Consider the following 117,792-nt stretch of genomic DNA (forward strand, 5'->3'; position numbering starts at 1 on the left):
CTCTCAAATTTAATCTAGTAAGAATAAAAAATTCTCGGAAAAAATCTAATGGGAATGTTCGTTTGGCTCAGATTTTGACAGTTCATTTGGCTCAAAACATTCTCTCCGCTCATCTCTCCTTCTAGTATTTCTAGTCACGTCTTCCTTCGGAAGGGAAGTAAAGCCGTTGGTCCCGGCCCATGTGTGTTGAATGGGTGCGATATCCTACGCAGGTGTAGAAGCTGCCTTCCTACACACTCGATTGCCGTCAATAGATTGCACTAGATTGCGAAACAGAGACCGACGTTAAATAAAGGAATGAAGAAGAAGAAGGAGATTATTTTCGAATAAAAAACTAAGTTTTTTTTTACAGTTCCTGTGGATCTACATCCGTTTTTCGTTCCACTTTTAACTGGGCATAGTAGTCAGGAGCAAAACTGATTTTTTTTTTGAGTTCACTGGCGGCGTATCTTTAAATGATTCAGTGAGGGTGTGAACTCTAATAAGCCCTCATTTAAATTCAGAAATCATCCAGGTATTCGAAAAGCCTTCGGGGGAAAGTGGTCGTAACATATTTTTTTCATTGCAAGCGCTTGACCTCCACGTGAGAAGAAAATCTACTGTAGTTCGGGCAATTTAGCATCCTTAGGAAATTTGTGAAAAGATTTTCGCTTGGTAACACTTTGTTTATTTGCGCACCAATGAAACTCGCACTTGCGGCCCATGTTTTGATCGGTTTTAAACAAACAATGTTTTGCTCACAACAATTTTTACATTTATGTTAAGCCGGTCATCGACGTCGATGGGCAGCGAAACTAGTGCCACCACGATATTGCTAGTTTCAAATGTCTATTCAGAATAGCAGTTAAATCTGTTACACACTTGAGGAATTTGACTTGAATGTCTGTTCTCTGTGGTTTCTCGGTGCGTTTGCTGTTGCTTTTGATAGCCAATACAACCTGTTACAATTCTGCATTGAACAAATTCTAGTAAATTGTTTCGCTTAGCAGCAGCAATGCAAAGAGAAAATCGATGAAGGGAATCGATCATCGCGTATACGCCCTTATGCATGCTCACTGTCGATATAATCCAACTGGAAACTTGTGACGGAAACGACATCTATTAGAAATTTGACAATCCTAATGAACTCAAATCTGGTGATGTGAGCTAAACAAAAGGAAGTGAAACACGATTAGTTATGTGTTTTGTTTATGTGAAAGAGTTTCAGCCTTCATTCATGTTTCAGTAAAAATTAGTATGTTTAAAAGTTGTTTAAATTTTTTTTGTAGGAAATACTGTAAACTATGACCATATTGTGAGAGGATATAAGAACTTGCAGTGAATAAATTTCACTTGTGATTGGACACCGAGCTATTAAGACTTATCTATGCTATGGCTGAGATAGTGTGAAAGCCAAGCACTTGTTAGGACACAACGGCCAAGGATCTTGAGTAAACATTTTGAAATCATAAATCATACAACATAGCTGAACTGGACAGCGTAAAATGCATATTTAAACAGAGGTTGCTCAAATGTCAATCAACATGAAACAAGCATCCAATCCATGAAAGATGTTCAGTAGAAGCTGCCAGTGCAAATTTTAAAAACGTTATGTACGCTAACGGTTACAAATATTGGCTGGCCTACAAGAAAGGCACTTCAGGGTAAAGTCGCTAACCAATATAATTATCTACATTCTGCTATAAGTATCCGACTAACTAAAGCTCTTTTACTTTCAGTTACTATCGTTGCTGTCGTTACAAGGTCAACTGCCCCGGTCGGTGCGTGGTCGACGAGGACGGCGTCGTACGGAATACTACAGCACACAACCACCAACCGGAGGCGGACCGCGTTATAGTGGACCGTTTCCGGAAAGTGTTGACCCAGCGAGCGGCCGCCGAAGGTACAGATCTGCACGTTATTTATCTGGAAGAGGCAACCAACCGACATGCGGATGCTTCTCTACTGTATACATTCTCCCAGGCGGAGTCATGTATGAGAAAAGCACGCCGAAAGATGCATCCGCAGGAGCCTGGTAGTATGGCTGAGTTGAAAGAAATTTTGGAGAGTTCGGATTGGTTCCGGATACACTGTGGTAGCCATAGGGACCAGTTCTATCAAACTACCGTCAGTTCGGAGGATGCTACGAGTTTGGTGCTGTGGCACAGACGAACTTTGGATGCGATGGGGAGAATTGATGACTTGTATCTAGATTGTAGTTTGCAGAATTCTGCTGGAGGATCTTCTAAGTACCATGTTTTAGTAGGTTTGACTACTCATCGAAACAGTTGCGTTCCGGCCATCTATTGTATCATGACGGAACGAAGCTACGCAGGATTTGCAGCCATATTTGCATACGTCAGGGAACAGTTGGGTGTACAGATCATTCCAGCTACGATATCAACCGAACCTGACCATATAATTCAAAGTGCTTTGGAAATAAGCTTTCCGGAAGCTACCGTCAAGGTTTACTGGCATCACTACACGGCAGCGGTGTTGGAACAGATGCGACAGCTTGGTCTGGGTCGTGAAACTACCAAAGGACATGCATGCAGTGCGTTGAGGATGCTGCTGGTACTACCGCTTCTTCCTGACAACTATATGAATCATGGACTGGAGGCGTTGAGGAAATGGATGAAGGAGAAAGAGGTAAGCTTTTGATTCATTCTGGCAAAAATACAAAATTCGTCGTACAAAGTTCTGATTTTATTCTTTCATTAGAAGATTGTTAAAATTGTAAATTAATATTTCAATACCTGCCCACACAAATTTAGATAGTAAAGTTACAAAATTTCTTGATCTCTACATATTTTCAGGTGCTGACCGAAAACTTCGCCATTCTTTGCGACTTCGTTCAATACTCGTGGTTGAATTCCGTTGGAGCTAAGCGATTATCAATATTCGGCCAAATACAGTGTACCTCAAACCTGGTAAAAACATTCCTCCGGGAACTTCGCAACCAAAGTGGTCTACAGAGATGCTCAATTTGGCAAATGTTGGAAACATTGGCGCAACTGGCGACTAAACAGTTTGTTAAACTATCCAAGAAAACCAAGCGACCGGCGAGAGATCAGCCCGAGAAAACAAAAAGCAAAATTCAGCTGCTACAGGAAACGGTAATCAGTCAAGCAACGCAGCAGTGGATTAGAACACCCGTTCATCTCAGGAATCCCCTACAATTTCTTCAGTTGTGCAGTCATTGCATCAATGACGCTATGATTATGGAATCGTTTCCCAATATAAAGAACGATGAGCAGTACTCCTATAGTAATAATATATCCTTAAACGTGCCGGCGGTACCTCAAACATGTTTTCAAGAGTCACCTATATTGACTGGCACAACTCAACAAACTGGCAACGTCTTACCACCGCCAGTGGATCCACCACCGTTGGCATTTTTCCCCAAAATCAGGCAAGCTGAAACAAATCGGATTGCTGCTCAATTCTGTTACGGCCAGACGGAACCTCCGCCACTGGTGCCCTTCACTACCAGCAGCAAAGAGCTACAGATGCAAAGCGGTAAAAGAGTATATGAACCTCCGTGATATCTCAACTGAAAATATAGTCATCAAAATAAATTCCAAGACCTACCTACCGATAGTAACTGGCTAATTGTTTTTTACTATCACACTTCGACCATTATGACAATCGGGGAAAATTAACCAACCAGATTTTTTTTTAATTTTTTTGACGTAGGATTACGTCTTTCGGCAACATATTGGGGGTTCAATCTCAAAAAACCTTTTCTTTTTCCTTTGGTTTGTTTTTTTTCCGTCGATCTTGTTTTCCGTGCTGAGCACCAATGCTACCGACGTGCCAGGAAGGCAGCTCCCACACCTAGACCCTACCTATCGACCCATCAACTCATGAACCGGGGACCAACGGCTTTACTTCCCATCCGAAGGAAGGCGTGATCAGAGATGTCATGCCTCAGAACATCCCGGCGGCGCCGACTGGGATTGAACCCAGGCCTGCTGGGGTGAGAGGTTATCACGCTTACCACTACACCACCGGCCTTGTTGTCAAAAAACCTAAATCAACCGCGTTACGAAAAATTGGCAGGTTTTGACCACTTATAACTCTGTCAATAGCGGATGAATTTTAATTTTAAACAAACCAATCGATTGGAAATTTTTCTATCAATCTGCTAAAATGAACACTTTATTAATTTTCAATAGGTCACTATTGAAAATTAAACAAATATCCAACTGTTACGATTAAAATTATCACTGATTGCCTGCAAAAAGCGCTTTCCCCAACACAGATTTCAAAATCCAATTCCATCCAGTCTTGCCGAACGTAGCTTATTCAATCACCGTGTGTGGTGGTGTCCGGTCAGTCGTCATTAGCAGCAGCAGCAGCAGTGCTTTCGGTGCGTACACAACGAAAGGCCACCCGTAAGCATTCACCAAAGGAGGAGGAAGCCGCACCACTACTAATCGGATTCATTAGCTCTTCGTGAGTCTTTGTGGGCCATCTATGCCAAGTGCGTCACCCTCGTTCCAAACAACATACAGCTCGCCAGTCTCATCTCTGTTGAACACCCTAATAGCTCACCGTTACTCAACTATCACGATAAAACGGTCATTTTCAGGACCATCATAAATTTGTTAATTTGAGTATTTTCTGGACATTTGTCAAGGTCATCAATCGGATGTCAGTTCCTATAAGTTTAAATCTTACATACCATGTATTTTTAAGTCAACATTGGGGGTGCAACTTAAAAACCAAAGACATGAAACCGCGGCATGAAAGTGATTTGCTTTTGATCCAGAGATGATGGATTTAAATTCTTAATAAGCTAATCGATAGGAAACTTTTTTACGAATTTTTTAAAATTGAGGCCATCAATTTTAAGGGAAAATGTATGGGAGACGGAATGAATCGATAATTTGCTTATACAAAATTCAAGCATTGGTCAATGTATCTCATACACTTACATTAAACAAACTATGCAGAGCAACTTTGCTGAAGACTTTGTCTCAGATGTCATTTCGATTGGAAGTGATGTATTCGTGCCATGATTTATTGAAAAATATCAAGTACACCATTTTGAATAGTTTTGCAAGATTCAAAATGGCAGACCTTTAGCTCAAATGTAAATGGTTGCCGGTAGCAAAAAGTTCTGCACAGTTTCAGGAAAAATCGGAAAAGGTTGCGTGTGATCGATTCATCATTTGGCGTGGGGAACTTTTGACATGCTCTATCTTTGATCCCCTTCGTAGCTATTCTGGTAGGATCTGCATATCTCCTCTGGAAGATCTCCCTTGGGCAATTTATTTTCTTTGAAAACGTTTTATTATGTTGTGGCAAAAAAGAAGCATTCTTGGAAAGTGATATTGACGTCGGAAATATATGAAAACAAATAGGCATGTAATACTGACCACATTTCGCATCTTCCGGATTATCGCTTATTTCATATTAATTTCCGCCAATGTTTGCAGATGGTTCTCCTGGGCTCGTTTTATTCTGTACGTTCTCTTCACCGGAGGTCTTCGTTTTCGCGTCGTAAGTTTCCTGATGTGTTCCTCTAGAGCTGGTTTAATCTCAACCTGGAAAAAGAAATGAACCAATATTGAATTTCTTTTGTTAATTGTATGTATGGTATAAATTCTTTCTGAAATTTCGAAAAAAATGTTCTCGTTCAAATATAACGTATTCTTGATCCAGATCCGGAAACATAATCAGTCAGGGAAGATTTTTGTGATTTAAGGGCCTAGGGCGCCTTGTGGCGGCCTAATGGCGACCGTATTTGATTACTAGCAGAACATAACTGAATTGATAGGGTCCCATCAAGCTTTAAAAGATCACATCATTTCCCAAAGTGAATCCAGATCTTATTTACCTTCCCAAGAGTTTGCAGAGGTGTATTCGGTCTCTAGTAATAACGGATGTCAAACTGATAACTGTACACCGGATAATTATAGAATATACTGTCTGCGGCTATGGAATAGTTCTAGTGACGTTTATAACTACCTAAAGCCCCACGTTGCCAAAAGCATTTCCAGGCGATGGTGTGTTAGTCCCCTCATCCATTAATGTATGAGTAAGGAGAGGAGTGTGAGTTTGATTAGTACTGCCGCATTAATGACCCTTAGCTCAATTTCAACTTCTATTCAATTTGCACACTGCCGTACTCTAGCGGAACTATCAAGCTATCATAAAACACTTACCTTGTCATACATCTCACATGAATCTGGGTTTTTGCATTATTATAATAAAAAAAAGGGCCCGTTCCAATTAAGGCGCACTGTCATTTTGTTTTGTGTCCCCAACGCACATTTTCTCAAAACACTACACAAACACACTCAAAAAATGCAATGTTAAGTTTCATTCCCCCTTATTCTGCGAGTCACGTACTCTCTGTCACCTCGTGTGAGGTGACTCTCCAGGCAAATCAAATGGAGAGTCACCTCACACGAGGTGACTATTGTCACCTCACCGGTGAGAGAGAGTCACGTGACTCGCAGAATAGCGGGGATTGTCTATTTTATTATGTTTCCCAGCACTTTCCAGCCTTATACCATAGAAGTAACTCTAAGACCAGAAGGTCCCGAATAAACGTGCAAAAATTTTTGGCTCAGCTCTGGTACTATCTTCGGTCCCAAGCTAATCAATGCACCCCTTGAAATATAGGAAAATCCACGAGCTGTGCTATCAACCGGTGGAAACAAACGATTTTAAATTGGCTCACAACTTGACTAGCCTATTGGTCCCAAGCAAATCGATTAACGCATCCATTCCAGTCGAAGTTCTAGTACAACACTATGTTTGTTTTGATTCGCTATGAAAGTTTGCCAGATAAAATGAGGGGCTCGTGGATTTTCCTCTGTTACCGAGGGGTGCATCGATTAGCTTGGGGCCGAAGAAAGTACCAGAGCTGAGCCAAAAAGTTGAGCACGTTTCTTCGGGACCTTCAGGTCTTAGAGTTACCTCTATGGTGCTATGGTGTTTATGTATCTTTACTAGTATTAATATGCTTATTTATATTATTTAGGGGCCGTCCAGTAATTTGGTAAAACTATTTCAAGATTTTTAAACCCACTTGATTTTTTTTTCTAACAAATCTGAGCAATATGAAAATAAATCCGAAAAATAAGAAAAATAATCTTACACAACCCTCCCTCCATTAAGCCTTACATAATAAGTAAACGACCTCTTACATGTATCAGTTTGTTTTGAATCTGAACAAAACACATGCCATTACATTTCCATATAATCTTATAGCACAGACAAACAGACATAACACTCGCAAGTTGTTTATCGAACAAGCATTTAACGGTCAATTTAAAAGTATCGTAGTTGGTAGTACCAACAATCAATACGAAACTAACGATTTCAAATTGGCTCACAACTTGACTAGCCTATTGGTCCCAAGCAAATCGACTAACGTTCCCCATTCTAGTATAAATTCCAGTACTACACTATGTTTGTTTTGATTCGCTATGAAAGTTTGACAGATAAAATGAGGGGCTAGTGGATTTTCCTAAGTTTCGAGAGGTGAATCGATTAGCTTGGGACTGAAGATAGTACCAGAGCTGAGCCAAAAAGTTGAGCTCGTTTCTTCGGGACCTTCTGGTCTTAGAGTTACCTCTATGGTAGTACCAACAATCAATACGAAACTAACGATTTTAAATTGGCTCACCACTTTAGTAGCCTATTGGTCCCAAGCAAACGATTAACGTACCCTATTCTAGTTGAAATTCTATTACTATACTATGTTTGTTTTGATTCGCTATGAAAGTTTGACAGATAACATCAGGGGTGTGTGGATTCATGCAGAACATGCAGGGGTGAGTTTAATAGCTTGGGACTGCTTGGGACCGTTGTTCTGGTACTGAGTGAGCCAAAAATAATAATGATTTTCTTCGGGACCCAGTGGTCTTAGAGTTACCTCTATGGTAGTACCATAGAGGTAACTCTAAGACTAGTAGGTCCCGAAGAAACGTGCTCAACTGTTTGGCTCAGCTCTGGTACTATCTTCGGTCCCAAGCTAATCGAATCACCCCTCGAAACATGGAAAAATCTACGAACCCCTTATTTTATCTGTCAAACTTTCATAGAGAATCAAAACAAACATAGAGCAGTACTAGAATTCCGACTAGAATGGGATACGTTAATCGTTTGGTTGGGACCAATAGGCTAGTCAAGTAGTGAGCCAATTTAAAATCGTTAGTTTCCAACTGGTGGTAGTACCATAGAGGTAACTCTAAGACTAGAAGGTCCCGAAATAACGTGCTCAACTTTTTGGCTCAGCTCTGGTACTCTCTTCGGTCCCAAGCTAATCGATTCACCCCTCGAAACATAGGAAAAACCAATAACCCCTCATTTTATCTGTCAAACTTTCATAGCGAATCAAAACAAACATTGCGTAGTACTAGAATTTCGACTAGAATAGGGTACGTTAATCGTTTGCTTGGGACCAATAGGCTACTAAAGTGGTGAGCCAATTTAAAATCGTTAGTTTCGTATTGATTGTTGGTAGTACCATAGAGGTAACTCTAAGACCACTGGGTTCCGAAGAAAATCATTATTATTTTTGGCTCACTCAGTACCAGAACAACGGTCCCAAGCAGTCCCAAGCTATTTCACTCACCCCTGCATGTTCTGCATGAATCCACACACCCCTGATGTTATCTGTCAAACTTTCATAGCGAATCAAAACAAACATAGTGTAATAATAGAATTTCAACTAGAATAGGGTACGTTAATCGTTTGCTTGGGACCAATAGGCTACTAAAGTGGTGAGCCAATTTAAAATCGTTAGTTTCGTATTGATTGTTGGTAGTACCGCCACTTGTGGCGCGCATAGTCAATTGACCTGCGTTTGACGTTTACACACTACCGCCATCTGTTCAGCGTACTACCAACCACAGTGTATTCAACAGATGGCGGTAATGTTTTAGCGACGATGTTTTACAATGAGAAATATTCAATGTGTTATGTCTGTTTGTCTGTGCTTATAGTTAAATTTAAATCTGTGAGATTGCAATACTTCCCACCTTTTAGAAGATAAACACGAATTTAGTATATGCAGGGCTGGAAAACACCTCAGAGCGTTAGCGAAGCAACTTTGTGCATGCATCTCACAACACTCGACAAAGAGTGTGTGGTTCTCCCATTAACTTCGCACACTCTTTTCCAACTAAAGGGCGAACACGAAATTATTGCGACACCGAAAATGTCATGCCAATTTTCTTATAATGTTTATAATCAAACCAAAATTTATATTTACATATATTTACTTCAAAAATCAAAAGAAAAGTTAATCGATGGAGCCTTGAGTGTAAAATTGAACGCATTTTTGCTTGATGCCCTCCATCAAAGTCTTTACAGTGTCATCCGGTACCAGTTTCTCAGTTTTTTTTTCCATTTTCTTAACATGTCCTTCTCGTCTTTGACTGTCTTCTTGCTCTTCCGAAGTTCCCGCTTCATTAATGCCCAGTACTGCTCCACCGGGCGCAGCTCCGGACAGTTTGGCGGATTCATGTCCTTTGGAACAAAATGGACAGAATTGGCCTCATACCACTCCAGGACACTTTTAGAATAGTGGCATGATGCCAAATCTGGCCAAAATAGCGGAGCTTCGTCGTGCTGCTGCAAGAACGGCAAAAGGCGCTTCTCGAGGCACTCAGATTTGTAGATCTCGCCATTTACTGTGCCCTTTGTCACGAAATGCTCACTCCTCAGTCCGCAAGAGCAGATGGCCTGCCAAATGAGATATTTGGAGGCGAACTTCTACATTTTCTTCTTCTTAAATTTGTCGTCCACATCGAACTTGCTCTTGCCGGTGAAAAACTCCAACCCCGGAATTTGCTTAAAATCGGCTTTTATATACGTTTCGTCGTCCATCACACAGCAGCCATATTTTGTCAGCATCTTCTCGTAGAGCTTCCGTGCCCGAGTTTTAGCCGTCGATTGTTGCCGCTCATTGCGGTTTGGGAAGTTCTGTACCTTGTATGTATGTAGTCCAGCTCTCTTCTTTGCATGCCGATCTTTTTAGCCAAATCACGGCTTGAGACGTTGGGATTTGCTTTAATCATCCGCTTCACCTTTCCCTCCGTCTTTTTGTTCTCCGGTCCCGGTTTTCTTCCAGCTCCTTTGCCGTGGTCCAACGTCAACTGCTCCTGGAACCGCTTCAACACTCTGGAGACGGTTTAATGGTGAATGTTCAACATTTTTCCCAACTGCCGGTGCGACAGGTCAGGTGTTTGGAAAGAATTTGTTCTCTCAACTCGCGTTGGTTCACCTCCATTTTCGTTGAATCGAAAAACACGACTTCGAGTTTGACAGCATGTACACAATACACATCAATGAGAAAGTGTGCAAAATTTAGTTGATTTTTACCCAATGGTAAAAAAGTTATGTTTTTTTTTTTTTTTTTTTTATTAAAGTCATTTTAACGCTCTTGGGTCATTCGTGACTTGTCCGGGGGTGAGATTTAAACTCGTGACTTTGACGTGAGAAATATGGATGCTAACCACTACGCCGGGGTCGCCCCCACAAAAAAAAAGTTATGCCCTGTTGAATATGTCGCAATAATTTCGTGTTCGCCCTTTAATATGTGATAAAGCGATCCACACAATGAGCGGTACACTCCGTGCGGCGCAAGGAGCGAATATAATACAACAAGCGCTAATGTCTTCATGAATTCTTTGCAGACTTTGCTTACCACGACTGCATGCATAGGAGATGAAGAAGAGCATAACGAAGAAGAATTTTGTCTTTTTGTTGGGTTTCCCATTTGCAACCCGTTGTTAATCTTTGTTGTCATCTGATTGTCGTAATCGTCATTGTCCATGATAACGAATGCGGTCGTTTTCTAATTTCACATAATAAACTGCTTTATACCTTTCAGCTCCTTTACCATCCATTTTTTTTTCTTTTCATTACTGCGACTTTGTTCCTGTCCGTCCTTTATTATGTTCGATGTGATAGTCCTGACCGTATCCTGTGATGACGTAGGAAATGTCTTTGTTATCACTGTCTCCACGTCAATGATGATCTGATCCACGTCTGGCTTGGCTACAACCGGGTATTCTAGCCACTTGTTGAGGTGTTTCAATTTGTTCTTCCGTGAATGCGGTCGTCGATCGCTTGACAACCAAACCATCAATGGAATGAACTTTCGGCGTCGTGGGTTGGGATCTGCTCACCCGTTCGGTGTGTCGTCCTTGTCCGTTGAGACTCGTGTCGTAGTCTGTTTAGCTTCCCATCGTGCAGTTTCTGTTTCCTATACGATTCGTACTCCTCTGCTACCTTGGCCCCAGACAGAAACTCTTGGAATTTAATTGATACTAGATACTCCTTGGCCAATTTGAGATGCAGAGAATAACAATCCAAAATCTTCATTTCCAGTTTGCTATATAGTCGTCTTATGCTATCATCAGTCTTCAAGGTGCAGCATCGCGCTTGTGAGCAAATAGGTTTTCGTACTCACAAGAACATTCATTCTGTGCTCACGCATGCACCCAGCCAAATGAACATGAGCCCGATCGTATGTTTAAAGTTCATGCGCGCACTTCGTTTTCTTCAGCGCTCGAACATCAATGTTTACACCCAAGCGCAGACGCTGGTTTCTTTTTCAACATTTTGTTTTCGAGTAAACGTGTGGTGTGTGTGACGAACGCGAAATATTTTAGTGGTGATTCAGTAGCGTTACCTATTCAGATATCTTTTAAATTTGTCGAACCTCTTAACGGAATCCCTTTATGAAGAGCTTTGAGTGGGTTGGTTTTTTTCCTTTAAATTCCGTTATACGCGTATTTCGTCTACTACTTGCAGACTTCCTCAGTGCCAAGTACTCAACAACTGATGAAGTCCCCAAGTAGTAGACGAAATACGCGTATCTGTCAATAGATAAGCATTTATAACGGAATTTAAAGGAAATAAACCAAACAATCTTTTATCACAAGAAGTAATCGTTGGTAAGTAAGACTGTTAAGTTAAAAAAATATAGGTTTCAGCAGAAGCATATTTAGTGTAATGATCCGTGCACTACGTCGTTTGGCAGCCATTTCCATCCAAAAATTCTCAAAGTAAATTGCAACTAAAAAAAAAGTTTTGTGTTGTATTGTTCGCACAATTTCTTGATGGGGGTGATTTCTGTAAGAATGCTTATTTATATAAGAAAGCTCTTTATAGGTCGTATTTGTATTTTGGTCAGACTTATTTGAAATTCACTATATATTTCTTGTGTGAATGGATATACTTATTTTAATGACATATACAACCATCGAGGTACGTAGGAACATCGATTTACGGAGGCAAACATATAACATTCTTATGCTATACCAGTTGAGACACAGTGACTGCAGGGGCCTCAGATAGCCTGGTATTATTCTAAATGTTTTCAGCACCTGCTTATTTGTTTCCATAGTTATAATTAATTTTGCACTATATACGTTATGTTTATTTTATGGAAAGAACAGCATGTTATTTTAAGTTGCGAAAATTCTCGAAATGTTAGTGGGACTGGCATCTAAACCTCAAAATTAATAACTATAAAAATGCATTTAGAACACAAGGTTGCTTGGAATGCGAAAAAGAAGAAGATTTGTATGCTCTATCAATGATTGTATTGTCCGCATCAGCTACGCAAGTTTCAGTTGAGCGGTGCTTCTCGACAATCAAGCTGGAGCAACATTGGCTGCGAATGTCCTCACAAATGCTGTTGACTATTCGGTTCAGTCGTTATTTGTTATTTTGATTTTCAATTGATAGATTCGATTTGTTGTTTTATTTTTTATGTGGTTAAATAAATGATGATGATGATGGTCCCACCTCTTACCCCTACAAAGGTTTGAGCTGGACGATTTATCTTTAAGATAATTAAATATGACATTTTAACCAGGTTGGCAAACAAAATCGAACTGGTTTCAGTTACAGATATAAATTCCCTCTAGAGTTTACAGTTGCTTCACAGCGATATAAATGTTGAAAAGCTCAAGCGTCCACCAATAGAAACTATAAAATGAGCATATTACTTAGCAATAATAGAAGAAGAAAAAACCCATCAACCATTTTACAAATTTGTGTGCAGCTTTTGTCCGACATTCCTTTATTTCGGAATACTGCGTCCACTTCCTTTATCAATCAATTTATTTCTAAATTAAAATTGAACTGCATTATAAACATTGCGCAATGCTTGACTGACTTTAAGTCTTTTAAAAGCAATCTTTAATTAATGGAATTACTGGCAACTGCGTGCAGTCAGAAAGATATTGGTGTTGAAGATTGTCGCAAAACCGGATAAAATTTCTATTTAAATTACACACGTTAAACCCCAATTAACATCTAGTCACTCGCCAACACCAACCAACCATTCACGTAAAACCTCCGAGTGCAACCTCGATGTTCGAGCACAGGCGCAAGCACGAAACATCAAGCCTGAGTTCATTTACGCTGCGCTCATCCCCAGGTGTTGTTCATTTCTCTCAAGTTCGATGTGCGTGTGTAAAACATGAGCCTGAGAGAGAACACGCGCTCTGAATGAACTTGTACTTCTGAAATTTGAACTCACGCTCAGCGCCGTGCATGTTTACGTGAAGACTGGCTATCATTGATGAACTCTGTTTCCATCCTCTTTACTACGCCTTGTCCGTACCTTAATCATATGCCTTATAAGTATAACCTTATATTTTTGGCATTTCTTCAGAGCTATTGGTCCCAAGCAAACCGATTTACGTACCCCATTCTAGTCGAAATTCTAGTACTACACAATGTTTGTTTTGATTTGCTATGAAAGTTTGACAGATAAAATGAGGGGTTCGTGGATTTTCGTATGTTTCGAGGCGTGCATCGATTAGCTTGGGACCGAAGACAGTACCAGAGCTGAGCCAAAAAGTTGAGCACGTTTCTTCGGTACCTTCTAGTCTTAGGTTACCTCTTTGCTAAAACCACAATCACAATTCCTCATATTCGAGAAGTTTTCCTCGGAAAAGCGTCGGAAAATTTACTCATTCTATGAGTGACCTATGTTTTCGCGAATTTGAGTAATCTGGTTTGGTTTTCGCTTTAACAGTACGTGTGGCTCAAAATAGGTCAGTTTCATATTCGAGAAGTTTTCCTCGGAAAAGCGTCGGAAAATTTACTCATTCTATGAGTGACCTATGTTTTCGCGAATTTGAGTAATCTGGTTTGGTTTTCGCTTTAACAGTACGTGTGGCTCAAAATAGGTCAGTTTACTCATCCCTTACCCTAGACTCTTACTTAAATCTGGACTGTCTAATGCTTCTAGTTACTTAGGCACACATCTTAATAGTAGATTAGGTTTATTACAAGTTGAAATTACTTGTTCTTCTTCTTCTTTAATTTATTTATCGTCACTCTCTGTTCCGCAAAACCACTCAACCACCGCGGTGATTTCGTACCTTCCTTATGAAACGATGATGTGAAAATGTACCTAGGTCAGAGCTGGTAAATATCACGACCGTCATGTGACAATGAGAAAACAGACCCTCACACTACACAGCAAAAAAAAATGTAATATCGATCAACGTAATTCAAGCTGATGTACGAAATAATGATGTAATAGCAAAAAGCAGATACAATATAACATCAATGGATGTAATTTTGTTCGCAAAATCGATGTACATCGTACAATGTGATATTACACAACCGATGGATTGACCTGGTTGCAGCAGTTTCGATGTAATATTCAACAACTTTTTTTGCTGTGTATCACGAGACGAAACTACCTATCATGAGATTTCTTGTCATTTTCCAATGATCTAGCATTCATGAGAATAATTGTCATACGGCTTTGAGATCAAGATTTCTAACTGATGTAGATAAATTAAGGCAAGCAACTGTATGTAATCGGTAGAGTGAATATATTTTTAAGATTTCCGCTGTACAAGTAACAATAATATCAATAAATGAGCTAGTAATAGCGATGATAACAACACTGTCACGTTCTGTCATGACAACAAAATCGATGAGATTTTGAAGTAAATCTCTATCATCGTTTTCTCATCCGATGATAGTGACAGAAGTATCTCTGTAAATATCGCGTGAGATCTTTCATTCAAAATGACATTTGCCAGCCCTGCTAGGTTAATATATACTCGGCAAGTTGCGATGTTTTCTTCAGTCGAGTATTAGTACAAGACACTGCAGAAGTCTGCACATTGTAGACGAAATACGCGTATCTGTCAAGGATAAGCAAATAAGGTAGTGGAATTAAATGGAAATTACTAGTCCTTCTCTCTCTCTTTATACAGGTATTCCACTTAAGCGGCGCCGGTGGTGTAGTGGTAAGCGTGATTGTCTCTCACCGCAAAGGGCCTGGGTTCAATCCCAGTCGACGCCGCCTGGATTTTCTGAGGCATAAAATCTCTGATCTGAGGGAAGTAAAGCCGTTTGTCCCCGAGACATGAGTTTGATGGGTCGATAGGGGTAGGGTTCCAGGTGTGGGAGCTGCCTCCCTGGCGTCGGTAGCATTGGTACTAACAAGATCGACGGAAAACAAAAACAGGTGTTCCACTTAGACGCCCACATTCATCAGAACCCTGTACTGTAAATTTATGTTGGATTTCTTTAAACATTTGCGATAAACCAATTTGCAAATGAATGTGGAAGGCATTTTCTTTCGTATAATAAAACTTCAGTTCGGTGAAACAAAATCTGGACATTGTTACTGTTTGTTTATCTGTTTGCTATTGAACTTAACGATGTGCAGTGTATTTCAAACATCATAAAATTATTTACGCTCAGCGATGAGAACATCTCTGTTTTCTATTGTGTTAATGTATATTTGCTGAAGATTTGACAAAACATTTATGAATCGACCAACTTTAGCAATATTATTGGTGAGATTGTTTCCTGTGATGCTACAATTTTCGACAGCGTGTGATGTTTCTTTGTTGTCGACTTAACTTTCATTTAATGCTTTACTTTCATGTACTTAGTACCAGTTTTGATAAGCCTCCTAATATGACAGTCATTGTTTACAGACAAATACAGTGCCTTGCTTTGGAAAACTCTTTGAGAGCTAATGACTTGAGTATAATATATGTATATATATATATATATATAGTACGGTTGACTTTTGTGTCTTTTGCAGGCCACTATAAAGAATAACTATTCTAGAATCTCCTGAAAATGATGATCGAAAAATAAGTGATCTACATACTTTCAACAGCAGTGGGTACTGGGTAGAATGCTTTACATTTTCAAAAGCTATTGTCGATAAACCACACATAATGCCAACCGCAAGCTCTAACGATGAGTGGCACGTTGCTACCTGCTAGCAGGAGACTTCGACGATGTGTATTTGCACACAAATCCGCGCACCTCGTGCGGTGGTAAATCCAGTTTGATCAAATATTCACCTCTCAATTCAATTGTGCGAAATACGGGATAGGGCACGAGATTCTCGCATCAAAACCTCCTGCGAACGCTTCTCGGAGGCCAGCAGCGGTACCTGAGCCGAGTCTGAGATCAAATCGAAAACTAAATTTGATGTTGTGATGTTACTCAGGCTGCTCTCGTTTTGGCAAAAAAAATCCACCGAAAATATCTAATGAAGTACTGGTTCTGCTCTCATTGAAAGCAAACTGAATACTCGTTTACACATGAGTGAGAGCAAAAATCGTTAAATTTTCCTATCTTACTCAGCAAAACGAAAACAATATTTTGTAACTAATCGTAAACTGATATCAAATTTTGATTTCAATTTGCTTTAATTTTGATACTCGACTTTGGTCGGGTGGAGTCTCGTCGAGTGGGATGATGTCGGCTATAAAATATGATACACAACTGTCACAGAAGCGGTTCGTCGTACCGTGCAAAGCGCGCTTGCAAATTGCCACTACTATCGCCTATTAACGCGGATTGATTTATTAAATTATGTTTTTGTTTTTTGTTTTTACTTCTGGGCAATACACGGTTGTGGCGCACTGCACTTTTGTCGCTCGGGTGGTTTATTCAATGTGTTATTTTGGCGGACCTAACGAGTTGAATTCAATTTCGCGCGGTTGGTAAACGTAATTAGCTTCAACTGGTAAAAAAAATAGTAGGGGAGCGAATACTTTAACTGCAAATATTTCCCCGTGAGGGGCATGTGCCTGGTTTTGTGCATCGATGAAGCTGATTTTTTGTTTTTCCTGTAAATAAAAAGTACAATATGTTTTGTGAAAAATCAAAAGAATCTAATGTCTACGTATATAATAATGATGCTGGGTTGAATGATGGTGACGGTGACATTGGTAAAACCTATTCAAGTGAATAATTTATGCGTGATACTTGTAAATCTACATTCTTCATGACAAAAGACATTTATCACATTCTATGTAAGTAGTTGAGTGAAACAATGTGGCAAATCTAGAATCCACAATTTCTCTGCCTGCTTATTCATGTCTATAATTACTTATTTCCTGCAGACTCAAATCAGTAGTATAAAATAATCTCATCGAGAACAATCTTTCATCATTTCCACAAATTAGAGCATCTAATCTACTTTAATTTTAATTGATGTCACGTTTGCTTCGACGGCAATTTTCATGGCATGACTTATTTTTTGCGTTTTCTATACCAATGCACTTTTCCCCTCTACCGCTCTTGCTGTTGTTCTTCTCCAACTAGCACAGGTTGCCATTAAAGTGCCAATCTTTTGATTGGCTCGCTTCAAAATAAAGATGTGTTGTTACTAAGTGGATATGATTCATCAGCAAAAATTTACACGCAAGCATCGATCAGTACCTCTTAAAGCTCACTTTCATGCCGTTCGTCAGATATCAAGGGGGGGAGGTGGCTGTCAAATACGAACAATCGTCGCCTACCTCGCATAACTGGTTCCAAACGTAAACAAGCCATAAGAAACCTACAGCGTTTGTTTACGTTTGGAACCAGTTTCATACAAGATGATCAGTAGGCTGATTTGACAGTACGTCCCCCCCCAGTCAGATATAGGTACCGGATGTTAGATCATCAGTAACAGATGCAATGCGTTCACGATTAGCGTAGCAACAACAGAAATCACGTGAACACGCGGTGCACCGCGGTGGTTGTGTGTTATTACGGAACAGAGAGTGACGATAAATAAATTAAAGAAGAAGAAGAAGAAGTAATTTCAACTTGTAACAAACCTAATCTACTATTAAGATGTGTACTTCAGCAACTAGAAGCATTAGACAGTCCAGATTTAAGTTAGAGTCTAGGGTAAGGGATGAGTAAACTAACCTATTTTGAGCCACACGTACTGTTAAAGCGAAAACCAAACCAGGTTACTCAAATTCGCGAAAACATAGGTCACTCATAGAATGAGTAAATTTTCCGACGCTTTTCCGAGGAAAACTTCTCGAATATGAGGAAAACTGATTGTGGTTTTAGCAAAGAGGTAACCTAAGACTAGAAGGTACCGAAGAAACGTGCTCAACTTTTTGGCTCAGATCTGGTACTGTCTTCGGTCCCAAGCTAATCGATGCACGCCTCGAAACATACGAAAATCCACGAACCCCTCATATCTGTCAAACTTTCATAGCAAATCAAAACAAACATTGTGTAGTACTAGAATTTCGACTAGAATGGGGTACGTAAATCGATTTGCTTGGGACCAATAGCACAAACGAAGTGACAGACGGCTCGAAAACTTTGGTGACAAACCTGCTATTGCAATTTTTCAGTGTACCACATGGCAACAATACTACCAACAATCAATACGAAATTATCGATTTGAAATAGGCTCACTACTTGACTAGCCTATTGGTCCCAAGCAAATCGATTAACGTACCCCATTCTAGACGAAATTCTAGTACTACACTGTGTTTGTTTTGATTAGCTTTGAAAGTTTGACAGATAAAATGAGGGGTTCGTGGATTTCCTTATATTTCGAGGGGTGCATCGATTAGCTTGGGACCGAAGATAGTACTACACGGATAGAAATCTCCTTATACCTTTTGGCAAATTTCCATTGCTGATTATTCATAAAATGTATAAGTCAACTAATAAGCAGACGCCTTGCAAAAAGTTAATAAAGATCATGTGTCAAATGAAATGTATAAGCGGTCACACATACCTTTTATGCATTCTAATAGGACCTATGTGGTTTTTCTTATGGAATGTATAAGGCTGATGCTTTGGCAAAAATGTATAAGTGAAACACATGAATTAAATAATTAATTTTCGTTTCGTGTAGAGCTGAGCCAAAAAGTTGAGCACGTTTCTTCGGAACCTTCTGGTCTTAGAGTTACCTCTATGATACTGCTGGATTGAATCACATGGCAACACTAAATGTACTAGTATGTTTTGGTTCTATCTCTTTAACTCTACTCAAAACTGAAATGCAAAATGACAAAATGATACACTCTTTGCACACTGTCAAAGATCATTGCACACAAAATCAACATTGTTTAAATCAAAACAAAAATGCTAGCCCATCTGGTGCATGATGGCACAAGCTTTTAAGAAAATTCTATTACAGCGAACCACATTATTTTAATTGATTTTTTCGCCAGTTAGTCGTCTGTCACTTCGTTTGTGCCAATAGGCTAGTCAAGTAGTGAGTCAATTTAAAATCGTTAGTTTTCACCGGTTGGTTTTAGTCGGTCTACTAGTACACTTCTAACCTGTGTAGCATTTACTTAAAATTATCCCCATATTCCCCGGGAGAGTTTCGGAAAATTTACTCATTATGATTGACCTAAGTTTGAGCGATTTTGAGTAATCTGAACTCAAATGTGGGTAGCATTTTTTATCCATGTGCGATTGGTTTTGAAAATATTTTTTTTTTAAATAAACTCACGCCGCCGCCGAACATATGTTGATCGGCGCACCGATCTAACTCAGTCGGTAAAGGCGCAGCTACAAAAAAGTCTAAATATACCGGAGGTGACTGGGTTCGATTCCAGTCCGATCTAGGATTTTTTTTCGGGTTGGAAGATTTCAACTTCCCTGCACGGCCAATGAGATCGGCCCAAAAATCGCAAAAAGTGCAGGAACACAGCGATGAGTAAATTTTCTTTATGTTTTTCTAGGAAAAAAATCCCGAATATGAGAAAAGTAAAGATTGGATTCTCTCAGCCTATTAGTACTACTCCTAGACTGAGTAAAATGTTCATCAATTTTCTTCATTTTCCTGCAGATTTTTGAGGTTTTTCACATGAAAACATGAGTCAAATTTACTCATCGATGAGTTTCTGCACTTTTTGCAATTATGAGTAAATTGAACTTAAATTTGGGTTGATCTCATTGGCCCTGTGGACATAGTGTATGATTGTTTTTTATACTTTATAGCGAGATTTTTAGCTCGTTGGCTAGTTCATCTCGTAAGTATGATTGTACTTGTCAGTTGGATTGTGCACCATTTCCCCGAATGTCGTTTCCCCGAATGTCACTTCCCCGAACGCCATTTCCCCGAATACCCATTTCCCCGAATGCTGTTTCCCCGAATGTGTCATTTCCCCGAATGCCATATCCCCGAAATAAAAGTTAGTAAATTTCCAACCGTTATTGCTGGCAATTTTCTTACTATATTTTGAGCATAGTGAGCAGATTGCAAACCAGATTAAATTTCACGCCATGCAAATGGAAGGTTTATGAGATTAACCCAACTACCAATTAATTTGCTTCGAGTAGCTAGAAACGCATTGCCAAAGCACATGATGCTCACTATGCCCCTCTTTCCCCTATATTAATGTATTGAGCCGTTAAAAGCATTTTCATTTTTATATATATAGAATAATAATCCAAAACCAAAAAGACAGACCAAAACAAAAAAATATCGTCGGTTTGACAAATTGGTTATAAATTTTAAGGAGATTTTGCCTTCTTTTATTTACGAGCAATTCTTTCGAGAACTTTGGAAAAACATGAGAGATCGATGGTTTGAAAAAAGGGTAAAATATTTTTATTCCTGCTTTTTTACATAAGCAGTTCTTTCGGAAAATTTAGCAAAACTTGTTTCGGAAATTATTGCAACCAAATTTCAACAGGTGACAGTAATAAACAGAAGTTATGGCGATTTGTTTTGTACGCAGAAAACCGGCCCTTTAAAAAAATGGTACAGAAGGTGGCTTATATTATGTCGCAACACCCCTACCAAATATTTTTTCTCGTTTCGCCTCCACAAACGAAAATTTAATGAAAATGTTGAAATCTGCATACATTATTTTTCGGTTTAACTTTTCGTCCACTATATTTCGTCTAACTATGCTGTCAGTAGTTGTGAGTGTAAAACTCACAGCATTCCTCGATTCATTTGTCAAATCATATATCTCACAAGTTTTGCCAAATTCCTCGATTTGAATTTATAAAAGAAAAAATCTCGTAAAACTATGTTATCAATTTTTAAATCCATCGACCTCACATATTGTCTTAGTTCTTGGAAGACTGCTCGTTTATAAAAGAGGGAAAAATTTCCTCAAAATACATTACCAATTTTTCAAACCGTCGAAAAAACATTTATAAAAGAAGGATAAAATACGTCTACGGCTGAAAATTTCCTAAATAAATTTAAAAAGAAGGGAAAATCTCCTAAAAATTTATTACCAATCTGTCAAATCATCGATATTAGTTTTGCCAAAGTTCTCGAAAGAACTGCTCATGTATAAAATAAGGGAAAATGTCCTAAAAATATATATTACCAATTTTTACACTTCCACTTCTGGTACTGCTGCCGCCTCACTAAAACTCTCGCCCCATTGATTTACTTTGAACAGAGATCTTCCCTTCTTTTAATTATGAGCTGTTCTTTTAATGTTAATTGTTGCAATATTCAAAGATGTCTTCTTAATGCTCGCGAAACCAACGTTAGAAATGTACACACTTAATTCAGATCACCGAAGTCGGTAGGAATTTACCGGGTTTTTGAACAGCAGAATAACTCGGTAAAATTTTCAAATGACCGTTACACGTGAGAAATCAAGAAAATTTATAAATTTTATTTTTCATCAATCAATGGGGTAAACTGAACAAATTCTGTACAAGTTCGGCATAAATTTTTTAATAATTGGATTTTTCACTGAATTTTAAACTTTTACCGAACAGTTCTGTAGTTCAAAATTTACCGAACGACGGAGGCCTGGATTTTTGGAATTTTTGGATTTCATTCGAGGAAATTACATTCGGGAAATGGAATTCGAGGAAATGACATTCGGGGAAATGGGGTATATGTTTGTCTGGGATTCGGGAAAATGGCGTTCGGGGAAGTGACATTCGGGGAAACGACATTCGGGAAAATGTAGCACAATCCGTCAGTTGTCACACAATGATACTAATGCAAAAATGGTACAGGCATCGAAAGTTCTCAATCAAAACTGTGTAAAATGCTTCTATAATACATCTAGATGATTTTGGTACATTTCCCATCTGGAATAAAATCCAGAACTATTATCCTACGCTCATAAGTGAAATCATTGGCATGCTTACCGTTAGTAAAAAAAAAACTTAAGAACAATTTGCTATCCGAGTAGCAAACCAACTACGAAAAAAAAATTACTCTATTTTTGAAGCAGGTAAAATTTGGAGAGCATGTTGTACAACAGGTCTGGCGACAATGAAATGTTTACCATCTCTGTCGTTCTTTCAACACGTGACATGACAGTTACTGACATTTGCGATCAGTTCATATTGTCGAACCTGTTTTTCTTGCTCAACTAGACTAATGCAAAATTTTAAATTTTCACTCCACAGTGCTCAAACAGTTTCAAATTGGGTCCTGATTAGCCTTCGAAATTTGAACTCATTTGGTAAGAAACTCAATCTATCCTCTTCAGAATTTTCGCCAATCAATAAATTATCGCACTAAAGCTTCATGTTGATATTAGTATAGAATTTCCTCGCAACTCTGAACATTTTCAAGTTTATTTTTAGTGGATGAAGGTTTGTGTTTTGATGAGACTTGATATAAAATAACAGTTTGTTTTACACTTCGACACCACCTATGAATCACCATCAGACAACCCTTGCACGCTTGTATGAAATAAAACTAAAATATCATTGAAAACTACATACCGGAATTAGTTGATCTGATCCTAATTGGCCAGCGTCATCGGTTCCGCCGGGTAGTAACCGTCGGCACAGCTTTCACTTTCCGTAAAACTATTGTAGCTATGATCTAACGAATACTTTGCCACCTCATCCATGTTCGGTACGCAAATCTTAGCGTATCGTTTGATCAGGTCTGCCCATAGCGAGGGTTCCTCCAGTTGTGGATCGGAACCGGCGACGAAGTATGATCCCCAGAATTTCGACTGAAGGTAACATGCATCGGGATGGGAGTGGGGCTGATCCTTCATGCCTTCCGCGGCCATTTCTTCCGCTATCGCAACGGTGTCAGCTTTGGTAAATTTAGACGGCGTATAAACGTCTTGGATAAGATTATCGCCCACGTATAGATAACGTGGATGCTCCTTGTGCGATAGGCGCTGCAACAGGATACTCAGGTCACGCCAGTTGCCCTGCGAATACATATGGTTCCGTTCCAGCTGCGAAGGAGTCAGTGGATCTGTTTCAACCGTACCTTCCAATTGGACAAACGGTTTGGCACCAGTGAAGAAACCAGGTTTCTTTGCAAACCCAACCACTACGTCAAACAATTCCGGCCAATCTGGGCCCAGTGCGTACGACGCGGTATAATTAGCAAAATCAATATGCGAACCAGTTAAAAGGAACGTAGTTTTGGATTTCTTCATCTCACGAAGCCATGCAATTAGTTTTGGAGATGCACGTTGCAGATACTTTTCGGGATTTTGTTTCAAGGCTTCAAAGTAGCCTCCAACATTTCGGCCAAAGTGTTCCCGAGAGTACATGTTGACTAGTGCATCCAGTATATCCGGCCATATGTTGTAACTGCCTATTCTTTCATGAGCCTCCTCGTCAAGGGTATCGATAATTCTACCGAACAGAAGCGTAGAGCAGATATCGAAGTAATCTAGCACCGTTCGGATCTTCTCCGAAAGAGGTCCGTTCCAGGCGACCAACATATTTTCACAGTATTCATTGGTAACTTCCCACTTTTTCTCATCTCCGTAATAGGCCATAATTTCCGCCTCGGCCATCTTCTTGGTTCCGTGTGTGGCTTGATGAATCGTTCCATCCGGGCCAAGTTTCAGGATGTTTCCTCGTTGGAAATCTATGATCAAACCTTTCTGCAGGAAATCCAAATCCGGAGGCTGCAGTAGATATTTGCCCGAGTATCCTCGTTCTTCCACTAGAAATTTGGACATGATTCCATACTCGAGCTCTATTACATTGCCGACCTGATAACGCAACAGCGTATTATCCAAATCGAACCCAATACAATCATAGTCCGCAAAGCGAAACGTATCCGTGCCGGTCATGATTTTATTGGCCGAGTATCTCGAGTAGTACCGAATGCACTGATGCTGCCGAATCCGCCGGAAGTGATCTACTTTACCCCGTAAGCTGCTAGTACCTCCGAAGCCACCACAAAGGTAGAGCAGTGCACGAGAGGTGCTGTTGTTCAAATTCCCGAAGGGTTCCGCGGGTAGCGCACTGAGCCCAAGTCGCAAAACAACTGATGTGGTTTTTGCCGTCATTGTCGCCGCGTGCTTCAGGTTTTACTTTTTGCACACCAATACCATTCAAACGAGACGACGGGGGTTTTTTTTATTTACACGCTCGTTTGTATGGTCATGTACCAAAATTGGAGCATTCGCGACGTCGCGACGGACTGGCGAGTGTTGTGTTCTCTTGCCGTCGTTCCTCTTCTCGATGCACAGTGGCTGGAAGAAATATTTGCACAGGTTAAAGCATTTTTTTTTTCATTTACTGGCTAACAAAGGTGAATGAAAACATCGCTTATCTCTATTGCAATGAATGAACATCTTCTTCTGCTTCTTTTTTCGTATAAACCGTCCCCACTAGTACTTAACGCCGGCTCTCAACTTAGTGTTCTTTGAGCACTTTCACAGTTGTTAATTGACAGCATTCTAAACCTGTACCATTCTTGCATTACATAGTATAATTGTGTGGCAGGTACAATCGTTTACTCTATGCCCAGGGAAGTCAAGAAATGTTTCAACCTGAAAAATGCCTAAACCTTAAATTTATAGCTGCGCCTTTACCGACTGAGCTAAGGGGGACCCCTTAGGGAAATTAATGTTTATAAGAATAGTAACTAAAGTAGGGATGGTGATACAGTAGTGTACATTTTTGGCACGTTCCGATTTTAGCACGTTCCGTTTTTGATATGTTCCGTTTTTGGCAAAACGAAACAAAAAGTTTGGAAAATTTTAGGAGTCCAGTAATATTGTATTATTTATACCTAGGACACATTTAGGAACCTTACATGGATAGACATTGAATTACGATACCTTTACGAAACAAGCCACTTTTACGTTTGCGACATCAATCCTTATGAACGCTCACTGTCGACTTGCCTTTCTCGTACATGGTAAGTCTATATTCGCTATATCTATAGTCTGGCGGATAGAATTTCGGTCTATCGAAAAGCAGAACCTAACCAATATATTGTAGACCAACAATTGAAAATGTACTATCCACTTTTATAGACAAAACTTTAATAGTTCTTTCCTCGCCAACCGAACGCAAATTAACAGCATCATCGGTGTTTGTTTGCGTAGGCGAGCCTTGAGTCACGAGAAAGGGGTTTCCGAAGTTTTGTTCACAAAAACTGATGTGCTCTTTTCTGTTGTTGGTCGTGATATGCTCGATTGGTTTCTCTATTGGACAGCTCAATTGCACAGTGAGGAGATGGCAAAATCACGAACTTAATTTAATTGTGTATAAACTATTGACTTAATCAAAAAATTGTCTTAAGAGTAATTGTTCACATAAGTATCTCCCACAATCTTATAATTTAAAAAAATATCATGGCCTACTATAAAAAAAAATATAAACCAAACTTTTCCCCCTAAAGAGATAGAAGGAGGGTACTTTCTTGCACAAAGTTGTCGAACTAATCAACTAATCAATGTTGAAAATACAAATCTTCTATGCCTAATAATTTTCAAGATGTGTGGTAAGTGTGCCTTTAAATTTAGGATTTTATTATTAACTTGTTATATAACAATTTTTCAAGCTAATAATGTTCTAAACAAATGTTAACAAAGTGTAACTACATGTTTTTGCTGAAGACAGTATGCAGCTAGGTGCATTCCTTGCTAAGTTATAGAACTTTTCAACTATACTTTTCCCTATTTTGACTGCATATAGGGAAGAAGATGGCAAACCGAAACACAATATCAACTACTCCAATTTAAGCTTGGACTTTGTACAAAAAAAAAGTGAAGGTTTGATTAGCGCCAATTCATAAATGAGTGAATAGGCTACTAACTGCTAATGTTTTAAATGTGGCTTGTGAAATTTTGTAGCAGTTTGACCAGCTTGGCTCGTTTTTGTATAGAAAATGGCAAAACGGCAAACATTCAACGTGACCCTATTTACTAATTGGCGCTAACCAAACCTTCACTACTTTATAGTACAAAGTCTAAGCTTTAAAAAGAGTGGTTGATATTGTGTCACCTTCTCCCCTATATGCTGTCAAAAATAGGGTAAAATTAAATTAAAAATTGCTATAACTTTGCAAGGCATGTATTGGACTGCAGACTCACTTTCAGAATCCACCTCCAATCCAATGACCTCATCTCCAGAGCTAATCGACAATTCTCGATGAACATTTCAAATGGTCCTATCTGCTTTGATCGATTCTCTTCATCGACTTTCTCTTTCGTTAATAACTCAGCTGCAAAACCTTTCCCTGTTGTATTTGACGTTTTGAACGCTAGATAAGAACCTCCTTTATCAAACTATGTGGTAGAATTAGCGCGAAATCTGTTTGCATAGCAGTGGTTATGAAAAGAGAAAGTCGATGAAGAGAATCGATCAAAGCAGATAGGACCATTTGAAATGTTCATCGAGAATTGGGCTTTATTTTCAAAATTGCCGACTAGTTCCATGCCTCAGGTCACTCTACTCCTCGCTTGTGCGATCCTTATTGGAGTCAAGTTTAGTTGTTTGCTGCCCTTTCCATGCTAGCTGGATCACTAGAATTGAATCCGTTCAACGCAAGTTTGTGAGATATGCTCTTCGTTTCCTCAACTGGCGTGACCCAACGAACTTGCCACCGTACGAGGAGCGTTGCCGTCTCCTGGGAATCGAACCATTAGAGTTGAGACGGACGGTCGCTCAAACTATGTTCGCTGGAAAGCTGCTTACGGGTGACATTGACTGTCTAACACTGCTGTCTTAGCTAAATATGTATGCCCCTGAGAGATCTCTTCGTCTACGCGACTTTCTGTTTTTGGAACCACGGCGCCGAAATTATACACAACACGAGCCAATTCGAGCAATTAGCCGGCAATTCAACAACTTCTTTTATATGTTCGACTTCAATGTATCAGCTGACGTGTTTCGTCATCGGTTACTTGGCCATTTCCGTACTGTTGACCGTAACTATTTAGATTAAGTTTTATTCATTTAGACAATAATTGTCAGTTGAATTTTTCAATATACAAATAAACTAATAGCGAAATTAAATGACTTGAGCAACACAATTACATGGAGCCATTAAAGCGAACAAGCATCTACGTCATGAACTGCTTTGATATCAATAATGTAACACAGAATGCATGATATCACACTTTTTGCTACCAGGTGAATCTTTGTCATTGACGAAAAATGAATGAGATTTTGAAGAAGGTTTATTTTGAGGAGCAAGTCTGTCAATTTTGTCCACATCGCGCGAAAGTCTGTCGATGAAAATGACAAATCTCAGCCACTGCTAGCGGGTTCAAAAAATGGATTTTTTTGGTCTTAAATGATAGGTTAGAGTCTAAAGAATACGGGACAATTGGTTTTATACCCGGGAACACTTTCTTTCTTTATGACTACCTTCCTCAACCTCTGAGTCAGAGCCCTGATCATCATCTGGCAAAATGGAGTATGTGTTTTTGCTTTTTGGGGTGGTTTGGGAAGATGAAGCGGTGTTTTTTAAGAGTTCTGCAAGTGACCTCTTGGAGCGAGCTTGCAAAGACCGCTTAAGTGTTTCTCCCTGCTGTTTGAAAGTGGTATTGTTTTGCGTGGGCGTACTTTGGTTAGCGTGTAAAGGGCCTTAGAAAGTTTGTTTACAAATGCTTTTGTGCCGTTATCAAATGTTACGCCTGAAATGAAGTGCAAAGCAAATCTTTGCAAAAATATATCGAGGAATAGTTTGCATTATCTTTCCTTCTTCCGTTGTCCGCGAAATAAATCGGAATGTGGAGTGTGGAAAGCGTTTTGTGCTCATAATATTACAATACTTCTTCCTCAAACAACACCATGATAACGTCATGCTCGTTTGGCTACACTAACTGACAGTTCGTTTGGCTACATTATACTTTTCCTCCGCTTATCTATGGAATCTATAGTATCTATAGTCGGCAGTACTCAGGTCAAAACTGAAACTACCCAAAAATGGGTAAACTACGTTGGGAGTGACAAGTTGACAAATGAACAAAGTCGATCGGATTCATATCGATGTTGTCCATTTGTCAATTTGTCACTCCCAACATAGTTTACCCATTTTTGGGTAGATTCAGTTTTGACTGATCTGGGTGGATTCTACTCAAATTTTGGTAATTTTGAAATAACGTGTACCTCCGCCTGCAAATTGTTACCGCCCGCAAACCGCTCCACGCCGGGGATGCCATCACTTAGACGACTGCAGCGCTACCTCGCTGCATATTTCAAAAACCAAAATTTAGGAAAATTTTATTTAAAATATTTTCAATAAAATGCTGAAAACCACATTCTTTTAAAGTGTCTCTGTTCGCCAAAAATAAATTGCGAAATCGACTCTTTTTTCGGCCTAACCCTTTAAACGATTTTGATGATAGGGGCTGTATATAAACTACGTAGACAGTTTTTTTGGGATTCTTGAACCCCCCTCCCCCTGCGTAGACAATTGTCCATACAAAAACATTTAAATTTGTATGGGCCGTGGATAATTGTCAACCCCCCCCCCCCTCCTAAACTGTCTACGTAGTTTATGAACAGCCCCATACTAAAAAATCGGTGTACTGCCGCTCTTTGCTAGTCTCATTTGCGTTTCTATCAAAACTGATGTTTGCTATGAAAGTGGTGGCCCATATTTTTGTAATATTAGCATAAATAAACAGCTTTGTTCTAGAAAAAATTGGAAAAACAACGCGATTTTTTTCTTCGTTCGTTTTTTTTTGGTCGTGTGATCGTAAATAAACCATTAAGACTAGGATATTTTTAACACAGATGGCGCTGTGTGATTTTTTTTAAGTGAAGATAATACGTTTTTGATGCATATTCAGGATCTTATACCTAAATGCATGTATAGAGGTACCCGACATGTTGAACACTGCACTGCCCTCTGTGAGCAATTAACGGAAAACAGATTATGTGTAGTTTCCGATGGATGTCACCTTACACATCGTAAACAAATAGTCCGTTTTCAAAATAAACTTTCAGAACCAATTTCAGTCACCTCTGGGGTACCCCAGGGTTCTCATTTAGGTCCACTTCTTTTTATTTTGTGCATAAAGGACATTTCCTACCACTTACATACTTTAAAAAAAAATAAAACTGCTTGTATATGCAGACGCCATAAAGCTCTTCATGGAAATAAGTAATTCTAGCGATGCAGAAGAATTCCATAATGGAATCAATATATTCAACACATGGTGTAGTAAAAGTCAACTGAACGTAAAAAAATGTACCGCAATTGCATTTAGCAGAAAAATTGAAACACTACAGTTTAAAATATCATTAGGCAACCAAATAGTAGAAAAATGCAAAATTTTAAGAGATCTAGGTGATATCCTAGACTCCAAACTAACTTTTGTAGAACATTATAATACTATCATTAGTAAAGCAAACAGAATACTGTCACCTTGTATGGAATTCATACTTTTCCATACACGAAGAATTCATAGAATCTGTCCAAAAACTTTTATATGCTTTACGTAACTTGAATTGGACTGCATTTCCATTACCATCTTATGAAGCGCGCTGCATGCTCATCAATATACAAACACTTAAGGAGCGCCGCCAATTTGCAATGCTTTTCTTCATCAAATTCTCGCACAATAAAACTTGTACACACCTTTTCGATATGTTAGAACACGGAATTTATTTTCTGAATAATCTTGCAGAACAAACTATGCAAAAATAGCCTAATCAATCGAATGATGTGCCTGTATAATTTGGATTGTGGAACTATTGACATAACTATGTCCAAGCAGCAAATAAAAACTAAGCTAAAACAGAATAAAAATAATGCATAGCATGTAAGTAAACATTGTAAAAATCATTGTATGTAGTCTACATTGGCTTGACGAAATGAATAAATAAACAACATCAGTGACATTTGATGGAAAATTAATGCAGAAGCTTGACAAAATGGTTAATTGCAACACTATTTATCGCAAAAAAAACATCAAAGGTTGTATTGAAATTTATGTACTCATCCTAAATGACGACAAAATCAAAACAAAAATGATACTCGCGAAAGAAAAATAGAATTTAATGTAATGTAATGTTTTCATTCACCTTTGAACTATGTTAAAAACTCGAAAGATCATTAACAAATTACTAGAAAAAGTGAACATTATTAAAAACATCCACCTAGCAAAGCGGTATTTTCGTGAATGATCTAACGATTCAAACAATGTAATGTTAATATGTGTGCCAATACTCACGTTGTTCACTGTTCCTATCTGCTCTTTTGAGAACTTTGCGTTTACGTAACACTTTACTCTTCAATGTGTTGGGATGGAAATACCTGCTACAAAATTTTCATCCAGCTAACAAATTAAACTTTTTGTTTCCACTAATCTCTTGTGCGATGCTCTGGCATCTGTAAAGGGTCACTTGCAGACACCCCAAGGCTGGGTCTAAAAAAATCACTATATTCAATGACACAGGATACTTAGTTTCGCGACACTTGTTTCATTCAATTAAGAACCATTCTAATTCACTACACGTTCCAGGCTCCTATACTGAATCTTATCACTGTCACTTCTTTCAGCTCTGATCAAGTCTCACATTTAACGTGAACCTGCATTCACGTCTATGTTGCAATCACAGGAAAACAACAACTGAAGATGTTTACTAATTTAAATGTTATATGATATGGCACTGGCGCGACATTACCTACTTTTCTTCTTCGCTGTTGTTTGAAAAACTTCCCAAGGATGTTTCTAAACAACAGCAAACACACGCACGTATGTATTTTTATCGCGACCGAATAGCGACCCGAAAGCAGGCTGTGAAAAATTGGCAGCTGAGTACAAGTTTGCAGGAACTAGGTTTAACGTGATTCGAACTCCTGATGTAGTGTATGGTGGATGTTTTTTTAGTATAATATCTGCCTCGTCGTTAGTATTTGTAAACGCAGACGCAATGAATAACTTTCAAAGCAGAGCTTAATCAGCTGTTGACAAGCAATTTCACTGTCATGCTTACCCGTTATGTTTGTAACACTAGACCAAACAACAATTTTTTGGTATAATTAAACGTCTACGGTTTCCGGATCAATCTAGGTACTTAGCCTCCATTAGAGGAAATTAATACAAACGGATTTTAGCAAATTCTGTTCTGAGCAAGAAACCAAACTATAGTATGTACTCACCGATTCTGGAATGTGTATGTAACGAATGTACCGCGGATAGATCATAAACTCCTCCATCGGGAAATGCTTCCCAAGCTGATCAATTAACACCACATTTTCCATCGAAATGTTCATAAAGCTGAAGAATTTTAGAAGAGTATAATACATACATAATGATTTATCAATTTTTATCTGACGGATAACAAATCGCACACCCACCCGTCGACGTTGGTGATTTTGCCGGCCACCGAAGACTCGTTCCGTAAGTCGATTAGAATGTTTCTATCCAGTAAGCACTGAGCAAGACCGGTAAGTTCGTTCAGGGAATTGAACCGTTCTTTCCGGTCGGTTAAGCGACTCATTGTTCCACTATTTTTAAATAGTCCACTTAAATGTTTACGAGTAGTAAAGAAATAACGAAGAATGGATGCCTTTGTTTACCAACAGTTATCTTCAAAGCGAATGAACTTCATGATCATCGCAGAACCTCGCGCGACATCGATGTTTTTAACGAGGGGTGGCACAGTGAATACATACTTCGTTTCAAGCTTTTTTTTTCCGATAGATGTCGTGTAAAATAAGGGTGGTATGTGCACACCTACCAAAGATTACAAAGTTTTTTTTCTCAAATACGTGCTAGTATTGTCGGTACAGTTGTAAATGGTTGTAAACCGGAAAATTTCACTAGTCACAATAGATTTTACGCTCGTTCTGCACGTTATACAATGTAACCGTTTAGTTACAATGTCCTAGGTTTTAATTTGTGCATGTTATTTTAGGAAACTGTAGTGTTTGTTTAGTGTCAGTGTTGTGTTAGTAGGATTAGTAGGATTGTAGGTAAAATTGCTGTTATTGAAAAATGTATAAATTTGTGTTATTAGGTAGTTTGAAATTGATATTTGTTTATAAACTTAATTGGGTGTGACAGGATCGAAAACGTGTTATGATCAACTGTGGTAGAAAAACTCAATAGGCGAAGGAGATGATATGGATGGATGGTGATAAGCTACAAGGAAGGAACATGGAGGAAATAAGGAACGAATTGAAAACTGGATGGGAAAAAGAGTGCTTTTGATAGCTGGGATGGTCAACCATTGCCCAGAAGTAAACCGGCTGTTGTGCCTAGAAGATGTGAGTGGAGTACAAAAGTGAACCAAAGTACAGTGAATGACCGTTTTATGTTCAGGTGACTTAATTTTACCAAATCTGATTTTGGCTTGGTTTTAAACAACCATTTGTCCTTTAGGACCTTTTCGATTTATTCCACGGATATCCTCACGATCGGCACTTTTCGACCAAGTCAGTCTCGACTGTCTTGGTCTAAATGTCAAGGACTTTCAACTCTCCGGCTTAATAATTGCCAGAAAGGAGAGCATCCTCGGACTCGGAAGTCCTAATTGTTAAGGAGGAAGACCATTCTCGGCTCGACCAAGGTGGCCTTATCACGGTCAGCTGATATTCGCCAACTAAGGGAGACGCCGTTGGCACCGAAAAGGCTACTTCGGCAGCAGCACAGGGATTGCTACATTCCCTGGTTGCGAACCGCCATCGCAACGCGCAAACCCAAGCCATTGTAGTGACCACAGCTCCAGTCACCAGGCGCCATCTTACAGACCAGTTGAAGACACCGATCCGCCATTGTCGACGGAGTGATCCAGCCACGGACTGCCATCGCCGTCAAACAACAGCTGCCCAATACAATCACCACCATCGAGCGCTCGCTATCGTCCAGCAAACACCAACGGTATGTACCAAGGAAGCAGAAACCCATAGAACACACCCCATAATAGCCCAATAAAACCATCCGCACCATAATTCCATTTGAATAAACTTCTAGACTTTTTCCACCCACACTTTAGCTTCCAATTAATTTCACCATCACTTAAGAAATCCCACAGTTTCTGCACAGTTTGTTCCGCGTACCCCTCCGAATTACCCAGTAGCATGCCGGCCCTGTGACACAGTTTAGGGGTCTCATGCTACTGAGCTAGAGTCTTGGTTGAGCCACTAGGGTGAGTCTCATCTAGTCTCAACATACAGCGCATTACTTCCGAAACTATGTGTAACGTATAATGCCCATAAAAGCATAACAGTCCCATATGGATTTTTTTTTACAGAAATGAGTTCTCCATTAAGGCCTGTATAGAGATCGAAGCGAAGCGAAAATCTCATACAAAATACTACATTTTTCACCTGCGTGACAAACGCAATTGGCAAATATTTCGCTTCGCTTTGAACTGTAAACAGCGAAATCTAATTTTGTGGATCGTATCTTTTTCGCTTACGTTTATTTTTTTTTTTTTTCGCGCATGCAGCTAAGCGAAAAGTTGACGTTTCGAGAAAGAGCGTATCTGTCAGATTTTCACTTCACCGGAGGTGTAAACTGATCAATTTCGTTTCACATGAACTGTACACTGCGAAAAAAGGAAACTGGAAAATGTTCCACAAACATTTTTTCACAACCTTTTTCGCTAGCGAAATTTCATGATTTTTCTCGTGCTTCAATTTTCGTTTCGCTTCGATCTGTATACTAGGCTTTAGAATCGATTATAAACTATACCTGAATTTTACACTGTGCACTAAAAGCTCGACTAAAAGTTACATGTTTTGTTCAGAAAATATGGTTTACGTAATACCAAAACTTGGATGTCCCATCCATAAGAGTCTACTGATGGGTTCTTGCTTGGTTGGGGTTCGAGTTTAAAATCCCGAAACTCGACTATCTCTCTGCCACCTTCTGGAACATTCACGACTCAGGTCTCAAGTTCTTCTGCGAACGATAGATCTTCTAGTTGCCATGTGTTGAATCACCACCTGAGTCTCTCCTCCCACCACTGAATCCACGCAATGCGAAAGTTGATCTCACCGATTAGAAAGTGATGGCCAGAAGCAATTTCCGTACTGCTTTTTCGGCGGTGCATAGCCATTAGGCCTAATGGGTCATTAGGCAGAAATTCACTAGGCCAATTTTTGTAAAGTGAAAGACTAAACATAGAGTATTCTTTTTCATATAGTCGAACAGTTTTGGGGTGACCTTCTACCAGAGATTTAAGGGGAAAAGAGGCAGCTGTTTGCTGAATTTTTAAGGATAGCTTACATACGACCTCATTTTGGCAAGGTTCTAGAAGATAAAATTATAAATATTGTTCTACGGCAGAGTGGCACGAGTGGTAAGAAACGTCATTTTAAACTGCTCGAATCCATTCTCAACACTCTGAGCTTTCGAACATATTCCAAGATCTCTGCCTGAGAAGGGACATACATACATGAATTCAATTAACCACTTGCTCGAATGAAGTGGTTAATTGAATTCATGTATGTATGTCCCTTCTCAGGCAATGACGTTTTCTACCACTCAAACTTTGAAATAAAACATTATTTTGAGATTTTTTCTTCTAGAACCGCGAGAAAAGTAGCCAACATTTGTGTGTTTCATAAAAAAATAGAAATTAGTTGGTCCAGTATTGTGAAATCGCTGGTAGAAAGTCACGCCAAAACTGCTTGACAAAGTGGTCAATTTTAATTACTCAATAAATGCCTTTTTACATACTTAGAAATTACTACCGACTGAACGTACCGCTGTTTAAAGTATGATAAAAATTATCGAAGTCGGTAATCATTTCTATGCGTGCAGATCTAAAAGTCGAATAAAAATTAAATAAAATTCTTTGGAAAAGTATCAAAATCACACATTCAAATAATTAAATCTTTTCGAAGAATTTTCATAGTTATGTGTCTTTGAATAATGTTAACAGTCTCATTCTAAGGCAACCACAGTTTTTCCTCATGAATATTGCCAATCCAATAAACAATAAATTTAGTTTAGGAGAAAATTAATTCGCTTCGATATAGAATGTTGGTATACTGTTGAAAGTTGCACTAAACAATCAAATATGTAAGTATACTGAAGACTTGATCCTTCTATCTCCATTCGTTGGAGTTAAAGCTATAATAAAAGGTCCTCTGACGAGGCAACACAGCGTTAGTCGATCCATGACGTCATCAGATGTTGTTGGTGATAGACTTTACCTGATGAAGGCCTTTTCCGATTTGCGTTTCACTCTCATCCGTCCCACCTGATCGGACCTTGCAGATTATGTGCACTGCAAGCAAGGCTGTATAAGCAACACTGTGGGGTCTCACTAGACAAGTTAGCCGATTACCTGATGACGACCTCCTGTCGTTCGATTGTGGGTATGGAGGTACTTGAAATGACCCGAACGGAGTACTCTTCCAACTCCAGAGATGATGGCCTCAAGATGTATGCAAAGAAACTGCATTGTGCATGTTACCTTTCAAATGTGTTTGCAACCTGTAATGCGTCCTACCTTGCCGGACAGTTACTCCCATTGATGTGTCCGTCTATGGCCGAGCCGACCCTAATAAAAAATAACCATAAACAAACGATAACCCAAATCATTGAACTATTCCATAAATGGTTTGGATGATACCCAGAACACGTCGTTAAGCAAATTAACCATACAATTTTTATTAGGGGAGCCCTTTTATTGGTGTTGTATTTCGGCGGGCTACTACATCCCCTTTTTGGCAATTATTAAATTTTGTGCCACTATGCCACTACTTGGTGAAGCCAACCACTATATTGTTCTTCGATGCAGATGTGCGAGAGGGAGATCGATCTATTCTTTCGTATCGATTCTTTTGAGAGGTCTGGACGTATAGCAGATGCTGTATTGTAGAATTGGTAGCGATTTACGTTTACGTTATTTATACACAGGAAGAAATTTTTTGGCGCATTTTGTCGTCATTATCTCGAAAAGTATAACACACCATTACGGAGCATTAGATTTGATCAAACTTTTCGCAGTTCTATTTGTTCAAAGCTCCCAGCTGGGTGAGTGATAGAGGTACCAAGGAATCAAAAATGTTTTTAAATGACAAAATGACAAGCGATCAACGAACCGAACGATAACGCTATGTCAGAAGTGGAAAGCAATAATGATACAATCTTCGTCCTTTTATTACATGACAAGCAGCCCGTGTGACACAACTCACTCAGGGAGGTAGAAGGAAAAATTGTTGGAAAGCCGAATATTGCAACATAGCAGGCAAGCAATATATTATTATCCTTCTTCTACTCCGATCGAGCTATGTTACAGAACGAGTTTGTCATGGTGGTCGTAGCAACCGTTTTGTCTGTATCGGGGGTTGCTTTATGTGTTTAGATTCGCTGAGAGTGACACAAATACACACATGAGCTCCTATTTTACATTGAAAATATTTCATTAACTATATTTAATATCAAAATTAATTTCACGAATCTTTTAGCCTTCAAGTAACAAGATACTTTTGAAATTAATCTAAAATTTGAACCCGTAGGGTTTTTGATCTAATTTCCATCCCAGTTACTAAGCACAACCCACATTTTACCAAAAGGGTTTGGAACTCGGGTCTAATTTAGAAACATTATTTTCAAAAGTTTTGTTCATCAGGGCAGAGAATCGCTTTTTAATTTGTTTTTGCAAATTTCGCCAGATAACTTTCCTGGCAGGATCACGTGTTCTTTGATATGGTCTCCTTTCGGACATTTTTAAGACGGATCAAGAGCTGAAGATCGTCGTCTATTATACTTGATACGAATTTAACCTCGCATTTTGGTACTGAGGCAGCTCGAAATTGCTCCCAATCAGCTCTATGGTAATTGAAAGTAGAGCTGTTGGGATTATTATTATTATTATTTATCTTTATTAGGGAGGCTTTCAGCCTTGGGCTGCGCTGTTGGGATTAGAAATTATTTCTTGGGATATTTCAAAAGTTACTGGAAGGTAATCAGAACCGAAGTCATCATGGGTAACCAATTGGCTACAAAGTTGACATGAATCAGTTAAAACCAAATCAATAGTTGAGGGATTTCTTGCAGAAAAAAAGCATGTTGGGTTGTTTGGATATTGAATAGTGTAATAACCTGCAGAACAATCATCAAACAGAATATCACCATTGGAATTGCTTTGAGCATTATTCCATAAGCGGTGTTTTGCATTAAAATCACCAATAATGAAGAATTTAGACCTATGACGGGTAAGCTTCTGTAGGTCACCCTTGAGAAAATTATTTTGCTGGCCTACGCATTGGAATGGCAAATAGGCAGCTATAAACGTAAGTTATCCAATTTTTTTTTTTCAACAGAACCATGTTTCAAAAGCTTTGGTTTCAAATGAAGAAAGAATTTTATATTTGATTTCTCTATGAACAATGATGACAACGCCACCACAAGCTCCATCAAGACGATCATTTCTATAAATGAAATAATTTGCGTCCCTCTTAACCTTATGGTCAGGTTTAAGGAACGTTTCAGTTATAACGGCAATATGCACGTTATATGAACTCTCAAAAAGTTAAATAGCTCGCCTTCATTATCTTTAAGAGATCGAGCATTCCAATTTAAAATATTGAATGATTTAAAATCCATTACTGAATTTTAAAGTCATGATGATATTGTTTGCAAATTTTACTCCAGTTTGAATAGCATCAAACATGGAGTTAGATTTAAGCATATCAGTAATCATGTCAATTTATGATTTCTGTAAAAATTCCATTTTAGGAGCAGTAATGCTTCCTAAGTCAAAATTTCCAGATTTCCGTTAGAGTTACGTTGGCTAGTAATTTGATTTCTACCAGCTACAATAGCAGCATGGTAGCTCCATTTAATCGCTGAACATTGTTAGCAGCGAGATGACCAGGTATAGATGAAAAATTTGAAGCAGGGGTGATATTTGTACCTACGGGTACGAATGTAGAATTTGTTTCTCGCTGATCGTTGTTAACAGGAGATGAATTTGTACCTGTCCGGAAACGTGGAGCGTTTCCTATCTATCGCTTAGAAAGAGATTGTAGGATCGCTTTGCGAGTCTTACATTCCCAAAAATTAGATTTATGGTTTTCACCTCAATTTGAACATTTAAATTTCTTAGGATCTTCCTTCACAAGACAGTCGTCCTTTGCATGAGAGGAATCACCACAATTCATGCATTTAGCTGGCATGTAGCAATTTCTAGTTCCGTGACCCCATCCCTGGCACTTACGGCACTGGGTGAGAAATTTCCTCCAGTCTTCCTGAAGTGTTCCCACTTCACTCGGACATGGAGCATAAGGCTAGCTTTTCCTAAGGCCTGAGGGTTGTTTAGTTCACTAGACTTGAAGTGAACTAAATAAAAATCATTAGAAATCCCGTTGCGCGAATCGCCAGGACGAGATTTCATTTTCATTTTGATTACTTGGACTGGCACAACTTTTGCCAGTTTTTGCCAGTTCATCTTTGATCTGAACCAGGGATTCACCACTGGGCAGTCCTTTCATGTCAACCTTGAACACACGTTCAGTTTTGGTGTCGTAAGTAAAAAAATATGCTGCTTCTGAGTAAGATACTTGAGAAGACATTTGAATCTGTCCAGGTTTCAGCCAATAAACGGCATTCACCCCGACGGCCAATTTGCAGTGAAAACTTAAATTTCACGAGGTTCAAAAGTTCCGTGCGAAGAGCATCCCAATTGGAAGTGGTTATCACAATAGGGGGAATCTTTTCCTTCTTGGAATTAAGCCGGGAAAGTTTACTAGAATTTTTCCTGGATGATGGATCATGCTCATCATCCGTGGGCAAATAAAATGGATTGCTCAAATTAATTTAATCAGAAGGGGGATCAAGAGATTGTCCCTTTCTTTTGCGCTTAGGTGCCATGGCGGCAGTAAAACTTTTATCCAAATCGACCTCGAAGCAGATTACTATAAGAATCTGAAGGATCGAAGAGGAATTTTCCAAATCGATAACCAAGAAGGATTACCTCGGGTAGGGTCCATATAAGGATCGAAGAGGAATAAGAGTCAAACAAGGTAGAAAATTTACAGGTATATTGGTAAACGGTAAACGGAATGTTATTATTACTGATGGCTTCCAAATTTATTTACCTTGCCGTATGTACCGTAAGATTTGATAAACAAAAACCAATCCTTGAGATATTGTAAAAAGTCTAACACTGCTTCTTGACGCCAAACTCGGCCTAACGCATTGAAACGCTAATAAATTCACTTCGGCCTATCGGATGAAGATAAAATTTGATTCGGTCGGAGCGCTTCTTTTGTTTTTGGGAATAATGGGTGAAAACCTATATATCACGCGTTCTCATTGACTTCGTTCCGTATCTTATTAAAACTCTGAACACGCTTCGGTAAAATGTGCAACTTGCAATGTTTGAAAAATCATAGCTCAACTATTTGCTGACGAATTTCATTCGAAACAAAATACTTTTAAGATTCATTTGGTATCAATAGATATAAAATCTATCGATAAATTGCTGTGAAATGATTTTTCAAACATTGCCAATTTACACACATGTCGTTACACATTTTACCGGAGGCTACTTTAGTTAACACTCCGAAGACGTGTTAACTAAAATATCGTACCAAATAATTGACTTGTTAACTCTGAAATCATGGATTTATTTGAAGTTTTCTGCTCGATAGGCTCAAAATGGGCGATTAGGCCGAAGTAGTTCTGTACCCTAGTAACACTTCCTTCAGTAAAAAGCAAATACACGGTAACCAGCGTAGACACATAAATGAGTAAAAAAAAGTACACATGTTTTATATTTATATGCAGCTGTCAAAAAATGTGTAAATTTGGAGATCTTAAAATGTGTGAAAAAAATACACATTTTAAGAATGTAGTACCAGCCAAAAAATTTGTATTTTCATACTCACTAATGGGTAAAAAAAACTTCAAGCTTTGCTACATCCTGCTTTGTTGACGCACGCCATTTGTATATATATATAGCTAAGCGTAAAATTTTCAGTGAAGCACAGCAGGAAAATGGAGGAACTACCCCGGGAACTACGGTCCAAACTGGACTGTGGCACGATGGTCATGCTAGAGGGTAGGTGATTTATACTATTTTCATAGCTAAGTTTTAGAACAAAAAATCATAATCAATGACCGGTGCCTCGCTTGCTTGCTTCATACTGATTTTTGTTTTTTCCCTTGATGTTTTCCGTAATTTTGAGATATTTGCAAAGTTTTCAAATGATAAAATCGCATTGTTGGCAACACTGTAGTGAAATTATGATCACAAAATTTGATTGTAAGTTTAAAATACTTAAAAAAGGGTACCCAATGTTGTTTGTATCTTTATTGGTTTCAGAGATATGTAAAATGAAAATTGGTGTTTGGGGCACAAAACTTTGGATTTTTTTTAGCTTTGGTCTAAAATAAGTAGACTCAGGTAGAGGGTCGATACATTTCCGTGGTCACTTCAGATGGAATGACCCATATGTTAAAGGAAAACTATAAAATTCATTAGCTAAAATTCTTTTGAAAATAGGTAGTTGTAAACAGTCTTAGAGTAATTGATCATACTTTCAAATTGCCCCGCCCTGAAACCACACATCGTGTTTCTTTTGCCATATGCAGCCTACTACATATATGTTACATCACCAATAGATGAAAAAAGGGGTTAAATTTGCAGACAATTTGCAAGGAATCCAATCATTTGGCTGTTTACGTTCAATTGTAGGACGATTTGCCAGTAGTTGATGTGTAAACAGGTGAATAATGATCATAAAACAAATCGTAAAACAATAATGCATGCATGCAGGTAAACTAACGTGTTAAATTTCCCACTAAACTGTACCAAGTTTGCTCAAGTACCTATCTAAAAGGCCAACCGTAGGGCGTGGATTACAAAAAATATGATGTTACCTTTTACCTTCTGTTCTGACCGAAATCCGTTGAAGCTATCTTTGCAGTCATTAATGAATTCTAGGAGAAACGCACCAATTACCATCAAGAAAATATTGAAAAAATTCCGAGGAAATGACTTACCTACCCATAAGAAAAGCACGTGGTCTGCACTCATTCTCTCAACTTTCAACAAAAGCCGGTCTCACGTGCTAACGCACTCGAAATTTCGCACCTCTCCGGCTCTCGCCGTTGCAGAAAAGGCACTCACTCAAATTCTCTCTCCATCGCTGGTCACTCGCTTGCAGCGGGGTTGTTGAATTTGGATATGATGGCGATGGGGATTGCAGGCAGCTGAGCGAAATGAAAATTTGCTGGCCGCCGTCGCGCTCACTGTCTGTAGATCCGCGGTCGTGTACGGAGCGTTTTTCAGAGCCAACATTTCGAGTGTCCTGTGCTGTGCTGTGTCAGTGCCCGTGTTTGTGCATAATAGTGAAAATTCCCAAATTTGTTTGCCAGAAAATCGCAAAAAGAACCGGTTCAGTCAGCAAATCCGCCTGCAACCGGGTCCTTTACCAGTAGAGGAGGGCGGAAAATCCGGATTTTTTTCCATCACTTCGGTGTCAATTAACATTGTGTCTGCTGTCATTTTACGCATTTGATTTTTCATTTTCCGGAGTTTCCTGGACCAAAGATAGCTTTTGAAGTGTGAAAATCGTTCATATCGAAGTCGTGGGTTACCGCTTGTGGTCCCAAAGGTGGTCAATCAAGTGACAGCAGAGGAAAAAGTGTTTACGTAATTTCGCTGAATTTTCGTTGTGTAATGTGAAGAATCGTTCTCGTGTGTGCAAGAAGAGAACAGCAGTCAGGTTTTAGCAAAAATTGTTCACCCCCGGAGTCCGCGTGTGGGGAAGAAGAAAGACGGTCTTCGGTTTCGTGCGAGTGTATTGGTGCTGGCCCTTTGCTGAACAGCAGTTCCATCCGTTTCCCCCCTTGTTGACCATCGTCGTTGTCGTCGTCATCCAAAGCTCTATCTGTTCACCGCTCTCCACGAGTTTCTTTCGAAACCGAACGTCAAACGCAGTGAGACAGGACCTCTTTTCTGACGGTCGGCGGTACATATTCGGTAGTTGTGTAATGGCGTTTCTGCGTTCGGTCGCTCGGTGCAATAGTCTGGTCTCGCGAAAAGTGTCCTCCACGTCATCTGTGGTCAGCGGTAGTATCCCGGTTTCAAGCTCGCAACGTGGTATCCCATTTAGTGATGCACTAAGCGTCAATCAGTATCAGGCTTCACTGACCTATCTTAGCCAGGTCTTGGCCGGAGGGCAACTTCACCAGCGACGGTTCCGATCGGTGACGGCAACTGCCAGTCCAAGTAGTGTCCATGTCGCCAAACAGCAACAACAGCAGCAGGACAATCCCAGCTCGCCGCAGCGCGATCCGCTGGACGTCAGCTTCAATGATCCGAATGCGGCGTTCAAGAGCAAAACCACCCTCGAGCTGATCCGGGCCTATTTTGTGTACGTGCTGTGCTCGTCCGAGTTCCTCGTCGAAAACAACATGAAGGTAAATGTTTTTAGTTTTTCCAATTTGTCTACCCTCCTCAAGCTCTTATCACCTAGATCAGATTAGATATTTTCCTAAAAAATATACTTGATTCTTACCAGGCCTTCATAGAGTCACAGATTTGTCATCCCATTTACCTAGCTTGTTTTCAAATCAAATCACTACTCATCTACTTAAATATTCATCACATCCCCCAAGAGACAGCAATCGACATTGTAGGTATTGTAGTCAGAAGGAAGATGCACCAGACCAGCTGGGGTCGGATCTTTGCCAAGAGATAATAATAAATGAACTGTAGGGAAGAGTGGACATTGCATGTGGGAGTGGGGGGGGGGGGGGGGGGTAGGGTGCTAAGGGTGGTAATAGTATAGCAGAGGTATGTCGCGTCGTGTATTGATCGCCAGACACAGGCGGGTTGTGTAATCATCTAGAGCGGAAAATCTGTGCAGCGCAAGATGCGTTTGTGCATTTAATTAATACATTATTGCGTAGACAATCGTTGTTGCTTTGTTCCGGAATAATTATTTACTTCATTGAATAAGCTTCGTTAAACTTCTATAAAATTATGAATCATAAAAATAAACTGCCGATATGTCAAACTTACTCACTCAACACGGGATAAAAAAGTAATCAAAGGTCGCTTCGATTTTACTCATTTTTTAGTAGTTCGACTTCTTTACTATTCTTACATTGTGAAAACAGCTGAGGAAAGCCATCGAACACTTACTTTTAAAATTTGCAATAACTCCTCAATAACCTCAGAAAAACGATTAAATCACAATCTTCGTGCGTTCTGTGGGCATTATGTAAGTGTACCCTGATGAATATGATTTGAATCATCAATCTAACACCTCTTAAGATCTCTTTATTAATTTAATTCTGTTAAAATATTCTAATACCGATGATACATTGAAAAACAATGTGAATATATATTTCTTAAATCTTGATCTTAGATGTCTTTTCGATTGGAAATTAATTTTTAGAGTTATGATTTATTGCAAATTTTTAATTTTATTTCAAGATTCTCCATTTTGAATTTTATTGCAAATTTTATTCACGCAAATCTGAAAACTTTGCGGTGGATTGATTCGTCATTTGAAGTGGAACTGCTCATATCAAATCAGTATTCAACGAAAGAACCGGGAAAACCCAATAATCATTAATATATGGTCACTTAAATTATAGGGTTAATGTCCCTAGTGTTGGCCGCTTATCAGACTGGATTCTCACCTTCAGCGTTCAGATTATTGCGCCCGTGTTTTTTGCTCACGTCCATCAACGCTTGGGAAATCGGATAGGCTAAAGGCGTACAAGAACCACCTAATGTAGTACGATAATCATACACACTTAGTTTTTTCTGCCGAGCTCGGCTGTGCAAATCTCAGCCAAAAAAAGGTTTAACGGAGATCTCAGCAAACATTTCATTTGTTTGCTGAGATTCAGCTAAGCATTATCCGAAACTCAGCAATCAAATGTCACTTATGCTGAGATCTCAGTGAAACTTGCCGAGATTTGCACAGCCGAGCTCGGTAGGAAAAAAAACTAAGTGTGTAAGTCATTTCTTATGGAATTCTCAAGTTTATGTGCCTCAGTTTTCGGTGATGAGAAAAAACGAAACGATAAAGAAGACGAAAACAATACCTACGCATTCCAAGTTCAACTCGGCAGACGCGACTGTTAGCGAATTCGTTTATTATCGGGGTTGCAACCCAGTGCGAAACCGAACTTTTTGTCAGTGCAAACCTCAATCTGAGCTGGGTTTTAAAAACAAACGAGCAAGCTGACGTTTGTCAGAAGACAAGCAGACCCAATCTTGATACCCGATCCAGGTTGGAACTGAATAATAAACGAATTCGCTATATGTGCGAGTTACAAACAAAGCTGACAAAATTAGACAGAAGCCGTTGGACTCATGAACCAACACACTTGAATAAGTAAGCCAAGCAGCAACTGCTGTAAAACGAGCGCAGCTGAATGTCGAAAGTGACATTCATCAGTTGCTTTTTTTTAACTCTTTATTTGTTCCAAATTCAAAATAAATTACATTTCATTTTAACCTAGGTGCTCCAGTTACTACAGTAACTCACTAGCCTTAATTGTTATGATATATATCTAAGTGTTTTTACATTGTTTCCGCCTTGGCAATTCAGTATTTTAAACAGGTTTTTTTAAACCTGCCTGTCAGTATAACAATTGTAATCTTTAAATTAAAAACTAAATCTTATCTAAGTACAAAGAGAATTAATCATTGCAATTGAGGATTGCAACGATTTTTGCCTGAAATTATTCATTACTTTGTTGGACATTTGTTCTAAAGTCTCAACATTCGAAATTCTATGTACCTCGGTAGTACTGTACCAGGGAGGCCACTTCAAAATCATCCTTTGAAGTGCTTTTTTCCTGGTAGTACAACAACTAGACCATATTGGCACAGCGTAAAGCATGGCCGGTCTAAAAACTTGTTTAAATATTAGAAGTTTATTCGTCAGGCAAAGTTTGGATTTCCTGTTTATAAGAGGATACAAACATTTTATATATTTGTTACATTTGGCTTGAATGCCCTCAATGTTGTCTTTAAAAGTTAATTTTTGGTCAAGTACTAATCCAAGATATTTCACTTGGTTTGACCAGAAAATTGGAACTCCGTTCATAGTGACTATGTGATTACTACTAGGTTTCAAAAAGGAAGCTCTAGGCTTATGTGGAAATATTATAAGTTGAGTTTTGGAAGCGTTGGGAGAAATCTTCCATTTTTGTAAATAAGAAGATAAAATATCTTAACTTTTCTGCAGTCTGTTGCAAATAACACGAAGACTTCTTCCTTTAGCGGAAATGCCTGTGTCATCAGCGAACAAAGATTTGTGGCAACCCTGAGGCAAATCAGGGAGGTCCGAAGTGAAAATGTTATTCAATATAGGCCCAAGAATGCTACCCTGAGGAACTCCGGCTCTAACAGGTAGTCGATCAGATTTGGAATTTTGATAATTTACCTGCAGAGTTCTGTCAGTTAATAAATTTTGAACTAATTTCAGTGGAAAATTAAACTTTTTCAATTTAGCAATCAAACCTTCATGCCAAACACTGTCGAATGCTTTTTCTATGTCTAGAAGAGCAACTCCAGTTGAGTAGCCTTCAGATTTATTTGAACGAATTAAATTTGTAACTCTTAAGAGTTGATGAGTAGTTGAATCCATGGCGAAATCCAAACTGCTCATCTGCAAAAATTGAGTTCGTATTGATGTGAAGCATCATTCTATTTAAAATAATCTTTTCAAAATTGGAACAACTTTTGCATTTTTCCATTTATCAGGAAAGTATGCCAAATGGAAACATCTGTTAAATAATTTTTACTAAGAAAGACAAGGTACTCTCTAGGAGTTTTTTGATGAGGATATAGAAAATTCCATCATCACCCGGAGCTTTCATATTATGAAACTTTTTAGTTATAGACCTTACTTCGCCCCAAATCAGTCCCCCAGGAATCATCAAAAATATTTTCCCGAGAGAAAATATTCAGATAATCCCGAGCAACCTGATTCTCAAGAGGACTAGTAAGACTCAAACTGAAATTATGGGAACTCTCGAATAGCTTAGCAAGTTTCTGAGCTTTTTCCAAATTTGTGATCACAATTTTACCACCATCTTTAAGCGCTGGAATAGGCTTTTGAGGTTTTTTCAAAAATTTTGTGAGTTTCCAAAAGGGTTTGGAACTCGGGTCTAACTTAGAACATTATTTTCAAAAGTTTTGTTCCTCATGGCAGAGAATCGCTTTTTAATATGTTTTTGCAAATCCAGCCAGATAACTTTCATGGCAGGATCGCGTGTTCTTTGATATTGTCTCCTATGGACATTTTAAAGGCGGATCAAGACCTGAAGATCGTCGTCTATTATAATTGAATCGAATTTAACCTCGCATTTTGGTACTGAGGCAGCTCTTGCTTCAACTATAGAAGTAGTCAGAGATTCAAGAGCATAATTAATTTCATCTTTGGTTTGCAAAGGAATGTTTGGATCGAAGTTATATTCCATAAATGTTCGATATTGCTCCCAATCAGCTCTATGGTAATTGAAAATAGAACTGTTGGGATTACAAATTATTTCTTGGGATATTTCAAAAGTTACTGGATCAGAACCGAAGTCAGCATGGGTAACCAATTGGCTACATAGTTGACATGAATCAGTTAAGACCAAATCAATAGTTGAGGGATTTCTTGCAGAAGAAAAGAATGTTGGACTGTTTGGATATTGAATAGTGTAATAACCTGCAGAACAATCATCAAACAGAATATTATCATTGGAATTGCTTTGAGAATTATTCCATGAGCCGTGTTTTGCATTAAATCACCAATAATGAAGAATTTAGACCTATGACGGGTTTAGTTTCTGAAATTCACATGGCAAATAGGCAGCTATAAACGTAAGTTGTACAAATTTTGTTTCAACAGAAACTCCCAAAGTTTCAAAAATTTTGGTTTCAAATGAAGAAAGAATTTTATGTTTGATTCGTCAATGAACAATGATGGCAACGCCACCACAGGCTCCATCAAGACGATCATTTCTATAAATGAAATAATTTGCGTCCCTCTTAACCTTATGGTCAGGTTTAAGGAACGTTTCAGTTATAACGGCAATATGCACGTTATGAACTCTCAAAAAGTTAAATAGCTCGTCTTCATTATCTTTAAGAGATCGAGCATTCCAATTTAAAATATTGAATGATTTAAAATCCATTACTGAATTTTAAAGTCATGATGATATTGTTTGCAAATTTTACTCCAGTTTGAATAGCATCAAACAAGGAGTTAGATTTAAGCATATCCAGAACAACATGTGAAAAGGGCATACAAGCTTTTTGTAAACAAACCTTCTTATGCCCTTTTCTCGCCACCCATATGACACCAACGCAAACCTTTAACATCACCGGGTAGCGGACACTTTCCCCTTCTCGATGATATTGCTGGTTTGCGTGGGCGACCCTCGGTTGGTGAGAAAAGGGCCTTCAAAGGTTTGTTTACAAAAAGCTTGTATGCCCTTTTCACATGTTGTTCTGGATATCAGTAATCATGTCAATTTATGATTTTTGTAAAAATTCCATTTTAGGAGCAGTAATGCTTCCTAAGTCAAAATTTTCAAAATTTCCGTTAGAACTCGCTGAACATTGTTAGCAGCGAAGGGAGTAGGTATAGATGAAAATTTGAAGCAGGGGTGATATTTGTACCGACGGGTACGAATGTAGAATTTGTTCATCGCTGACCGTTGTTAACAGCAGAGGAATTTGCACCTGGTCGGGAACGTGGAAACGCTTAGAACGAGACTGTAGGATCGCTTTGCGAGTTTCACCACAATTTGAACATTTAAATTTCTTAGGATCTCCTGTGAAGGAGGACAGTCGTTCTTTGCATGAGAGGAATCACCACAATTCATGCATTTAGCTGGCATGTAGCAATTTTTAGTTGCGTGACCCCATCCCCATTGCCAGTTCATCTTTGATATGATCCAGGGATTCACCACTGGGCAGTCCTTTCATAACAACCTTGTGGTAGCGTTCCACACGGGCTTTCTATGTGCACTCACACTATCATAGCATGCTGCCTATTTTAACTGCAGGCAGAAGATGCCTTCTACCGCAAAGTGCGCTAGTTTTCGCAAATGATTAGTGGAGCCTCTTTCTGATCCGAAGTTCCACTCCTGTGACACACGTTCAGTTTTGGTGTCGTAAGTAAAAAAAATATGCTGTTTCTCAGTAAGATACTTGAGAAGACATTTGAATCCGTCCAAGGTTTCAGCCAATACACGGCATTCACCCCGACGGCCAATTTACAGTGAAAACTTGAATTTCACGATGTTCAAAAGTTCCGTGCTCTTCGCATAGAAATTGGAAGTGGTTATAACAATAGGGGGAATATTTTCCTTCTTGGCATTAAGCCGGGAAAGTTTACTAGAATTTTTCCTGGATGATGGATCATTCTCATCACCCGTGAGCAAATCAAATTGATTGCTCAAATTAATGTCATCAGAAGGAGGATCAAGAGTTTGCCCTTTTCTTTTGCGCTTTGGCGCCATGGCGGTAGTAATTTTTGTTTGTCCAAATCGACTTCCAAGCAGATTACTATAAGAATCTGAAGGATCGAAGGAATTTTCCAAAAAGATATCCAAGAAGGATTACCTCGAGTAGGGTCCAAACAAGGATCGAAGAGGAATAAGAGTTGAAAAGGTAGAAATTTTACAGGTTGTGGTTGAGCACTGAAAAGTGCTGTTTAAATTTGTTGTAGCTTTAGGTAGTAGTAACACTTCCTTCAGCAAAAAGCAAATAGATCCGCGGCAAGAGAGCACGATTCGGACTGATCAGTTGCTTTTTACTTCTTTTGTTAACTTGATGGATGCTCATGGTAAAATATTGAGACAATTAAAAACCCAGGAAAGTAAAGTTGGTTTGTGATTTTGTCGAATATATTAGATTGGAGATTTTGCAAAAACATGCCTTTATCACATATGTTTGAACACCTTAGGTAAAGAGAAACCTTCCACCTAAATACGTTGATCCGTTTGAAGGTTACAGTTTACCACGTCAGTGCAAAAATGTAAGCCTAGCAACAAAATACTGCCTCTTAGGCAGCTAAATGTCTTCACAAAACTATAAATCACCACACCTTTGCGACTTTCGCTCTCGGCTGACGAGCGAAAAGAATTCTAATTATAAACAAAAATGCCCGGTAAACAATAACACACCGACAGCAACCTACTTTACAAGATTAGTATGAACTTTGAATGTGGTGCACCGTTTTTCTCGCGTGTTGCGTCTCGTGGTTAGTGGCGACATTTTTTTTCTTCTGCATGTAGCATGGGAGAAAGCTGCCCTCTTTTCTTTGAATGCGGATCGAAAATAGTCGCACGAGACACGTACGACGTTAAGAACGATAATTAATTTGCCGGTCCGCGTGGTCACACAAGCATACTGCAATTAGGAAACAACGGCGACCACTTGATCGCGATCAATGTCATGGAGAATAGGTCCGGCAATGCAGATTTGTCATCTTTTTCATTTTCCCGCTGGTCTTATGTAACGATGGATGTGACATCAAACTCGCCACTCAAACTGATTTGCATTGTCAGACCTGTTCTCTATCATATTGGATCGTGATGCGTGTGTATTTGTAGGTAAATTTAATTTCGGAGAACAACATGCGAAAATTCACTTGACGTTGATAATTTGTGTTCTGCTCTGATAGCTATCTAAATACGCGGCTCCCTTCGCAGCTGCCCAGTTCACCGAAAGGTGGTGAAATTGCATGGATTATACAATTTACTGCATATTCCCTGTTCTTTGCCGCCGACCGAACGCCACCTGCGGTATAGTTGGCATTGAAACGAATAAATTGAGCATGAACTTATGTACTTCTGACTGATGTGATGGAATGGAAGTGTGGCCGTTTTTTGATTATGAATTATGGATCATGCTTTTTGATAATTATGTTTAGCTCAATGAATATTGAAAACGTTTTGTTTGAAATGGGGATCTTCTCTTTAAGAAATCTTAAAAATAAGCTTATAAATTATCGACTCATATTTCTCATAAAATTCCATATGTTCAGCTAAGCTATAGATGGGCACTTTCCTTCGTAATAAAATTACATTGATTCCACAAAGAAATCTGATATCAAGCGCTCATCGCATGAAAATTAACATAGCTGCGTTAATCAGAAACGTGCGGAATTGGTTGCCACAGGTGCCAACATATGATTTGTCAGTGAAACACAAAAAGTGATAACCAATAAAACTGGATAAACTGGTTTTGAACGATAACTCTGTTTAAATAAGATAAATTTTCAAAATTTGAAACTTCATGTTAGCCGAAAAACAAATGATTTTCATTAAGGTTTTGAAGTCATTTGAATAAATGCAAGATATTCCTCACGCATATGACGGTCGTGGAGAAACTTCCAAAAATAGGTACTCTGTTTAATAGTTTTTTGTAATGAGATTTTTAACTCGAGATCCTTAGCGTGAGAAGCATGGAGGTTGACCACTACGCCGGGCCCGTCCTCATTGAATAACTTCATGTTGCCGGATTTTAATGATCGTCGTTCGTATTGACTAGTTGTGATGTAAGGAGCTCGGTGGCCTAGTATCGACCGTTTTTGCGTAATGAGCAAAGAATATTTGGTTAAATCCCAGGCTCCTTCCAATTACACTCAGGTCTTTTTTACACGGGGGATATGTACCGTGTTAAAAAAACGTGTACAAAAAACCTACCGAGATTTTGATTTTTCACATGCTTAACTGTCTTTTAAAAATCTGATTTTCATGCCATTTGTAATTACAGCATTGACGAGTGCACGGATGAATTTGAGTTCACTCACTCGACAAAAAGTGACACAACAGCGGGGCCCTGTTTACTAAAAATGAACATATATGTGTTCATTTTTAGTAAACAGGGCCCCGCTGTTGTGTCACTTTTTGTCGAGTGAGTGAACTCAAATCCATCCGTGCACTCGTCAATGCTATGGTCCATAAAGACATATTTTAAAATTTTGTGTACTTACACCAAAAATTGTGATATTTTTTTAAAGTATGCCATTCGATTATCTATAGCTTGAAACGGATAATGTGATTGGAATCAAGTCGAAGGTTGTATCGTTGTCGAGAAATCGTTAAAAAAGTAAATCGCGAAAAACCTTGTAAAAAACCGTGTGAAAAAATTGCGTAAAAAACCGTGTAAAAAAGACTTCAGTGTATTTATTTTTTTGCTAGCAGAGAACGTGGAATATCACTACTGATAGTACTCGATCGCGTCATTTTATTAGAATAGCGTTATGTTGTCGGGTTTAAGGAATCGTTGGTTTTCAGTGATGTGCAGAGCTCATTGGCCTTTTGGCACAATCGCGGTAGCATTACGGAGCCGACCATTTTTTTATTAACATTTCAAAATTGTCATGAATACGTCTAGTAGGGATGTAACCGATTACTCACGTTGTAGACAAGGTTAGAGGATTTACATTTGTTCAGGATAATAGCAGGGTAGGAACACAGTTGTAGTTCTCAGAATCATTTCTTATCATCCTGATATAATTAGAAAATAAAGCTGAAGGACTGAATAATTGTCGATCAACTTGATAAGATGAAGATGTATCTAATTATATAGCTAATACAACTTATGCCCCGAACGAATGATATGATCAGATCCCACAAAGCTCTACAGATTCGTATACTAAATCAGGACATCATACAATACTTCTCTGTTGAAAGAAATTTGAAAAAAAATACTCTTACTTCTGAAAAAGCGCTTCATGATGTGATAATATATTTAAACTTTTTCTATTTAATTGATTGTTATTTGAAATCCAAGGCGATTTTTTTTTTTTTTTGTATAGTAATTTATTTGATAAGGCTCAACCGAATTAACTTAACAGAGCCGAGGATTCATGGTCACTATACAATACATCTTAAAGCTATAGTCAAAAGGTACAACACAATAAACACTTTATCTTCCGCTATCCAAAAAGCCTCCTCCATCAGAACTGGAGCCGCTTCCAGTAGTTTCATTGTATGGCAAATTGTTGTACGCCAACGAGGGTCAGAGCGCGTCCATTGCAGCAATGGACGCAAAACGTGGTCAGCACTCACACACTCATCACGAAACGGTTGCTTTCCAAAGTCGACGACGCATCGACCGATGCGTGAAGAACAATGAGGAAGAACTGATGAAGAACAATGAGGAGGACCACACAATGGTTGCTGCCGAGTAAACAGACGATCGCGTAGCACACATCGAGAGTGGCCTGCTTTTGTCGACAGCCGAGTGAACACTGATCCAAGGCGATTTAACTAGCATCAAATTTAAAACAAATAGGTTCTTAGAGTTAATAACGGTATTAACAATCACACCCTCTCACCCACCGCCTCTTCTGCGTTGGCTTTATTATGTCGCCCCTGGCATTTTATGCCGGTCATCAACTTTGTGTTCTTGCAGCACTTCCACAGTTGATAATTGAGAGTTTATACCCCGTTCACATTACAGCCTATATCACGTAATATAGGCTGTCTTGCAATCAGCACTCATACATAGGATTTCCATTGAAAACTAGATGTATGAGTACTCATTGCAAGACAGCGTATATCACGTGATATGCGCTGTAAAGGGGTATAAACCGACCAGAATATCTGATGCTCCGTCTGGGTGGTAAATGAAATTCTAGAGAGTTTATTTTTTTTTTTTTTTTCCTTTGGTTTTTTGTTTTTTTTTTCCGTGCTGAGCACCAATGCTACCGACGTGCCAGGAAGGCAGCTCCCACACCTGGACCCTACCTATCGACCCATCAACTCATGAACCGGGGACCAACGGCTTTACTTCCCATCCGAAGGAAGGCGTGATCAGAGATGTTATGCCTCAGAACATCCCGGCGGCGCCGACTGGGATTGAACCCAGGCCTGCTGGGGTGAGAGGTAATCACGTTTACCACTACACCACCGGCGCCGTTAGAGTTCAATTTTGACCAAGCGATGTTCTGAAACATCATGTATCCCCATATAAAAATAAGCGCTTCTGGACTTTATTTCCTCCCCGATGCTAATAGGTAAAGGTATTGCTGAAGCTGGTATTTACCTTATTTCAGTTTAATTTTGGTTATCCAAACATGATTTCCATTTCAGATGCAAAAAAAAAAACTCATGGCCAAACTGTCTGAATTCTTGCGACTCACCCGATTGCGGCCCATAAATTGGGAAACGCTGGCCTATACTTAATTTGAGGTATATACATAGCTATATAAGGGAAATGGCTCTAATGTTGGCCTATGGATCTAAGATTGGGCCCATCGCTAAAAATCTGCTATTTATCAATTTTATATTGATGAACGCGTCATTGGGACGGTACTATTGGATATTCTTGGTCGCTATTGAAAATTTAGTCCATTGCTGAATTTATTTATAGGCCCAAATTAGGTGCATTTAGGCCGACATTACATCCATTTCCTCTATATACATGTATATATATAGCTATAAATATTTTCATTATAATTGTTCAATGAGATTATGTAATCCACGCTTCATTAATATCAAAATTTTCAGTTGGAGTTTGAGCTTTAAGCCGAAATCACACGCTTTTCCAGCGATCATAAAATATGCATTTTTGGGGCGACGGCAACGATGGCAACGCTGCCGGAATAGGTTTTCTCACATGAATACGTAATAAATCCCGAACCGTATGAGTAAGTGGGTACGTTCAGTACACGTCTAAATTAAAGTCACTATATTCATAGTCTGGTGGAGACAATGATGGAAGCCAATTTGACCTGTCACTCACGGGATCCAATCGAGCATCTTTTTGGCTCAATATGGTGGAAGTATTGAGATTGCGACGATAATTGAATAATTTTTCGTAGTAATTTATCAGTGACTTCGTCAATGCTCTATTTTCGCGTTTTTTTTTCGATGAATGAAAGGATAGAATGGAAACTGTATGTTGATCGATATTATTTTGAAATATTTCCTTCAGCATTTTCACAGGGTGTCAGATTTTTAACGCAAAAATCTAAGTTGCCAGTTTGCGGGATTTTATATCTGCCAGACTATGAATATAATGACTATAGTCTACATCATCCACCGAAAACGTGCGGCATGTAGCCATATCCATATGTTCATTTTGCTCGTCGCACATAGCGAATCAACTGACTGGATGTATCGCTGTTTTTGTTGTTGCTACTGCAGCTGCCTCTGGAGAGCAGCCCCGCAATACTTTGCTCAATGGGGAATACAGCACCCGTTCAATTTTGGAAACACACAATTGTTCACTTCTTAGCTTTCCACAAATTTGAATAAATCCAAATCTTATTATCTGATGACTTCCAAAGCTTCTCAATTATATTGGCAATCTAAGAAAAAAAACTAAACAGAGATTAATATTTTAAACTGCCGAGCACAAGCAAGTAAAAGACGTTGAGGTCGTATTGCCAAAATCGAACGGATACTGTACCAATTAATACATATTTCCATCGCACAACCAGCAATCATGCGCACTGCCACCGGCCATGTGATTCTGTATCGAACGTTAGCGCCGAACACGTCGTCATCGTCGGCTTGGTGGTATATACGGAGAATGAAAATTTGCGCTCGATTCGCTCACTCACTCACTACTGGACAGTTTTGTCTCTCTCGTCATGTCGGGAGCGTGAGTACTCCTTTCCGTCACTCTAGTCTCGCGATTTTGTTTTCGTTGTGTTGTTGACTTTCTCTTCCAGATCTACCGTTCATTGAAATTTGAAATGCAAGAGCAAGGAGTTCCGCCTGAAGGGGTCTACTTTTTTCCAATTTTGTTTTCCGTTTTCTTGAGGTCTGTCTGCTATGGTCACGAGGAATTGCTGAACGAAGCAGAATAAAAGCGATATCAAAGGCTGGTTGTGAAACGCCCGGACCTGGAGTGGAGTGCGCCGCATTCTTTGAACGCTACGAGGGGGACGAAAGGGTTGTTCAACTTTATCTTTGATTTGGAATTTGGATTGTCTTGTTCTAGAAGAATAAGGAATAAATCTGGGTTATGGATAGTTTATAATTCTTGCCTACTCTTCAATAGTTTTGAAAAGGGTTTGTGCTTAAGATTTTAAGATGTTTGGTTAAACATGTTTTTTTTCGGAACAAAATTTTCCAAAACTCAGCAAATATTTATGTTATTAATAAGCTTCCATGTGCATTTTGATATAAAAAATGTTTTTATGGCATTTTAGCTTTGAATAAAATCTCCAAAAACAGCTGTTTGCTTGCTTAAAAATATCATAACTTAGCTTTGTTTCATACTTTTTTATTATTAGTTCACGTCGGTTTACGAAATAAATAAATAATCTGCAATTTGAAATTTATTCAACTCTACTTCAACTTCAACTTTATATTCAAAACTGCTTCACATTTTTTTACAACGCTCCAAACTTCTCAGGTAAGTGTGACTTTTTTCGGTAGCCTCGTTTTCTTCGGCAACTTTTCTATTTGAACTGCGTGTTAACCTGATGTTCTATTATCAGCAACTCGAAATTAGTCACATTCTTCGTGCGTATCTTTCACTTAAAGAAAAATCTGATATAACAGAAATGCATGGTTGTAACAATGCAATCAGAAAGACTAAAAAATCGTTCGAGTATATGCAGATATATTCAGCGAAGTATTTTGATGGGAAAATGCTATGAAATTACCGTTCAAATTTTAGTTGCCGAAAACCGTCAATGGGGAAGCCGAAGCATTTACCCTAATAGATTCTACAGCTTTCTCGTTGAATGTAACAAATTTGGTTCTCTTGTTTGAGAGATTAATGCAGGGTTGTGGAGTCGGATGAAAATCGATCGGCCGGCGCCGGTGGTGTAGTGGTAAGCGTGACTGCTTTCTCACCCCAATGGGTCTGGTTTCAAAAAAAAATATTAACTGCAGATTCGCATGAGGAAGGATTTTTATAAATGGCATAGCCTTCTCCAGAAGGAACAACCCATGGGAATGAAGGACCTCTATATTTATGAAACGACATTTAATCATTATATATAATAGATATGGGTCATTCCAGCTTAAGTGGGTACAGAATTTAAAAAAAACATGTGGTCGATGTCACCGATTTGAGCCAAACTTGGCCAAAACGCTTATTTTGGAATTCTGAACAAACGCTTTTTTTATTTGACTCTAAAGTGCCTAGATCCTTCTAGGCTACAACACTGAATTTTCTAGATTTTTGAGCTTATCTGATGGAAAATCAATGCTATTAATTTATTTTTTATTTTTTTATTTTATTTTTTATGTTATTTTTCACATGTTTTGGGCAGGATTCTCATAATATGAAATCATAACTAGCTCATTTATTTACTTCTGTCCATAATTTAATTATGGTCCTATAAGTGAAAAATCCGTTCCAATGAGATACAGCCAAAACATTGTGCTTTAGAAGTACGATGAAATCAGATAGGTACATATATAAAATTTAAGTTGTGGATGACAGAAAGAGTAATCTTCAAGCAAGAGAAATGACTATTGGGGTTTTCAGTTGAAATAATCAATTTAATTTACGAGTGAAAAAAATATGAAGGAAGATCCAACTCCTCGTTCTTCTTGTTCTTCTTTTTCTTCTTCGCATTTCAAACTTATTGCTTATCCCATATAAGCGTGCTCTCAACTTAGTGTTCCACTTCCACAGTTATTAATTCAGAGCGTTCGATGCCTGCATCATTTTTGCATTAGTATAATTGTGTGGCAAGTGTACAGTCATACCCTAAGCCCTGAAGAGATGATCTAGCCTACGGCTAAACATCTCTAAAATCAAGATTAAAACAACTCTATCCAGGGAAGTCGAGAAATTTTCAAACCCGAAAAATTCCTAGACCGGGACGGGAATCGAACCCATTTACCTCCAGCATGGTCTTGCTTTATAGCTGCGCCTTAACCGACGGAGCTAAGGAAAGCCCCCATAAAGATCGATCCTGCAAAGATCGATTCTTTGGTACTGTTTTAATCAATGGATCGATTCTAGTGATGTAAATAAAATCGATCCGTCAAGATCGATCTATCTCTGAAGATCGCCCAATCCTACTTTCAAGAACACTTGTGGCCGTAAGCTTCAACTCGGATTAACTTTTAATACCGTCCCTGTTTGGATGATCTGCAAAATATTTGCTTAAAGTCGCGTTGATTCACTCTGATGACGACATCAAAGCAGCCGAACTGGTAGAATTCTCAATTGCTCTTCTTTCATGCAATAACTCGGCTCCGGGAATGGATCGAATCAAGTTCAACCTGCTCAAGAACCTCCCAGACGTCACAAAGAGGCGATTGTTGAACTTGTTCAATCGATTCCTGGAGCTCAACGTTGTTCCGGATGACTGGAGATAAGTGATCGCGTCGGATCATAATTCGTACCGTCCCATTGCGATGCTGTCGTGTATTCGGAAGTTGTTAGAAAAAATGATTCTTCTTCGTCTGGACAAGTGGGTCGAGGCGAATGGCTTACTCTCAGATACGCAATTTGGATTCCGTAGAAACAAAGGGACGAACGACTACCTTGCGTTGCTTTCAACTGAAATCCAATTAGCCTATACTGAAAAACAGCAGATGGGTTCAGTTTTCTTGGACATTAAAGGGGCGTTTGATTCTGTTTGCATCGACATCCTTTCGGACAAACTCCATGCGAGGGGGCTTTCTCCGATTATCAACAATTTCCTGTTTAATTTGTTGTCCGAGAAACGAATGAGCTTCTCTCATGGCAACTCGGAAATTGCACTAATCAGCTACATGGGTCTTCCACAAGGCTCATGTTTAAGTCCCCTCCTGTACAACTTCTATGTCAAGGACATTGATGATTGTCTGGCCGAAAATTGCACGCTAAGGCAGCTTGCAGATGACGGCGTGGTTTCCATGGTTGGACCAACAGCACCGGACCTGCAAGGACCATTGCAAGATACCTTGGATAATTTTTCTACTTGGGCAATTAATTTGGGTATCGAATTCTCTCCGGAGAAAACAGAGATGGTTGTTTTTTTCTAGGAAGCTTTATCCAGCACAGTTTCAGCTTCAACTTATGGGTAGAACAATCACTCACAGCATGTCGTTTAAGTATTTAGGTGTCTGGTTCGATTCCAAGTGCACTTGGGGAAAACACATAGCGTATCTGAGGCAGAGATGCCAACAGCGAATTAATTTCCTTCGTTCCATTACCGGCACTTCATGGGGAGCCAATCCGGAAGATCTGATAAGACTCTAAAAGACCACCATTCTCTCGATTTTGGAGTACGGTAGCTTTTGCTTTCAATCGGCGGCGGGGTCGCACATATTGAAGCTCCAAAGGATTCAATATCGCTGCATTCGAATCGCGCTAGGTTGTATGCAATCGACGCATACCATGAGTCTTGAAGTTCTTGCGGGCGTCCTCCCGTTAACAAATCGTTTTGCAGATTTATCGTTCCGGTTCCTCATCCGCTGTGAAGTCATGAACCTGCTGGTGATCAAAAACTTTGAGAAGCTGCTAGAGCGGAATCCTCAAACACGATTCATGAGCTTGTACTACGAGTACATGACTCTGGACATCGGCCCCTCCTCGTTCAACCCCAATCGCGCTGTCTCCCATCATTTCAGTTGTTCTTTCGTGAGATTTGATCTCACAATGAGGCAGGAGATTCAAGGAATTCCAGAGCCTCACCGTTCCCTGATTGTCCCAACTATTTTTACGAACAAATACCGCCACGTCCCCACCGAGAAGAGATTATTCACAGATGGATCGGTGATAAATGCGTCCACTGGTTTTTGAGTATTCCACGATCTTCATAGCGCCTCATACAAGCTTCAAAAGCCGTGTTCGGTATACGTAACTAGCAGCTATATCGTACACGTTAGAGCGTATTGCCTCACTTCCACCTGACCATTATTTTATTTTTACGGATAGCCTAAGCTCCCTGGAGGCTATGCGTTTAATGAGGCCGATGAAGCACTCGGCGTATTTCCTCCAGGAAATACGATCGTCATTGAGTGCTTTATTAAACAGCTCGCATATCATCACCTTGGCGGACTCGCTGGCCAAGGTGGGCACTATGGAAGGCGATATTTACGAGCGACAAATCGCCTACCACGAATTTTTCACGATTTCTCGTCAACAAGTCCTCGCCAACTGGCAACAAAAGTGGAATGATGGTGATCTGGGAAGATGGCTACATTCTATTGTCCCATAGGTGTCGATGTTCAAAGGGTTGGATATGAGTCGTGATTTTATTCGTGTAATGTCCAGGTTCATGTCCAATCACTGTTCATTAAACGCCCACCTCTTCCGTGTTACGCTTGCCGACAGCAACTTGTGTACCTGTGGAAACGGTTATCACGACATAGAGCATGTTGTTTGGTCCTGCTCCTTGCATCATAAGGCGAGATCCGTTCTGTGTGATTCCCTTAGGGTCCGAGGAAAACAACCCTTTAAGCCAATTAGAGACGTCTTGGCTTGCCGTGATATCGTCTTATTTACGACTTTCTTAAAGCTGTTGATGTATGTGTTTAATGTTTTGTGTTTTAGTCATCCTTTACGTTTAAGTTTTAAATTAGTTCAAAATGCTTTCCCTTATCCTCCCTCCAAATGATCAATAAATGTAATCCCTAATCTCGAGTAAGCCGCGAGTAATCGGCCCCCGTTCTACTAACATTAGTTGTAAGAAATGATATTAATGTAAAAAATATTCGGCTCCGCAAAGCTAACGCATTTGAGCCTTGACTACTTTTGAGGATTTTCAGTTCGATAGCTTTTATTAGACAAAGCACTGCTCAATTTTCAAAGAAGGAGGCAACTCACAGAAAAAATATAATATTGAGTATTCCAGTTATTGTTTAATCGGTTTTATCTGTTAAAGAACATCTTATGATATAAAGAAAGAGCCAGACTTTCGAAGAGAAAAACCAACAAGGAAACAACTGTGGTTTATTTTTGAATCAGTGATATCGCAGCTCGGAATATCAAGCTAACAAAACTCACCAGTTGAAAAATCTTACCAAACTGTGATGAGATTGAGTTTCATGAATTTTGCTTTACACCCCAACGCAACCGAAACTTCCATAACTGCTGGCAGCAGTTACTTCGTTTCTGCCATCAGTGAAGAGAAAAAAAGAGATAGTATTATTATACCTTCTCTTTCTAAGAAAACGAGGTGCAAGAGAATCATTTTTGCGTCGATTCAACTCTCAGCTTCAACATTACACGTTGTAAATAAAGCAATATCAAAGGAGCTTGTTAAATCAATATCAAGCATGATATGTTGCTCGAATATCACGCGTGATAATGAGAGCGGAAAATATCAACTTGCTAATGATTATGCCATCACTGATACCGATAAATAACTTTCGAGTATTTTCAGACCGATTGTTAAATAGCTATACATTTTGGTATACATTTTGGACCGCTCTAGCATGGAAATGGTCACCCTATCGACAAAATAAAAACTACGGATCTAATATTTTACAAAAAGGATCAAAACTACCAATTTTTACGAAATTCTTAAAACCCCTATATTGTTTTGCCATGGAATGGCTGTATAAAAAAGTTTATTAGATCAAGATCATCAGTATAGTTTAACTTAGACGCTTCATGTTAGTTTTCATGATATGCATTCAAATTCAATGGAATCGGGCATGGGCCATAAAAGTTGCACGTGGACTAAATAAGGTTCTAGTGTCATATTATTTTTTTCATAAAAGTCAGAGTCGGTACTTTTTTTCGACTCCGACTCCGACTCTTTGTGCTTAAAAATGTGTCCTACTTCAACTCCACAGCCCTGGATTAATTGCCGCTAAGTCATAAGATGAGTACTATTTGTGTCTAAACACTACTTCGCAGAAAACAATCGTTCAAGCGTAAAACTATTTAGACGAAACGATTTTCATCGCTGAAACAGTGTGCACAGTCACGTTTCGTCGTGACAATGAAATTAATGGAATTTTTACAAAAAAAAAATCCCTGTCACCGTCGTCATTTAGGTTAGAAGTGTTTCGTTTATTATCGCGAAAAAATGTTACACTCGTCTCCAGTCATAGTTTCAACTGGTAGTAGTGCTATGTCATCAGACAGTGTTTGCATTTGAATTAGTTTTTATTTTTACTCCGACTGGGAACGCAGTGCTATGGAAAGGTTCAATCAAGCTGAACATTGCATTAGGTCCTAAGTAACATTGACAGATTCTCTTCGTCGACTTTCTCTTTGTATTCCCACGGCCATGTAAAGACATTCCCACTTATTTTCAGCTCGCAGATCGATAAAAGAAGCTTTTATGTAGCATAAATACGTCAAACAGATCAAGAAACAGCCGGCGCCGGTGGTGTAGTGGTAAGCGTGACTGCTTTCTCACCCAATGGATCTGGGTTCCATCCCAGCCGAGGTCGGTGGGATTTTTCTGAGGCATAAAAATCTCTGTTCACGTCTTCCTTCGGAAGGGAAGTAAAACCGTTGGTCCCGGCCCATGTGTGTTGAATGGGTGTGATATACTACGCAGGTGTGGAAGCTGCCTTTCTGCACATTTAATTGCCGTCAATGGATGGCAATCGATGTCCGCCAAACTCACCGTAACAAGGCTTGTTGGTCATTCGTTTTTTAACTTTTAACGTGACCTCTAAACCTTCATCAATCCTTACCTTTTTTTGGGGCTATGAATCAAACTATAGGAGTGGCCTATAAGAAATCCAACACTTTTTTTTCAAATTGATGCACCGAAGAACAGCTCATAATTTATTTATTTTTAATTTGTATGGATATATATTTTTTGACATCCCTATCTTGAGACCCTTTGCTACAGGAGAGCGGCACAGTGTGAGCCGAAAGAGTGAAGTTCGTCAACCGATGGCGACGGCGGGTTGCAGTAAATGAGTAGAACACGGCGATCAAAAATTCGCAAAACAAAACAAAAAAGACGTCGCGTCATTTTGATTTGTCTGCCGGAACGACCTGGGACTAGGGAGGTTGAAAAAAGAGGAACAGAGAACAAACGTTGAGGCTCGATCAAAATTTCTCTAAAAACTAGTGTAAAGATTCCTATTCGACTTAAGCGCCACTAACGGCGACTTAACCCTACTTAAAAACCCTCTTTGACAACCTGATGGCACTGGCGTTGTACAATTTACAAACTTAAGAATTTCAATGCCATTTTTGCGATTGATGGGATAATTGTGTTTAAGTTTTTCGTCGCGAGCTTATTGCTCAAAGTGGTGGCTCTCAGTCAAGCAAAGTTTGAGAACCACTGTTCTAGTTTATTGCTAGTTGCTGCGTGTTAGCAAACCACGTGTTTTTTTTTGTTTTAATTTTACGAGTGTTTACATCCTTTTATTATTATGTACAACACTGGTGCCTTAATGCGAAAAACATAACAAAACTGTGTTATTTTTAATAGTTTTTTTTTTAAATAAATAAACTAATAAGAATACTGAACATGTAACTTGCAAATTACATTAAATATTAAACGCTGTTTGACATGAACTATTTTAAAGAAGTTAATAATAGGCCATCCAATTAAAATTTCCAAATCATTACATTTACGACAAAAATGACAAGCGACAATATGGCACAAATAACAAAACCGAATATAATTTTCCTGCTGGTGCACATTATTAGATTAAATTGGAATGTGTCATAGCTCATTAAAGTACACCGAAGGTGTGTTGGCTGAACAAGGTAATCTGAAGAAACAGATGAAAATGTGTTTAAAATAAACAATAATCGATTTCTACCTAATACGATAACATCCTGACCAGTCTGAATGTTGTAACAACTAAACTTCAGTGTGTTCTAATCCCCCAAGAATGTGGTTCGAAGTAGGCTCCTTGCCTCCTTGTGGTTACAGGTTGTTAAAGTTTATTTACGACTTGGAAACCTCCCAAACTGCAGGTAGCAGTGAATCATATAATCTAGAGTCGAAATCCGCAAACAAATCAATCGAGTCTTTTTTTTTTTTGTTGACTACCGCAATCGTCATCGAACCACAAAACTAGAGTTGGTTCTATCTAGTTCGATTGTCCCTCGAACGGGTGGAAATTTCTGCTTCAGCTTAGATCAGATGATTGACCTCGTCGACACTTTGAGCGATTTTGTTATTTTAGCTCGGGGTAATGCCAGTGATGCATACATTTAAACAGCCAAGTGCTAAGTTGATTAACATGCGACAATTAATGACGATCGTTAGTTTGTTGACGTGAAACCGGTCCGCGCTGTTTGATATCTCGTGACTTTTGTTTTACGACCCCGCCGCACAGTGGGATGAATTAAAAAAAAAGTGGGACATGGCCGTTTGCGACGAAACTATGGAGTGTAGCATTTTGATGTCTTCTAGAATGTTTCTTCAATTTTTGAGTACTTTAATTGAGTGGTAAAAATGTTTTATTAAGGGGGGTATACACTAAGATACAAAAACAAATACTTTTTTATGTCTTGTTAAAATCGATGAACATCTATGAAAACATTGTAGATGAAATCCTTGTAAGAAACTTTGTCGACGACGACAATTTTCTATCTCTCAAGTGAACGAAGTTTAGCAAAAATGTGCATTTTTAGCGCACTTACAACTTTGTAGAACATTGAAAAAATTGTACAATTCAAGCAAAAAAGTTATGGTAAAAAAGGTTTTAAAGGTTCAGGTTTGTGCTCCATTTTCACCCTATAACTGTGTCCAGTTGAAAGATAGCAGCTTCGACAAAGTTTCTTAAAATGATTTCATCTACACTTTATAGATGTTCATCAATTTTAACAAGGTATATATATTTTTTTAATGGGGGTGACCCCGGCGTAGAGGTTAACATCCATACCTCTCACGCCAAAGTCACGAGTTCAAATCTCACCCCCGGACAAGTCATGAATGACCCAAGAATGTTAAAATGACTATAATGAAAAAAAAAAAAAAAAAAATCAAATATATTTCCACTCAAATAAAGTTCTCAAAAATTGAAGAAACTTTCTAGAAGACGCCAAAATGCTACACTCAATAGTGTCGTCGCAAATTGCCATGACTCACTTTTTTTTATTTCGTCTCACTGTGCGTCGTCGGCAGGTATCCGAAATAGCTTGAGCATATTTTTTTTTCGTTTCTGGTTTCGTTAACTCAATGTACGTCATATGTATTTAGTTGAGATGTCGGTAATAATGTGATTTAACAAAGGAGCACTTCAACTGGCCTAAGGGCTGTTCATAAACTACGTAGAAAGGTTAAGGGGGGAGAGTGGGTTGGCGATTGTCTACGATCCATAGTTTTGTTTGTTATATGGACAATTATCTACGAAGGGAGATGAAGGAGGGGTCTAGAATTGAAAAAAAAACTGTAAGTAGTTTATCAACAGTCCCTAAGAGTTTACGTTGATTACCAAGTTCATGGTCTCGGTAGATTTTTGCTCTCAATTCCAGTATATAGCTAAATTGTATCTCTCGGTTCAATCTCTGGATGCATTTGTATGTGCAAGTATCTTCCAACCATCGTGGTGATAAAGCAACTAGTATCATGTGTCATAAGTTTGTACACGAGACAATAAATCAGGCTGCAGTATTTGCAACAACCGCAAGTTTATTAGCACATGTGTACATGGATACAAGCTTAAGCCTATTTACACCGGCTTCACTGGCCGCCATACACGTAATAAGAAGCAAATCACGTGTATCACAGGATCGTTATTCGTTGTTTTATTGCGGCGAAACTATGTTAGTAACCGTTCCGTCACTGACATTTGTTCAAGTAAAAAATGGTCATAAAGACTAAAAACGAAATATTTTGACGCAGTAAATTTATCTATCGAGGAGTATCGCAACATTCGCAACACACACGCAACACATTAGTACACACAATATACAGAAAAAAATCTGGATTTTAACCATCGCGTAAAATCTCCCCGTTTTAGTTTGAGCTATAGTTGGCATAAACGACGTAATTGTTAACAACCTTGTATACAACATTGCTGATTTATGCGATGTTACACTTAAATTTACTTGATATATCGTGTACATTTTAGACAAATCTAATGTTAAATATGTGTGCGCAGAAATTTACATGAATTTTTCATATAGTGTACGACTGATGACGCTGCCGACGCACGGCCAAGCACGAAGTTCCATCCTAAGGAGAATTCCATGATAATTCTGAAGAGAATTCCGTGGAGATTGTAAGGAACATCCCACTCTGAGACTATGAGAAAAGATTTAAAAGAGTATTTAAGAAGAATTACAAAGTACTTCATGGAAATTCTACGGACGCTTGCAAAGAAATTGTAAAGAGAATTTCAACTAATATCTTTAAGATCTGTGAAGAATCAAGGCAATTATAAAAGAAGGAATGGTAAGCGTGATTACCTCTCGGAGCAGGCCTGGGTTCAATCCCAGTCGGCGCCGCCGGGATGTCCTGAGGCATAACATCTCTGATCACATCTCTCAAGTAAAGCCGTTGGTTCCCGGTTCATGAGTTGATGGGTCGATAGGTAGGGTCCAGGTGTGGGAGCTGCCTTCCTGGCACGTCGGTAGCATTGGTGCTCAGCACGGAAACAAGATCGACGGAAAAAACAAACCAAAGGAAAAAAAAAATAAAAGAAGGAACTTCAGAGGATAATGATAATGAAAGTTTGAGGAGAATTCAAAGGTAGGATTATTTCGAGGAATTTTTGGGAGTATTCCAAAAGAGTTCTGTAGAAGAAATTAGCTGGCAAATTTGAAGGAGAGGTTAGTAGAAATGCAAAGGTAAAGGTCGTGAACACCACAAAATCCATACACATTAAAAAACGCTGCCATAAAGAGTATTTAGAGTAGAGTAGAGTATTTGAGTATTTTTTGCAAAATTTCACTGAATCATGCTAAGAGTGTATAGAATGACAGTAGACATTGGTTGTCAGGATAAGTACGTTTGTTTACATCATGGATTTACCGGAGAAAGCACGTCGTGATTCGCTCCTGCATCCCGGTCTATCCGCTCGTGGCAGTTTTCGATCAAATTCCTGGGCAGGAATTTAATACCTCGGTTGACCGGAAGAATCTAAAATCAAAAAGAAGTCGAAATTCCCCAAAAAGTTCATTGTCTGGCAAGCAATCTGCAATTGTGAGCTGAAAAGCGAAACTTTCGTTACTTCTTGGAACATGAAACAAGAAAATTTACCAGAAGGAGTGCCTACACGGGATCAAATCCAATCTCCGAAATGAGAAAAATTGCTCATGATTTCATGAACATAGTGTATTTTCATGTTATGAAAATACAGCTAAGATTCCTGAAATCATGAATCATCCGAGTTGAAATCATTAACTAAATTCATGAATTTAACTTCTAGCCAAGTCCCCGACACGGTAACAGATAGCCTTAGTTTCATGTACCCACTTGCAAATAGTAGATGTCGCCACACAACATAAACAACACCGCCGCAATGACATTTCTCTATGGGAATCCAACCTTTTGTTTCTCCATGTGTGGATGTCAAACAAAATGCAAGAATGCTATATGATAAGTGCGAATTTATTATTTTCGTGGTGAAATGAAATAATCCAAACAAATTGAAACCGATTGATGGAGGTTCATTTTCTTATATTATCAAATGACAGTAAAAATACTTTGCTGTCTTCTATTTTATTTTGCTCTTGAATATAATCAGCGTACAGATTTTTTTTATCATAGTGGTGCGATAGAGGCTTGTCATGGGAAAGTTTACTTTCCTGTGTTTCTCTATTCTTGTGCTCTTGTGTATTGTTTGGACATGCAAGACTTCTGAAACTAATAATTTTACGGCGAGTAGAAGTTTTGCTGGTTATTGCAAAAATGCAATGTCTCTTAAATTTTGCACGTTTAATGTGTCTAGGCATCGAATTTAAAACATTAATTTCTTTAAAATACTATGAATTTTGTGAAGCAAAAGTCAAGAATTGTGGTGTTCTTATTTCATTTGCGTTTCTAGTATTATATCTATGAAAATCACTCCCTCTTTCAATTCGATCATACAAATATCGAAGCAGCAAACCGTTCACTACTTTAAAAATGAACATCATAGTCAAATATACAATTCTTCGCTTCACTGACAACCATTTGAAGGCGTCTGACATCAAAGTTGAGGAAGTGAATCTATTACATCTCAAAATCAAACGCATTATTTTATTCTGCAAGCACTGTAATCTCGATATTTGTGTTTCATTGGCCAGAAATAAAATGGAAGGGCAAAAGTCTAGCTGAGGAGGGATGATTGATTTGTATAGCTATATTTTACTGGCAATAGTTAAATCGTTTTTCAGTCGACATAGAATTCTTTAATTTTTAGCAATTTTCTTGATGACATTGTCAATGTGAGAGTTGAACTTAAGTTCGTCATCAATAATCACGCTAAGATATTTAATCTCCTGAACGCGATAAATAGTCTCATCAACAATTACATAGATGTTCTCATCTACTCGATTCCGCCAAGTTACCATGAATTTAGTTTTACTTGTATTCAATTTCAACTGCTTACGCTTCAACTGTCTACTTAGCAGGGCTGGTAGCAGGTCACTTTTTAGTGACTTGGTCACTATGTTGAAACCAGTCACTAAAAAGTAACTTTTTACACCAAAAAGTCACTATTTCCCTAAAAATAGTAACTACAGTCACTTTTTCACTACTAAAATAGAGTGAAATTTAAAAATATCAACAAAATGTTTAAATTAAGTACTTGGCACTAAGAAAGTCTACAGTAGTTTTAACAAACTTTAGAATACCAGGAAAACTATTGGGAAATGCCTTCAATTTCGATTAAAAATCGGGAAAACTATACCTCCTTTCCCAGAAAATAAATTTTTATCCTTCCAAAGGTATTTGTCTGTGATTCAAGGATGATTAAAGACTTTAAAAAATCCAAAGTAAATATGAGGATTTTTTTAAAAGTTTCTAGGAATGACACCTATATATATCAGAGAAGAATACCAAAGTACAGACTACGAAAGTCTCCTATAAAATTAAGTGCTCTGAGGACCGATTTTTTCATCTCCATTTAAATCTTAAGCAAGGTTTACCTGTATAGCTAAACTTGGCTTAACACATACGAGCGTCGCTTTTGATTATTGTTTAAATTATTAGAGACGCAAAATTCAGCTCCGAAACAAATTTGGAAATAATTGAGAGTGCATTTTGACGAGAGTTTTGAGAACAATTCTATCATGATTTGATGAGGATTCTAGGTCAAATTCTAATAAGAATTTAAAATTAGTTCTGCAATTTTGCAAAAGGAGCTCTGATGAAAATTCCATTAAAATCCCGTGAACTTCAAAGATGGTCTCTGCGGATAGTTCTAAAAGAATTCTCAGGTGATTTCTGAAGATACTTCCAAGAGAATTCTAAAGAGTTCGAAATAAATTCCGAGAAGAAGTCCAACGGAATCGAATTTTGAGGGTTCAATCTCAAAGAAATTCTGCGAAGAGTTTCAAAGTTATTACTATGGGAATTGAGAATAAGAATTGAATTTCCAATTGAATACAAGGAAGAAGTCCAAAATTATTCCAAGCAGAAATTTATGATATTTTATACGATAGATGAGGAGATCAAATTATAGACTTGATAGTTCAGTTATAGTACGGCAGTGTGAAAATTGTATATACAAAGTAGAAAGCGAGCAAAGGACAATTTTGTGGAAGGTACCAATCGGATAGTATGGATCTAAAATTGGGCTCATCGCAGAAAATCTGCTATTTATCAATTTTATCTAGATGAACACGTCATTGGGATATTTTTGGTCGCTATTGAAAATTTAGTCGATTGCTGATATTTATGTATGGGCCCAAATTAGAGACAACATCCATTTCCCTTATATGAGCAAATTGGCGATCATCCCTTTTGCCAGTGGTGACAGGGGGAAACACCCCTCACCATCCCGCATTAACGGATGAGCTTGGTAAAGGAGATGCTCTACCCGTTTTGTACCTTCCTCAAAATGGTCCTTTGTTTGCTTTCTACTTTCTATATAGAAATTTCACACTGCCGTACTATAACGGAACTATCAACTCTTTACTTTCATCTCCTCATCGATCGTATAAAATGTCCACTTTAATTCTGATATTTGATGTTAAGCATTTCCAAGTACGAAAATAATCTATTTCCAAGAATTTTGTTTATTGTTCTGCAAAAAATTTCAAGAATGCAATATTATTTTTGAAAAAGCTTATTAGCCTCTAAATTTAAGAGAAGGAGAATTATTCTAAAAAGGTTCTTGAGATTAGTCTGAAGAAATTCTGTGAAATGTTTTTAGCGAATTATCAAAGATATCTACCTTGATATATAAAAAATTTAAAGATTTCGAACGTAAAATCAAATTCATGATAATAAAAAAATGGGAATTACTATTTGCTAGTCATCATGTATAACGTAAGCAAAAGTAATTTATTCAAATCATTTCAATTGCTCTTCACAGGAGATTCCGTTGTGAGATTCGATTAAATTAGAGGAATTTATGAAATTTAATTTTAAGTTCCATGACATAAAAAAATTATTGCAATATCAAACCGTATTTCAATTTCTAAGTTACCATATAAATGGTTACTTATTTAGTATTTATAAGTCACTATTTGGTCACTATTTCCGTAATTTTAGTCACTAAAGTCACTACTATTATATCGCATCAGCACTACCAGCCCTGACTTAGAGAATGCAAATATTCATTCAAGTGTGGGACGGCAACTTCTAAATCCTTACCTGCAATGAATAACACTGTATCATCTGCAAAAAGAATAATGTCCTAAAATCTTAAAACACGTCGCAAGTCGATAATATACATAATTAATAAAAGAGGGCTCTAATACACTTCCCTGGGGCACTCCAAGGTTATTCCCCACGGGACTGGAAATAGAATCATTAAAACAGACTGATGTCTGATAAATAGCTTTCAAACCATTTATATGCAGTACTCGTAATTCCAAAGCGTTTAATCGATCTTAACAATAAGGGCCTAGAAATTGTTTCAAAAGCGCGTTTCAGTTACAAAAAAACAGCAACAGTCGTATCTTTACGCTCCAAGTTATCTTTCCACTTCGCTAATACCAAATCAACGTGGTTTCACAAGACCGACTTTCCCGATATGTTGGTTTCAACAAACTATTACTATTTAAATACTCCAACAACTTACCTTTCACAACAAGTTCTAAAATTTTATTTAGCGTGTGCAACATGTTGATGGATCGAAACCCTTCGGCTTTAATCATTCCAGCAACTTTTTGAATAGGGACCACTTAGGATTCCTTCCAAATGTGTGACACATGTCCAGTCTGCAATGATTCATTAATAAGGTCGAGCAAGATGTGGCCAGTGTCATGAAAGCAATCTTGAATAATTGCTAAAGCATATAATTTTTATTTCACACACCCAACCGGTGGATGTAAGATTCGCTTACAATTATGTGGGATTCATCATCAGAGGATGTAACTGGAGACCGCATGAACCGAGGATGCAATATACCTAGCTGCGGTCTAATGCAAGAGAATTGGAGACCGAAAAATGTGGAGTGTATTAGTGAGTGAAATGAGTTATGTCGAAAAAAATTGGAAAAAGGTTGCCAACTGGGACTCGAACCACGAACGTTGTGATTATTAGACCTGTGCTTTCTCCACTGCTCTCTCCATGCTTCTGGATATGGATAGCCTAAAAGCAAACAAGAAGCGCTCATTTCCTCTCACACTTGACTTCGTATGCTTTTTCTGCTGGAGAAATTCGAGGCAAGTGTGTGCGTCGTTCTGCCATGTTATACATAAAAAATCAAGGCAAATGCTTGCTTGTGTAGATGAAATCACAGACAGAACACGAAATAAAAAAGGCAAAAAACCATTACATCGCCTGCAAGGTCAACTTCTAACATTCGCTGCGATGTTCATGAACAGAGGATGATAGGAAATGGAACTAACATTCATTGTAATAAATTTTTGGTTTGCGTGCAGATTTAATTTTATACGTTGGACTGCCAATATATCTGAGCTTGTTGGTCACCAATTTTAGCGTTGAGGCAAACGATCTTTTGGAAAATTTGCTTTCATTCATTGCAAATTAAGGATAACTGATTAATGGCTGAGTTACTTTTGTTTGCTGAACATCGAAAATATTGAAGATTGATTTTGAAGCATTGACGTCTAAATTGAAGCTATATATAGGCATCAATGCTTCATGGATGTTTCTATTTTTTTACGTAGGACTACGTCTTTAATTTATATACTGGGAGTCACATTAAAAAAAATCAAAATTCAGACATGTAACGAAAAATCCCAAACACGGACGCAACTATAGAACGCAAATCGAACACACGACACATTGCGCATGCTCGCATAAGCGAGCTCAATGCTCGATTGACCGCTCACCATTTCACCAATGAAAGGAAGGGGGAAGAAAATCAGCGATAATAAAAACGCTTGCCAAATCGATTTTTTTTTTCTTACAACAGTCAATATTTACGAGGATCTCAGTTGATGTACTATACATATTCATGGTTCCATCTGAGACTCGAGTAGTGTAGTCGCTCAGTTGAGTTGTTCGAGTTGCGCGTTTGCTCGCATCGTGTGATGGGAAGGCAGCGCTCCCGGAGCAAGCTCCGTAAAAAGTGAAGAACAGTGGTGAAGGTAGCTCGTGCGTATTTATCACAAATAGGTACGCTACTCTTCCCACCGATGTTGGGAATGCCCCACCAGGGGAGGTGAAGCGGACGAAGAAAAGGAAGAAGAATCAGGACTTCCGATGGTGCGAGTGGTAACGTCAGCGACTTTGGCGATTTCAGCGTTACCGTCGATCATGAAAATTATGCTTTCCCGAGTGCGGCAAAAGTTAAGCTTCCTCCACTGGTGGTGATGAAAAGGCCACTCAGCACGCTCATTGGCGATCTCACAACGCTGGGCGTTGCAGCTAAATTCAAGCTGAGCAGGATCGGCACCAAGGTGATGCTGCGTACCAAAGCGGAATATGAAGCAACCGTGAAGTACCTGTAGGATTCCAGGGTGGAATACTTCACACATGACATCCCCGGTGAGAAGCCCTTCAAGGAAATCATGAGGGGCATACCGAACTTCGACCCCAAGTCGATCGAAGAAGAACTCAAGGACCGTTACAAGCTAGCCCCAATCGCAGTCTTCCGGATGACGAGGAGAGACGAAAACATGAAAACGTACCCGGATTGCCTTTTCCTGGTGCATTTCCAGAAGGGAACGGTGACGCTCAATGCGTTGAAGGCCATCCGCTCCATCAACTCTATAATTGTTCAGTGGGAGCCATACCGTGGCGGCCGTCACGACGTCACCCAGTGTCAGCGTTGCCTGAATTTTGGGCACGGCACCCGAAACTGCTACATCAAGCCGCACTGTGGCAAATGCGCCCAAATTCAAGCGGATCCGAAAGCAGGCGTCCACAAGAAGCCAACCAGGACGGAAGAAGGAAAACACTTCGGCATTCAGGGTGGAGAACTTCCAGCCTATTCGTGCCACGCAACTCGGTCAAGCAAATCCACGGTGCAATCCGGTCCCCGTCAAGAACCAGTCTGGTGCCTCAGTTTGACAAAGCTCTCCATCCTCCCTCCTGGATTCTGGAGACCACCAACACACCTTTGTTCCGTCCACTAGCGGTCCTACGTCAAGCTTCCGTTCATGCCCCTAGGCACAGACTCTTCTACTTTTATTGATTGTTTTTATGTAGCATTGACACAAAGATAATAACCGTGATTCGTAAATATGGAAATTATTACTTATATTAAAAAAAAAAATTGTCAAACTTATAGTGTTCAAATCAATAGTCTATAATGATGATATCGTTCCGGATGATAACATTTAGTGTTTTGTTTAGATTTTGGATTTTTTTTAAATCTCAAATCGGGAATATTGGGTGAAATTGATAAACCCCTCAAATGGCATTCGAGTAACTTTCTATGAAATATTCTTATTGTTATATTTGTGTTCCCTAAATCCTTGAACGAAATGTATTTCAGTAGATATTATGGGAAATATTTTTTTATGCGCCTAAATGTAGGCATTTTTTATATCATTGGTATTTTCACAGAAAATCATTAATTTCTAACATTGGAAACATCTTACCATATTTAAAAAATAGATTTATTGACACGTAGTTCAATGAAAAATGTTACTTTCATATTAAGAACAACAATCGTTCCAACCCTATGATTCGTTTATTTGAAAACTGATATTGAATGCTATTCAACGTCAATTAAATTGAAAATTATGTATAAAAATCAAGTTTTTTTTTGTATGATAATCTCGTCAAAGCCATTGGAGTCTCACGATGAAATGATGTCAAGATTTCACTTGATATCTACCACCAACCAGCTTTACCCAACTTTGATCAATTTGCACCCGGATCATAGTAGTTGATTTTTTTCATTTATTTATTTATGGCGAAATGTAGGTTACATATATTTTTTTGATTTTGTTCTGATTTTACTAAAACAAGTTTCTTTTTTTTTCAAATAAAGATGGTAAGAGAAAAAATACGATCGCGCATTTAAAATTCAAACTTCAAAAGCTGATAATATGGGATAGCAGCCCCGGGCCTCCCGTATCCTAAATCCGGCACTGGTACTAGACCATGTATCGATCAGACCTCATCATATCTTCGGAACCAGTGAACTAAAATGATTCAATATCAAAAAATCAACCCAACTTAGACAAATATATGGCGAGAATCGGTAAAGAATTGGTTCAGTTGGAAAATTTTACAGATTTACAGAATGGAAGCTAAAAACTGGAAGAATATGAGTTATAAAACTTAACTGACGCTAATCATCAAATCAAATCACATCAATATAGATAAATATTCTTAAATCCATACGATTGGCGTAGATAGCCTATATCTACATATTGCCGTTACCGTATCGATAAAACAAATTATCTTCATTTATTAATTAAACAGCAAGCAGTGTGTCTCTATATGTTCTCGTGATATCTACACAAGCTGCAATTGCAACTTTTAATTGTACTAACATATACCTACCGACACCGAGCAATACGGATGCACAGCACGATTAATATCCCGTGTTCTATAGCCATCAGCCACAGTGTGAAACTAGGGCAGAAACTGCTCCATATCAATCTCGTGTCCCATCACTGACCGACCAAGCCTCGGGCCACGAGTGGTAGTTTGTCTCGTCTGGAAACCCAGTGCTGTATAATCCCTAACGCACGGGTCTCGGTAGGTACCTGTCGTCATCATAAGAATGAAGGATGGAGGATTGGAAAGTGAACTTAAGTGGATTAAGTTCATTCTATATTTCTATCGTTGTCAGTTTGTAATCCTCCACTGCAACGAGCTCCTACCGCAAGTAAGCACCGAGGGACAATGTTTGCAACAATTACGCTACATGTAATGATCGATTTAATGGTGCGACTGAATGGGTCCTATACATACTCACCTGATTGGGTTCCGATGCAGGGCGCGTGAAGTATGTTGGTATGCATAAAATGCACATCGTAAAAACTATTCTCGATTGAAATGTCAATCAAATGTTAGCGTTGCGGATGAATGTGCAAGAATGAAATACCGTTTTCTGACTGGTGGGAATTGAAACTGGTTGAACCTATTGGATGAATGTGAAAGAAAAATCTACATGATAATTACAAGTGTGTAGGTATAGGATTCAAAGCAGTCTTCTGTTCCGCAATCTAGTGCCATCCATTGACGACAATCGAATGTGCAGGAAGGCAGCTTCCACACCTGCGTAGGATATCGCACCCATTCAAACACACATGGGCCGGGACCAACGGATTTACTTCCCTTCCGAAGGAAGACGTGACCAGAGATTTTTATGCCTCAGAAAAATCCCACCGACCTCGGCTGGTATTGAACCCAGACCCACTGGGGTGAGAAAGCAGTCACGCTTACCACTACACCACCGGCGCCGGCTGATTCAAAGCAATCATCCCAATTGTATTCTATTCGTTTTAGGCGTTGACATTGCCGGCGACCGCTTTATCGTTTGGCCAAAATAAATTGAAGTTTATAGCTCCCTCTGATTCCATCAAATAGTATGAATTGAACTCGGTATATGTGTGCCTTCCTCGAGGTATCGTCCAATTTCGAGATCGTCTGCGTTTCTGACCTTGGTAGCTATTGACAAATCTAATAGAAGCTTCCCGAACTTTCCATGACCTGTCGATTGCTGTCGTACTTTTTCATCCTCTTTCCACAGAAAATAACCCATACACCTTAACCCATACTAATCACTGATAGACATTCCTCCGAACCACCAAGTAACTAACAGCTTGAATAACGATTGTTTTTTTTTCTTTTCCTGAAACATGCCTGCTCTCGATTGGATGCAAATCAAATGTACAAAATTTTGCCAACAACTGTTTCGGCCGTCAATTCAAAATCTGCTTCTTCGCCAATTTGCCTGTGTGTATGCGCCAACAAACAAACAAAACTATGAACATCAACTCGATTTGGAATGCTACAAAAAAACATATCACAATGCACACCGAACCATCATGAAAAACAAAATCAAAATCAAAACATCCAGTTGATGAAAGTAGCACAAACAATACTAGGCGAAAAGCTGTTCACCCTGGTGATGAAGTACACATTCTACGGTCATTTTGTGGCTGGTGAAGATCAAGTCAAAATTGTCCCCACACTCGAAAGGTACATAAACTCTAAATATTGCCATTGATATTGACAGTTTGTTTTTCTTTCTTTCTTTTGTTTCTTTTTCCTTTTGTTTTCTATTTCATTTTTTGGTTCGGTTCCGGGCGCTCTGCGTGGGCGTGTGTCACATGACCTGATCTGTGTAACCTCCAACACAAGTAGATCATGAAGCTCACAAAAGCTATTATAGGAGACAAGCTGTTTGTCCAGTTGATGAAGTCAACTTTCTACGGACACTTTGTCGCCGGAGAGGACAGATTCCGGATCGTGCCAGCGCTTGAGAGGTTTCTATCCGACGAAGAAAGACGGGGGAGAGCACCCGTAAATGTGCCGTGCTGTCCTTCTAATTCTGTTCTGTTTATATTGATGAGATAATAATACCTACTGCTTTCACGTTGCTCTAGAATGTTTCAATCTCACTCATTGCAATCCGTTTCGTGTAAAAATTATCATTTTTGCTGCGAAACATTCAATTGGATTTGAAGTCGGAATTGACAAATTTCTGGTATATTGAAGTGTTCCTGAATGAATAAATTCAACACTCCAATACCTGCACATGAACACTTCAATATACTACTTAAAACCATGGAATGTTCATTTTTCTTCTGCTAATCTTCAAATCCATCATGAAACATTTGGCACGTTCAAAAATTAATTACCTACACTGCATGAGACAACATTATCTCCGTGGATTATTATCCCGACAAAATATATCTATACCATGTCAATTACTAATACGAATGTGGTTTGTTTTGTATCGTCATCGTCATGTGATTTTTAGTTAAGCTTAAATTGTCTCGGTGTGCAATGGATTGAAAAGATACAATAGTCGTTAATTTACGGAATCCTCTCTTTTTAGAAGTAATGCGATTTTATGTATATTTTATATTGTATGTATGTATGTATGTATATACAATCCAACTTCCACTGTTCGGCAGTGTTTTTATGGAAGAAAAATGTTTGCAATATAATCTATTATTATCTTATACTGATCCCATTGCAAACAAATTTAGTCCGAAAGTTGAAAGGTGATAGCTCTGTTGAGATTCAGTAACCCATTTCAGAATGCCTGGTCACTCACGTCCATTCCGAGGTTACTTTCACTTACAACAAGCCCCACATACACGTAGTACCGATACAAAATGTATATTGGTACTGCGTGTACACTTCCATCATCAAAGCAATTCCTGCTTTGTAGATGGCACGTATTTAGTAGGATGCATTTCATATTTTTATATATAGTTGTAATCAGTTAGATCTCACCGCTTATGTATTGTGTCCTTGCTGCTGAATCTTTGTCATCTCGATTCTCGTTGAGTCCTGTTGAATAATCGGCATCTGTAGTACTTCTCTCTCTTTCTCTATCACTTTTCGATGTTTTTCGTATCTCTTCTGTTGTATTGCTGTGCCACCTTTGCAGCGAAAACTTGAACTATTTTTATCCACCAAGTTATAGTCCTAATTAATCCAAGAAACTTCACTGTAGACATCAACTAAATTGGATGCAATCACAGAACGTTAATAGTTTTTCCTGCTAGATTTAATTCCTGGCAAATTGTGCACTGTGCGTTGGCAGGGTTCGATGGTGGCACGAAGTAAGTTTGCAAATTTAAATGTTATCGATTTTTGATATTGACCAGCTGCTGGGCCTCCATCCCTTTTCCGAAGAATAATGGGCTTGATATTCAGAACCAGGACTGGTAAATGTAATTTTCAATGAAAGATCTCACGTGAAATTTACATAGATACTATCATCGGATGATAGAGATTTTCTTCAAAATGTTATCGAATTTTTTATCATGACAGAACGTGACAGTATTGTGTTCATCATAATTACTAGCTCATTTATTGCTATTACTGTTACTAGTTCTGAGGAAATCTTAATAATATATTCACTCTACCGATTGCATACGGTTGCTTGCTTTAATTCATCTAAATAAATTAGAAATGTAGATGTCAAAACCGTAGGAATGTAGATGTCAAAATAATTATTCTCATGAGTGCTTGATCATTGGAAAATGACAAGAAAGACAATGATAGGTAGTTTCTTCTCGTGATAGTGAGATGGCCTTTTTTTCTCACACACTATAGATGTCAAAACCGTACACACTTAGAAATAACTACTTTTACACGAGACGTAATCCATATTGGACGTAAATCATAGAACGTAAACAAACATTTCATGTAAAATTAAGTGTTTTCAAACCGAAACATCAGCTAGTCGACGAAGCGAACGTTTGATTGAATTGATTTTCACGTTTCTTTCAACTGATTCTTATGTCAAAAGGCCCGCTTACATGTGTCGGTCTCAGGGAACCGAAATTAACATGACTTTCTAGTAGTGTGTAGAAATGTAGATGTCAAAAGATTCAAGGTTGTCAGAACTGCTTGTATTGATTTAGCAGGGATTATCCTTAACATGGACTGCAGGAGCGAATAAATAACCTGCAATGAAGAATAAAATGAAGTCAGATGTCCTGTCTTGTCTTAGGTATTGGTATACCCTTTTCTACACAGTTGTTTTTTTATTGGTTTTTAATTCAATTTTAACCCATTAACTGTCCGCTAATTGCTCTTTTTGTATTGGCTTCCAAACCAGGGCATCTACTTCCTAAGAAAATAAGCACATATTTAAAATAGCATATATTGAAGTACGCCAGAGAACCTTTTCAAGCATTTTAAAATATGTTATAATACAGTCATCAGCGTTGGAAAAATACCAAAAAACCAAATTTCACCAAAGAACAGGGTCACGCTTGATTTTCGCAGATATAAATCAACAAGCAAACAACAGCGTTGTGATATCGCAGCTCAGAATATCAAGCGAACAATACTCACCAGCTGCAAATTTCACCAAGCTGTGGTGAGATTGAGTTTCATGATTTTGGCTTTACACCCGAATGCAACCAAAACATCCATAACGGCTAGCAGCAGCTGCTTCGTGTCTGCCATCGGTGAAGAGAAAAAAGAGATAGCATTATTATACCTTCTCTTCCTAAGAAAACGAAGTGCAACGGAATCATTTTTGCGTTGATTCAACTCTCAGCTTCAACTTTATATCTACGTTGTGAATTGTCTCGCAATATCAAAAGCGAACCCCACACGTATCAATATATTGACTCGAAGGGGATTTGTACTTGGACAATCAGCGAGAGCATGCGGAATTTCCAAACAATAAGGACATTTTGGGGAGGCACGACAAGAACCCTCTGTATGTTTCTCTCCACATTGCGTGGCCTTTTTACCACAGAAAGCCGCAGTATGTCCTAGTCACTTATATTTTGTGCAGTTCATTACCTTTGGTACAAACAAGCGCACAGGTAATCGGATCATCCCAATCGCAACGTAATCTAGTAGTACTGACCCGGCGAAGGTCACACGAAACGAGTCCGAAAGCATGTAGGTCTTCTTCGTTCCAACGAGGGACACTGAATGCATTTGAATGCAGTCTAGTATTTTAATTTTCGGGAGGTGAGGGTTCTTGAAGAAACCAACCCCGCCTTTCAGGAAATCATCACGCGTCATATTCGCTTCGGTTACAACTCCCTCGATTTCAACTTCGTTACTTGGAATATACACTCGATATTCCAACAAAAAAAAACTCAAAGGCAACAATATTGTTTGCCTGCACACGATCGCTAACGGTAACACGTAGTTGATTTGGTCTTACCTCTCAAAAATGTTTAATCAGATCCCTCAAAATCTGATGAACATTCAAAGCCTTTTGTTAGCGTTGGAAGAAGACAACCCTCGGACCTTTCGAGTCTTCTGGGTAAGCCTTACACCGCTCCGTAACGTGGGTAGATCACCTTTTCGTGGTACGTTACGGGATGTAAGATCTACCACCGATTCCTAGTCCTGACTACTTCAAACTAGGGGAACAGGATTTTTCAGTAATCCAAGGAACACATCTTAGTCCTTGTTACTTTTTATGCCTTGTTGATAGTGACAAGACTTGGCTTTGTCTACCGAGGATGATCTAGAAACAAGGCAAAAAAAATGAGTTAGTTGTCTTCATCTATGTGATTCCTAATCTTCTCTTCGTTGTTCCCTAGTTTGAAGTGGTTAAGACTAGGGTTCTGATGCATGGTCATTATCGGTGTCATACCTTAATTTTGTTGCTAAGGAATCAAATTTTGATTGACAAAGGGGCGCGCCTTTGGAGGGTGTTTCAACACTCCGAAGGGTATAAATAGCGGGACCTTTCAATTAGAGTCGGAACCTTGCGATAAATGCAAGAGTGGCAACAGTAAAAAAATCGAATACTTCATCGTTTCTCAATAGTGATGGAGTAATACGACATGCACTAAACTAAGGACACGGGATATACTACAATAGATCAATTTACTGGTCGCAATAGTGTTAGGTCCCGAACAGAGGAAAAAAAAGAAGCCTTACAGCGGGGGGCAGGTGATGTTCTCGGGGGAAAGGGTGGAGCAGGGGACAATGGAGGAGCTGGTGGAGAAGGTGGCTATGAAGGTCCTTTAACCTTTGGATACGCTCCGGTGTACTTATTGGTTGCTGACCCTTCACCACCAGAGGTATTCATCGCCACAGAAGAAGGAAAATCCAGCAGAGAATCATCGTCGGAGAGTGAGATCCCTCCGCCAACATCTAAAATATCCATTGCGAATACTCACGTTCCAACGCAGATTCACCCCAACACAAAGAAAAGGGGAAAAACCAGTCGTACAGGTCGAAAATAAAACCAGTCGTACAGGAAGAAATGGACAAAAAATCAAAGATAAGGAAAAACAAAAACCAAAACTGCTATCGTCAACTTACATAATATCTAGGCACGCTAGCACGCACGCTAGTGGTAAAAACACAACGATGCGATGCGGCTGTGAACGGCTGCTTCCCTTGAAGAGCGTCACTGACTGCATGAAGCACTAACACTTGATCACTTTGGAATTGAGCACCAGGCTTGCTGAAACTCCTCAAACTCACTGGGGGTTTTAAAACACTCTTGTCCTGCGAGTTTAGCCAGCCCTCACCTCGAGTTAGTGGCGGCAGGAATATGGAAGACGTAAAACAGTCAGGTTCAATGAGTCATTTTCATATGGATATAAACTGCTCTCTGCCTCATCATTAACTGCCGCGTGAGAGTCTGAATGATTGAGAAGTAAACGAGTCACTGACAGCCGAGCACTCAGTCAGTAGCTCAGTCAGCACGTTTATTCTTCCGTTATGGTACCCAATCCTTGTTTTGAATGAATGAGCGTACATTTTCTAATGGAAAAATGACTCAATTGCATGTTGTGTGAGCGAAGGCAAGCAGTGTGAGTCGCCTGTTCGTGAGAGACTGAATATTTTAGTTTGATCTTTCATTGCCTCGTCCTTTACCGTTCTGTACACACGGTCTGGACACAGCGTTGCCAGTATTTCAGATTTTTAGTCGTCTTGCCAGATACACAGACAGACCACGTATATTTCCAGATTTTTTAAATTTGTTCCAGATTTTCCCAGATTTTTAAACATGTTGCTTTACAAATATTACTGCAATTGATTTACCCTCTAATAAAATAATAAAAAGCCAAACTTGCCACTTTAATTATTAAAAGCCATCAACGTTGGACATTATTGAAATTTTAAGGTAATTCTGAAAATAGTTCACAGTTAAGTGTGAGGCGAATTTTTTGTGAAATCAAAGGAGAATTTCAAGCTACTTCTGAGTAGAATTACATCCATCTTTGTGGGCTTCGGGGTCGTGCGGCGTCACCCTTCATTTAAGCGTATTGTGAGTGCCACGAAGTGAGGGTTCGATTCCCGCTCCAGCAGTGTAAATTTTCGCAACCTAAAAATTTCCCTACTGGTCTAATGGGTGTGGTGTGTTGTCTAGTGTTAAATATTCAGTCTGTGCCACCTCTGGTTGAAGACGGTGTCAATTGTCTTGTCAACTCTGATTGCATTTTGTCAATAAAGGAAATACAATCCGGAAGAAAAATCATAGAAAATTCAAATGATGAAACTTAAGGAGTATGCTGATACGAATCGTAAGAATAATTTCAATAGAATTCTGTCCAATGTTTCTATGGAGTTTAATTTTAATAAAATTTTAAGCGCAATTTCTTGGAGACTTTCAAAACCATTTTGGTAAAGAACTTGAGTACTTAGGTATTACTAAAAATGATTTCAAAGCAATTCTGACCTTACCTACAAAGCAGTTTAAAGGGAATTATCGGATAAGTTTGAGAAGAGTGTGACGGTCATTCTGAAGCGTCTACCAAGGAAATTGTTAAGAATATTTTAAGAATTTCATAGAGAAAAATGGACACAAAATTGAGCCAATTCTTTGGAATTATTACCAATTTGTTGTAGTTGTGGAATTGGAGAGTGATTTATAAGAGATTAAAGAGGTAATGCTAATGGTTCTAATAATCTTAGAATGTTACTGGAAAAGTTAACATATTTTCAAGATTATTTTAGGGGAACATAGAAAAGAAATATGATGGAATTCTACGATGATTCGAATTGAACTAAAAAAAAGGCGAAGATATTCTGCGAAGAGTTCCAAGTAAATTCAAACTAACAACAAAAAATCATGATCTGGGACGCAGGAAAAATTTAAATTACGGAATTTAGAATTCTTGAAAGATCCTGAGACTTCAAAAATGAAGCTATCAGACTTTAATTTTAGTAATATAATAGACACATTTCTTGGCAATAAAATTATTCGTTATTGTCATGCGAATAGTGGAGTTACCCGTAGTTTAGGTAAACTGTGTGTGAGTTAAACGATGTTAGGCTTTGATTCCCACTTCAGCCCGTAAATTTTGCTTCAAAATAAAATTGCCTACTGGTCTGCTGGGTGTTGTTTGTTGTATCATGTCAAGAATTAAATTGTAAATCTGATCAACCTCAGAGTAACATTAGAATTATTTAGAACTAATAAAAATTTTAAATTCTGGTACTGCATCAAATAGAAAAGACTACATCGACTATTAGTCAAAAAATCCATCCCATCAAATTTACTTGATTCTAGATAAAGTTACAGTTTAAAAAACAATTCTAACCATATTTTCTGCTGTGTTTTACCCACATTTAACTCAATTTTTGAAATGCTGTCAATACTTTTCAACTTTTGGATGATTTTAGCAATGCTAACAAGTTATTTGCTTTATATAATTTATTTAGACACGTAATTTATAACCATTCTAGTACTTTAAATAAATTCCAAATGATCATACTGACCTATTTTTACGGGAGATTGGCACAGCACTTTGATTTCAATAGCATTATGTTAAAAAGAGGATTTTTGGAGCATTCCAGATTTGATATTTTACCTGGTCCAGATTTTTCTGAAAATGACCTGGCAACGCTGGGACAGAGCAATGAATTGAATAGTGCAGTGCTTTCACACTCAGCCTAAGCAGTCAATAATTTTACCCTCTGGGAAGAAGTAAACAAAAACTCCTCGAGAGAGAGGGAGAGTGAACTTCAGCGAGAGGATGATTTCTAGACCAACAATTGAAATAGGCGGAACAACCAAACGATTCAAAATATACCCACGCAAATTAACAATACCATTCGATAAAGGAAGTTTTCTCTATCAGATGGTGGTGTTAGATTGCGTGGATGTGTTTTGATTCTCGAGAAATTTGCGATTAAAGCCATTGTTAACGTTTGATTGATCCGCCTATTTCAATTGTTGGTCTAGAATTTGACGTGAGGTGCACTTGTCGAGACTCAGGATGACTTTTTTTTGTTCGACGCAAGAAGCTCAGAGTTCACCCAGAGTGAGAGTAAAAGCGTAGATGTAACACTAAGACTAGTAGGTCCTGAAGAAACGTGCTGAACTTTTTGGCTTAGCTCTGGTACTATTATCCGTCCCAAGCTAATCGATTCACCCCTCGAAACATAGGAAAATCCACTAACCCCTCATTGTATCTGTCATACTTTCATAGCTAATCAAAATAAACATTGTGTAATACTAGCATTTTGACTAGAATGGGGTACGTTAATCGATTTGCTTGGGACCAATAGGCTAGTCAAATAGTGAGCCAATTTAAAATCGTTAGTTTCGTATTGATTGTTGGTAAAAGTGTGTAATAGAAAACATGAACATGAATGGCAGCAAACCTCACTCTCATTTTATCCCCCTTCGCTCACAATCTCTGAAGCTCAGTGGAATGATTTCTAGAGTAACATTTGAAATGGGCCTATGTCCAACACATAAACAAACCAGAAAATAAATTTTAAATTTTTCCGTCACTATTCAATTCATATTTAAGAAAATTAAAGTATTTTATACATTTATATTGTTCACAATAACAATAGTAACTGTATCTAAGCATACAACATCCAAAGTATGTAAAAACCTGTTAAAAATATATGAAAATCAATAACAATTTAATTTCATAAATTAATAAGTCTTTTTGTAAATCTTTCAATGGATAGGCCCTTTTTGTTAAGCCGTTGTGCTTGTCATCAGAAATGGTACGCCCTTTGCTAAGCCTTTTCGTAACGTCAAATAAATTCAAAGCAAATCATCGGCCCTGCCTCAAGCAGTAGGGCCTAGCTTTGGTTTGAACATTTTCAATCATCGGCCCTTCTGCGTCACTAGGCCTATCAATGAAATGAAATAAATTAATGGTTGGCCGTTTTAGCGTGCGGACCTATTAATGAATTGAAAAATTTCGTATAGGCCGTTTCGAAAATTGAGTTATTTTTAATGATTTTTCTCGATTATGCGGAACTTTCCTACATGATTAGTAGCTATCAAGCGGTGCTAAAGAATGGTATAAAAACCAGATTTGTTTACGTTTTGGACATAGGCCCATTTCAAATGTTACTCGAGATTTGGCAGTGGACATTTTACTCCTCAGAAAAATGCTACGCTCGGCTCATTTCAAACTTGCGAGCGAGGCTCCATCAAGCCTGTTGAGCACTCTTTAAACGGATTACTGTGAACGGAGCGAAAACAAACTGAACCGCCTTGACCGAACGCTCGACTGAGAGTGATTGTGTCCCGGTTTGAAACTATATATACTATTTGAATGTAATTTTTTTAAATATCGTTATAAATGAGACTTTCAGCCCTGGGCTGGTTCGTCTCCGGAACTGAATGTCTTTCTACAAAAGTTTCTTTGGTTATTTTTTTTTATCTGAAATGGAATTAGTTTTGGTTTATTTTTTGGTACAAATTCATTATTTACTCGTAAATTATACGGATAATGTTCAATGTTCTAAACCATCCACATTATCCTGGAGTGTAAAATTCTTGACAAAAAGGCTAAATCACCAGTCTTCCCTGTAGAAAATGTACAAACATATCCATAGCATCTAGATTCATCATTCTAGATTCCATCAGTTTCTATTAGCTGGAGTACTTTTGTAAAATGTAAACCTGGACATTTAATGTTGGTACCTGGAAAAAACCTGGAAGACTCAGGGAATTTAGTTTGAACTTTTAAGTTCCCACCCTGTTTCACGTGAGCAGTTTGGGGCGTTATAAATGCATTTTAAACCAGTTTTGGACAATTGGGTTCTTTATTTTGAAAATCATATAAAAGAGCTTCGATTTCTGAGCACAACGATATTTTTTAAAAGCCTATGGGTCTATCTCGATTTTAATTCACGATTTAAAGGAAAATATTAACTTCACTATTTGACACTCAACTTACAAATTTACAGATCGCTCCCATACAAAATCATGTCGAGGGGCGCTAAGATGGTGATTTTTGCTAATGTAAACGAACCTATTTGAAATTGCTCCCGTGTACCGTAATTCATGAAATTTTGGGTTTCGGATCTTCAGATTACGAATATGCATTTACCTCAATACCCACTTATATCGATTGGAATGGATAGAGCAGCATGCAGCAAATGAATGTAAATAAACAAACACTGCATATCCCAAGTAACATTGCAAGTTTTATCGAGGTTTAAAGAACTCTTCAAGGCTAAACCATGGCTTCAAGAGCGTTATAGAACCAACATTGTTGCATGCGTTACATCTAGAAAAAGTCTATAGAATCGTGGATGTTGCTTGGATTGTCGAGAATTCGTAAATTCTTCTATTTTATTCGTAAAAAGTTACGTCCTTAAACTTCACTGCAAAACTGGTCGGCGTTAAGTCGATTTTGTACCAAATCTGACAAAAATGAAATGTATCATTCCATTTTATATTTATTTTTGCTCTAACGCAACGCCGAGCAACTGTTCATTGTATGACGATACAAAAGCAAATATCTTAGCTGTCTTCTGTTTAATTTTTATTTATTTTTTTAATTTTTTGTTTTTCAAAAGTCTTGTTATGTTGATACATTTTTTCTAATCACTCGTTTTATTCTTTTATATTCCTATCTCCCTCAAAATCACCGTGTGCCACATCAGACTGCGGTCTTTCGGCGTTAAACCCATCCTAGACTACTCAGTAGAGGAAGATCTGTCCCAGGAGGAAGCAGAGAAGCGTGAAGTGGAGTAAGTACAGTTCACAGCATGGTCAAACGTTAATTGATGTTTGTTGATACTAATCGTTAGTAAGAAAAGTTGTGACCGTTCTGAAAGTCTAATTCTTATTAGAGTTTTAACCATCGTCGAAAAATGTGTCGTCTTCTATCTCCGATATTTCTTGCAAGGAACAACTAACACGTGGTATCTGTAGCAGGAGTAGACTATCACTTAATCCTATCAATGTGTCCGTCAGAATAGTAGATCCGATTTGGAGATTAGGCCGTAACAAATCGTCGTTGGAATCGGTAGCAGTCTAATATTGCACGGAAATTTCCCTTGTGCAAGATCAGGAGATAAAGGTGTCCCTTTGGCATGTGTCATTCTTTCAGGAATTTGAGAGTACAACTAATGAAGAGAATCGCAAGAATGAATTTTCCCATTCCTCGTCCCCGTGTGTGCAGCGAAAATCATTTAGGAAACCCTTCGACAATGCTTTTGGGTATTAGTGCCGAAAAGAGGACGGCAATCCATGTGCGCAGGTAGGTTGCAGGAGCCACAAACTTATACATATGGGCGTTTTGCAAGGATGGTGATCTTCTGTGGAAATTCTTCAATTGTCGATGAAGATTATGTTAGGAACTTATCCCGTCTAACGATTCCAACCAACAAAGAATCTACTTAAAGTTGCTTTCTTGTATAGAACCGTTGTTCTGATGTTTGCTTCTCTTCCGCAGGGCTTCTGTATCGTCCACCGGGACGAACCTGTCTGCTGAGGGCCTCTCCCTGCCCCAGTACAGCGTGGATAAAACGTTCGCCGATCGACGCTACAAAGTACAAAGTGCACGTACCTACTTCTATCTAAATGAAGCGACCTGCGAACGCAACATGGAGACATTCCTGGAATGTCTGGATGCCGTTAAAGGTTGGTGTTGAGTTTCATAAGCCCTGCATTTTTGCAGTCCATCATATGTAGAGTAGATAAGCTAAACAAAAATACTATTTTGGTACCCGAGCAGAACCATTTGGCGGTTGATGGTTGCCAAGAAATGTGGGATATGCGCAATAATGCATATTAAATGGCAAGCAAATACAGGTTAGGTAGAGCCATTTTGCGCAAACCTATTTCAGATTTTGGCACCGTGACAATTACGTCGTTCGTTCACTTCACCTTACACACCGAATGCATTCATTCTAAAGTTTTGATCACAGGATGAAGTCCAACGGGGATGCATTAGGTATTATATAACAACAATCACGTTTCAGCTCAATTGGGTAACGACTTCACATTTTTATTTCTTCATCCATCATGATTCACCATCGCCGTTTGTCGCATGGTAACGAAATATCATGTCCGCCTTGTGAAACGACGTACTGAATAGTGTCATGCAATTCTTCATCAGTTGAGCCAGACTAGTAGCTACGACAGCCAGCAAAAGCAAAATATAATCGGTTCGACCTTGAAAATTTAGATCTTCCCGAACCACTGGCACTGTGCACACCTCACATTTTGCTATATCTATATATTTGAAGCGACCGAATGGGTTAGAAACGAATGAGGGCATGACGGCGCGGTGTGTTCGATTGCTGTGAATAGGTTTGAAAAGTAAAATTTTAGTTTTTTTTTTTGCGGATCTCTGATCATGATACAGAAGTTCTATAGGGTAGATGTACCAGTCATGGATATACGTTCCTATTATGGTGTGCTCAGGATGGTAATTTTAATTTTATAATTGCCTAATTTTCCCGGTTCAAATCTAAAAACTAAACTTCTTACTAATACAAATTTCACCAAAAGTGCTCATATGATGTGACTTAAGGTATCACATGTTGTATCTTGACCCAAGCTAAAAACTGGCCACTTTCCGGGGATTTTAAAAACATAGCCAGATGTTGCCAGTGTGGCTCTGGGTACTTCAAATGGCTACCATTGAACTGGATTTTGAACTCTCATTTCATTTGAGGTGTCACATGATGGGTTTTATTCGTTTTAGGACGGATTTAGTCTCATGGCCCATACAAACCGGATCATATTTTGTCATATCTCCGGAACCAGTTGAACTGTTCAAAAAATATTCAACATCGTTCTATAGGATCTTTATACTTTCATTTATTGGTTATTGTGTCCTATCCGGTTCAGTGGTTGTCGAGAAAGTTCCCTAAATTCGTAATTTTCAAATTCATGAGACCATGGAACCTGTTGTTCTGTCCAATTCGGGTAAGTGGTTGTTGAGAAACACGACTTAGTTTCCTTAATCCGTGGTTTTCGGATCTTGCTCCGTCTATATCTCCGGAACAAGTTGACCAATTCCAAACATGTTTTATGAGACCATGAAACCTTTCATTTGGTGGTTGTTGCGTCCAATTCCGTTCAGTGGATGCCGAGAAACACGTCTTAAAATTTGTTTCGTTTTTCAGGTTTTTGAAAAATAAATATATTCAAGATCATAAAATGTTTTATATGTTTCAGGAGTATTTAAATTGTTCAAAGACTGTGAATTTACATTCTATATGTTTAAAATATAGAAAACTAGATTAGGTATCTTGAATTTTTAATTCCCAGGGGTAACAAAAATTATCCAAAACTCTAAAATGTATACCGAAGTTCCTAATTGTTCACGATCGACATTTTAAGTCTTAAACGCATTCAATTTTTTAAATGTTCATGATCTTTCCATCTGGACAATTTCCAACAATGAAATTTTGTCTTAAGCTGCGATCTAGAAAAGTGGTCTAGGTCCCAAAGTTATGAACATTTTTCTATGTTTGAGGTGTTGCAGAAGTTTCTATTCTTGAGAGGGATGGAGCAAAGTAAGAAGACGACAATAAACTACAGCGACTACAAATAAGAGAACTATAATTTTATTCAACTACTCATGGCTAACTTAGATCTACACTTAATATTAGACTGCAGCTCTTCACGTTGCTAAACGTATCGCTTCATCCTAGATCTTTAAAATTGTCAAAATTTGTCTAAATTGTTGACTTTGAAAATTTTTTCTGTGCCTCAATTTCGACTTCTAATCACTAATTCGCGATCTGCATCTAATATCAACATAGTAAATTGATTGTTTAAAAAATCGAGGTAGTCAAAGTAGTTCAGAGTGAAACGGAGGTTAGAATTGAACAGCCCAACCCAAGTAACAATTTTGGTTTTATGAGGGTTCTGTAGACCATGATTTAGACTTGTAGCATGCTTTAAACTCACTATAAAACTTGCAATGTTACTTGGGAAGTTACATTGCAAGTTTTATCGAGGTGTTATAGCATTTTAAAAGCCGTCTATACCACGATCTACAGAATCCTCATAATAGCACTGTACTTGCCATAATACATTGTTATTTGCTCTTGCTCATTCAGCTCATACTTACTTTTCGAGAACAAATTTATGGGATCCATAAAACATTTGTTTTATTTTCAAGAAGTTAAAAAAATACGCATGATGGGTTTGTAAGTTTATAACATTTCTCGAACTGGCCATCGCATTCAACGGAAGATTAGGAGCATGTCCTTCCGATCAATAAAAGTCACAATTGGTCACTTTTTTATTGTTTTAAAGTCACTATTTTCGTTTTTGTAGTCACTAAAGTCACTACTATTATATCACTTACCTACTACCAGTCCTGACCATGAATTTACTGAATTACGTGTGAAGAAATGTTCTAGAAAGTTTCTAGCTTTGGAAAAATTACTGCAGTTAAGAAAGACAAAGAAATTTCTAGAATTTTGGTTTCTTTTGTTTTGAGAAAAGAGAAAGTTCTTTCACTCAATAATTATCTCAAGTGCATTCAATTATCTTCTTTGAAATTCTTGTTGAAAATTCTTCAGATGATGCTTGGTATACTCTTCAAAATTACCTTAGTAGTCTTCCCTTTATGATATTGAAATTCTACTGAAAATTGCGTTGAAAATACACTCCCTTAAAATACTTTCAGAAATTCCATAAAGTTCTCTTCAGCTTTTATTTGGAACTTATCTCTGAATTCCTTTGGAACTGTCCTCAAAATATATTTGGAAATGCCCTCAGAATATGATTCCCATGGAATTCATCTCAATATTTCCTTGAAAATCTTTTTTTAATTCCCTTGGAATTCACCTCCAATTTTCCATAACATATTCCGCTAAAACACATTCAGGATTTCAAAACGTCTTTTCTTTGAATTCACCTCAAAGTTTCCCCCGATATTCTCCAGGAATCCTCCACATAAATGTTTTGAAATTATCACTAGAATTTGAAAGGAATTTGTCTTATAATTTCAAAAATATGTGGAAGATTTATTAATCCAAATCCTGATTCCTGAAAATTCCTTCAAGGCCCAACCCAACATTGATATTTATCTATAATAGTGTTTCCTGTAAATATTCACTATGGAATCGCTCATACTCGTTCACTCGTTCATGGCAGGAAACTTTATTTCAAAAAACTAGCAACTTTTTCACAACGGTAGTTATACGGGTTGTTCTTGGTTGGGAACAGATACCGAATAAAAAGAAGAATATTTTTCAACAGTTTGATAGATTTCGACAGAGTTTGGTGACGTTTGTCACGGAGGACGGCTTTAGTAGGAGATTGCAGATGCCGCCAACGAAGGTTCCAGCCGATTCCGAGGAAAATTCCAATCGTTTTCGACCCGGATGAGATTCCACATGATGTTGTCAAAAGTTTTTTTAACGTTCGCGACCGGATTTCGACGGAGTTTGTTGACATTCCCGACGAAGGAGATTCCTGCCACTTTATTAAGAGATTGCAGATGCAACCAATGAAGGTTCCAGCCGATTCCGACGGAGATTCCAATCGTTCTCAACCCGGATGAGGTTCCAAACGATTTCGTTGATTGTTTTTTGACGTTCGCCACCGGATTTCGACAGTTTGCTGACATTCCCGACGGAAGACTCTCCAGCCGCTTTAGTAGGAGATTGCAGATACCGCCAATGAATGATGTAGCGGATTCCGATGGAGATTCCAATCGTTTTCGACCCGGATGATACAATTTCGTCGAAAAATGTTTGACGTTCCCGAACGTATTTTGACGGAGTTTGCTAAAATTCCCGACGGAGGAGGTTCCTGTCGCTTTCGTAGGAGATTACAGATGCCGCCAACAAAGGTTCCAGCCGACCCGGATGAAATTCCACATGATTTTGTCGAAAGTTTGTTGCCGTTCACAATAGGATTGTGACGGAGTTCCCGACGGAGAAAGTTCCTGCTGCTTTAGTAGGAGCATGTAGGTGCCGCCAACGATGGTTCCAGGTTCTATGAACCTCTCGTAAGTTATATGACCCCCTCGAAGGTTCTATGAGATTATAAGATTTCGGAAGTTTTATGAACCTCTTGGAAGATCTATGAACCTCTCAGAAGTTCTATAAACCATTAGAAAGTTAGATGAGTACACCTCTTGAAAGATCTATGAACCTCTCGGAAGTTCTACTACCCTCGCAGAAGTTCAATGAACGTCTCGAAGGATCTATATATATCTCGGATGTTCTATAAACCTTGTAACAGTAGCCCTTTTTTGTTATAGTATTTTTGTTTGATATTTTGCTTTTATTTTTTCTCATCTATTTAATAAACTTTAATAATTTATTTTAATAGACCTAAATATTCAATTAAATTAAATATTTGTTTGATGTTCCGATTTCCCTTCAATTGCTCCTTTATTTCCAAATAATTTGAATTTAGTAAAAAAAAAATCAAATTGACCGATACGAAAAACCAACTGAATGAAACGAACCTATTCGAGTTGCATACAATTAATTCACAGTCGCGCAACTCTCGTAACTGTAATGCATCGTTTGCACAACCATCTATGAACAGCTTACTTTTCGTGCTCCCGTTATTCGGTTAGAAAAACCCTTCTAAACCACCTTTAGAATTGATTAGCAATGAGAAGGAATGATTTTTTTTTTTTTTTTTTTTTTTTCTTTATTATAGAGATTTTTAGCCTGGGGCAGAGAAGGAATGAGACGAGCAGATTGTAACGATTCAAGAGACTGTAACGACGACCGTGACTTACGGAATCCGTTGGACTTCCGTTCCCTGAAGCCATACCTCTTAAGTCCTTATCTGAGGAGTCACAGAAATGTTTCGTCAACTTGGTCCTAGACCGTGGTGGAAGAAGGAGTGTGATCTTGTTAATTGTTTCGGTGTGAATTGTAGCCTAATAGGGGAAATGGCTCTAATGTTGGCCTATGAATCTAAGATTGGGCCCATTGAACGCGTCATTAGGACGGTACTAATGGATATTTTTGGTTGCTATTGAAAATTTAGTCGATCGCTGAATTTATGTATGGGCCCAGATTAGGGGCACTTAGGTCGACATTACCTACATTTCCCCTAGTATCTATTAGTTTTGTGTGGTCAGAAGTTGTGCGAGTCGAAGGTGCCTAAAGCAACAACCGGGCAACGGCTTTTTGTGTCCGCCGAATGATGAACAATTGTTTCACGGCATCACCTTTCGTCGCTCTCCTAATCCACGCTTTGGCGCCTGAATCAACGTTGCTACGCTCAAGGTAGGCAACCATCGACGCATCAACCGCCATTTTGCGTTGAACGGCGTCAATGTAAGCACAACCTTCGAACCTCGTGCGTGACCGTGGACAGCAGACAATAACAGCTATCATCTCCCGTTTATTACTCGGTGGCAACTTCGTAGAAAGCTTCGAATCGTAAGCTTCCCAGAACGGGAGTACAAGTATGCAACTACCACGGATACACAATCGCGAGATAGGGTAGATTTCGACCACACACATTAGACAGAAAAGGGATAATTAGGGGATACAGATAGGCCAACCAGGGAGACGATCATGAGTAGCTTAAGTAAGTAAAGCACTGCAACTGCGTTGCGTTGACGTAAATTTTACAGTTAGACAATAGATTTAGCTATCACTTTGCCGCAACGCGTCCGATCCGGATCTAATGTGCGTGGGCCTTAAATCATGTGTTAGTTGAATCTGATTGAGAGGGTCTAAGGTCATTCCACGTTTCGTTAGATGTCAGAATATTCGTTGATAATATGGGAATTTTTCGTCTTCCACAGTGGAAAGGAGTCAGAGCTGTTGGGAGGTTTCTGCCTGTGATGATAATCAGGTTTAGGTCGAGTTTCGGGAATTGGATATTCGATGGATTTGGTGGGCCTTGTTAGTAAGGTTTTAGTTAGAGGAATACAATTCTTGACTCGGGACGAGTCTGCTCCTCTGTTCCCGCTTTTTGATAAACAGTTCGAAAGCCGGTTAATTGTCCAGTATGTAGCCGGGCATCGCACAGCATGACGGGTGGTCCCCCGTAAGCTATCCGTTTTCCATTACTTAATCGGGAATCAAGAGCAGAATCGTAGCTGCCACTAGGCCGCTACAACCTCTCGGAAAATCTTTGAACCTCTCAGAAGTTCTATGAACTCATCGGAAGATAAATAAACTTGTTAGAAGATCTAAGAACCTCTCGGATGATCTGTGATCCTTTCAGAAATTCTATAAACCAATCGGAAGTTCTTTGAATCTCTAGGAAGTTCTATGAACCTCTCGGAACAACTATAAATCTCTCTGAAGTTCTGTGATCCTCTAGGAAGCTCTATGATCCTTTCGGAAATCCTATGAAACTCTCGGAAGTTTTATGGACGTCCCGGAGGATCTATAAACCTCTCGGAAGTTCTATGAACCTCTCGGCACTTTTATAATCCTCTTGAAAGTTCTATTACCCTCTCGGCAGTTCTAGAAACTCATCGGAAATTAAATAAACTTGTCAGAAGTGTTCATATAACTCTCGGGTGGTTCCTATTATCATTAAAATCAAAAATCTAACTTATTTGTTTGAATAAATTAAGGTATACATTCGGCAAAGTTATAGCTGAGCTAAATTCAAGCAACATTGTAGAAAACAACTTTTTTGTATCTCTTAAATTGGCCGATTTAGAGCTATTTTCTTGAATTGAGTTAGGGTGGCTCTAAAAAAAAACAGTTGTTTTGCTCTAGTTTTCTTATTTCGAATTTCTCAGCAAAGGTGTCTTCAAATAACTTTTAGATCTTAAGAAGGCGCAAATTTTTGCCGCACAAAGCTTGTCAATATCTTTCGCATATCAAGAGTTATTGCCGTTTTTATACTAAAAATATTCAAATGTTAATATCTCTGGTTGGGGCAAACAAAAAAAAAAAGTTTTTCTACGGCATTTGAAAGGGCGTATGTTATTCTCAATAATATGAAAAAATAGAGGTATGTTTTTTTTTTAAACTCGTATAAAATCAATTTGAATTTATTCATATGTTTTACTATATTCGGGTATATCTTTTTTATTAGAAAAGATACAGGCAACAAATTTTGCTATAAAACATTCGTCTTAAAGAGTTTTAAAAGTCTCTAGAAGATGACTTTCATGAGAAATTTCAAATGCCGTAGAAAAACTTTTCTTTTGTTTGCCCCATACTTACCTTACCAATCAGGCTAAGGCCTTGTTGTCCTCTGCTGTCCGAAGAAGTCGTCTCCACTCTACTCGATCCATGGCCACAGTTCGCCAGCCTCGTAGTCTGCGAAGGGTCCGCAGGTCACCTTCTACTTGGTCGATCCACCTTGCCCGCTGCGTGCCTCTTCTTCTTGTTCCTGTTGGGTCGCTTTCTAGAACCATTTTCCAAAGTAGTCCAAAGTAGGCACGATTCCCTGCCATAATGCGTCTTTGAATTTCTCTGCTGGTATCATTTTCGGCGGTCACCAGTGAGCCCAAATACACGAACTCATCGACCACCTCGATTTCGTCACCGTCAATATGAACTCGGGGTGGGAGGCTGACATTGTCTTCCCTAGAACCCTTCCTTTCATGTATTTTGTCTTTGATGCGTTGATGGCAAGTCCAATCCGTTTAGCTTCAGCCTTCAGTCTGATGTACGTTTCCGCCATCATCTCAAAGTTCCGTGCCATAATGTCAATGTCATCGGCGAAGCCAAGGAGCTGGATGGACTTCCTGAATATCGTGCCACTCGTGTCTATCCCAGCTCTTCTGATCACACCTTCTAACGCGATGTTGAACAGCAGACACGAAAGTCCATCACCCTGCCGTAACCCCCTTCGAGATTCAAAGGGACTCGAGAGTGTCCCCGATACTCGAACAACGCACATCACTCGATCCATCGTCGCCTTGACCAATCGCGTCAGTTTATCCGGAAGTCCGTACTCGTGCATAATCTGCCATAGCTGATCTCGATCGATTGTGTCGTTTGCGGATTTGAAATCGATGAACAAATGATGTGTGGGCACGTTGTATTCGCGGCATTTCTGCAGAACCTGCCGAATCGCGAAAATTTGGTCCGTGGTAGCACGGGCACCCATGAATCCCGCCTGGTATTGTCCCACGAACTCTCTTACATATGGTGACAGACGGCGGCATAGAATTTGGGAGAGTACCTTGTAGGCGGCGCTCAGCAGTGTGATCGCGCGGTAGTTGCAGCAATCCAACTTGTCGCCCTTTTTGTAAATTGGGCATACGACACCTTCCATCCACTCCTCCGGTAATATCTCCTCCTCCCAAATCTTGGCAATTACCCAGTGTAGCGCTCTAGCCAGTGCTTCACCACCGTATTTTAATAGCTCACTTGGTAGTTGATCTACACCAGTTGCTTTGTTGTTCTTCAGCCGACCGATCTCCTCCTCAACTTCTTGAAGATCAGGGGCCGGTAGCCTGTCGTCTTCTGCGCGTGCTCCAAGGTCTGTTGCCGTGCCACCTTCGTTTTCTGCTGCTTCACCGTTGAGGTGCTCGTCATAGTACTGCTTCCACCTCTCAATCACCTCACACTCGTTCGTGAGAAGGTTACCGTCCAAGTCCTTGCACATATCGGCTTGCGGCACGTAGCCTTTGCGCGAACTATTTAGCTTCTCGTAGAACTTCCGTGTGTCGTTTACGCAGTACAGATTTTCCATCGCTTCGCGATCTCGGTCTTCCTGCTGACACTTCTTCCTTCGGAAAACCGAGTTTTGTCTGTTCCGCGCTTGTCTGTATCGCTCCACATTCAATCTCGTGCGGTGTTGCAGCATTTTCGCCCGTGCTGCATTCTTCTCCTCTACTAACAGTTTGCATTCGCCGTCAAACCAGTCATTTCTTCGGTCCGGGATTGCAGTACCTAGTACCGCTGCAGCAGTACTACCTATGGCTGAACGGATGTCCCTCCAGCCATCTTCAAGAGAAGCTGCGCCAAGCTGCTCTTCCGTGGGTAGTGCAACTTCCAGCTGCTGCGCGTAGTCCTGGGCAACTTCGGCGTCCCGTAGTTGCTCAATGTTGGGTCGCGGCGTTCGACTTCGACGGGTGTTATGAACCGTCGAGTTTTGAGCGCATGCATACTGCAACTAGGTAGTGGTCCGAATCTATGTTCGCACTGCGGTACGTGCGGACGTTGATAATGTCGGAGAAGAATTTCCCGTCGATTAGAACGTGATCGATTTGGTTTTCTGTGTGTTGGTCACGTGATCTCCAGGTGGCTTTGTGGATATTCTTGCGGGGGAAAAAGATACTTCGAACTACCATACCCCGGGAGGCTGCAAAGTTCACGCATCGTTGGCCGTTGTCGTTCGATACGGCATGCAGGCTGTTTGGCCCGATTTCCGGTCTATACATTGCCTCCCGTCCTACCTGAGCGTTCATGTCGCCGATGACGATTTTGACGTCCCGTTGCGAACAGCCGTCGTACACCTGCTCCAGCTGCGCATAGAACGCTTCTTTCTCGTCGTCGGGTCTCCCTTCGTGTGGGCAGTGCACGTTGAGGATGCTGTAGTTGAAGAAACGGCCCTTAATCCTCAACTTGCACATCCTCGCGTTGATCGGCTGCCAACCAATCACGCGTTGGCGCATCTTACCCAGCACTACAAAGCCGGTTCCCAGCTCGTTGGTGGTGCCACAGCTCTGGTAGAAAGTAGCCGCTCGATGCCCGCTTTTCCATACCTTTTGTCCCGTCCAGCAAAGTTCCTGCAGTGCTACGACTTCGAAGTTGCGTGGTTGAAGTTCGTCATAGATTAACCTATCGCAACCCGGGAAGCCGAGCGATTTGCAGTTCCATGTTCCGAGTTTCCAATCGTAGTCCTTATTTCGTCGCGTAGGTCTGTGCCGATTGTTCCGATCCGTATTTCTTTCTTCGGTATTTGCAACTTTGTTTTTTTTTCAGGGCGGCTTGTTGGGCCTGCCCCAACCCCCTGTCTCGCCGGGAGACCATCGTGCACAGCTCTTTTTAGAGTCCCACGCTGGCACTAGGACGGTGATCAGCCGCTCCTAACATGGAGAACAGACGCCGTTTTGGGCCGCACCTCCAAGGTGAACAGACGCTCGGGTTTGGTGAAGCATTTCCTCTATCACCGTACTATGGTTACCGCGCCAGTGTTCGCGTCGCACCTCTTCACTTTGCTATTGCCGGACTGGCAACATTGCCCAGGCTACGCCACCCAGCTGTGTCCATGTTTCAGCTGGTAGTCTTTTGTTATCATATGACTCGAGGAGGCGTGAAGTAGGAACTTGTGAGGACCAGGGCTAGGTATTCCGCTCCTTCCAGGTTGTCAACTCACCATTTTGTAGCCCAAATTGTTTGCCCCAACCAGAGATATTAACATTTGAAAAGTGCATATTTTTAGTATAAAAACGGCAATAACTCTTGATCGGCGAAAGATATTGACAAGCTTTGTGCGGTAAAAATTTGCGCCTTTTTAAGATCTAAAAGTTATTGGGATATATCTTTGCTGAGAAATTCGAAATAAGAAAACTAGAGCAAAACAACTGTTTTTTTTAGAGACACCCTAACTCAATTCAAGAAAATAGCTCTAAATCGGCCAATTTAAGAGATACAGAAAAGTTGTTTTCTACAATGTTGCTTGGAATTAGCTCAGCTATAACTTTGCCCAAGAATGTATACCTTAATTTATTCAAACAAATAAGTTAGATTTTTGATTTTAATGATAATAGGAACCACCCTAGAATTCATTGTCATAAACATGAGGGCATAACTAAGGAACAACTTTGTAGAAGAGACTTTTAGTCTAATCTTTCAATTTCAGGCTCAAAACATATCATTCCACCTAAATCTGCATTCTGGACCACTGTGCAGTGGTAGATAGGCTAGAACTATAGGCGGCTTCGTCCGCTGCTGATCCAGTGGGTGCCGAGGCTACGGACTCATTATTGGCCCAGCACGCGTAGACGTCGACGGTCCAAGGGCGACGATTATCCTAACTATCGGCGGAGATGGTGGCTGTCTTGCGAAGAGTGTCGGATATCTATCCGTCGACTGCCGAAAGACTCATCTCGGCGTCTGCCCGATGGCCATACCGTGGTAATGGCTAAAGCAGTCATGCACTTCGTCCAAGTTAACGTCCCTGAGTTACACTTCTCACTTCCGTCTTATGGGCAAAACTCGTGCTGCAAACAGTGTTTTATTTACAAAAATACTTCTGCTCTCAACAATAAACCAACTGATCCTTCCACATCCTCGTCACAGCCCATCCACGACTAGCCCACTGAATTTTGCTCTCCGTTCACCTACAACCGCCCAACCTACTGTCATCCCAATAAACAATTTGAGCTGCTCTTATTCAGCTTTCAGTGCTTGTTGGGATCTCTTCAGGTACTTCACGGTTGCTTCATATTCCGCTTTGGTACGCAGCATCACCTTGGTGCCGATCCTGCTCAGCTTGATTTCAGCTGCAACGCCCAGCGATGTGAGATCGCCAATGAGCGTGCTGAGTGGCACTTTCATCACCACCAGTAGAGGAAGCTTAACTTTTGTCGCACTCGGGACAGGCTAATTTTCATGATCGACGGAAACGCCGAAATCACCGATGTCGTTGACGTTCGTCACGGTTTCGCGGCCACTCGCACCATCGGAGGCCCTGATTCTTCTTCCTTTTCTTCGTCCGCTTCACCTCCGCCGGTGGGGCATTCCCAACATCGGTGGGAAGAGTAGCGTACCTATTTGTGATAGGTACGCACGAGCTACCTTCACCACTGTTCTTCACTTTTTACGGAGCTTGCTCCGGGAGCGCTGCCTTCCCATCACTACGACGCGAACAAACGCACAACTCGAACAACTCGACTGAGCGAGCCAAAACCAGACTTAACTGCTTGACTACTACACTACTCGAGTCTCAGATGGAACCATGAATATGTACATCAACTGAACTGAGTGAGTGAAGTGCAAACGATCTTGAACGAATATACATATATATATATATCGCGATCTGAGATGATTTTTGAAACGAAAAACCACTGTGATGATCCGGATCAGATGTGATCTTTTGTTTGCATAGCGACACTAAGATCTTTAATTTGAAGGAGCTTGGGAACGAACTCACTATCTTCTGCTCCGTGAGCAGATAACGGTCACTAGGTCACCGAGCCCCTGAGGGGCTGATATCATAACAATTCGATTCGTTCCCTCCTTTTCACAGCTCCTTCTGCTCTTCCTGCTTGATGAGCTTTACCTCGGTAGGTAGGGATTATATTTGGCGCTGAGGCTTTGTATCATCCGCCATCATGAAATAACTTCTGATCCCGAATTGTACCCGGGCCTTTAACACTAGGAGAACACATACTCACTTCAAGTAGCTAGAAAAAATCGAAATTTTGTTGTTACACTGCCTTGCACTACTCATGTGAACAATAAAAAAGCCGCACCCTCTACCGATAAATTTTACAAAAAAAATCGCCCATAGGATGTACCGTAAACAGCCGTAGGCTGCGACCGGCACGGGAACACGTGATCTATTTTTGCTTGACTTCGTAGAAGAAATTTGAGGCAAAGTGAACCACCTATTTCGGGGCCGCCCAGTCACACACCAGTCACCGGGAAGCAGAAGTTTGGCGTCACATGTGATGTGTGATCAGTTCGGTAGGAGTAGCAACTTTGGTGTATGGGTTTTTAATAGAACACCAGAACGGACAGCCGCCAGAGCGAAAATTGCTTTGCTGGTGTTTATTTTTTCGATGGGGGCTCGTCCCACTTGCTTTACTGTCATTGACGTCATACATTGATGGTGATAGTATTCTATAAAGTGGGAATAGAACAAGCCACATGGTGTTCTACATTGTAGGCGGGTGGTCGTCGTTGTCCTATGTATGCGTACCGGGAATCGATTTTTCCGCTTTTCCATGTCTGTGTGTTTTAATGATGAATGCAGTTTTCAATCCGATTGACTGTCGTGGGTGGGATGTTTTTTTTTTTCATTCTCAGTGTTGAGCAATACTTGTGTGGGTGCTTGGGTGGACCAGCGCAGCCGGGTGGTGATTGAATGGCAGATCGCGTGTGGGACGATACATGTGCTCACGGTGCAAAATTCTCACTGGTAATCGGTGAGTGCTTTGATGCTAATTGAGAGAGTGAGAGTATGATAACGGTGAGATTTTAGTTGAAGTAAGGTAGAGAGTCTTGCCTTCTTCGGAGGAAAATGGGCTTGACACGATTTTCGATCGAAATGTGATCGCGATTTATGCACAATGGATACACATCCTATTTTGTTTATCTTTAGAGCCCAGGACTAGGTAGTATTTCTGTGTAAAAGGATTACATAATCCATTGACAAAGAAAAAATACCAACCACGGGTTATGACTTCGAAATCAAAAGTTATCAAGTTTTATTTCGCCCTGTTATTTGTAGATGCACATTTCAAAAGATCCTATCTGCTGTGGTCGATGCAATAGGTCCAAAGTGCTGAATAATGCATTATGTCCTGAGTTACATTGACAGATTCTCTTCGTCGACTTTCCCTTTGCATCCTCATGGTCAAGTTAAGACATTCCCAGCTATTTTCAGCACACAGATCGATGGAAGAAGCTATTATATAGCTTCTAATACGACAAACATGACAAGCAACGGTTCTGTACCCAAGTTATTAACGAAAGAGAAAGTCGATGAAGAGAATCGATCAATGTTACTTAAGACCATGCATTGTCAGTTCGCTTTCAGCTGTGGACAAAGCAGCAGTTATAATATCGACAGTTAGCATGCATAATGGCCTATTTCTCTTTAAATTGTTAAATAAGGGTAGCTATTTTCTGAAATTTATCCAATATAGTGCTAAAACAGGTTGTATTGCTAATCAAAAGCAACAACAAGCGCACAGAGAAATGTTAATCCAAGAACGTTATTAACAAAAAAGAAAATCGACGAAGAGAATCGATCATCGTGGTTACGTCATTATGCATGCTCACTAGACTGATGCAAAATTTGAAATTTTGGCTCCACAGTGTTCAAACGGTTTCAAATCGGGTCCTGATTAGCCTCCGAAAGTTTTAACTCATTTGATAAGAAACTGACTTGGCACAAACCATTTGAAGTTTATATGGAAATTACTATGGGAAAACCAAACTTTTTGTTCATTGTCTTCTAGCCTTTTTCCATATTGTACTGTTGACATGTTCTATTGCTATTCTTATAAGAATTTTTATCAGCTACAACTTTGCAGGAAATTGTTTTTCAGCCAAACGTCAAATAAAATAGTTATTAATTGTTTAAGAGATTGCTAATCTTATGGCAAGTTTAAGCAACTGTATTGTCGGCAACACTGTATTCTGCAGTGTGACGTAGTAGCCATGATTTTTGTCCTTTATTCTTCGCGCCATAAACACCAATGTTGCCTGCAGAACAGTTGATTGAGCATAATCATAAGACACCAGTGACTTGAATCATTCATAATTTTTGTAACTGTTAAGCTTTTGGCTGATTAAAATCTCCAGATTTAGATGTTTAAAAACTGAACAAAGGTTAACGTGGTCTAGGTTCAACAATTACTCCAACAAAGGCTGAATTAAAATCGTTGAAACAACACTTGTTAAGCATAGTTGAAGATGCTAATTTCAAATAACAGACTAAGGTGGTTATTTTTATACGATAGAGTGAGGAGATGAAAGTATAGAATTGATAGTTCCGTTTAGAGTACGGTAGTGTAAAAATTGCATATAGAGGAGTAGACAGCGAGCTAGGACAACTTTTAGAAAGGTACACATTGGTTTTTTCATCTCTTTTTACCAAACTCCCCCTTTGGAGAGGCATGGTGAAGGGTTTGTTTAGGTTGTTTCTTTCGGTGTAGGGCACCTGTCATTTATTGAGCCCTGGTGGTGAAGCTGGCGCGGGACTTCCAACAGTTTAAATGTGCACTCACCAGATGGCACTGCGATCACATACGAGTGGTGTCTCCATTGCCTTGTTCGAGGAATTGATTATTGGGATTCCTTGTTAATTAGTTATCTTTGGTATAACGTAGTTACACCACAGACAAACAGACATCACCAGCGAATCCAAACACATAAAGCAACCAATGATACAGACAAAACGTTTGCTACGACTACCATGATGAGGCCATAGCTTGATCTGAATCGAGAAAAGACATAACAAAAAAATCCCATTAACACACGTGTATCATCTTCGGCTTTACTTCGTGAAGCAGCTTGCCAACAATTTACTCGTTTCCTTCTACCGCTCCGAGTGGCGGTGTCATGAAAAAAAATGAAGAAGGTTATATCATTATTGCTTTCCACTTCTGACATATCGTTATCTTATCATTCGGTTCGTTGATCGCTTGTCATTTTGTCCTTTTGGTTTGTTTTTTCCGTCGATCTTGTTTTCCGTGCTGAGCACCAATGCTACCGACGTGCCAGGAAGGCAGCGCCCACACGTGGACCCTACCTATCGACCCATCAACTCATGAACCGGGGACCAACGGCTTTACTTCCCATCCGAAGGAAGGCGTGATCAGAGATGTTATGCCTCAGAACATCCCGGCGGTGCCGACTGGGATTGAACCCAGGCCTGCTGGGGTGAGAGTTGTCATTTTGTCATTTAGAGATATTTTTGATTCCTTGGGCATAACACATTGAATATTTCTCACTGTAAAACATCGTCGCTGAAACACTACCGCCATCTGTTTAGAGCACTGTGCACTCACCACAGGCTACGGTTCTACCAACTAAGAAACATTTAAATTGACCGTTAAATGCGTGTTCGATGATAATCTTACGAGTGCTATGTATGTTTGTCTATGCTTAAAGTATTACATAGAAAATTATGATCATGCCCATAAAAAAATCAAGCTCTAGAATTTCAAAATGTTCTTGTTGCCCAAAATCTATACGGCCGCAAATTTCAATGATTGCAAACCTGATTAGCTCATCACATCCAAAGCTTCACAATTGTTTGAAGGCCTTTCAGTTCAGAGCAGAAGCATGTTGGCATTGATGTGGTGTTGCCTACACTGTATTAATTGCATTATTATCAAACCTGTACTGCGGTTATTCGCATAACAGTTCCACGTAGATTTAAAATCCACAGGACCCTCCCCCCTCTAAACTGTCCACGTAGTTTATGGGCAGCCCCTTATTCCATATGAATTCGGAGCTTTAAGCATAATGATGAATCCTCTGCATTAACAAACTAAAGGTGTGAAAAGTCACCCCACCACAGACAATGGTTAGTTGAAAATCACTTTAGGTAGCGTTCTGAAATTTTCTGGATATTTCATCAAATTGTGCTTTCAGTACAAAAATGTCCTTTACACAAAATGGTACCAATAAAACATCCTTAGCTCTAACTATTTTCATATAAATATACGTTTATGATTAAATGTTCTAAGCTTGATACCAATAGCAAGTGTTTTTTTTCTATTTCAGGTGCTACCTTCGGTACTGGAATCACCGCCATCAAGCTTACCGCCCTCGGACGACCTCAACTGCTGGTAAGTACCAACCCTCCTACTTGAAAAAATAGCATTAAACCGACTGCCGTTTGCTTCAAAATTATTCAACAGCTCCAGCTGTCCGAGGTCATCATGCAGGCCCGTCACTACATGAGGGAACTGGCCGGTGCTACCGGTAACGTCCTAACACATCACAAAACGATCCAAGATCTCGAACGATACCTGAGCAACGTGGCCGACCAGAAGGAAGTTAAGAAATTTTTGGAGAAAGTTACCTCGGATAAAGATGGGTGAGTAGCTTGAATCTGGGCTGTCTTGTATCAACGTAGAGAGAGCGAAGTCAGTGATGAAAAATATTATATCTTCGTCGCACTCCAAGCAGCGCATGACAAATTCCGAAGACAGTCCTCTTTCATTTACATCGTGAAAAAAACTAGCTCAGTACGTTCTCTCTCTCTCTTCGATCTGCCTACCGGTTACTCGGAGAGGATTTAAAACTGCACGTTTTAGTCAGTCTTGTTTGACAAAAATCGATGACCGTTGGAAGCAACACAAAAAACTTAAAATGGGTACAAAACGAATTTGAATCACCAACGTTGAGATTAACAGGCTTCTGTCTTCACCACTGGTCTATCAACGCTAAAGGAAAACAAAAAGCGCTCATAGTGTGGTAACTGGTCTGCTCAAATGCACGTTCGACAGTATTTGCTGTTTTTTGTCCATGCATGATACAAAAAAGAGAAGTGAAGGTAAAACATGCGATAGGATTTGTTCATAGGGATTACTGTCGGCTTCTCTTCGTCAATGACGAATGATGTATGGAAATGATGGTTTATGTACCACGACAATTTATTTTTGGTTTTCGTCAAACGTCACTGACTAAACTGGCCGTTACCAACTCTGGCTTGAATGATTGTTTCACTTCAAGAGATCTCACTAATTGCTGATTCATTTCAGTATTTTGCACTTGTTCCCCTGGTCGGGAATCATCAACGAAGACTGCGAACTGAGTGACACCTTCCGAGTACCGGATCCAGAGTCTGGACAGATGCGTAGATTGATCTCACAGATTCCACCCAAAGAGGAAGAAATGTTCCGCAACATGATTAGACGATTGAACACCATTGTAAAGGTAACGAATCATGTGCGGTTTAGCAATGGTTGCCGATAAAAGTCTGACGAATTTGTATTGCTCTTCCCACAGACTGCCCAAGACCTAGACGTGCGTATAATGATTGACGCTGAACAGACCTACTTCCAGCCGGCCATTTCGCGTATCACGCTGGAAATGATGCGAAAGTACAACACTGAGAAGGCAATCGTTTTCAATACGTATCAGTGCTACTTGAAGGATACTTACAAAGAGGTATGCTGCGTTGTTTTGCTTCTGCCTAGAGAAACATCTAAGTTCCATTGAACTTTCAGGTATGTACCGATTTGGAGCAAGCGAAACGACAAAACTTCTACTTTGGAGCTAAGCTGGTGCGAGGTGCGTACATCGAACAGGAACGGGCTCGAGCCGCTGCTCTGGGCTACGATGATCCAACGAACCCATCGTTCGAAGCAACCACGGAGATGTACCACAAAACGCTGACCGAATGCTTGAGGAGAATCCGGGTACGATTGATATCGATCATGCTGGAAGTTGACACAGTGTACTAACCTTATCTCCTGGTTTACATCGTTTCAGATCCTTAAGGATTCGAACGAAGATCCGAAAAAGATTGCCATTATGGTGGCTTCGCACAACGAGGATACGGTGAGGTTCGCCATCGAACAAATGAAGGAAATTGGAATCCACCCCGAGGATAAGGTCATCTGCTTCGGCCAGCTACTGGGCATGTGTGACTATATCACTTTCCCGCTCGGTGAGTTTAATTTTTTTATATTGCAAAAAACATGCTTAAATGCTTTCCAGTGAAATGTAAAACCACCTTGTTTATGTAATTCCCAAGTGACGCTGTTTGGGCCTCAGATAGAAAAGTCAGTTGAGGCAAGATATTACCGTATTACCAACAATCAATACGAAACTAACGATTTTAAATTGGCTCACCACTTTAGTAGCCTATTGGTCCCAAGCAAACGATTAAAGTACCCCTTCTTGTTGAAATTCTATTACTACACTATGTTTGTTTTGATTCGCTATGAAAGCTTGACAGATAACATCAGGGGTGTGTGGATTCATGCTGAACATGCAGGGGTGAGTGAAATAGCTTGGGACTGCTTGGGACCGTTGTTCTGGTACTGAGTGAGCCAAAAATAATAATGATTTTCTTCGGGACCCAGTGGTCTTAGAGTTACCTCTATGGTATTACCAAGCGTCCCGGCCCGGACCAGATTTTTTTTGGATTCAACATTTTCTCGATTTTACTGGGCATAAAGTATCATTGTGCTTTGCTTGCCGCACAATATGCATACAAATTCATGCATTGTTTGGTATAGAAAGGTCCCAATGAACTGTTGAAGTGCTTCAAAGATCTACAAGTTGAGAGCAGGCACAATCCAATTAACATTTTTAGCTGCAGAACAGCTTAGAAAAAATACATTGCTATGAATGTTATCATACTTAATTCCCATTCTTGACCACTGTGCTGTATGGTGCTTCATTTAAAAAAAAAAGGTATTTTTTGACTTTATTAGAGAGATTTTTAGCCGTTGGCTAGTTCATCTCTATAAAATAGGAGGCCCCACTGTTTCCGATCAATAGTGGTGTGGCTTCTTCTTCCTTCTATGGATGCCGATGTGGGCTGTAGCTCGATGCTTCAGGTAGTCTTTCGTTGTGTACTGGAGAATAATGTTCAGCGCCACGCGCCGAAAGCACTGCTGCTGCTGATGCCGACGACCGGACACATGGTGATTGGAACTGAATCCGATCAGCGTTTGTGGGCAGCCTTGATAGCTATCTGCTTGCGGGGAGTCTTTCTTTGTGTACTGGAAAACACCACCACTCACCTCGTGGTGATTGAATAAACACCGTTTAGTGAGACCGGATGGAATTCAACTTTGAAATCTGTGTTAGGGAAATCGCTTTTCGTAGGCAATCGGTGATAATATTAATTATCATAGCAACAGTTGCACATTCGTTCAGTTTTCAATAGTGACATTTTGAAAAATGATAAAATTTTAAGTTTAACAGATGCGTAAAAATATAATAAAGTGAGTGATAAAAAAAAATTGTATTTGGTCCAGGGGCAGCTGAGTTATTTACGTTCAAAATCTTTCATAAGGTTGTTACATGTTCCATTTTCAGTTTTCACAAAGTGTAACCCTGTATAAAAATAACAGACGTGGTTCTGCCATAGAGGTAATTCTAAGACTAGAAGGTCCCGAAGAAACGTGCTCAACTTTTTGGCTCAGCTCTGGTACCTCTGGTACTCTATTCGGTCCCAAGCTAATCGATTCACCCCTCGAAACATAGGAAAATCCACTAACCCCTCGTTTTATCTGTCAAACTTTCATAGCGAATCAAAACAAACATTGTGTAGTACTAGAATTTCAACTAGAATGGGGTACGTTAATCGTTTGCTTGGGACCAATAGGCTAGTCAAGTAGTGAGCCAATTTAAAATCGTTAGTTTCGTATTGATTGTTGGTTCTACGTCAAAACACAATCTGGTACATCAAAGTTATGCAGGATTTTGAAAAAGATCGGAGCTCCACCGTTGGAGGGGTAATCCCCCGTCCGGCAGAGATGTCCCGTCAGCCAAAAGAAAGTTAAAAGGACCTAAATGTTGTTGTATAGCCCAGCGTCCTTGAGGAAATAAATGTCGCTAAGGTGGAAGGTTCGTCGCCCAGTATGTCCCTAATGCTAATTGGGTAGTGCGTACTGCTCCTGTAGTTGTTGGTATTGCGGGCAGAGTTATAGGACGTGTTCCACCGATGCAGTGGTTCCGCAAACGTAGCACATTCTGTGGAGCTGCGTCCCACCAAAACTATGTGAGATCCTCTTTGTATGGCCTGTCCTAAAACGAGAAACCACCTTCTGGTCCCGTAGTTTCGACATATCCGTCCACTTGCTCGTCGTTCCTTTAACTCTTCGGATGAAGAGGAATTGGAAATGGCACCACTCTGCTTCTCAGGCTTCCCACATTTTGTTGACTATCCATCGCTTTATGTCCTGTAGTAGCACCAACAATCAGGCATGGAAAATCATTTGCATTCATTTCACACATTCACTTACATTCATTTGCCTCTAACTTTTTTCATCGACAACATTCCGCAAAATGATGTATAGAGCTTTTGTATGTTTTGTTATTAGCTACAACTTTTGGATATAACTCAAATCTACATCTCTTATGCATCACGAACTAGACCGCACAGAACTTGTTACTGTTTTTCAGTGAATGTAAAATACATTCACAAATAGTTGAGCACGTTTCTTCGGGACCTTCTATTCTTAGAGTTTCCTCTATGGTAGCACTTCGTTGGTGTAACGGGGGCCAGCTGGTCCAGACCCTGCCAGACTGTCGGCTTGGCTATTTCCTGGGATACCGCAGTGCCGCAACACCGTGTTGGGAGGTGTGGCCTCCACAATAGCCTGTATCGAGGGATGAGTCAAGGTCTCAGTTGTAAGGGCATCAAGCTGTACGAATCGGATAGCACCAGTATGGGCCGGTCTGAAAGTGTTGAAACGGCAACAAAGATGGCTGCAGCTTCGGCGGAGAAAACCGAGCATTGTGGCTGTAGGCTGCTACTCATCGGTGCTGAAATTCCGGCTACTCCAATTCCGACCCCGGCTTGGGAAAGTGATCCGTCCGTGTATATGTGGGCATGGGTTGGGTAGTCCGAGCCTAGCAGTTCGGCTACTGATCTCCTCAGCGCTGCAGAGTTATCTCCAGCCTTGAACCTGCTCTTTATCCGACTCTCGATTTTTGGTGGAAGTATGCGCCAAATTTTGTCTCCGTACCAGTGGACCTTGGCCACTGGGGGGAGCTCCAAATTGGCAGTCATGCGGAGGAGTCTGTTCCCCTCATCGTGGAGAAAGATCCTGTCATTTCCGGAGGTCATTGCTGTAAAGGCAGCGGCTCTCGTTGCAATTGCTGCGGTTATACGATGGCGGAAGGGCAGAATACCCGCTTCGATGCATGCGGCATCGGTGGGCGTTGACGGAAGAAGACCGGAGACAATCCGAACGTAGGTGTTGAACGTTGTTGTTAGTATCTGCACGAGCTTTTCGGTGGCGATGCACGTCATCTCAAGACCGTACAGTACAACCGGTGGAAACTAACGATTTTATATTGGCTCATTACTTGACTAGCCCATTGGTCCCAAGCAAATCGATTAACGTACCCCATTCTAGTCAAAATTCTAGTACTACACAATGTTTGTTTTGATTCGCTATGAAAGTTTGACATATAAAATGAGGGGTTCGTGGATTTTCCTATGTTTCGAGGGGTGCAACGATTAGCTTGGGACCGAAGATAGTACCAGAGCTGAGCCAAAAAGTTGAGCACGTTTCTTCGCGACCTTTTGGTCTTAGAGTTACCTCTATGGTACAGTAGGCGACTATCGATGACGGCTCTTGCAACCCGCAAGCGAGTGTCGCGATTGTTAGACCGATGGGGGTGAGAGATGGTGCGGATCAAGTTGATCCTACTGCGGCAGTCGTTCTTGATCGCCTTAAAGTGCTGCTTGAAGTTGAGGAACCGGTCAAAAAGTACCCCCAGAATACGGACCGTCTTCTTCAGTGGTATGGGCTGGCTTTGAACTTTCATAGGTGACCCGCTGACACGGTGCCGGGATGGACACACGTGGCACCTGACGCTTTTGGTGGCCGAAAGCTGGAAACCTACCGCACTGGCCCACCTGGCTACAGCGGAGACTGCTGCCTGGGCCTTGATTCTGTTACGTGCTGCTGTTGGGCCGGTAGTTACGATAAGTACATCGTCAGTATACACGAAAACGTAAACATTTTTCGGCAGTCCTCCGAAAACTCCGTTCATGGCCACAAGAAAGGGGGTAACGGCAATAACTGAACCTTGTGGGACGCCCGTCTCTTCTCTGAAAAGCTGGGACCTCGTGTTGCCAACTGCGACTCTGAAAGAACGATCGGTCAGGAAATTTTTGTTGAAGTGGACCATGGCTCCACACAGCCCCCAGTTGACAAGCTGCTCTAAGACGAGGGGCGTCCACTTCCTGTTGAAGGCCTTCAATATATTCAGCGAGACGATCTCGGTGTGGAGACCGCTATCGTTGGCACTCTTGAGGACCTCCCCTAATGCTGCGAAGTAAGTTGACGTACCGTACCCTTGACGGAAGGCGTGCTGTCGATGGTCTAGCAGGTTTTCGGCTTCAAGGAAATGCTTTAGCCTCCTGTTGACCATTCGCTCCAGGACCTTGGTCATACAGCATGTCAAGGCTATTGGTCGGAACTTGCTAACTTCACGGATTGTTTCATTGGCTTTTGGGATGGGAATGACTAAGCTCTCCTTCCACGACACTGGATACGAGTTGGTGAGCCAGAGCTTGTTGAAAAACTCCAGCATCTGTAGCTGGCCTAGCGTTGGTAACCTCTTGAGTAGAGGGTACCTGATTTCGTTGGGACCCGCCGCCTTTCCGTTGCTGCAGCGGAAGGCATGCTGCAATTTCTGCCAGGAGAATGCCTGGTTTATGTCCGAGTTCCCAGCGTCTGAAGAAACAGAGAAACTTGCAATGGATGACGTCGAAGGCTTAGCTTTCCGCTTGAATTCGTATTCGTACTTCTCGATGGCTGGGAGATCGGCAAAGTACGTGCCGAGTTCGTCCGCTACAATTGCAGGGTCAGAAACCGCTTCACCGTTAATCTGTACGTGGAGCGGAGTCATGCGCCGTTTCCCACTGAGGGCGTTGACTTGCCTCCATAAGTCGGCCGAAGACTGTGACGAATTCATTCCTTTCAGAAAGCCCATCCAGCTGGTTCGTTTGGCGACACGGATTTCTGGCCGACATTGATTGTGCGACTCATGGTAGTGACGGAGGGCGTCCTCGCGGTCGGGATGTCAGATAGGAAGGTGCTTTACACGGCGAAGTGCTTTACGCCGGGCTTTAACGGCTTTCCTCGTATCTTCATTCCACCAGTGTAGCGCTTTTCGCCCCGGAACGCTGCTGGTCTTTGGGATGGTTGCTGTTGCCGCTTCGTGTACCACTTCTGCAAAGTTTTCAAAGCTGTTCGGATTACGCAGTAGTTACAAGGACTAAAAGGCTTCACCATAGCTATCCCAGTCCGCTTGTTCATAGCGCCATCGGGGCCTCCGTGTTGCCATCGGGAAGATGGCGGTCGAAAGTTGGTTTTTGATGGGGTAGTGGTCACTTCCATAGAGATCCGTGTTCGCGCTCCACTGAGTTTTTCCGGCAAAGCAGCGGCTGATAGCAGAGACGTCGATGGCAGAAGTGTGCCGCCCGTTAAAGTACGTGGGTACTAGAGATGGGCGATCCGCTCCCGAGCTGTTCTAAAGACCCGATTCACTAAAGTGAGCTGATTACCCGCGGTTCATTTTTTAGGAGCCGCTGCTCATCACCTCACTTATATCACGAGGCTAAACCATTCCATCGCCTTATAGCGGAAGTGTTCAGAAAATGACTCATTACTCCACTTACACATTGAACAGCCACCGCGTAAACCAAGATGCACGCCTAATTTAACATATGCCTGCTGATCGATAGCATCAACGGTAAAAGCAAACTTTCAAGCGGCTGTATGGGAGAGACATGTACATGTGTTTCACGATGTTATACTGGTGTTATCCAATGTAGGATTTACGTACCCGGCTCTTATTACTCATGTTACTTCTCCGGCATATGTGCTCTCACGCCTCCTCTCATCATTCTCTGGAAGAGCAGTAGATCCGCACAACAATCGCAAAGCACAATAATCGAAAAGCGAAATGCAGCTCTCCACCGCACAGCTCAGCTCTGGATCCGAATTAGAGATGTGCGATTCGCTCCCGAGCTGTTCTCAAGACTTGATTCACTAAAGTGAGCTGATATTTTTTAGGAACCACAGCTCATCATATTTACATGTTTTACACTATGTAAAATGCCTTCTGATATAATCCAAAGTATTTACGTTCCTGGTTCTTTTTGCTGATATTATTGCTGCAGCATATGTGCTTTCATCTCTCTTCCCATCATTCTCTGGGGGAGCGGAAAATCCGCACAAAAGCAGATAACCGAACAGCAAAATGCAGCTGTCCTCCTCACAGCTCAGCTCCGGATCTGAATCATCGACCCGAACGATTCACTGGGAGCTGTTCGGATCCGTCCAGCTCTTCGGATCTTTGTTTTTTCACTCGATTCTTCACGATTCTGCTCCGGAACCTGATCTGACCCGAGAATGGTGAGAGCAATTTTGCTGGAGAATTAACATCAGCATTAAAATCTGTGTGTAGACTGAATTGCATAGCATGAGAAAAGGCGTCAATTCTATCATCGCGTGTGATATAGTAATAGATTTTTGGCATACATTTTCTGCTTTTACAGATATGGCAATTTTGCGTGCATTTACGCGTGCATACGCGGTGGTTGTTCAGTTGATGCGTTAGTGGCGCTTTCAATTGAAAAGTAGATCAATGTTGTTAGCTGCGGATTTATTGTTTTAGATTACTTTTACTATTTTATGTTGTTTTAAGATATAGCTCTATTGGCTTTTCTTTTACGATTTAGAATTTGTGTCAAAATTTCTATAATTTCAATGTGAGCTGAAGAGCTGTTCAATAGAATCAGCTTACCTTATTGAGCTGGATGGGTCTGATCAGCTCAGTCTGATGAGCTGTTTTGCCCACCTCTAGTAGGCACACCGTCATTCAGAATCATTATGTCTTCCTTCTCGAAAATATCGAACAGGGTAACACCTCGAGGGTCGGAGCGGGGGCAGCCCCAGCTTGGGTGGTGCCCGTTCAGATCCCCAACCAGGATACGCGGTTCCAGTAGTTTAGCTATGGCTTCGCTGAGTTGATCGTGCAGGTTTGGCAGCCGTCCGCATGGCAGGTATGCACATGCGACGGAGGTGTTCGCCGGTGCCGCCAGTTGGACGCCAAGTATGGGAAGTTCGGAGTCCATGTCGACAACCTGGAAAGGTATCGTCTTCAAAACCCCTATGGCCACGGAGTGCCGGAAGTTGTTTCCCCGTTTTGCTGTCCACGTATACTTACCACCTAGAGAGCGGTTCATTTGGTATGTTGTCGCTTTGTTAGTTTCCTGGAGTGCGATGACCCAGGGGGGATCGTCGTGGCAAAGGAGCTCTAGATCACCAATGTGGTTCAGGAACCCGTTAATGTTCCACTGCAGGATGAAGTATACTGGCTTGGGCAGTGCAGGAGTGGGGTACGAGCGCGCCGTGATTGTGGAGCTAGTGTCATCGCGACGGTGACTGCCACTCTGATCGACGGGCAGATCTATATCGTGGGTGTCCGATCCATCGTGATGGTCGGAGCCAGCTGACAGATTGATGTTGTATGCTGAATGAGACATTCCCATTCTTGCTTCATGCTTCATTTTGAAAAAAGGCCACCCTTCAGTTTGGTTTATAACCCTAAACCAAATAGCCTTCTTCAATTAAGTGGCTTTAAATTGACTTTCAAATAGTGATTCACTAATGGCGGAAAGCTCTTACTCGGATTAACTTTTAATACCGTCCCTGTTTGGATGTTTGCTTAGAGTCGTGTTGATTAACTCTGATGTCGACATCAAAGCAACCGGACATTCTTGATCGGGATTTAATCCGAGGATAATACAGGTTGGAGCTTACCACCATAAGAGGATTTCTTCCTTAGACCACCCAAACCAATGCGTTGCTAAAGCTATTTTAGCAACCTCCACCATAACGCAGCAACCGCACCGGGCTGGATGTGTCATCCGAATTTTTTCCGAAAGTTTCTTTAAATTTTCTCCAGAAGCACTCAACGTTTTCCTAGAAGTTCCCCGGATGTTTTTCGACTTTTCTTAGAACCTTCTTCAAACTTCCTCCAGAACAGTTTCTTTCTTCTTTTTGTGGAAGTTAGTTCGGCCTACGTCAGAAGCTTATCAAACATTCCCCAGAAATTTCTTCCGGCTTTCCTGGAAAGGCCGTTCCTAACCTAAATCAAAAAAAGAGCGGGGTATAATCCAAACCGTTTGTGGGATAGTTCTACCATAGAGGTAACTCTAAGATCAGAAGGTCCCGAAGAAACATGCTCAACTTTTTGGCTCAGCTCTGGTACTCTCTTCGGTCCAAAGCTAATCGCTACACCCGTCGAAACATAGGAAAATCCACGATAGTGTAGTACTAGAATTTCGACTAGAATGGGGTACGTTAATCGATTTGCTTGGGACCAATAGGCTAGTCAAGTAGTGAGCCAATTAAAAATCGTTAGTTTCCACCGGTTGGTTCTACAGTTGTTCGTTTATTAGGGTAGTCGAAAAGTTTAAATTTTCGTCCACGAGAACGGCAAAAATATAAAATTAATAAAAATAGTAAATACTGAAAAATACTGATTTTTAAAAACCTTTCATACCGATAAGCTTGAAAACAATCTGGCAACGCTGAACCGTGCATCACCAGATACGCTCGATGAAACTTTGCTTCCATGACGCACCAACCCTTGACACTGTTATGTTTCAAAACGAAATGCCTGCCATAACTGATGAGTTTACCCATTTGCAGGTCAAGCCGGCTACTCTGCCTACAAGTACATCCCGTACGGTCCGGTAAACGAAGTGCTACCATACCTATCCCGGCGGGCCCAGGAGAACAAGGGTGTACTGCAGAAGATCAAGAAGGAGAAACGCTTGCTGCTGAGCGAAATCACCAAACGACTAGCCAAGGGCCAACTGTTCTACAAGCCCAAGGGTAACTATACGCCGATCTAAGATGTTCAGCCTAGGAATTAGAATGAAGAATGAGATCAAAGTTACGTCCCATGGTAAAACATATAAACACACATACATAAACAAAATAAAAAGCAACACATTTAACTGGGCACAGGCTGCATTACAGAATCGGATTTCCATCAGGTCGCCGGAAGCGGAAATAAGTGTGTTGTGATTGTACTATTAATTGTACTGGCAAAACCCCTTCTAGAGCCTTGCTGTTAGGAAGCGGTATCGAAATGTACTAGCGATGAGAATGTATCAAAAAAACAACGCTTTTTAGAGCAGAGGAAATACAGTTGGACAGTTTCTCAAATTATGTTAGTAAACAAATGATGATATTTAAAGCTCATCCCTTAGCCCCTCGGAAAGACGGCAACTCAAAGTGAAAACTTTCCGGTTTTCAACAAATGGCTGCGTTTATTCAAGTGAAGGAAACAGAATCGATGATTTGTGATTGTAATTTTAGTTTTAGTAACTGATACGTTTTAAGGCGAATAATTTTTAATAAACGAACAACGTTTTTTACGTTTAACCGTTAGCATTGCAGCGTTTTTGGTACGAAAGCACTGCTGAGCCAAGTGGTATTATGATTTAATATTTGTTTAGTAAAACCTTTTCATTAGTTGAGCAAAAGGAACACGAATCTGATACTCCTCGATAAGTTTACAGTTCATGCACCAGCAATAGTCCAATTAGTAGGAAACACATTATTATGACATACACTAAACGAGCAAAGAAACTGCCTCAGGACGACAAATAGTAGCGAAAATTACCATCAACCAACCAAAACCAAAACTAGAAGATACGTTCCGATGATGTCCTGGAAAAAGTGTCGAACTAGTGAAGTGGTATTTATTAGGTGTTCAAAAAAAATGAATCTCTAGGTGTTTATCTCGAAATTGAAAAAAAGCGGAAACGTTCTCTTGTTCGGTACGATGGCGTTCTATAAAATTGGTTACACAAGGTAATTGGTCACCGGGAATTTTTCAATCCTTGCTCATTGAACGACCAAGAGTAATGTTATTCAATGCACTACCTCGTATATTGAGGTCACGCTTGGTGAAAACCGTTTTCAGATTGTTATTCGGTCACATTCAAATGGATAAATCTAACCTTATATTCAAACACTTACGAGTGGTATTTTTTTCGTGATATAATTTCTATGATTTCCCGGCCCTGGATTGTTCTTTCACGTTTCGGGACGTGATTCGCTGCATTATTTGAAGGGGAAAAGCCGACCGATGATGTAACCCTTTTTATAATCGCAACAATAAGGGAACGTCCCTTTTCCCGTTTCCCAAATTTCAACAATTTCCTTTTCATGAAATCAAGAAACCAAATAAAAAGAAACCACACAAAGGAACGCGCACTTGATGAAAATGACTCTGATTACAATTAATGATGGGAGAAAAGTTGACAATAAACATTGAAAGTGAAAACAAACAAAACAAAACCGTAAAAAGAAACAAAACTATCGTATAACCGAAACCAATTGAAATGTGAACGGATATTACAATTAACAAAACAAAAGTCTTGAACTATGTGAATGTATAATGTACGTTATAAGTTACTGAGCAGGCATTAGATAACAATGTGAACCGCTGTCGAAGCGCCTTTAGGCCACCTTGGGTGTTGTTCGAAAGGTGACGCAAGGTTGACAACCACATACACCCCCACACACACATATATATTATTAATTACAAACTACTATTACTGCATACCTATAATAAAACGAGAGGAAAAACACAATACAACACAAGCTAGTGATGCTGAAAAACTGAAACATATTAACGAAAGGGTAGACGCGCCGGAATCTACATTCGCGAGGCCCTATTTCGATTACGTGTTATAATAGGTATAGATATCCCGTGGCAGCAAAACAAATTGGAAATTGAAAGTGGTAAAAAAAAACATGTTCTAATTGTAAGATGTGTAAAATATTAAAAATCAAAATAAAATAAAAATTGAACAAATGATTGGTGTCGGGTCTGTGTGGATGGTAGTTATCATATTACACGTTCCTTGATGTTTTCTTTCGATCACATTTGCGCAAAACTGCTACGTACAAAATACAAAGTTTTGACAATGGATAAACTTAAGGTAAAAGTCACCTAGTGAGTAAATACATATCTCAACAATTTCTCACGTCTTGGCATATGTCATTGACAGGCACGTTTTCAAAAAGATCATCAATATCGACTCTCGCGTCCCGTGGATGACGAAAGATCTTCGCTTGTTGAAAAGAACTAAGAAGGCTGCTCTCAGAAGATTTACTAAATTCCGCACACTGTCGCTGAAATGCTACTATGTCAGACTCAACCACGAGTAGGGCTTTTGATCTAATTTCTGTCCTACTAAGCACAACCCGCGCTTTACCTCTCTTTTCTGAACGAGTTTAAACCAAGGTTGCAAAGACTCATTTCAGCTAAAATAATTTTTTTCGGAATAATAAAACCAAAAGATGGTATGATGGTATGTTTTACTTGTAACTTACAAGAAGAGGTTACAAAGTATGCGTTGGAAACATAAAACCTGTAAATTTTGCTTTCTATGAGTCACAATCAGCGATTTGCTGATCGCTGAGTGAGTGAGTGAGTTTGTACAAAATCGCTGATTGTGACTCTCATGAAGTGAAATAAACAGGTTTAATATGTCAAACACATTCTTTGCAACCTCTTCTTGTATCCTACCAATTCAAAATTTGATCATGGCATCTAATTATTTCATAATTTAGAAAAACATTGTTTTAGCTGAAATGAGTCTTTGCAACCTTGGTTAAAACAAAAAATGGAATATTCCTGTCAAAGATGACTTCTAAATTTATTCACCTTTCCATACGTACACTGATAAAAATTCGAAGATTGTTTTTATGTGTCCCACACATGAATTTTTGCAATGTGATCAACAATTGATATCTATGTGTCGGACACATACCTAATATGTGTATACATAAAAGCCATGTGGTTACACATACTATTCATTTGACTCATAAATTTCATGTGTGCTTCTGGGTAGATTCTGCTTATGTGTGGTCACATAACAATCATGTGGAATTTTACACAGAAATTCGCCAATAAAAATG

The 117,792-nt window shown here is 39.7% G+C and overlaps 4 protein-coding genes across 9 annotated transcripts; 2 read left to right on the top strand and 2 right to left on the bottom strand.

The window, feature by feature from the left end:
* Positions 1 to 1,240: 1,240 nt before the first annotated feature.
* LOC135709011 (uncharacterized) lies at positions 1,241 to 3,524 on the top strand. Its single transcript, XM_065231211.1, has 3 exons — positions 1,241 to 1,643; positions 1,719 to 2,628; positions 2,796 to 3,524. The coding sequence occupies exons 1-3, from the start codon at positions 1,591 to 1,593 to the stop codon at positions 3,522 to 3,524; spliced, it is 1,692 nt and encodes a 563-aa protein (XP_065087283.1). The 5' UTR covers positions 1,241 to 1,590.
* A 1,803-nt stretch (positions 3,525 to 5,327) lies between these two features.
* On the bottom strand, positions 5,328 to 31,910 carry Lsm10. Its single transcript, XM_065231207.1, has 3 exons — positions 31,742 to 31,910; positions 31,544 to 31,661; positions 5,328 to 5,531 (listed from the first exon to the last, which is right to left on the bottom strand). Exons 1-3 carry the CDS (start codon positions 31,882 to 31,884, stop codon positions 5,391 to 5,393), a joined length of 402 nt encoding a protein of 133 aa, XP_065087279.1. The 5' UTR covers positions 31,885 to 31,910; the 3' UTR covers positions 5,328 to 5,390.
* Nt5a (5' nucleotidase A) lies at positions 16,024 to 31,192 on the bottom strand. Of its 3 annotated transcripts, XM_065231195.1 has the most exons (4): positions 31,061 to 31,192; positions 30,612 to 30,942; positions 22,933 to 24,665; positions 16,024 to 17,087 (listed from the first exon to the last, which is right to left on the bottom strand). In XM_065231195.1, the coding sequence occupies exon 3, from the start codon at positions 24,477 to 24,479 to the stop codon at positions 22,953 to 22,955; it is 1,527 nt and encodes a 508-aa protein (XP_065087267.1). In that variant the 5' UTR covers positions 24,480 to 24,665; positions 30,612 to 30,942; positions 31,061 to 31,192; the 3' UTR covers positions 16,024 to 17,087; positions 22,933 to 22,952. The 3 variants fall into 3 exon arrangements, with proteins under 3 accessions (XP_065087267.1, XP_065087266.1, XP_065087268.1); XM_065231194.1 differs by having other exon boundaries at positions 30,612 to 31,192; XM_065231196.1 differs by lacking the exon at positions 16,024 to 17,087 and having other exon boundaries at positions 22,932 to 24,665; positions 30,612 to 31,192.
* A 9,680-nt stretch (positions 31,911 to 41,590) lies between the features above and the next one.
* On the top strand, positions 41,591 to 116,493 carry slgA (proline dehydrogenase slgA). 4 transcript variants are annotated; one of them, XM_065231192.1, is made up of 12 exons: positions 41,591 to 42,776; positions 76,010 to 76,131; positions 86,186 to 86,272; positions 86,635 to 86,784; positions 86,980 to 87,167; positions 103,859 to 103,923; positions 103,996 to 104,174; positions 104,842 to 105,016; positions 105,089 to 105,250; positions 105,310 to 105,501; positions 105,575 to 105,752; positions 114,502 to 116,493. In XM_065231192.1, the coding sequence occupies exons 1-12, from the start codon at positions 42,348 to 42,350 to the stop codon at positions 114,705 to 114,707; spliced, it is 2,133 nt and encodes a 710-aa protein (XP_065087264.1). In that variant the 5' UTR covers positions 41,591 to 42,347; the 3' UTR covers positions 114,708 to 116,493. The 4 variants fall into 4 exon arrangements, with proteins under 4 accessions (XP_065087264.1, XP_065087265.1, XP_065087262.1 ...); XM_065231193.1 differs by lacking the exon at positions 76,010 to 76,131 and adding an exon at positions 75,723 to 75,844 and having other exon boundaries at positions 41,592 to 42,776; XM_065231190.1 differs by lacking the exons at positions 76,010 to 76,131; positions 86,635 to 86,784 and adding an exon at positions 75,723 to 75,844 and having other exon boundaries at positions 41,594 to 42,776.
* Positions 116,494 to 117,792: the final 1,299 nt, after the last annotated feature.

Source organism: Ochlerotatus camptorhynchus, unplaced genomic scaffold, assembly GCF_037179485.1.
Source record: "Ochlerotatus camptorhynchus isolate MF236.1 unplaced genomic scaffold, CSIRO-AGI_Acam_v1.1 ptg000344l, whole genome shotgun sequence".
In the NCBI taxonomy this organism is placed as follows: domain Eukaryota; kingdom Metazoa; phylum Arthropoda; class Insecta; order Diptera; family Culicidae; genus Ochlerotatus; species Ochlerotatus camptorhynchus.

Excerpts from the sequence above, each read along its gene's own strand:
- LOC135709011 (XM_065231211.1), top strand. The coding sequence starts at position 1,591 with ATGTACGCTAACGGTTACAAATATTGGCTGGCCTACAAGAAAGGCACT. Across the intron at positions 1,644-1,718 it reads TACAAGAAAGGCACTTCAGG|TTACTATCGTTGCTGTCGTT; the intron begins GTAAAGTCGCTA and ends TTTTACTTTCAG. Across the intron at positions 2,629-2,795 it reads AATGGATGAAGGAGAAAGAG|GTGCTGACCGAAAACTTCGC; the intron begins GTAAGCTTTTGA and ends ACATATTTTCAG.
- Nt5a (XM_065231195.1), bottom strand. The coding sequence starts at position 24,479 with ATGACGGCAAAAACCACATCAGTTGTTTTGCGACTTGGGCTCAGTGCG.
- Lsm10 (XM_065231207.1), bottom strand. The coding sequence starts at position 31,884 with ATGAGTCGCTTAACCGACCGGAAAGAACGGTTCAATTCCCTGAACGAA. Across the intron at positions 31,662-31,741 it reads AAAATCACCAACGTCGACGG|CTTTATGAACATTTCGATGG; the intron begins GTGGGTGTGCGA and ends AAAATTCTTCAG. Across the intron at positions 5,532-31,543 it reads ACATACACATTCCAGAATCG|GTTGAGATTAAACCAGCTCT; the intron begins GTGAGTACATAC and ends TTCTTTTTCCAG.
- slgA (XM_065231192.1), top strand. The coding sequence starts at position 42,348 with ATGGCGTTTCTGCGTTCGGTCGCTCGGTGCAATAGTCTGGTCTCGCGA. Across the intron at positions 103,924-103,995 it reads TCGGACGACCTCAACTGCTG|CTCCAGCTGTCCGAGGTCAT; the intron begins GTAAGTACCAAC and ends ATTATTCAACAG. Across the intron at positions 105,753-114,501 it reads CTATATCACTTTCCCGCTCG|GTCAAGCCGGCTACTCTGCC; the intron begins GTGAGTTTAATT and ends ACCCATTTGCAG.